Below are 121896 nucleotides of genomic sequence, written 5' to 3'. Positions count from 1 at the left end.
GCAGATACAAATGTGCGACACATGAAAGATTTGCTGCTGTATTTGGAGTGAAAAGTGGTTCTGCAAAGTATTGACTCTGTAAATGCTATATAAAACCATGCACAATGTCCTTTAATTTGTAAATAATGCACAACTTTGCGTTGGTCTAGATCATAAACCCCAATAAAATACATTAAAGTTTGTTGTTTTATTGTGACAAAATGTTGGAAAAGTTAAATACTTCAGTGAGACTCTGTAAGCGAGACGCATTTAGGGACGCCAGAAGTTCTTCCTGATGTGTAAAGTGGGAAGGGTCTTGATTCGTTAGTGCTTTCCTGAGTTGTTAAATACAAAATAAAAGTCTGAGAGTTACAAAAAGAATCCCAACGTTTTTTTGTTTGTGGAGCTCCAGCTCCATTTTCGTGTGGACCGGTTCTGTCTGGAAGCAAACAGAACCTCCTGAGAGCAGAACCTGCACAAGAGGAACAGTGACATCCAAACTGTATAAGTGCAGTCAGAAAGTCGGAGCCTTTGGTTCTGTTCGGTTGGACTCGTTCCAGGCTGAAATAATTGTTTTTTTTGTTCATGTAGTGTGACTAAAAAAAAGCATAAATGGAAGAGTTCTGCATTTCAAACAGCCGCTTCCTACATTTCCTGCTTTTCCTTTCATCCGTCAGCAGATGAAGAGTGAACCCTCAGCAACACTACCGTTTAAAATCACCTCCAATCACTCACATCCACTCTTCGTATTTGGAGTCATTATTTTTTTTAGTTTGGTTCGTTTATTAGTGCAGTTCTGCTCAGTTTGCTTCTGCAGCTCAGAGCCGTCGACCGTTCCTGTTCGCGTCTGTCTGCTCAGACTATCCTCCACTGCAGGACGCTCATGTCCTTCCCGCCGGTCGACACCAGGTAGCTGTCATCATAGAGGAAGCTGACGTTTGTCACGTGGCTGCTGTGGCCACGGTAAATGTGGCTCGGAGCCTGGAAAGGATAAAAAAAAACACACACACACTTCATCAAACAGTTCTTAATAAAACCGATGCTAATGCTCACATTGGTCGCCAGCGGTGGTTTTTGCATGGATGCAGCTCTACCGCTCCCCTCTCTCCACAAATAACTACATACACCGCCCACAAAAGCATACTTTGTATTATATGATCTGCTAAAATCTGTTTCATACTTGTCTTGTTCAGCTAGAAATGTTCAAATCTTGTCCATACATCAAAATTTTTTGAAATATCCCTTTAATCCAACTCAGTTTTGATGCTACAGATAAGACGCCAACTTCATTTATACACCCACTACAGTACACAGGTATATTTATATGCAGTATATGCACTATGCAAAACACTGGGGGTTGCTAAAAAGATAACTTGTTTAGGGTGCATGTCACCTAGTTATTTGTTTTGTTTTGTTTTGGATTGCTAATGGTGTCCCTCCTGTTGCGCCACCCTTGGCAGAGAGCCACATCGTCCCCGTCAAAATGTGCTGCATTTGGAGTATCATACCCTGAACTGTGAACAGGGGTATGAGAAGAGGTGGACCTTCCCGAAATCATCTCCAGTAACCAGGAGGGTCTTGCCGTTGGAGCGGCACGCCGCATTGATGTCGGTGCCGTCCGAGCCGTCCGGCCACAGCCCTGAGGAGAAAAGAGCAGCAGAAACGTCTCATCAGGGTGAAACGTTCAAAACTTCATCCACTCACTGGCCTCTTTAATGAGCACACATCAGCCAATCACATGGAAGTAGCTCAATGCATTCAGCCCCCTAAACGTGGCGAAGACGACTTGCTCGAGTTCAAATTGGCCGTCACAATGAGGAAGAAATGAGAATTAAGGGATTTTGAATGAGCCTGGTCGTGGGTGCCAGATCAGCTGGTCATAAACCGATTACCTTCTGTAATTATGCAAAACCATCTCTTGGGTTAACAGAGAATGGACCGAAAAAGATGAAATAACCATCAGATGTCTGGATGAAAATGAATATCACTTCTGCCTCTTCTTAAATCAATAAATAGTTTGTTTTACTGATGGCATGATGTTGATTTTATTGTATGATGTACAATCCGAGGTTGGTATTATTACAGCATGACACGACGCCACCGACAAACTAAAATACAACAAATAAAACTCAATGTGACAGCAAGATGGAAAAACAAAGACATAAAGTTATATATATAACATGTAAACATACCTCGGTGGCTGATCCATGCTTAGAAGTAAAAATAATGACCTTACAAACAATCTTTAGCATCCTTTGACTTCTTTTAACGTAAAGTAGCCCTTCTGGCTAGAACTTGTCGTGCCAGAAGGGCACGACAAGTTCCCTTCTGGCGTGCCAGCACAACCAACATGACCCAACATGACCATGAAAGTTCCCACCTGAGATTTTCAAAATAAATGTCCCAGTGTCTGTCTGTCAAATGGACAGCAGCTTGATTAACCAGTCCCTGAAACCCGGGCATGCAGGATAGCATCTCTGAACACACAGCACAACAAGCTTTGAAGCGGATGACCTACTGGGGCAGAAGATCACACCAGACGCCAAAAAAATCGCTGTCTGGTCCAGCTAATCTCAATTTCAACCTCAACTACAAGACAGTGGAGTTATGATTTGACTTAAAATATAGGGATGCATCCATTCTTTCTATCTTATAGCAATAATTTGTTGCGTTGTAGTGGGGTTATGATGGTTGGGGCCCACATTGGGGATCTGTGAGAGGGGAGGAGGCGGCGTCTTACCAAACACCTGAAAGCCCAGAGTGCACGTCTGAGTGAACCACTCGATGTCCCTGGTGGTCTCCGCGCTGACGACCTGCTTACACACTGATGGGATCCCTGTGGAGAGAAGATCAAACCCCAGGACAGAAGATGTGTTACAGCAGCGTCAGGAGAGCACACTCTGCTGCAATCGTCTAACTCTTTAAATATCCTGATTGGTCAGAAGATGGAGAATATCTTTTCTTTTTTACGCTTTTTCATCGTTATCAAAAGAATTAACACTTTGTTTCATAGCATAATTAACTCTGATTAACCTTTTCTGACGCTTAAAAACAGCAGTAAAAGTGTTAAAAATTGTTTTGATGTGAACCCAGTAACAGTTTGGACCAAAATCTCTGAGAAATGCATCACCTACGCTGCAAAAACAGAACTAAAAATAAGTAAAATTTTCTTGAAATGAGTGTATTTGCCCTTGATTTGAACAGGTAAACAACATGATCTGCCAATGGAATTAGTATTTTGTCTCCTAAAATAAGATAATTAGATATTCTGCCCTCTAAATAAGATGATGGAGATGAGTTGTTCTTATTTTAACTGCAAAAATCTTATTCCATTGGCAAATCGTCTTATTTACCTGCTCAAATCATAGAAATTGCACTCATTTCAAGAAGATTTGACTTATTTTTTTCTTTAGTTTTCACAGTGTACCACTGTAAATGAAGTTTGCTTCAAGATTGACATTATCATCATTATATAGCATTTTTTTTAGCATAGTTTATCACTCAAATAAATCTTTCATACAGAGAGTGTGAAAAATATCGGCAACAAAAAAATAAATAAAATAAAGCTACAGCTAATCATGCATTAATTCACAGTTTCTAGATGAACGTTTCAGCGTGGCGTGCAGGAAGTCATACGTACAGTAGAGAATCTCATAGTCGCCGGAGTTTGAGACCAGGTACTGGGAGTCCACAGACCAGTCCAAATGGGTGATGAAACTGGAGTGACCCTGGTGAACGAGTCACATAAACAAAGTTAGCGACGCCTCAGAGAGGGAACTGACTCAGGAATGTTAACAGTCTCTCTAGAAAGATGTGGTTCGTCCACTAAGACACTCTGAAGAAGAGGGAGCTCACCGAGCACTTCCCAACCCGACTGTACTTCCTCCCATTTTCTGACACAGCGTAGATGTAAATGTAGTTGTCGTGGGAACCGATAGCCAGGAAGTTACCGTCTGAAAAAACACAGAGTCACGTCGTTTAGGACTACTCCTGCAAAGTGTTCGCTGATCTCCTCAATCCATTCATTCTGAGGCTCAGCACCTCCGACCAACCAGGTTAATATCTGATAGGAAAGGGAAGCATTGTGAGGCGTTTGCATTGTAACAGTTCCACTGGGTACACCTCGTCTGAGAGGACTGGACTCAGCTCCCACAGATGCAGTAAAACCAGATCACCTTGGTCAGGAGGAGACCCTTTCAAAGCACTTTTTTCTGTGTCCACATGCAGGCTGGCATCATGAGACAGTTCAGCTGCAATGTTAGGCGTCTCACTGGTCCGCTAAATATAAACGCCTGGTGGTCAAGGTTGTATCTTAAAGGGACAGTGTGTTAACCTGACTCCACCAGATGGATTTGCTCTGCATATCCATCTGGAAACCTTCCGTTGAAGTAATTTTCGGAAGGGGCGAAAATACTGGTTAGCTGATTGGCCTATGTTGGTGATAGACGGGCCAAATAAACCAATCAGATCAACAAAGCATATAACGTACTAACAGCGACGACGAAAACACAACCACAAGCTCTTGCGGAAACCAGTCGGGAGAAGAGCAAAAACATCTTTTCCTCTGAGAAAAGCCTCCAGAGCAGCGTTTTGCTCTTCTTTCAGTGAAGAAATACTCTGTAATTCCGATAAAACTTGCTCTATAGCCAGGCTAACGCTAGTTTCATCGGCTGAAGCCGGCATGTTCTTTAGACTGAACTGTCGCGCTTCTCGTTGCGTCACACCTCAACCCGCCTCAATGCCAACGCTGATTGGACGTTCGTTTGGTGAACGGCTCCAAATTTTCCTTAACGGAAAGTAGCCAGACTGATCTGCGAGTGAAACCTTGAAAGCTCGCGAGATCAGGATGGTCTCACGAGGCTAACAATGTGTAACTAATTTGGCTTTTAATCAGCAAGAATCAAGTATTGCTTTTATAAATACATATTCTGCCACAATCTAATAACCATCCATCCATTTTTCAACATGCTTATCCCTTGTGGGGTTGTGAGGGGTGCTGGTGCCTATCTCCAGCTGTCGACTGCCGGTTGTCAGCTGGGCGAGAGGCGGGGTGCACCTTGCACAGGTTGCCAGTCCATCGCAGAAGTCTAATAACCTCACATCAAAAATTAAAGCGTTGTCATAACTTATAATTAGTAGTTTATAAATACGTAGGTGTCTGTGTGCCCACTGGGAGGCGCCATGTTGTGTCGCTATTTCTGATTTCAGAGGCTGAAAGGGGACAAACTCGTCCGCCTATCTGTCATCTATATGAGGACGTGATGTCGGTGGAGGAGGAGGAGAAAACAAGCAAAGACGACCGTAGATCATTCTATTCGCTGTTTTCTGTTGAAATGGAGGACCATCCATATTATTTGGCCAGTGAGAGGGAAGAAAAAGTAACCAAGAAAAGAAAAATAAGTAATAAATGGGAGAAAACGAGAGTCTATATCAGCTATTATTACCAGTGGAGATGATTAATGAGGGAGTGCAGACTCAGAACTGATATGGAGGTTTGCTGGTTTTCTGCTGGTCAGTAGGTAAGTTGATTCAATCTAACAGTGAAGTTTATTTTAGGGTATATGTTAGAAACAGGGTAGTGTTGTCCAGCTACTACTCTGTCTTCCCGTGAGAGACGGCTCGTTTGTTCATCTTGTCTTCCTCTCAGGGAGCGTGAGGGAGGGAGGCGGAGGGATATCAGCCGCCGGTTCACTGCAGTGCAGCAGCGAGACCTGGTCTCTTTACGCATGTTTATAGTAATTTCTTTAGAGCCCAAAATAAGCGACTGCACGTTCAGAAATGAGCCCAAAAACCCCAGACTCACGGAATTTACAAGCAACTTCAGAAAAAGACTTGTCAACAGTGCCAAAAACCATTTCACATGATGACCGTAGCTATTAACTATTAGCAGTAGCTAATACACGGAGGACATGTTGAGATTTTCGCATTTATGATACTCCACGGCTTCTTTAGTAGTTATTACACGATTAACAGCAAGGTCATTTGTAATTCAGCGCACCACTAGATGGTGCCCCAGTGTGAAAATCTTACATGCCAGAAAAAGATAATTTTAATTGGAATTAAAGATTTTTGTTAGCAGATCAAGATCTTAGGATGAATCCCTTTACTGTTAGTGGTCATAATGTTATGGCTGGTTGCTGCATTAATCACATTTATGGGATTCAGCAGGTAAATAATACACCCAACAGTATAAAGTTGTTAACAGTCTAAATATTGGTTAAGGCTCTTCTTACTCTTCCATGAATATCAGCTTTTAGTGGGAATAAACATCATAAACCAAACAATTTAAAGCCTAAAAAACGGATTTTATCTTTTGACTTTTGCTGCTCCTGTGTTTGTCTTAAGGAGGCAAATTAAATATAGCACCATGGCTGCATGAAGGGCTCCAGACTACAGGTAAAACAGAGAAACTCCCAGGGAACCAGCTCACCTGGCCCGTAGCGCATCACCGACAGCTGTTCATTCCCGTCTGTGTGAACCGTAACTAGATCCTTTGAATCTGTGTCCAGCACCAGCCACCTGCAGCACCAGAGACACAGAGAGGCTCCATTCAGCATCACGATAAAAAAACAACCTTTTTTGAAACAATGATGTGGGAAGTGAACACTTTAGCAACGCTCACACACCTGCCAGTCTGGGTTCCTACAGCAACCACTGCTCCTGATGGGTGGAAACCTGCTGACTGGGCTGTATCCTATAAAAATAATGGTGATAAATAAATTAGGAATTACTCTACATCCACTGTTGTCCTTCCACTGTCTTCATCCATGCAGCCTTTCATTCACCACTATGTGTAAATATAAATCTGCTCACTGCAAAAATGGAACTAAAAATAAGTAAAATTATATTGAAATCAGTGTATTTGTCCTTGATGTGAGCAGGTAAATAAGATTATCTGTCAATGGAATGAGTATTTTTACCCCCAAAATAATATAATTAGATATACCTAATTAGATAAAATTAGATAGATATAGATACATCTAATTAGATATAATTAGATAGATATACTGCACTTGAAATAAGATGATGGAGATTAGTTGTTCCTATTTTAAGTGCAAAAATCTTATTCCATTGGCAGATCATCTTATTTATCTGCTCAAATCTAGGACAAATTCATGCATTTAAAGAAAATGTTACTTATTTTTAGTTTTGTTTTTGCAGTTTTGACGGTGACCCAACATGTTCGGGAAGAAATCAGCCTGTGGACTAAGGTTCACATAAGAAACAAAGCAAAGAAGATTTTCTGAACAGAACCAGTAGACAGGATGAAAAAAAAAATTGGCTAAAAATAAATATTTGAGCTGTATATAAATCCTTGAATAAACATAAGACACAAAAATGTTCAAAAACAAAGCTTTTTTCTGCAAAGGTGTTGGTAAAAGACCGGTTTAGAAGCCAGCCAGTCAAAGTTTTACTGCTGTGTAATTCCCATAACGGACTCCAGGGGGCAGTGTTGACCAAACCTACCTCCAAGGTTTTGGTCCAGATGAGCTGATGAGTGCTGGAGTCCCAGAGGCAGACCTGCCTGTCATATCCACAGCTCAGGAACTGAGGCTTCCAGGGATGAACAGCCAGACCCCATAACTCATCAGTGTGGCCCTGCAGAGGAAGATCTATTTTTTTAGTACTCAGCCAGTCATAGCGACAAAATATGAAAATAAAAACGAAACGGTTGCTTTATTGGATGGTATTTATCTCAGCACATTTACCTGAGTTATGGGTATGAAATCCCCATCCAAGCTGCCCTGCAAAACAAAGTTCTTGGTGGTGCCGATGAGCACAGTCTCCCCTCTGCCCTCTGCTATGGTTCTGATGGGACCAAAGGATTCAAGAACCTGCAGAGATAAAACAAGCAAAACATAAACCAGCTGCTTATCTTGAATCCAACATGGCAACACAGCCATCACTTATGAATGAGTCTTCTATGAGGAGTTGTTTGCGTTTCATTGAGGGTTTTTAGACAATTAACGATCCGTTTGAAACCATGTAACTCAGATTTAAAGACTTTGACTAGGCCGCTCCATTCAATTTCTAAACCTATTTTCTAGAGGCAGATAAGTTGAGTGTGGCTATTTTTTTATGTGTACTTCGTGCCGTGAAGATCCACCGTCATAATTTATGCAAAAAATTACAGAAAATGTATTCACTTGGTTTGGATTATTCAAAATAGAAAGGAGTGTTTTGTTTCCACACCTCAACCGTTTGGATCTGCTGGTAGCTGCCGTCCCATGAAACGAGCCGGCGGTCCTTCCCTCCGGACACCAGCGTGCCGTTCCTCAGCATGCACACTGCAAAGATGCTGCCCTCGTGAGCTCCCTGGATGACGCGGCTGATGCGATTAGTGCCTGCACAAGTGAGATGGGAGGAGATGGATGAGCAGGCTCTCTGTCAGTGGGACGCTGATTGCTTAAGGAGGGCAGGGAGACAGACAGGAGGCTGATCAATAGATTACACCGTGAGTTTTCCCATAAAACGGTCTGCCCACATGATCTATTGTCAGTGTGACTTTGACCTGCGGTCTGCTTCACCGCAGCAAAACCTGTCTGGCAGCTGGAGATCAGAAAAATAGACATTTTCTGATCCTCCAGCTCTCAGACTTGATCACTTTCACGCCTTTGTCTGCTAAATCTCTGCAGATCCTCGGTACCTTTTCCCCACACCAGGATGTTTCCACTGGAGTCTCCGGTGATGGCGTCGCCGTTCTCGGCGAAGGTCACACATAGAACGAACTTGGGCTTCTCCTGTTTCTGTAACACGACACAGGAACACGTGAGTGGTTTCCGTTCAGTGCCTGCTTCCACCACACAGGAATTCACACATCATTACAGATATGAAACTTTTATTCTTTTATGAAGACGATCATTATACACATACGAAAACACAAGATCTGACCTTTCACACGCTTTTGACTGTTTTCTCTGAACATCCCTGACTGATACTCTTATTTCTAGCCACAACAGCCTCTTACCCACATGAATCTGCAACAAGAGTCTTATTTCACCCAGAAGATTTATGTCTAAATGCTTGTGAATACTATAAAAGTGTCTCTCACTGGGATTATCTGATGTTTGTTGTTTTTGATTCTGCAGAAAAATATATATTTTTTATCGACACGATAATTTGAAATAGTAACTTTTTAATTCGATTGATTGATTAAGTTTTTTTTTTTGCGCCTACTCTGCCAGTTTCTGGCTGCTCACACGTAGCTCTGCAGGAAGGTTTCTCCCTGTTAAAAAAGGGAGTATTTCCTTCCCACAGTCGCCACATGCTTGCTTGCTTGCTCTATATGAGGAATTGCTGCAAAGTCAGCAACTCCTTAGATAACCTTTTATCTGATGGAGCTACGTTGCATTACAACTAGGGTCGAATTTAAATGTAACGGAATTAGAATCTGATTTTATTCGATTTGTATAAATCAGGTATATTTTAGTTTTTAATAAAGTACATAGAGATTTGACAAGACGTAAATAAACTCAATTAAACTTGTTTACAATGTTGGAAACCTTAAATGTGTAAGTAGCTCCAGTCAGGAGTTAGTTTATCTACAATGATCATTTATTTGCATTTGTGGAGTTCATGGAGTTTAAACAATGCAGTAAGAAAAAAAAACAAAAAACAAGACAGACCTTTTCTTATTGGCCGTGTAATGCACCAATGTGCATTTTACTATAATTAAACTCCCAAGTACTTGTATATCTAATTTAAAAGAGTTTTTTAGAGACTTGAAAAGGATAAAAAATGGGCTGCCAGCTACCAAGGAAGCTGTGTGCTGACAGAGAAACAGAACAAAGAACCAAGATGTTTTTGAACAATTAAGGTCCAAACAAACCTGGTAAACTTGAAAGATTTGGTTGTGATAAACGTTTGTGTGTAAGTCACAAGCTTTGCCATGTTTGTCTAATATTGGTGTGAAGTTACATTAAACCTTCACACCGTCAGAATGCTCATTGTAACTTAGTGATTTTTTTAAGACGGATGTAAAACAGTTCCAGAGCGCTCCAGACTTGGACACCAACCAAACATCCAATGACCTGAGCCGCTGACACAGAACCCCAGAACGGCCTTCAGGCTCGGGACTGAAAAGCTGTTCGACTGAGCTTTTCCTCGTCAGCGAAGATGAGAAATGGGACGTTGAAACCTATAGACGTTTACTGTATATTTACCATTACAACATCACGTGACCTGGGTTACGTCACTGCACATGCGCACAATTGGTCAAAGAGCCGAAGCAATGGAGCAAGTGTGGATCTCCCAGCGTAGTTGTGAAAAAAAGACCAAGATCAAGCGTAAAAAAGGCGGGAGAAGATGTTTCTAACGGTTTTCCGCGAGGAATTACAGCACGGTAAGCTTGGTCGGGACTTATTCAGTCAATGGCAACCATCTGGGTTTCTAACAGTTCTGCTGTACTGTCAGTAGACGGCGCCACATCTTTTTTATATCAGCTCATTGTGCCCGTTGCTGGGGTTCTATTTAGGCTCAAAAAGGACGATCAAAACACTATCTGGACGGACGCTTGGCGTATATAGACTTATTTTATCATATTTTTTGGTATAGGCAAATAACATGGCTATATACATTTAAACACTAAAGAGAGACCAAAACTTTAGACCTTTTGATGTTCATTTCTTATACAGAAAAAAAAATCTTGATCCTTTCAATGCAGGAGTAGTCAGCAGGGAAAATTGATTTCCAAATTAAATCTTTATTTTATTCGATTTTTTTTTTTTTAGAATTGACTTTTTCTAAAAATGTGTGATAGACTGATCATTTATGCATGTTAAATACTTTAATGATAGGCTATCGTGAGACTAGATGTTTGCCATTGTTTTTTTTTTTTCTTACCTCAAACAGGCCCTGCTTTTTGACCAGCAAGCCTTTCTCCAGAGTCCAGAAATAGAGATGAGACTTGCCACAAGTCACAACGACGTTGCTGTCAGTCGGGTGAAAGTCTGCAGCGAACACGGACTCGTTGGAGCACTGAGCAGATCCACGGAAAACAAGAAACAAGTTCATCAGATCAAACATCAGAGCAAACAAACTGTGCCATGAGATGCACGCACCTTGGCTTCAGCCAGTCTCTCCTCTCTCTGCCAGTCCCACACAGACAGGACGTGGTCGTTGGAGTCATCCACAACGCAAAGGGTGTTTCCTCCATTCTGATGTGTAAAACCACCCAAATACGTGTTTATTTAGTCGCACAGCAAGAGGGCTGAAAACTAACTCCAGTCAAAACTGGAACGGTGTCAAAGAGTGCCGGCCGGCCGGCTTTCCTTACCGACTTGGAGAAAGCCAGGCAGACAAGCGCTCGGTCAAAGAACCCCGTGCCCAGAACGTGGAGCGTGTTGAGGCTGACAGAGTCCCACACGCGGACGTGAGGAGCCAGCTGCTGCCAGAGAAAACACAATCCACCAATAAGCATCAGAGTACAAAGTTAGTTTCAGGATTTATGAATATTATATTAATTTTATGAAGCTCAATGTCACTTCAGTAAAGTAATGATAAGATAAAAAAGGAGACTTTACTTACTTTTCCATCTGAGGAGGTGCCTGCCACCTGCCCGGTCGCAATTGTGATTTTATCGGGGTGGACCGCCAGACTGGTGAAGGCAAAAAATACACATATTAATAGTTAGATTCCCATTTTTTAAACATCAAAAAGTTTATTTAAATAAAAGAAATAAGCTGCATGGTTGAAAGACATGACAAGTTGTTACATGATTTCTGATATGGGTGGGAAACATTAAAAGTTTAAACATTTTCTCAATGTTTCTTTTTTGGTATGGTTTATTCTTAGGTACTTGTTTATGTCATCTATTTATCTTTCTGTTTCAGTATTTCTATTAGATTCTGTTCCTGTTTTAGTTGTCTTCTGTTCGTTATGGTTTCAATAGTTCTGTTAGATCTTCATTCTCTTGATGCTCTGTCTTAGTTTAGTTAGGTCAATCCTTCATATCTGGCCATTCTCGTGTTTTCCCTGTTAGATTCAGTTCTCCCTCTGCCCCTGCCAGTTCATTGTCCCTCCCTCCCCTTCTGCTTAATTGCTTTACTCCTTTCACCTGGGTGATTTATTCCACCTTCTGCTCCTTCCATCCCCTCCCCTATTTATTCAGTCTGCTCCAGCATAACCAGTTGACAGGTCCTCCATCATTCTACTCAGTTGTAAGCATGCTTTTATATTGTAAATAAATCATCACCACCCAGAAAACAAACAAAAAAATGTCTTATTAAAAGAGGAAAAATCCAAATTGCAAACTAAACGTTGAACCTCCAAGACGAAGGATCTTTTCAGACGCCACAAACTCACTGTAACTGTGTCGTCCTGTTGTGTCCGAAAGGTGTCGGTACAACATTTAGCACCTCTTCTTGATCCGTGTGCCCGCCAGCGAGCAGATGCTAGAAATTAAAAGCAGGAAACATGTTTGGCTCACCATTTGATGTCGTCCGTGTGTCCTGTGTAGTGTCTCTGCAGCTGCTCGTCCACGTTGAACAGGACGACCACGGAGGCGATGAAATACACCGTTTCTCCTGTAGGAAGCAGGTACAGGTTGGAGCGACAGTCTCTGCCGCGGTAACCGTAGCTGAGTGGTAAGGGTCAAGGAATCAAGGCGCATTTCTCTAAAGCGATTCGTAGCATTTTGCAGAAAAAATGCACAATTAAAGCATGAAACGTAAAGAAAAAAGAATTATTAAATGGTGCCGTTCAATAAATGTGAGGAGTGATAAAATGAGGGTTTTAGCTTTTATTTTGCAAAGAACAATTAAAAAGGTGGTGTGCAGTTTGATTTTTAACCGCCTTTAACCTGATGCCAGCAAAGCAACATAGTGACATTAATTTCCTCCAGCAGTCCACCTGTGTGTCATTTATTCTCGGCATACATGTACCCATTGTGTGTCAAGAACTCAGAGGTTCGTTAGAGAACATCAGAGAACAAACAGCTTCACGGAGACCAAGGAACACATTTTGAAGCAGGGTTAGGTTATAAAGCAATATCCCAAGCTTTGGAAAATCTAATCAAGCTCTGTTCCTCCTGGTCCATCCTCTCTCCATCTGCAGATGGAGAGAGGATGGACCAACTGCAGGCCTACTTAAACATGGCCGTACACTTTGACTGTCAAGGAGAGCATCAATCCCAAAAGCTGCTAAAAGACCCACGGTAGCTCTGGAGAAGATGCAGAAATCCAGCAAAGTGGGATAATCTGCCCACAAGATACTTATTAGTCACGTCCTCCTGAAAATAGGGTGTGTACATTTAGCAGAAAATGTTTCTACTTCTACTTCTGGTACACTGCAAAAACAGAACTAAAAATAAGTAAAAATTTCTTGAAATTAGTGCGTTTGTCCTTGATTTGAGCAGGTAAATAAGATTACCTGCCAATAGAATGAGTATTTTGACCCCTAAAATAAGATAATTAGATGTACTGCACTTGAAATAAGATGATGGAGATGAGTTGTTCCTATTTTAAGTGCATAAATCCTATTCCATTGGCAGATCATCTTATTTACATGCTCAAATCAAGGATAAATGCACTCACTTCAAGAAAATTGTAGTTATTTTTATCAGCTCAAAACTAGAACATAGACGTTTGTGGTAAAGTGACTAAATGTAAAAAGTTGAAGGGGTATGAAGAAAATGGCACAGCTACAAACCTTGCCATAGTAAAAAAAAGAAACTACACGCTACCCTGAACACACCATCCTCATATTGAAACATGGTGGTGGCAGCATAGTCCTGTGGGGAGGCTTTCCTTCAGCACGGATAACAATGTCTGTCAGAGTCTGTTAGAGGCTGCAGAGGTTCCCCTCCCAGCAGACCATCCACCCTGAATTGAAAGGGTTAGATGAAAGCATACTGTTGTGTTAGAATGGCCTAGTCAAAGCCCAAATCCAATTATAGACAACGGAGGGTCTGTGAAAAGATTTTAAAATGTTGGTATCAAGATGGAAAAGCTGGGAGAAAGACCTGAAGCTGTATTTGCAGCGAAACGTGGTTCTACTCAGCGGTCTGGATGCAAAGCCTGCATTTGATTTCTGTTTGGGCTGTTTGTGGTTCCCTACTCAGTTTTCTTCTATTTTTTTTTTTTTTTTGGCCTTCTGGCCTTTTTCTGTTTCTGCCAGGTGCAACAGGACGCCACATTCACTCCTGACAAACAAAGAAAATAAGCAAGGATGGCCAAAAAAATTTGAAGAAAACAGAAATGAAAACCAAAACAGCACAAAGAGGAGCTGCTGACTGCTCGCGCCTTCGGCCCGTCAGCTGAGAGCAGGTCATTACCGACTCCAGGCGGCGGCATCACACGGTGAAAACAACCAACTCTGACAAGCAGGGGAAGCATCTGCACATTCCTCTTTCTCCGGCATCATGAGCTGTATTTATTATCTGCACACAATTACTCAGCAGAACCTTTTCAGCTTTTATCTCTGCAGAAGACCCTCAGGCCGCAGCGTCAGGATACACCCAGTCCAGTTTGAGCTTGTTGCTGGGCAGCTCGCCTCGGGCCTCCAGGCTGTAGCTGTCCACTTGGTCCTTAGGCATGAACATGGTGACGGGTCGGCCCTTCAAGAACATTTTCACATACCCTTCCTCTAGAAAAGGCAACAGAAAGAGCGTCATCAAACCATGCATTCATTTACAAACAGATTATTTCTGCGGGATGATGAATTCAGAGTTAGTGAGAAGTGAGGGGGGGGGGGCAAAGGAAGCACACACAGCGCTGGTGAGTTATGAGTGAGGTGGGTTAAAAAGCTGAATGTGTGCACAGGTTAAACGGCAACAGAACGATGTACGGTAATGGCAAGGTGGAGTTTTATTCTTGTTTTTGCTGTTAACAAAAAACCAAGCAAGAAATAACAGAACTCACAAACACAAACGGGTTTCTTAAACTGCCTTTTATTGGTAGCTTCAAACACATCCTTGTGAAAACAGAGGGCACAAAATGAACTTTAGCGCCTTTTAAAAACTCTGCAATATTCACCTCACAGCAGAGATTCAACAACACAACATGCAGACACAAGCAAGCCAGCTGAAATGACACATTCTCATCCGTTTTAAGCGTACCTTTTTGAATATATTGCATACAGAATACAAACACAGAAATAAAACATTTTACAACAAAAAGCTCATTAGAGACGACATTATTAACCTTTTAATTTTTCAGATCTAATTTAAAGCCAATAACTTGCCTAAAATAGTAATAATTCCAAGGCTGAGTGTTGATTTTAGCCTTTTAGGAGCTAGTAACAAATCTGAAAGTACTGGCTGGGGGATTTCACAGGGCTGCGGTAGCTGGGAGTGTAAAGAGGAGACAAGAAACTCTCCGACTTCAGCTGCAGGACACAGTTTGGGTTCTTTCTCAGCGAGGACACGGCGGCCCGTCTGCTGTCTGAGCTCGGTTTCAGGTTGGCGTCTAAGCGAGCTGTTAACAGCGAAGCTGCCGGGCCACGGCTCTTCGCCCGCTGCTTGGCCGAGCGACCGAGGTATATCTGCACTGTGACTACGGTGCGGACGGGGGAGAGAGGAAGAGGAGGAGGAGGAGGCGATGGAGGGAAGATAGATGCACGAAATTACTTTTTTACGTCATGTTGAGTGAAAGTAAAACACAAACTAAGCTGCTGCAGGAAGTTAGGCAGGGAAACTGAAACTATTATAAATCACTAACATCTCAAGGCTACTACTAAAAATTTTATGGACGCAACTGAAATCTGCAAAAAACTGGATTACCGTTTTCTTTTTATATAAATAGTCTTTTTTTATTTTAGCTTCAGTGGCTAAAAACATTGATTAGATTATATATAAAACACCTTGAGTGTGAGAAAAAGGAGCAAAAACAGAAGAAATCTTTGAGGAGGCAAACACTTTTGCTCAGCACTTTCAGCCGTGAAATATCTTTTGCTTCAAGTCTAAAGGGGGCAAAGAGTTAAAAGAGTCAGGTTTATCTGATAAAAGCCAAATGTTTCTTTAAAAATGAATCTGAGAACCTCTGAAGCTGTGTTCAGTCAGAAGTTAGGAGGTGAAATTAAAACGGAATAAGCTGGGAGGAATAAAGTAGCAAAGTTTAGGCAAGTTTGCTTCACGCCCGACCCAAAGACTTTTGAGCGATTTAAAGGTTTAGCTGCTGATCACGACGGCGAGGGAAGAATCTTGGCTGAGGATCATCACCATGTTTTCTTCCTCTTTCCTGACATTTCTCTTTGCGCCTCAACAAAGACAAACTAAATCAGACCTCTGACTGTCTTCGCTGCTTTTTGCTCGAAGGATTTAATCCACCTTTACTCTCCGCTTTCTTGGCACACGCTTTGGGACGAGTTGGGAAACAAAAAGCTGGAAGCTCAGACAAGATTCGATAGAAATCTCTGTACAAAATGCAAATGCAAATACCCGTTCCAGGTGCAGGGAGACTGAAAGAGCAGGGTCAAATCTACAGCAGGAGTTTAGGGGGAAAAAACAAAGCTGCGAGGCATTGGGCGGACATCTTTGTGCCGTTACTGTAGTGACAAAAAAAAACTGACCGGAGTGAAGCTGTGAGCAAACAGACGGGGTCTGAACACGTGAAGCTCTGCAAACACACTGACGCAGCTCTCAGTGGAGGTTAGGTGGGATGTTTGTGAGTTAGATTCTTTCCAGTCACAAAATATTCAAAGGGAAATTTTCAAACACAGCTCAGCAGTCCACTCCTGCGCCTGTCTGGACAGTTCTCTGCGTACTGCAAGGAAAAGGTTTGAAAACGTGCGGGGTTTTTTTTAAAGTTGACCTGAGAACAGAGGCTACATGTCTAAATAAATCCAAAGTAATTATTTGCAGCATTCAGAGACCTGTGAAGACAGAGGGGGAGGTATGGGGGGAGGTTGGAGGGGTCCTGGCCTACCTTTGCAGTGGGTCACACGTCGCATCCCTTGTAAAGGTCACAGAGAGACACACAAGCAGCAGATGAAGGCGGGCATCGCTTTCTCACCTCTCGGTGTGTCCTAAAGTGAGCTCCTGTTTCCTGGTGAACAGCAGCTTCTGTCCATGATGTTTTTAATAAACCACAGAGACCATTTCTTCCCTCTTCCTGCTCATTAATACATCTTTTTTTTTTATCTGTACCTCCATTTTCAGTGTTTTGCACAAAACAAATACATTAATTTAATCACCTTAAACCAGCAGGATGCATGTTTGTCCAGAAACTAATGCATATCCTGCATCTATGTTTAGTATTACAGTACGTGTGGCATTACAGCTAGGTTATGCTATCTAATGAGTTCAACAGGAGCCATAAGGACATCTGAATATATTTTAATCTGACAGTAATCTTTCTATATTAAACACCCCCTTCTTGGTACAACTAATCTGTAAACACTTTATAAATCATTAATAACTGTTTAATATGCATTAAAAAAGGGCAAGAAAGAGACAAAATAGAGACAAAACAGACCAGTTTCCTGCCAAGTAGTGAGCCAAATTTAAATTTGGCTAAATTGTTTCAAATTCTATATTTCATCTAGAGTTGCTTACTAAATAATTCCGTCTAAAGTAAAACCTTGTAAGCACAATAAGCATTTAATACATAATTCTGTACCATGACATATTCTACTTTGTGTCATGGTGTACACTTTACAATAAGGCTCCCTTTGATCGTTGTGGATGTTTACTATCCCGTGATAAAGTAGAGAATTACTTGGTAAAGAATTATGTTTATAAATGCTTATTGAGCTTACGATGTTTTACTTTTGAGTAAAATATTTAGTATAGAAACTCTAGATGAAATATATAGAATTGGAAACGTTTTAGCCAAATATGGATTTGGCTCACTATATTGCAGGAAAGCGATCAGTTTTGTCTCTTTCTCGCCCTTTAGTAATGCAAAATAAACAGTTATTAATCATTTTTAAAGTGTTTACAGATTAAATTATAATATGTCTACAAACTATTTATAAGACTCCATAAAGAGAGCACTATTGTAAAGTAGTGACCTTTTCTCCTTTAGAGTTTCATGCATTTAAATGTGGGGAGCCAATCTTTGGCCTCAAACACCAAAAGTGGGAAATTCTGCGTTTTTAATGTTCATAAATACCCTCAGCAGTCCATGCACTGCGCCCAGGTTTTTTCCAAAAAATCAACCGTGACCCAAAGATGGAAGTTCTGCTAAGCATCTGCAAAAAGCCTTGAAATGCATTTTTTTTATTGCAGCTGCAAAATCTGATGGCTAAAAATTGTGCAAAACCCAACTTTTATTCTGAGAACATTTCACTCAGTTGGGGAAAATGTTAAAAAAATAATTGTTTTTAGCAAAACAGTTTAGGTCAAAATTATTCTTTCCCCAAACATTAAACACAGTTTTTATTCATACTTTCTACTTTTTAGGGAATCCCTGACTTTCTGTTGCCTTGGAATCTTAAATATGACATGAAACTGTTGTCCATTTCTCTTAATAACTCTTCCAAATGGGAAAGACAAGAGAACATGACATTTAAATGAGGTAGAAGCAAAATGCTTTTCATCGATTCAATGTCATATATGGCATATATGAATACACTGTACTTATATATTTAGTACTTTAACTAAAGCTGCGCCAAAGTGCCACTGAAGTAACACTTTATTTTAAAAAGAAATGAACAAAAATCAATCTGATATGATCAAACAAGCCTAACTCACAAAATGAATTCATAAAACACAATAAAATATAGAAGTAGAGATGCTTTTTTTGTCTTCTAAAGTGTAAAAACTATAAACTAAGACATCAAGCTGCATCCATAGTTATGCAAGCCAATGGCTACAGAAAAGCTGCTCCTGATCTCTAATGGTCCTTGTCTACAGTCAGAGAAATCGCTATCAAGACTAAACCAACAGAAACTGTGACAAACAAGCTGGACAAAATGTATCCTCCAACACAAACAGCGAGGAGGAATAAAATCATCTCCAAAGCTCAGTGGAGCAGAACTGTAGCATCTTTTTAGTGGAAGATTGTGCTTCTGCAATAAAAAGGCACAGGTGCCAATCATTCACACCAAAGGCTTAAAGCAAATTTAAATCTGTGGGAGAATCTTTGGACGGAGCTAAAATTTAAGGTAACTGTATTTCATTTGTATATGTTTTTATTTTACCTGAAATAAAATTTAAAATAAAAAACAATCTTAACTGCATAAAATAATTCAGCGGAAACTAAACTAAAAAAGATTTCACCATGAATTTTAAAGCCAGGATGAGTCGTTATGAGATGAACGTGTTAAATGTGAAATAAAAAGATGATGGGAGGAATGAACGTTTAACATCGACGTTTACAGCAGGACATCACGGAGAGAGGCTGAGAGTGGTTCTCTGTGTGCAAAGCGCTCAGCGGGGCACACAAACCATAGCTGCAGCTAAATTTGGTATCCTCTAGGAAACAAACGAAACGCCGATCAATTCTGCACTCAGACTCTAAATCCTAAAGATGCAGAGATCTGTGAGAGACACAGAGAACCACTGAGCGTCTGCTGTAAACATGGTGGAGAAAGTGAAAGCTTTCAGACTGAGGAGCCGTGGACTCTTACCTGCATTGAACACCGGGTCCCTCTGTTTGCTGCAAAGTGAATGAGTAAATACAAAGCTGTCAATCAGCCAGCCAAGGTCAGATGAACCATCTCCTCTTCTCCACTCATAAGATTTAGAGACTGCAACACACTTTAGTTCAGAAGAATAAAAACCCAAAGCGCCCCTGGCTGAGGGCAACACGCCCGCCACGTGTCCTGCACTTTACCTGTCGCTCCTCTTGCCGCTGGAGTTGCTGCCCGTGGACCCGGCGCGGGTCCGGTTGCCCTTGGAGTCGCCCGAATCCTTGCGAGTGAGAGTTCCCACGTGTTCGTTTGAGTTGGCTCGCCTGACAGTGCTGCAGGGAGAAAGAGAAGGGTGGAAGCGATGAGTGGAGGCAGAGAGAATGACGAGGAACAGGCCGTAAAATGACCTGACATCAGCCTCTGTGAGCTTCTGTCATGATGTGACATCTGCCATCATGCACTGTGTCTTCATACCCCTTCAACTACATTTTAGTGTTTGTCACTTTAAACACAAATTCTGTCTCCTATTTTTGATTTGATCTTTGTTTTGGTCTCTACAAGCATTCTTCTGGCAAGCTAGCTAAAGTTCAGTCAGAGCTGGGCTTTAACTAGGCCGTTCTAATCCCCGATTTAAACCCTTCCAGCAGCTCTGGCCGTATGTTTAATGGCATCGGCCTCCACCACAGTCCATAGGGATGCATACCCTCAGCATGATGCTGCCACCGCCATGCTTCACAGGGCAGTGTTCGTTTTCCTCCATGTAGAACGTTCTGAAGCCAAATTTCTTCTCCAAACTCAAAACAGGACAACTTCTGGTTTTCTTTCACTGGATTTCTTTTTCTGCCGCTCCTCCATAAAGACCGTACTATTAGGAGGCCATGACTGATAGTCATTTTGTGGACAGAATCTCCCACTTCGCTGTATTTCTGCATGTCCTCCAGAGTTACCATGGGTCTCTTGACAGCTTCTCTGATCATTGATCCCCTTTGCCAATTTAGGTGTCCGGCCAAGTCTCTGGAGGTTTGTAGTAGGTCCATCCTACCTACCTACTACAGGTAGGATGGAGAGATGTGCAGAGCCAGGTATATTGTTTTATAACCTGTGTCTTAAACTTTTCCACAACTTTCTGCTGGGTTCCTTGGTCTCCACGATATTGTTTGTCCTGTAATTTTCTGTAAAGAACCTGTGAGGCCTCTGAGTGAGATTGAATACAATGTGAAACAAGACTTTCAGATTTTTATTGTAAAAGATTTTAAAATTCGTGCATCACTTTCCTTCCACTTCATAATTATGCTCCATTTTTTTTGCTTATCACATAAAATCCTAAAAAACGCTCTGAAGTTTGTGGTTTAAAATAAATTTGACAAAATGCAACACACTGCAAAAACGGAACTTAAAATAAGTCAAATGTTCTTAAAATTACTGTATTTGTCCTTGATTTGAGCAGGTAAATAAGACTATTTGCCAATGGAATAAGATTTTTGCACTTAAAATAGGAACAACTCATCCCCATCACCTTATTTCAAGTGCAGGATGTCCAATTATCTTATTTTAGGGGTAAAAATACTCATTCCATTGGCAAATAATCTTTTTTACCTGCTTAAATCAAGGACAAATACACTAATTTTAAGAACATTTTACTTATTTTTAGATCCGTCTTTGCAGTGCAGATTCAGATACTACATCCATTGATGGATGATATCTAAAATAAAGTTTTTAGTCATCTGTTAGTGCTGTTGATCTATGTTGCTCTAAACTAAGTTATTAGGAATGTTTAGGGGTAGGAAGTTCGTCAGAAGGTTGGTGGTTTCAGCGTTTTGTTAAAATGTTTCTGGGGGGGAAAAACCCAAAACGCTGAAGCCCAGATCTTTGCCTCTAGGAGAAAGTTTTGGGTGTGCATGAAAGAATAAAACATTTTGGATCCCGATGAAGTAGATTATATAAACTAATAGCTAAAAACAAGAAAATGACCCCCTAAAAGCAGCTAAAATTAGTTAAACGTGCTTTTAATTTTTAAGGAAGATGACAACAGAGAAAGTGAGGGGACATTTTTAATCATTAATCTTTCTGTGCTTAGCCAGGAAACTTGCTTTCAAAGGGACAAAAGAAAAAAAAAATCATGTTTAGGGCATTTAATGTGGTTATTGGCACAGAGCATTAAGCTTCAGGAAGGGCCACATGTTTGGAGCCGGTTCTGCTGCTATGCTGCTGCAAATGTGTTTCTATTTTAATCATTCATTTTATGTTTTCAATCTATCTTTAAGATCATGTTTAAATATTTGTATTTGCATGCATAGCTATTTTATATGTTGCTAATTTCAGAAGTTTTAGAGCTCTGTTTTGGTAAAACCTTGTGAGTCATATGCAATGTAATTTCATTTAGAAGGAGCCCAGCTGATGTCTATTTTATTCGATCTTATTCCCCTTTTAGAACAATTTGTGGGTAAAATAACAGATTCTGTTCAGATTGGAGAAACTGACCACTTCCTATCTACACAGAAAAGACACTAATTCTATTTCCCTGTTGTTTAAAAGCAAAAGAAACCACTGACAGCCTGTTGTTTCAAAGCCTCCTGATCCTGCTCCTAAAAACGTATAGAACAGTCCAGGCAACGCAATAAATTAAAAACGCTTCACTGCCTTGCAAAGCAACAAGCTGCACATTAGGCAGCAAACAAAAACCTATTTGCTCAGTCGGGTTATTGTCTGCATCAAGCCTGCTGGAAAAAGTAAAACTTTGCAATTTGTTAAAGCGCAAAACGATGAGATTGTATTTCTCCACCTAATGGCAGCATCGCATCCCCGCGGCCGGTTGTTTAAATCGGCATCATGTTGTCCGGGGATCTGCAGTCACTGTTCTGAGCTGAGCAGATCTGCATGAGGGCAGCCGCAACAAAGAAAAGAGCTCCATCAGCAGCCGGCCAGCCAGCATGCTCGCGGGTCGTCTAATCCAGCCGATCGGACGAAGGTCTGTTCAGATCCAAAAACTGGCCGCTGGCTCTGCCACCCCTTCTGCACAAACTGTGTGTGTTTGTCCTCCAAAGGACGGAGCAGCAGAGAGGAGCGACTGTTTGCTCAGTTTTTCCCGTGAGGAATCACGGCGCCCTAATTGGGCCGCTGGGCTTTGGAGGCTGCTGTTTGTTTGGCAGCGCCTAGTAAGACTGCGACAAAGCGTTAAGTTAACACAGCACAAACATCAACGGTGGGAGGAGGTTAGAATGAAAGCAGACATTTTTGTTCACAAGGGTTAAAAGGACCGAGGATGACGTTTTAAAAGGGGCGGTGATGTTAGCTGCCGTAAAGGCTGGGCGACTCTCACCTGAGGGACAAAATTCTGGTGGGAGGAGACAAAGAGGAGAAAGCGAAGAGACCGGATGTCCCAGGGAAGACAGACAAAAACATCAGAAGGAGACAGGAGATATGATCAGAAACGGGCTACAGGAGATGGGTCCGGGGAAAAAGGCGACACAGTGGATGAAGGAGAGAGGAGAAAACTGTGAACTGACTGAAAAAAATCTGGGTTTATTTCAACAATTCAATTCAAAAAGCAAAACATATATACATATTCATTACACACAGAGTGATGAATCTCAAGTGTTTACTTCTGGGAAGTTTAAATATTATGGTGTACATCTGATAAAACCCCCTAAATAAACTCTAACAAAATTAGAAATATTGCATAAGTGCAATAAAAAGTGATTTTTCCACACAGAAACATCCTCCCGTGGTCATGATATTACCTACACTAGTTGACTTGACAGACTGTCATTTATGACCTGCACATGGAGGGCAAGCTACAAAAGAAACCAGTTTATCCTAGCACGGTAAAGGAAAGTTCAGTGGAAGGAAAACATTTTGTCAGAAGGCTGACTGCGCGTAGAGTCAGGGATTCATAAACCTACAACAGTCACGTTCCTTGTGGTATTATAATCCTGAGTGAACGTCAGAAGCATCTTATCCTGAGCTAAGGAGGAAAAACGGATGAACTGTTGTTCTGTGGTCCAAACTCTCCTTCTCAGATACAACTTTGCATTTCATTAGGAAATCAAAGTCCCAAACTCTCGAGAGGCAGAGAATCCAAGCAGCTTGCGGTCAACATTTGCGGGACATTTCTGATGCTTATTTCATTTCCCTGCAGGACTTGGCATCCGCCCACACCGCCAGAAGAACCAACACCTGCTGTAATGATCATTAATCAACAAACTAAAATATAAACCCCGGAGGAAATCCATGGAGTACTGCCAGGGTGAGAGACGCCAGATCCAACAATCCTGATGCGCTGAAGGCTGCTTTTAAAGAAACCTGGGTCTCCTGAACGCCACAGCAGAACCACAGTGTGATGGTCTCCATATAAACTGCATAGTACAGAGAGACAAAGTTCTGCAAGTCCACGTTCTTATATTAAAATAAGTTACGATTGGTCTGATGCATTATTCTAATTTTCTGATAAAATACATTTTGGGCTTTAATCAGCTGTGAGCCAGAATCATCAGAATTAACAGAAACAAACCAGTCTGTGTGAACTGGTTAATAATCTGTATAATAACAATTTGACTTTTAGGGCTCAGTCACTAAAACAAAACTTTTAAGTCATTATCAGATTTATTGAAATTTGTCTGCAAAGCCTTGTTTACTGTAACTCACTGACTCAAAAATAAATGTTCTGTAAACTGTCTAAACGAGTCAAAAGACATGTAATAAATCAGATTTAGTAAATCTTTCCTCTCCAGGGAAACTCAGAGAGAGTTTGAAAGGGTTTTCCTCCCAGTTTTCGCAAACATAATTAAGCACAAACGTTAGAGTTGGGACATCTGTTCGGACTGTCTGCGGCTCTCATCTGATTATGTTAATGTCATCCAGGAGCAGGCAAAAGGCTCGCGTTCCCCTGGCACACATCATTTATGACTTGATCTGCTCGTGCACACACGCAGCAGTGACAAAGAAGCCTTGATTTGGTCTCAGCCCTGTTAAATGTCAGTGATTTGGCTCATAGTCAGCCTCAGATGTTAAGGTTAAAATGGTGGGAGAGAGACGCTGCGTCATGGCTGTGTGCACCGAACCTTTCCAGCCGTGTTAACCGGACCCCGGGAATCTATAAACCAACATCACCAAAGCTGGTGCACATCATAAAATCTGTCATCCGAGTAAAAGGGTGAATCTTTCATAAAAATAACTCAAAATAAATTAAACCGAAGAGGAAAACAACCTCCTAAATGTAGAGACCTGCTGAGAAGTGGTTCTTTGTTTCTTGTCCTAACCTTTTGTTGGTTGCTGGGCTGGCGTCCTTCCTGGACCCAGATCCAGCTGGGGAGGGCAGAGTGCTGCTGCCCTTCTTTGGCAGGACGGTCCCGTTGTTGACCGTGGGCCGTACCGGCAGGGTGGCGATCATCGGCCTGGCTGCAACACAAACGACGACAGCAGGTGAAGCACGGGCGTCGGCTGCAGCAGCAACATTGGAGATGCGGCTCTTTAGACCACAAGACATGTTAATAATATCAACCGGTGCGATGTCCCGGGAGGAGAAGACAGACATGATCCCACAGAGTCAAACCCTATGGGGTGAAAATATTTTGTACAACGTTTTATATGTTTGTAACATTGATCTACTGTTGTGACACTATCTGGGAGACCCTGTACTGCAAAATTGAACTAAAAGTAAGTAAAATGTTCTTGAAATGAGTGCATTTTTTCTTAATTTGAGCAGGTAAATAAGATTATTTGCCAATGGAATAAGATTTTTGCACTTAAAATAAGAACAGTTCATCTCCATCATCTTATTTCAAGTGCAGGATTTCTAATTATCTTATTTTACGGGTAAAAATACTCATTCCATTGGCAAATAGTCTTATTTAGCTGCTCAAATCAAGGAGAAATATATTTATTTCAAGAAAATCTTACTTTCTTTTAGTTCCCTATTTGCAGTGTGCTAAGCTTTGGACTTTTGTTTTTTACATTCACTGTGTGAAAGTACAGCACCCCCCAGACTTTCAGCGTTGATTTGGACATAATATATATTTTTTAAAGGATTTCTCTGTCGCATCGATAACAGTTTGAACTCTTCTGGGAAGGCTTTCGGCAAAGTTTAGGAGTGTGTTTCTGGGAATTTTCTGCCGTTTTTTGCAGAAATGTATTCATGAGGTCAGACACTGATGTTGGACGAGAAGGCCTGGCTCTCCGTCTCCACTCTAACTCATCCCAAAACTGTTCTGTTGGGTTAAAGTCAGGACCTCGTGCAGACCAGTGTAGTTCTTCTGCACCAAAATAACTCATCCATGTCTTCGCAGACCTTTGGCTTTGTGCACTGTTGTCACGTCGAAGCAGTAAGGAACCATCTCCAAACTGTTACCACAAACTTGGGAGCATGAAATACTTCAAAATGTCTGGCAGTGCTGCAGCATTAGAAGTTTATTTCACAGAAACTAAGAGTCTGAGACCAACTCAATAAAAAGCAGCACTCGGTGCCAGAGTTTAACACCGTGCAGTCAGGCAACGGGTGTTTTCCTGGAATTTGCCAAACCCACACTCATCCATTGGGTCACTCCCGAGAACACGTCTCTGCTCTTTTACAGGCAGTATGACTGTGTGTTTTTCACTGTCTAATAACAGTTTAAAGGGTATGACTTAAAAAACAAATCCCATTTGTTCTGGCGGGAAGGGAATAAGGTGATGAACTAACTCTGCATGCTGGGTTATAATTCCAAGAAAAATACAAATAACATACAAAAAGTGTCTATATTTTCCACTAAAATGTATTTGTATAGCCCCTTTAACAGCCTTAAACCCTGACTCCTGCTTTCTAAACTATTTAATGTGGGGACAGATATGGATTTGTAGAAGTTCATCAGTAATACGCCATTATCTAACCCAACAGTTTGCACGATTTTAATGATAACTTTCTGATTACACAGTTTTACAGATAAAATGATGGGAGTTAAAACCCCCAAAAGGTCTGGAAACACACAGCCTGCTCCGTTTGTCCAGTCAGCGAAAAAGTATTCACACCCTTCGGAAAAATCCATGTATCCCTTTCCTTCCATTTCACAATTATTCAGCTCTTAATGTTTATCTATTAAATAAATTCCCAGTAATCTGCAACGATGACCGTTGTGGTAATGTGACAAAATGTGGAAAGGTTCGAAGGGTCTGAATGTTTTAGCTTCATCTGCAGTGATGAATATTTATTAGATGCAGTTTCCTCCAGCAGAGACACACACACACACACACACACACACACACACACACACACACACACACACACACACACACACACTACTCTCCAGAGTAGTCATTACGCTGCAGGAACAAACTGATGTTTGTAACGTTGTTGTCGTGTTAAAGAGGACAAACAGCTGGGTCCATGACTCAGATCAGCGCGTGTGTTGAGCTTTTTTTTGCTCTTCGGCAGAGGGACGCAGTCTGCTGGATGTCTGCAGCTAATACTCGAGAGCAGAAAGAGAAACCACTCAACATCTGAGTCACCTTCTCAAAGCTCAGTGAAACTCAACACGTCTACAGAAAGTAAACTGGAAGCAGCTAAGAGCTCTGATCTGTTTCTGCTCCGCATTTTACGCTGTAAACTCCATCGTGCGCAGCGAACGTCAACATGCAACCATCAGCTTCTGTGAGGTATATATATAAAAAAATACTGTTTAACAGACACATGCAGAGCTGATATGAAACAGAAGCACAAAATGACACCCTTCACGTTTTTTGTTATATTTAATCAAATGTAAAAGCTGTTGAGTTGCAGGATACAAGGTGGGGAGGGAAACTCTGATAGGGAAAGCAAAGTAAGTGGATCTGACTGGGAGGAAAAGGGTCCTGAATTTGATTTAAGGCTTTTCCAATGTGTGGAAAATAATTTCTATTCCACCAGTCTATAATTAGACAGTTCAGTCAGCCACTTACTGTATGTGTAAATGATTATGTTTCTGCTTTCAACAAAGCAAATCGAGCTTGTTGTCTCAATCTAATCACTCCCTGAACGTGTTTCCCAACGTGTTCAGGGCGTACCTGGCCTTTGAGGGAACAGGTGGGTGCGGAGGGGCAGGAAATCAGCAGATTGCATGCAGGGCGACAGACAGCAGCAGTGGCAGCATGCAAAATAATGCAACAAGTGCAGTCTAGATCAACCGTCTGGATTATGAGGGTAAATTAACATTTTCTGTACAGTGGGTGGCTGATCAAGGTTGGTCTCTTTGACTGAAACATGTAAGAAATCAAAAATCAAAAGCTGTAGTTTAACTAACTGGCAGGTGACACTTATTTAATAGACAAAAATAAAAAAAATAAAAAATCAAGACACCTAAAAACAGCCTAAAGCTTACTAATATAACCAATCTGATAACCTGATAGAAAGAAGAACTCTAAAATCTAATTTTAAAAGTACAAATGCTGCTGATTTGGACCCTGACTTAAAATGGCAGCATTTTAAAGCACATTTGTTCCTGTTTAAACCTTAGACTTTTAGTTTGGGTCTCCTGACTGTTGATGTGAGAATGAGAACCGTGGTGAGATCCAAAGAAAAAGAGAAAGAAGACAGCAGCAGCTTCTGAGTCTTGTAGGAAACTAAAAAACAGAATTTAAAATCCCTGCAGTTGGCTACAGGTCTGGCTTTCCAAGAAAGTTCACCTCAGATGTTATTCCAACCAAAGAGAAAAAAGACTAGGGTGTCCTAACTCTTCCCTTCAATAGAAAACATATATTTTTACTTATTAAAATGTTGGTATTTGTTGCTTAAGTGCAATTAAATCACCCTCTTTCCAGATATAAATTTAAAAAAACTATATGACATCGTTATCTAAATATTTACTTGGCATCCTATTATGAACAAAATGACAAACTTTTGTCTCAGCCTGATTGGCTTTACAATGAATAACGTTTCATTTACAAATGAAAAACTTGTTTTAAGGGTTATGAATGTTGTGTTAGTCACTTTGTGCAAAGAAATCTCTTAGGAGTCTAGATGTTATACTGAAGCAAAATCCGTCTTAGCATCTGCCTTTAAATGGTGCCGTGTGCAGCAGTTAACCGGATATCCAGGTGAAATGTTACCATACAGATCCCCACAGAGCAGGCAACGACCCCGATGTGCACAACAGGCCCGGCGAGTGCAGACAGGCTACGCAGTCGGCCTACCTGACTGGCCAAAACTGCTGTCTGCTGATGGAGATTTTCTCATCTTAGTGGGGTCTGTATGGGTAACGCACAAATGCATTTAACAAAAACACAGCCGGGTCATGGAGGGAGGGAGGACAGGACGGAGAAGAGATTGACAGCTGGTCAGAGGAGGGAACAAGCAGAAGCTGAAGCAAAACTTCAGTATGAAGAACAAATTACAAAAAGAGATGTAAATAAAGAGCTTCGCAAAGAAAAATCTAAGCAAGAGTCTGTGGTAAATCACTAAAAAACAAAACGTCTGAACATGAAGAGGAAGAGAAGTAAGATGCGTGTCCTGCGTTACCTTTGGTGGGTCCTCTGCGTGAGCCCATGGCCTGCTGCTCCTCCGACAGGTTCAGCCTCCGGACCACGTCGGCCAGAGCCGACTTCAGCAGCTGGATCTCGTCGTCCTGCATCTGGACCCTCTGCTCCAGGGAGGCGATGCGGTCGGTCACCTCCATGCTGCTCGTCGCTGACGCACTGTCATCTGAGGAGACACGGGGAGCTCGGGTCAGACCAGCGGATGGAGCGTTAACTTCTTAAATGATGTCAGGTTTAACAGATAGGCTTCGTCCAGCAGAAGGACGGACAGAGAACACCAAACGGGGGCGGGTCAGTCCCGGAGAACAGACTGTCCGGTGTCTGTCTGCCCTCTCATCCAGCTGAACAGACCATCGTCTCGTCTCCAGCTGACACGCAGATCAAGGCCAAGCACCGGCCACCGGGGTCCACTTTATTAAGCAAAACACAAGTGTGCACGCTTACGCCGGGTCTCCTACACCAACACTTTGATGTCACAGCGGGTCGATGAAATATTCATGTAAATCACCGCCGTGTTTTCCCTGCAGATTTGTAATAACAGCGTGACGCATTATGCATGAGGGAGGCAGGCTCCGGCTGATTAGACGGTCTCTGTTTCCACTCAGAGTCTCAGATAGACCCCCGCCGCCCGGCAACGTTACGGAAAAGGCTCTTGACCTTCATAAATAACGTCTTCAAACAATCACATGCAGCAGTTGCTGCAGTTCAGATGATGTGCCGTTGAAAACAAAGTGGCATGATGAGATCCTGAGGGTTCATGAAAGCTCCTTAAAAAGATTACATCCCCAGCTAGGACTCTATCTGGATGTTTACTGTCATAAAAATTGTTTTCTGTAGTAATAACAAAAGCCCAGTGGAATATCATAACCCTAACAGCTATATAGAAAAATAGAAATGCTAGTTTTCGAATTAATTTTTGCAATGAATGAAAAAAAAAGTGTTTCCCTTTTAATACTACAATGGGGGTCCCACTCGTTCCCTGTAAAAGTCAAGCAAATTTTATTTTCTATGTAGCACCAGGAGTCTTTATCTAATGTTACTTTTCTCACCAAACAAGGGATCTTGTTCTTTAATTAAATTAACAGACTTTTTTTTATTTTTATTAGCAGACTTTTATTGAATGTCCATATGAGACCTTTAAGAAGTCGCTAGAGAAAGTTTCTCTAGAGACTGTGTCTTAGTTGGTAGAGTAGGAAGGTGGTGGGTTTGATTCCAGCTTCCCCTGTCACACGTCGATTAGCCCCTGGGCAAGGCACTTAACCCCATGCTGCCTATTGATCTATCTGTGTATGAAAGTTTGTGTGTTAGTGAGTGATTGGGTGAATGTAAAGTGCTGTATGACCAGAAAAGAGCTACATAAATTCAGTCCATTTACCATTTATTTCTGGCTGTATGGAGCAGATTTATTTATTTCTGGCTGTATGGAGCAGAGCCCCTCAGCCCTCCTGTAATCCATAACCCAGACACAGTAGATGCTAGTGATGTGTGAGGAGTGAATAAGCCAGTGATGTATATAAGCCAAGCATCCTTGGCTCCGCAATCTTAACTGCATGCTGTGGAAGCACACATGGACAGTGATCTCGAGGGAAAGGACAACGTGAACCAGAATTGTGTTTCTTTTGTTTTGGTTGCGTGTTTTTTTCCCTCAGAAAAGCTGAGCGAAGGTCCGGTTGCCTCCGATTTAAGCCTGTTTGATGTTGCATGTTTATTGTGTAGGGGCTTCTGACCCAAACTAAGGATTATTTACAACTTCTTATTTTATTTGTGAATTGCTGCTGGTTTGCATATTCGACAGATAAACTTGCATAAAAAAATATATATATATATTTTTAGGTACAACTACCGTACCTTTCTGAATCTACCTTTAGAAGCAAATTTGACACAGACAATTACAGAATAAAAAACGTCCTTGGTGGACAAAGTTCGGGGGTTTGGAAAACTAAATGAAACCACCTGCCTCACTGGTTTGATTTATTTGTGTCTCCACCTTTGTGATAATTAAAACTCCAGTAGTAACACAAAAATCTGGGGAAGTAGAGCTGATTTACATCTGCTGGTGCACAAAAACTCTTGCATCACGTTAAGAGCTGCAAGCTTACATGAACAATGATGAATTCTCTCACCCTTTTCAAATTAAGCAGAGTGTCTTTTCTTTTTTGGATCAATGCTTCCAGAATCACAGCTATCACAGCTAAATACAGACTGACACGACCATAACACCGTTCCTCTCACCTGGAAATATCTCTCTGAGGCGACCCTCGCTCATGTTTAGATGTGAACGTCTGCCAGGATGTGAATTTCCTCAGAGAAAGCTTCGCTTGTCTGTTGAGAATCTGTTGTGAGTCTGTTCTGAGCAGGGACAGAACGACGGCGTAGCTGCAGTACAATGACTGGGTGTTACAGCTCTGTGTCTGTCACCCTGCTTCCTGCAACGGCTTCAGCCCCGAGTCACAGGAGATCAGAGAAGTTCTTATTCCTCCAGAATAAAACTAAAAATAAACGTGTCACACAAACACTGAGGATTTGGCAGATATTTCTCCCCTTACTAATAACACCCTCGCGTACTTTCTGCCCAGAGATTCAGATCGTCCAGACGTCAATCTTTATTTAACAACACATCCGTCACAGCGAGGCGTCTCGGACACCATCGCGCCGGTTCCTTCTCTGGGTGAGTGGATCACTCCCCACTAACAATCTCCGGTGGGCTCTTCACACCTGTCAGCCATCAGCTTAAATCACATAATCTCTGCTGGTTTTTTCCTCAGCTTCCTCTTTCCTTGTTTCATTACTGGAGCGATATGTGGCGGCGTCACCAATCTTTGACGGTGCTCTCTGCCCACCTTAATGCATCTGGGCATGATGGTCCCCATTACCTTCGCCTGGAAGACGATGAGATTCAGGCAGATGGCTGCAAGCTTGACTGCATGTCCGTCACTTGAGCCACGGAGGGGGTTCAGTGAAGGGCAAATACAAAACAGGGACACTCACACCGGTTCATTTTCCTGCTCGAAAGAAACTTCTGCTGCTCACAGCGCTACCTGTACCTGACCATTGATGTGAACTCTGTGATCGTCTATCATCATAGTGAAGGCTTTCAATAAATGCAGGTCTTTAAAAAAGTAATTTTGTCGCACTTAAATAAAACGTACCCTGGGTGAATGCAAAAACACTTTTTCAAATGAGGATTTGATTAATTAGGGAGTAATAAATCAATCTGATCCCATTTAAATCCCAGTTAATTGTGATTAATCACAAAAGCTGAGTTAAATTTCTCCACCATCACACAGGTCTGGTTACTGATCACTTACACAGAGCCGGTCAGACGACAGAAGGTAGACTCAAAGATCTCATAAAACAACACATCAAGCCCCGATGTAAAGAAGTTCAGCAACAGATGAGAAACAAAGTCACTGACTCTTACAGATGTCATTGACATCAAAGCTATTTCTAAGGTTTAGCAACTCCAGCGGTGAACCTTCTCAGGAGTAGCTCGTCTACCACAGTTAGTCCAAGAGTGAAGCTGCAACTCATCCAGGAGGTCACGGAGGAACAAAGAGCAACGTCTGAGGCACTGCATGCCTCACTCAGTTAAGTTCATGATTCAACAGTAAGAAAAAGAAACTGAGCAAAAATGGCCTCCATGAGAGACCAAAACCCCAGCTGACCAAAAAGAACACAAAGGTCCATCTTGCATTTGGCAATAAAAACACATACAGATGATCGTCAAGATCGTCAGTAAAATGATTTGAAAGTGTGCATCTTGTGACATCTTGTGTAAAACAAACAATATTTCATCACACTGTGAGCCAAACGTATTGGGGGTAATGTGATGGTCTGCTTAAGCTCGATGACCTGCCGTCATTGTTGGAACCATGAATCCTGCTCTGTAGCAGGAACTCCAGAAGGAGAACCTTCCGCCGTCAGCTTGTGGCCTTAAGCTCAAACACCGGCAGGTTTGACGGCAGGACAATGATCTAAAGTGCACCGGCAAGTTCACCAGTGACTACCTCAAACAGCAAAAATAAGGTTTTAGAGACGCCTAGTCAAAGTCTGGACTTAGATCCAATTGATATGCTGTGACATGAATTAAAACGGGTTGTTTTTGCCCCTTCAAATGTGATTAAATTAAAACAATTCTGCAAAAGATTCACAAAAACCAGGAAGGGTGGCATAATCATTTAGTAGGTTTAGGGGGCGCAATTAGTTTTTCACATAGGGCCAGGTTGGTTTTGTATCTTTTTCACTGCAAAAACTGAACTAAAAATAAGTAACATTTTCTTAAAATGAGTGTATCTGTCCTTGATTTGAGCAGGTAAATAAGATGATCTGCCAATGGAATAAGTCTTACGCACTTAAAATAGCAGCAACTCATCTCCATCATCTTATTTCAAGTGCAGGATGTCTAGTTATCTTATTTTAGGGGTCAAAATACCCATTCCATTGGCAGATCATCTTATTTACCTGCTCACAAAAACACTAACTTTGAGAACATTTTACTTATTTTTAGTCAATTTTTGCAGTGTTTTAAATCAATCAATTAAAGCATAATTATAAAGCTGCATTTTAATGATCTTAAAATTAGTTTGGAAATCTAAAAATAAGGAAAACAAAAAAAGCAAAAAAGAAGAAATCTATAAGGAGGCAAAGCACTTTTCACAGAACTGTACGATTTTATGCAGAAAATCTTAAGGACTTAAAAAAAAAAAAAAACACATGGCAAGGTCATTCCCAGAATGTTGTGACTCCAGCTGTGGACAATGTGTTGGGCCTTGTCATGAACAGATGGTTATTGTTGAACACGCCAATAACCCACTGAGATAGAGGCTGATTAATGTTCACATTCTTTGTTCCAAAAGAGCAGAGACACTGCACAGAGGATAAAATGTCCTGATGGAAAGTTTCTGCTTGCAGAATAAGCTGCAGGACGTTTATAAAAAAAAAAAAAAATCCACAACAAGCATTTGTAAAAACAAAAAGATGATAAAAGTCAAAATGGCTCCAGGAAACAGCCTGTCACAACAGTCTGACTTTGTTTTCCAAAGCACGGGCGGGGGTGAAATCACCACTTCTGGCACATCTCCGGACCTGCTGGACGTGCCCTTTGACGGCCGCTGTTAATTCCAGAATATTCATGCATTTGTCCAGATGGTGTTTTGCCACGGCCACTTCAGCCGGTGCAAATTGTTCCTTCAGGACATCAATTTCTGCCAGTGAGTCGCATGTGTTAATATGATTATCTGAATTCAATTCTGCTGTCCTTACTCGTGTATTTAATTATATCGTTTGTAATTGTATGTGTTCATCTGGCTTAAAGAAGTTAATGAAGGTAACTGTCTGTCACAATTTTTATCAATCATCGACATAATTCGCCAATCCACTGTAATCATTTTCTGATTGAAGAGCAGCTGGATGTGTTTAGTCCTGAATAATTTGAATTCCTGAATAACAGTTAAAACAAAGAGAGTAGTTGGATTTGAGATTAGGGCCAAACGAGGCACTAGTACTGCAAAGCCAATAACAAACCAAAGTTCGGCACTGGAGCTGGACACCCCGGATTTACAAAGCCCCAGTACTGACCTAATAGTCTGATTCAAGCGTGTTGGAGCAAATGCATGCCTGAAAGCTGCAGGACACCGGGCCCCCCGAGGACAAGAGTTTTAGACTCTCAATGAATGTCACATTTGTTTTATATGATGTACAGTATGAGTCAGTCATGATTTTTGGAAAACAATGTGAAGTTGAAAAATAAATAAAACCAGACGGCCTTCAGTTTGACCACAATCATCAATGAGGAGGAACTAATGGAGGAAAAAAACGGAGCAGTTGAAGAATACAGCCAAGTTACTGTCATCCATGATCAATCCCACACGAGCTTGAAGAGCTGCAGCAGGTGACCTGCTGATGTCGTTGCAGCGAATTAACCGACCAGATGAGGGAAACAGGTGCCTGATTACAACCCGCCTCTGAAGGCTCTTTGGATAAGAGAGGAGGAAATCCTCACATACAAGACCTGAGGGGGGGGGATTAGAGAGGAGAAAACAGGCAGCACAGAGGGAGGGAAGAGCAAAGACAAGGCCGTACGGATGGCTTTTTATGTTAGAACAGGGTCACTGAAAGGGGGAACACTAAAAGAGGATACTCTGCATGTACAAGGTCAGCAAGGGGTCAAAGAGGAGGTGATAAGAGGCAGAACAACCCCCACGAGGCTCCTACGGTTAACCCTCCATCCTCCTACATCAGCCACATCCTTCCTCAAGTCAAACTCAGGTCACACAGAAGACATCTTCCCCCACCTTAATCCTCTCCACCCCTCTGACAATGAAAACAGGGAACAAGAACACAAACGCCTCGATCAAAATAGTCATGTCAGAAAATAAATAATGTGTTGCTATTTCAGCAGAATTAAGTCATGAAACAGACAGGGCTTGTGTCTTTAAGAAAAGTTATCAACTAGAGTCGGCAACAACCAAAGCATTATGCGCAAAGAAAGGAATTACCACCAATGAAACTAATAAATTACATTTAATGAAGTGGAAAACCCCAGGGAAAAAGCATATATAGCAGAAAATGAGGAGCAAAAAGGCACAAAAAGGCAAGAAATTATCTAAAATCTCTTGGTATGTAGAAAATAATCATGCTCCCTATCAGGGAGAATTATTATCAGCCGGTTTGATCCTAAAGGATGCTATATAAAAAGATTTGTCATTACCTAGGTATCATGGAAGTAAAATCTCATGATTGGTAGCAGCAAAGAGGTCTCTTAAGACCTTCACAATCTTATTGCTGTAAGATATACTAGTGGTATTGGATCCAGGAATATTTTAACTTCTGAGTGTCCCAGTGAGCACTGTTAGAGGTATAATTCAGAAGTTTAAAGATTATTTTGTCATTAACCACCCCTGATATCTAGTAACAAGAATAAAAAGCGAAGGTTTCTTAGAGCTAAGGGCCACCAATACAGAAGTTCAGAAAGACTTGGAAGATAGCAGGTACAGTTTTTCAGAGAAAATAATAATCAGTGCACTCAAGCACCATCGCCTCTGTGAACTCTCACTGCGCAACACTCCACTGCTGAAGAAAAATATCTTGAAGTGCGTTTTAAGTCTGTTGCAGAACATTTAGACATTTCAGTGAAATACTGAGACACTAGATTTTGATCGATGAGACCAAAACTGAACTGTACGACGGCGGAAAGGTGCAAACGCACTGCAAATACATAAATGGGCTGCAAACAAAAAAAGTTCCCCAAACACAAAAACAAACAAACACACAAAACACATGCAAATGCAAAATGCTGCAAGTGGCAAAAAACAACTGCGAGTTTAGAAAAGCTGTAAAGTAGCTCTAGCTCCGCATAACTGCAGTGCTCCAGACCACTAGGGGGAGTCACCTACCATCCGTAGGTTGCCCGGTCTGGTCCCATATAACTTGGATGGTGGTCGAGTCCCCTTATTGGTCTGGAGCACTTCCGCTATGTGGAGCTAGTTTGCAGCCTTTCTTAACTTGCAGTTGTTTTTGCTACTTCCAGCATTTGCCTTTACATGTGTTTTGTGCATCTGTGCGTCGGCATCATTTGTGTTTGCAGCATGTTTGCACTTTGTGTGTCTAACTTCTGTGATTGCAGCATTTATCCTTTGCTACATTTTTCCGCTGCATGTGTTTTGTGTGTTTGTGTGCTAGCCAATATTTTTTGTGTTTGGAGTATTTTTTGTGTTTGCAGCGCATTTATTTATTTGCACCTCTCGGCCACCGTACTTTTGGCTATTGTTGCACATCCCACGTTTGGAGGACAAACGTCCCTGCGTTTCACCCCAAAGCATCTCACCAACAGTTAGGTTTGGTAGTGGAAACATTGAGTACATTAAGGACTGCATAAAACTGAAGGAATGGCAAATAGAAAAAAAACTTGTATAGCGCTTTAACTAGTCTTGACGACCTCCAAAGCACTTCACGCTACAGTTTTAGTCATTCACCCATTCACACCCTGACGGTGGTGAGCTATGTTAGTAGCTACAGCTGCCCTGGGGCAGGCTGACAGAGGCGAGGCAGCGCCACCGGGTCCTCTGACCACCGCCAGCAGGCAATGCGGGTGAAGTGTCTAGCTCAAGGACACAACGACAGAGACAGTCAGAGCAGGGGATCGAACCGGCAACCCGCAAATTGCAGGACGAACTCCCTAACCTCTGCCACACTGTCGCCCCAAGAGTCTCTGATAAGAGTCTAAAGATGAAATGAAACAGAGCCCTAATGTTCAAACACAGCCAGCGAGCTAAGGTAGCAAAGATGGCCCAGCCAATCACACGACTTGAATATAATTGAAAACTGATGGAAAGAAGTAAAGATCAGAAGATCATTTCTGTTAAGTGAGAGGGAAGAGGTTTAGAAAAAAGGATGATATGGGTTTAATATTGTTGTATTGTTAAGTGCTGCAATTTTTAGGCAACCTATGCCGATGAAAATTAAACTGATAGAAACGTCTGAAGAGATGAAGAGCCACAAAGCCATAAATAATTGGCTAAAAAATAAGGACAAACGGACAAAGACACGGCCCGCTGATGCAGAATAACTCATTCTTAACTCAGGAGCACGTAATATATACAGCATTATCCCAACACCCTGCTTAACAAAACACGCACTGTCCAACACACACACTCTTCTGCCAAAGAGGAAGTGCTCATGGCGAGGCAGAGGATTATAGTTGTTATGGGATTATGGTGGTTATGTGGAGCAGATCTTGCTGAATGTTAGTGATCTCTATAAAGTCAGAGCTTAGCTTCGTAGATTTGTATTCTCTCTGCCTGTGTTTGCAATTCTAAACCAAGAAAATGTCCCAAATGGTTTAAACAAAAGTAATGCAGCTATTTGATTAAAAAAATCATATTAGCATGCCATTATGTGGGGATTTAGGGATCTAACAGTCTAATTTTGTGTAAAAATAGCACTTGGCTACATTTCGATTAGGTATAATCTTGAGTAAAAGGGAAAAATTGTGAAAACAAAAAGCATCCATCTCTCAAAGAAAAGCTTGCTTACATTTACGATAATATATTAACAGTATCCTCAAATGTGCATGTCAAACAACAAAGGAGGACGAGCAAACTGCTGTTCAGCTGATTTTACTCATGATTGACCATCTCTCCCACTGACAAATGTCAGAGTTTTGCAAATTAAAGTTAAAGTGATCTAAAAATTACCGAGCCAGGACACTCAGCCCAAGCTAAGAGTCACACTTAAGCGAGGGCAAACCTGAAAAACCTAGAGGCAAGGAACTGCACAGCCAATAATTGAAAATATCAGGATATTATTGTGGCATTGTGGAAATATTGTGGTATTGATATATTGTCGCAGTAAGACGGCACACACATCTTCAGAATGTACCACAATTAAACATGGTAAATTTTTATAAAGACTACAAGCAATATTTGTCCTCATAATTGCTACATATTTTCCATTTCCAACATCCACACTTTGTCACTTTTAAATCCCAACTAAACTAACAGGAATTGGTAAACTACTTTGTGCAGGCTCACTGTCGCTCTCTCCATAAACCCACACAAACATAGAGCTGTTTTTGTGAGTTTTTAGAGGACATCAGCAATGATGACAAAGTTGATGACTAAGCAGAAATGGAACTGTACCATGTCACAAAACCCAAATCATCTGAAACGAGTTTGCGGAACATGACGGTCAACAAACTGTGCTCCAGCGGTCTCTGCCGTCTCCCGGCCTCGATCCAATAGAGCTGAAGGTTCATCTAACAAACCTGAGCCAACTGTGTGAGGCTATGAAGCTAACATGGACCAAAGCCCCAAAGGAACGTCTCAGACACCGTGTTGAGTCTATGCCATGAAGGATCACGGTCGTTCTGAGAGAAAAGGGCTCCGATCGACTTCTAGCAAAGTGAAATGACCGTGCAAGTTAAATATAAAAATGAAGCCTTTTGGCTAATTGGTTAAAACCTTACCAAGGTTAAAGTGAGGAATAAAAACATTGCTCTATCTAGTTGCTATCTCACTGTGTTGCACTGTTGCTAAGCTCCTCGGTTTGAATCCTGACCGCAGTCCAAAAACATGACTATTAGGCTAATTGTTCTCTCTAAACTGCACTCAGGACTGAGTGTGTTTGTCTGTGTGTGAGCAGGGCTGTTTGTCTCTGTGTTGCTCTGTAATGGACCGGTGGCTTATCCAGGGTGTACCACACCTCTTGTCCAATCACAGCTGGAGACAGGCGCCAGCCCCTCCCGCAACCCCGCAAGGATGAATGCTTATAGAAGATGGACGGACGGACGGACGGGTAGAAGCTGGAAATGTTAGTCCCTTTGCCACTTTATCGATAACTAAAACCCAACAACACTGAATGACTAAGCAGACCGGCAAAAACAACAATCATGTTCATCTTTCCATAAAGTCCCTGCCACCATCTGAATCAACAACACCGTGTCAAACAGCTGGACCCAGGAACGGTCTTCATTAGTGAGACTTTCACGGCCCGAACAGGCCACAGATGTACTGAGTCATGGTTGGCGGCAGCTCCAGGCTCTGACACAAGCCTCGCTCTCAGTCTCAACCTTTCCTCACATTAAAACAAGCGCTTGTCCCCAGACACAAACAGCCAGGAAGGAACAGGAGGCGGGACGCTTGTTCCGCGCGGCGTAAGTGAGGGCGTGCGTTTGTTTTGTGCCGCGCCGGCGTTCCGTCCAGAAACGGCGTCTTTACAGGAAACCCGATTTCCATGGGGCAAAAATAGCTTCGCAGAAACAGAGAGAATAACAGCCAGTTGTATCCCTGCCATCTGCAGCGGGGAGAACATGCAGCGCTCCGGCTGGGGAAACTATGCACATCGACTGCATTTGCTTGTTTGTAAGTTCTGAGTAACATTGTTTACTCCACAGCATTCTGCTTTCCATTTAAATACCTAGCCTGCTCCTTGACTCGATGTTTCTATCGGATACGACCCTAAAGCTCCTGCATCACATCCTTAAAATACGTTTGGTAGCTGCTGCGGCCCGGTGGACTGCAATAAATCAATGAATCACATGATAAATTCTAATCACATGAATAATTAAAATGATAATAATTTGCGTTTTTTTCCCTCTTGTGTTTCCGTCTCCTCTCTCTGAGACTGGATAACAAAAGGTTTCAGTCTGATGCATCGGTGTCTGCTCACCCCTTCCTTCTTGTTTCCTCAGTGTAAGAGGAGTTAAATCTCGTTTTAGGTGGGCACATGCTTAAAGTGTAGCATGAGAGCCAGAGGAACGCTCGTTAGAAAAGAAAATGGAATTGGTGTCAAAGCCGAACACGACTGCTGCAATGTGGGAGTTTTATGGGATGGCGCTCCAACTGCTGAATCTATCTGAGCCGTTGTGTCGAGAGGATTTGTGTTATTATGCCATTGTCATGTTAGCTGACAAAGGTCTCCAGATGACAATATTGCAGTTCATCACAATGATTTTTTAGAAAGATTTATCATTTAGCAATATTTGTAAAAAAAAAAAGAAAAGGAAATGCAAAGTGCTGCTTTCCTCTGATGACAACTCTTTTCACATCTCATTGTAGAAAAAGCAGTTCAGTCAACACAGCCTCAGACCTACAGGACAGACCAGCTCCATTTTCATTAACTCTTTGAACTAATGTGGCAGATAAATCATGAAAATGTGCTTTGTGCTTGACGAACAAAAGATGCTGGTTTTTGCCGTGAATTAAAACAGCTTAATTTCTATTTCTAGGGGATTATGGATTAGGTGAGTAAATATTTTTGCTACAATAAAATCAAAGGTCAAACTGGTTCTTTCTGATATGAATGATATTGTCTGAGTCAACAGGGCCCTGAGTCATAGTAACAGCAATAATATCAAAAACCCTTGAAAATAAATTGTTAATCAGTGTTAACTGAACCAATGTCATTTTCTTGGAGGACTGGGAAAATAAGTTGTTGAGCAAATACAAGAAATAACTTCCTCACCACTGTGGTGCATTCAGAAATCTTGCTTATCTAAAGGTTTAGGATATGGTTTAACAGAGCTAAATCACCCTACAATACAAACATGCAAGACAAGAAAACACCAGGTACAAAAGCTGGTATATACATTCCTCTAATTATGAATTACACAGATAAAACAAATGATGTATAACTGAATATTTTACACACATATATATATGGAGATGGGGAAGCACAAATCTACAGTTCAAGAAAGCTTAAAAACATCGTGCTACAGCTGTCTGGGTAAACTCGCTAGGTTTGCTCTGCTATATGTCAGAAAGTAAATCACAATTTCAATAAAAGATATGAATATGTTTTAACAAAAAGTTTATTAAATAAACTCTTTTGTTTAATAATCCAGTTTTAACTCTTTATGTCTGTTTTTGCTTATTTTTTGAGTTGAAACTCAATTCCCTCTACACCAAAATGAGATGTGTAAATGTGATTTTTCTTTCAGCAACAAAAACTGACGTGTCAGTTTAAAGCAAAGAGCTGCAAAGACCTTCCTTTCCTCTCATCTCGGCACCTGTGGTCTGACGAATCAATTTTTGATGGAATTTCTAATGGGATCCTCCGCTCTTCCTCTACCCATCTGTTACAGACCCGCTGGGTGCATGCAGAGTGTGTGTGTGTGTGTGTGGGTGGGTGGGGGGGATGCACACTCAGTCACTTGCAGAAAGACTGGGCTTTCCCCTTCCTTCCTCCATTAGCAGCAGATGTAGCAGACCAATTAGGGTGCAGTGTAATCTCTGGGAGCTGCACAGCAGGCACCAAGAGGATACATTTTATTTGTTAATATTACAACCAGCAACGGGTCGGAAGTGAGAAGCAGACAAATTGATGACGTGAGCGTCACTGGGACCAATTTGCTGACTCAGTCTAGCTAACGTTCATTTTACCACAGGTGATAAATTAATCGGTAATTGATTTTAAACACTTTGGTGATTTCCTGTGTTTTTGCTTTTTGTCATGCTAAGGTGTTACAGTCATCACTTAGATTCTAATATCAGACAAAGATAGTGCGAATAAACACATAATCCAAGTTTCAAAGGATAATTTCGAAGCCAGAATCGCATTATGTGAAAAAACCTATTGTCCCCGTGTTAAATCATTAATTAACTGTGATTAAGCACATTTTTGGGGGGAAAGTCTAGTTTTACCAGCCACACCTGGTCAGTTCTTTGCGACACCTGACAAATTGAGAAATGACTAAAATCAAAGCGGTCTGACAACATGAATAGGCTGAGAGATTTCAGAAAGCAACAACTCATGGTCTGATCTAAAGCAACTTGAGAACAGACAAGTAAGAAAGTCATTCACATCTCTGACTGGAACGGGTTACAAAGCCCCTTTTAAGACTTTGGGACCACGGCGAGCGCCACTGTCCACAAACGGAGAAAACACAGAAAAATTCCCGCAAAAGTGCATTTATAACTCATCCAAAAGGTTACCAAATACCCCAGAACAACATGTAAAGCTCAGCAGGCTTCACTTGTCTCACTTAAAGTCAGAGTTCATGATTCAATAATAAGAAAGAGGCCGGGCAAACCTGGCCTCTATGGGAGATTTACAAGGCCAGAACCACTGCTGACTGAAAAAAAGAACACAAAAGCTTCTCAACAGCTTGATAATTAGATGCATTCTGTGAAAAATATGTTGTAGACTGATGAGACATGGCATACTTTCCCACAACACTCCAGGTTTTAATATCTGCACGGTGCCGCCTAAACTGCTGGATGTAACTCTTCATAAACAATTTCTACATTTCTTGCCGCCTCGCGTCTGTTTCATCGAGTCGAAACTAAAAATAATGGCATCCCCTGTGGGTTGTGCTGACTCGTTTGATTTATTATCGGTGGCCTTCCCCCACAGGTAACACTCCACGCTCTGCTGAGCACAGTTAAAACTGCAGCACTGATTGAAAGCACCCCACTTTCTGCTCTGTTTCTGGCTCTGCTGAGATATTTTTAAGCGTCTGTGACAAACCGTCCAAGGTCTCGTGCTGCCTGCGCGTCTCATCTGCCGACCTTGTGATGATGGGAATGTATACACACACACACAGACACTCCTGATGATCCTCAGCAGGCAGACACATATTATTTATGCAAACTGTCCTGCACAGATACCGCACATAACCTTCTTAGTGCTCGGCTTCAGGAGCTCTGACTGCACATGCAGAAGTCAGAGCATATATATATTTAGCGCAGGGATTTAAACGCTGCTGTTTTACATGCCTGATTGTTTTAGTAGGTCACGGGATGAGGCTGCCAGAATGTGTGTCAGTGGAGATACGGACAAGAAAGGAGGAGAGTATTCTTGGCAGCTTTTAATGTGCACAGAAACGCTATTTCCGTTTTTCATTTCTATTTAAGACATGATCTGAGTTTTTTTTTTTTTTTTACAAGTAATAATTTCTTCATAGGAAAGTTTAACCTGCTTTTAAAAAAAAGATAAATGCCACAAATGGTGACGGCATTTTAACAAAAATAGAATATTTCAGCTCAAGCTGCGAGCAAACCCGGGCTCCCTTTAGTCATACGAAGCCATTCTCGTTTTGTCTGCAGATTTTAAGAAACATAATGCACTATACAAGTTAGTATCTTTTGAGCTGAAACACGGCTGCTTCCACTTTGCCATCAGAACACGAACCAATAAAACAATTACATCCGCAACATTCAACTTGAGCTCCCTAACGACCATTTTATGTGGAGTTACTTTCAACTCTGCACTTCAAATGCTTTTTGTAGATATTGTTACTGTTTCATAAGACTAAGCTGTTTCACTGGTATTTATTTTCTGTTTTTAAAGTTGCCACTATAAAAATCTTAAAATAAAGAAACAATTAATTAATTAGCAACTGATTTATGTGTAGAAAAAAAATATTCCCTAAAAATTTGACAAATAAAAAATGGTGAAGAGCAAAATATTCTTGAACCTGTGGGGTTCCGCAAGATTCTATACTTGGACCATTGTTTTCTTCACTTTATATACTTTCCTCAGTCATACTTTTTTGACATGTTTTAATTCAGTTAATTTTACTTATTTAACACCGACTAACAACAAACGTCATCTTGAGGCACTTTAGGAAGTAGATCTGACTTATTTACAGAAATATGTAGTCAATTACCATTTTTATCTCAATAGTATTGAGTTGTTGGTGTTTTTTTAAACCAAGCTAGTTCAGTAGGTGGTCCAGTTTGATCCACTGGCTTATAAAGGACAGGCTGGATGATAATTCCCTTTATCTAAATTTAGGCAAAACAAAACAAGTCTACCTGTTATATAGTGATGCAGTAGCCAAGCAACTGCTCTTTTTGGACATCCATCATGTTCAGTGTTTGTTTCTTTATGCTTAGATGACAGTAATTCATCTCATGCATGTTCTCTTTTATGTTCAATCTTTTATATCTTATTTTGCACCGTGTCATCCATTTATTTAAAGGGGAGATTACTATTGCATAAAGGATTCCTGTAATTTTAAAATGTATTTTCATAGATGGCCCAATTTCTACCAAGTAAACAAGCTCCAGAGATCTTATCAGAGGACCTTATGCAAGCTGGTTGAATGGCTGCTCAGTATCGCTGCAAACCTTTAATGAGCACAGGCTGTCTGTCTGTGTATCGTTTCACTTTAAATGGTTCTCTATTTAGCAGCACTAAAAAAAAAAAACAGAGAAAAAAACGCGCCGAGCAAACCTTATCAGGAGAGAAGTGAGAGAAAAAGGAGGGAGATAAGGAGTTGGGTGGATTGGGGTAGGGCGGCCCAAATCGCCCAGCTCAATATCTGACTGGCTGTAGATTAAAAATTAAAAAGAAAAACAGAAGAGCGCGCTGAACTCCACCAGAGGCTCTTTCCCCGAGATCAAACAAAGACCGTGAGAGAGTCTGACGGGAAGACGATGGGGCAACGCACTTGAAAAAGAGAAGCAGAGTAAAGCAGACTGGGAGTTTAAAATGGAGGAAGCGCAGCTGCATCAAGTTTGAGACAAAAAGAACAAGGTGCGCCCTCTCACTGACGCAGATATTGGAAATCAATACGAGCCTTTAAACGAATCAGCAGGAGCAGATCAGTTATCCTATTCGGGTCGATATTCATTAGGCCCATCCTCTGAAACATGCGGCTACAGATGACTGATGGTTCACATCATTCCCTCATGTTTTGCCTTCACAGCTTCCATTTCGATGTAGTTCACGGGAAATCTTTGTGTAAATGTGCGAACACGGGCGACGTGAATCAATCCGGAGGAAGGCCAAAACCAGAAGAGGAAGAATAAAGAGGAGACATCGACATTCAGCTTCTCGGTCAGTGAAAGCAGGAGAAAACCGAGCACAGATTAAGGCTCGCTGAAAATGCTCCAACACAAACACCTCCTCCCCTTTTCCTGCAACTCATCCTCGGTAGGTAACGTGAGCTAGACTTTAATCCTAATCCCTCGCCACGTGCCATCATCAATCAGAGTTCAGACCGAGACGTATATAGATGCAGCGCCGAAGAGAGGAAGAGGAGGAGACTGGATGAAGTCCCGTCAGCTCCGCTGTGCATCAAAATCCCTCCAACAAACATCAAAGCAGCTTCAACCTTTATTAAACTCCCACCTCGCCCTTCACATCTGCTCAGTCCAGCTGCACCTTTACTTATTAATCCATACTTTCTTCATTTGTGAACCCATATCAGCCGTTTCCCTCCTTTCTTCATCCCCGCCATGTGTTTGAATGTGAAAAAAAGAGAGATTTAATCAAAACAGATGCAGAAATGAGATTACTGACTTAATCAAGATGGAGGAATCCGATCCATTTACAGCACAAATACATCAGGCGCTAATGAGCGCGTTAGCTGATGAGTTAGCAGCAGTAGTTTGTGTGTTTAAGGCCAGAATTATTAACACCCCAGGCAGATGTACATTTAAAACTATTTTCATTTGAACAAGAACTTTGTTTCTGATCGTAAATAAGAGGCATACAAAAGACGATGAAACATCCTGAAAGAAGTTTCAATTTTGAAAAGAAAATAAATAATCTTCAAGAATAATTTGTAGCCTTTTCTATGTTGTTTATGTATTTTTAGTGGTGCTCAAAGTTTTAAGGTTCGAAGACCTTGTTGGTCTCTAATCTCTAGCTCCCTCCATAGATTCTCTGTTAGATTAAAGTCGTAATCCAGGCTGAGCCGCTCAAAACATTAATATTTCTGCCAGTCTGAAGAAACGTGTAGTTAAAATTAAAAGAGTACTTTAAACCCGAATGTATCAGGTATAAAAATGTTTCTGGGCTTAGCTGAGTCTTATCAAACAATGCTGGTTAAAGTATTTTAAGGGAGTTCATTCAGTAAGTTTGCTGAAATGATAATTTAGCTAAAAGCTAAAATCAAAGCATGGATTTTTTTTTATTGGACAAAGATTTCTGCAGCTTGATAGAAAATATTAGGGAATCCAACTTAACCTTTTCAAAAATGAAAACTTTAAAAAATAAGTGTTATTATACGCTCCATCCTGTTTATTCTAACGTTTTCTATATGGTTCTATGCCAGAAACGTAACAGGAAGAGGCTTTTTGTTTTGTTTTCTTTGATCATTTTGGCATTTCATTTGGGTTATTTAAACCCAAACGGTTCCCATGAAGCACAGCGGGATTAGTTTGCATGTGCCGTGTTTTCCTAATTAAGCAGCAACATCTGCCTAATCCGTTTGCTCCTTTGGCAAAAAGGGATGGAAGACTGGAGCAAAGGCTGGTAAAAGTATTAATAAAACTACCCACAGTGTTTATAAATGTAACTACAAGCAGTGTTTATACTGCGTTTTAAAAAAAAATATATACTTATGAGGACTAAAATGTGACCCAAACTAAAACATTTCATGCATGGCGCTCAGCCCATTTTGGTTGCATTTGGCTGCTCTTTACTCCCGATAAAAGCCGTGTTTCCCTCCGTTTCTGCAAAGATTTGGTTCAAATCAGTGGTTAATACCTAGTTAGTAGATCTTTTCTGTACCAGAGTTGACATTTTGACAGTAAAAATAAAAGGCAGCTGGTACTGACTATATTAGGGGGAAAATCCTCCAAAATATAACCAAAATGAAGTTTTATGCTGATTGAAACCATTAAAAAGAAAACCCCACTGGTTGAAGTCTGAACAAAAGCTCACATGCTCTCCTCTGGTATGATGCGGGGGTTCATATTTTTACTCTGATCGTTACTCCTCATATCAGGGACCCTGTGAACACAGCCTTTGTGGACTTAGAGAAACAGCTGGCGGCAGTGTAGGCGCAGACAAAACAGGAAACAACTGGGATCACTTTCTTCCCCTTAAAATGGACCAACAGATATCAAAGTATCTGTGAGAGCAATTAGAAATAAACTCCATCATCATTACCAGCTACAAACCACAAACTAATACAATTAAATCTGTGCTCTCCTCCAAAAGCAGCTTGTTCTAAATCTGATTCCACAGAAGAACGGCCTCTGTAAAGAGTTTTACTTCCTCCATCAGCGGTAATCGGCCTGCGTGTCTGGATGCGACCGAGGTTGTGACGGGGCTAATTTCCTTTTGGCCTGACCTGCCGAGGACAAAGCAGGCAGCCTGCTCATGTTTTCTGCAGTTAAGCTGACCCGCTCCCTGAACATTAGTCTGGTTGGATGGCCGACAACACACCGGCCACAAGAGGGGCAGTCGGCGAGGGGAGTGAATGACATCATTCGCCGCTGCTCTGAGAGGATTTGGACGGTTGGAGTGGAGAATTATGATGTCATTTTAGCCTTCAGGACAAACGCAGTCCAACAGATCGCCTCAGTAGATGTGTGCGCTCTCACCCTATTCACACTGCCCCGGTGACGCAGTCTGTTGGAGCAAAATACAAGACGCTGCTGCACGAGTCTCTGTGTAAAGATGTTTTAGTGTGTAAAGGAAAAGAAGAGAGCAGGAACATCAAGGCTGAAAATCAATTCAACTAAGCGGTCATGGACTGGTGACCATCCCATAATGGCATATATAGACACGGATGGATGGTAACTTGAGTTTTTAAACCATTTCAACGTCATACTGAAAGTCATCATCCTCAATGGCCTGAAGCAGGGCAACCTCTTTGCTTTGAAAACAGAACAATCTTCAAGTTACAAATCTTCTGCACAAAGACACTAAGATGAGTCAAAGAAAGTCAACCCCGAAAGGTAAAACAACATTTTGAAGAAAATTAGACATTACAGAAAAAGACGGGTACAAAAAGGCCTTATTGTGTCACGATTAACAGGCAAGAGTTCCCAGGGTAAACTGGTTACACTTTGTTTTATATCTGTAAAAATATCGACACGGTGGTGTCTCATTTTTGAAAGACTTAAATTAGTAAACCAACAATGTTACATGTTTGTTCTTGTATTGGAGGTGGGCCGAGTAAAACCCTCCCCATCACATGCGCAGTCGGCACTTTTTAGCATGATATAGAGATACTTTACGCTTTAGATTTTCTCCTCTCTGCTGTTTCAGTATGAGTTTGACTTCCGCTTTCGGTCAAATTCCCGACAACCGACGGCTGCCTCATTTATAAAGCAGCAATTACAATAAAAAGTAGCTATCCCCCCCCCCCCCCCCCCCCCCTCATAGAACATTTAAATACACTGCAGATGTTTTTATTAAACATATAAGTTTCAATGTTTGGTTGTTAAAGCTGATAATGTGAGGAAATGAAGAAGATTTTGTGTAACATCAAGATCTGGCACTTATTTGAAGTATGGGAGTCACTTCTGATGAACTCTGGTTCTGAATGCATTGAGATGAATGACGGAGTACGTTCCTTCGGCATGACGCTATCATTATAGTATATATATATTTTTTTCATATTCAAGGATCAACGGCCAATCAGAGGGAACAGAATTACTATATGGGCAGAAATAATCTGAACTTAGGTCAGGCCTCAGTTTCCCTTTCAGTTTCAAGCCAGCTGCATACCGAGGTATCTGAGCCATCTGCATAACAGCCTGAGATGTGGGAATGTTTTCTTGTTTTTTTGTCACTGCTACTATATTTTAGGTGTAATGACTCTGAAGCAGCTTGGCATGTGGGTTGTGCAACACATAAGGGTTGTGAGAGCTGCGGTGCTATTGTCCAAAAATGCTTTCTCAGCTGAAACAAAGATAAATGCCAAAGCTTTATTTCCCTTTGGCCTCATGTGTTCATACGTATGACATTGAAACAAAAGGCAGATTTGTAGAACTACTGTAGGGAAAAGTCAACTGGATACTAATCATTAGCAATAAGGATTTTCTATAGATATTAGCATAGACATTATATAGGTAGACGCCCCGTGGACTGGCGCTGCCAATTGGAGCTGACGTCTCAGCACGGCTGCCATCTTGGATGGGTCTCTCATGCAACCCGCGACCCCGGAGTATTTATACGTACTAACAAAGCTGTTTGCCCAACTAAGATAAATGTTAACTCCCTGAATTTTTACCCGATTTTTACACGGTTTGGTTTGTTACAAACGGCAGAGACATGTTTATGATGCAGGAAGCTGTCACACATAAAAAATAACATGTTTTATTGCTGAAATACGTTGTTCAAACAACGTATTTCATAAATGTATGCTCTTTAACAGAGACATATGGCATATCAATGTATATTTATATGTGATAAGACAGACATGTGTTATGACATTAAATATGTAGATAAATACGTGCTTTCATGCTGAAATACTTTGTTTTATGCTCTTAAACAAAGAGACATGTGGTATTACAACTCAGTACATGTATAAATGAATACATTTAAGTAAAGAAACAAATTGGTTTGTTCATTTGAATCTGTTTCACTCTCTCTCTCACACACGTATAATCCTGAGCCTTCTCTACACACCAACAATCATTTCCTCATATTTCGGCGTGCTACGTATACACACAGTTTTTAAAGGCCTGGGAATGTGTTCTTAAAAATGTCCAATTCATTCCAGTGTCTCACACTTCCCTGCTTGCAAATAGAGCTAAAGACTTTTTCAAGGGTCTTACGCTCCAGCTTAAGACCCTTGAAAAAGAACAGTTTTGCACAACTTCTTGCATGTGTTTGTACTCTCTAACTCCAGGGTACTTAATTTGGCAACATAATTCAGCCATAGTTTGTCAAATACAGCAATAACAAATTGATAAGCATAAAATTATGGTCCATATCTTGGGTTTCTGCAGTGTTCTCACCAAGTAAATACTCATACTTCAGAACCAATCTCAGCCTAAAATGGTGATCTGAACCATGTGATCTACTTTCAATAGTTCTCCCCGGTTATTTCAACCATAAGCTGCACAAAATACGGGTAAAGTTGCTCCCTCAGGGTTTACTCCCATTGTCTCCAAAGCCAGCCTGGAGTAGGAGAGACCCATCCAATATGGCGGCAACGCAGGATGTGCTCCAGCACGTAATGAGCCATCTATGTATATGATATCTATGGATATTAGCCTTAAACTAGTGGTGTTAGCGCTAACCCTTCGTAATATTATGTTAAAAAAATTACATTTATACAATATACTGCAATGTGTGGTTGTGCTTATTAGCATGGTTCATCTAAAACCTTTTTTTGTCTTTGTCTATAGCCTCACAGTGTATTTATTAGGTAGCAAGCAAAAAACGTTCAGGAAAAGCTAAACAACCTTATATGTCTGACATTATATTTTGTATCTTTTTTTTTACAAATAATAGTTATTAAGAATTTTTTTTTGTACTTAATTCATTTCTCCGCTGTAAAAAGAGGCAAAGGATGTTTTAGGAGTGAGAAAAATACAGCAAGAAAAACATTTTTCAAATGCGTCAACAACCCTGAGTTTTAAAAAGACACGCTCTGCACAGAACCTCCAACCGGCTGTTGTACTTTTATTTCTACGAAGTTTAAAGGACAGCCATCTCCTCGGGGAAACTCCTAAAGCCTCCATAACGGGCTGCCACACCTGTTTTTCAGGTCAGTCAAACTAGCGCACACCTCTGCTGTCAGTGTCGTTTCACTCATCACGAGGAAGCGGAGACACCTTTACTTTAAAAGTATGCCGTTCCTGTTAAGAAGCATGACAAGTGCAGCAAGTGGCACACTTTCAGTTTGCTCCGAACGGGTTTAAAATGTTCAGGGTAATGTGTCCAACCAGGACAAAAATTAATCTGAATGGATCGATATTCTTCTGTCTTTTTAGCACAAGATCCATATCTCTGCAGCTTCTCTGTTTGTGTCTGCCCCAGGTTTTGATGAAGGAGACCCAAAAACGCTTTTATTAAGCAGCTTCACCTCATCGGTTATTCATGGAAACACCGAGGAACCCGGCGGACGCCCAGCAGCAGATACCTCTTTGTAATTACACAGCTTTTCGTTTGCTGTGTTAGACGGCATTATTCTCCTCTTCATGAGCTGCAAGAGTGCTTACACAGCTCAGTAAATGCCATTGATTTTTTTTTTATTATCTGTAAATGGCAGCCGAGGAAGCTTACAATGACAAGCTGCGGTGGCACGAACACATTCAGAACATTCTTACATTTACCCGTAAAATACAGACATAGAAACGCTTTGGAGGAAAATGAGGAACTTTTCTTGGATAAATTCTGGAAAAGTTCCACAATTTATCCAAAAAAATGTTCCTTTAATATGTTTATACCATCTTAGGTTAAGCACAAGCAAGTAAATTAAGTTGTTGCATCAGTTCTAATCCCCTTTGCAAGGGTCTAACTGTTTGTAGGCGTCGCTGAGTCCTGAATGAACCCATCCTTCAATTTTCAATTCAATTTTATTTTATTTATATACCGGCAATTCATGAAACATGTCATCTCAAGGCACTTCTGCACCCCCGTCCTCACAAATAACTAAACACACACCCAGTCCCCCAATGAAGACTATTCAGAAACAAGTGGGCTTTTTATAGGTAACTATATGATATGTAAAGATTTATCTATGTTGTGTAATTTAATACATAACCTAACTACAGCTTTAAGTATTTTAAAGCAAGCATAATCAAATTGGGGCCAGAGACTTTAAAAAACTGAGAAATAACCTTATAGTTTAGCACTGATTTTGGATGCTAAATGGGGGGTTAGGTCTGCTTTCCATTAAATACACAATTAGTTAAGAATATCCAGTCCATGTCTATCAGGTTTTTACTGCAAAACAAAAACCGCAGACATCATTTGTTGTGTTTGGGTTCTCATTGGCACCCCTGTTGCTTGCTGCCCTGGATGGAGAGCCATATTGTAAGTATCAGAAACAGGCCTGTCAGCTTTGTTGGCCTTAATACACTGTAGCAGGAAAACATGTCAGGAACATTGCCTAAATGAACCCAGTTTAGTATAAACACTGCAGGACGAAACAAAGAGAGCTTCATGGCAACACATCCCCAAACTGATGTCATTCTGATGTGTCATCCTGCCTTCCCTCATCCCTGACTCACCCCACCTCCTTCTCTCCAACACATCACCTCCCACCAAGGCTTTCTCCTGTCCAACAGTCCGGAGAACACTGGCGTCCTGCGGGGATCCAGCTGTTCTTCCTCCTCATCCAGCATCTCAGTTAAACCTTCCCTGTTTCTCAGCCTCCCTGTCTTTGTTTATCGGCTCCCCTGGCTGCAGCTGACTCAGTCTGACATGCATGTTGGCATCACGCCGGCCTTGATTCTTCCTGCTACATTACTTTTTTTTTTTTTTTTTTTTTTTGCTCTTGTGCATGAACGCCGAAATTCTGTATAAAACCAGAGCTGCGCAGAAACGCGGAGACGCAGCCGGGATATCTGGAGTCTGGGTGCAGAAAACACTCCCAGCCAGCCGGTTCTGGAACATGCGGAGAGGGGGGGACAAACAGGACGAGTTAGTTTTTACCGTTGCAGAACTGGAGCAGGGACGATGTGTCATAAAGGCTGCTGTAGCTGGAGAAGCCGTCCTCCATTCTCAGTTAGTTTCTGTCGCGTCCACTTGGTGCTCCCTCCATTCACTCCGCACGGTTCAGGCTCCCGGGCAACCCATTCACTCTCATTCTGTCATGTGGACTTGTTTTTCCTCTCTCAGTGAAACTCCTGAGGTGCAGCAGGAGGAAAGAAGAAGAAGAAGAAGAAGAAGCCTGGATGTCTGCAGTCTCCTCTGGTCCTTCTCGCGTTGCGCAAAGGCAGCTGCGCGTCTGCAGCTGATCTCCAACAGAAAAATGAAACAGCTTAAAAGAGTGAGCTCAGTTGGTGTGTGTGTGTGTTTGTGTGTGTGTGTGGGTCTGAGAGTGTTGAGATAATGCTCGGGACAGCCCAGCCTTCCCCCTGTCACACATGGAGGGCGAGTCAGAGCGCAGGGGGGCGGGGCCTGACGGAGAGCCCCTCCCCCTCCGCTCGCAGCAGGACGAGAGCAGGAAAAAAGAAATTCATGATGGATGAAAATGTTTTGCAAATGCTAAACACATTGAATATTTTTTTTAATCTACAAAACATGTACAATCAACTGATGTTTGCTCCAATTTCTTTTTACATAAACATGAAACTATCTCAGTTGCTGCAGATTTATCATCCATGACATCTTCCGGGCAACAATAGGCGCTCTATTGGATCGAGATCTGGTGACTGTGGAGGTCATTGGAGTACATTTAACTCATTGATATGTTCAAGAAACCAGTGTGAGATTATCTTAGCTTTGCGACATGGTGCATGTTCAAAGAAATAATCGGAATATTTGTTACTCTGGTCACAAAGGGCTGGACATGGCCAGTAACAACAACTGTCGGGTAGGCTGTGAAGTTGGGGCCTCGAGTGGTCCAAGAAAGTATCTGTCAGTTCATTAGTCCTGATTTGTTGCTGCGAGATGGATCCACGCATTTATCCAGACTCTAACATCAGACCAGGCAGCATTTCTTCCCAGTTGTCCACAATATGTGGCATTTTCCCTGTTTTTAGCCAGCAATAGTGAGTGATCTCATGCTGCAGTAGCCTTTCTGCTTCAAGGTTCAACATGTGCATTTAGAGATGTTTTTCCGCATGCCTTATTGGTAACGAGTCCTTTCATCCATCCATCCATCCATCCATCCATCCATCCATCCATCCATCCATCCATCCATCCATCTATCCATCCATCCATCCATCCATCCATTGTCTTCTACAGAGACCAGACAGGCCTCTCCATTCACATCCTCCAGCTCATTCTGGGGGATCCCAAGGTGTTCCAGCCCACAGACATATATACGTAGACGCGTCATAGGGCGCAGGTTCGCACGTCAACGTCACCGCCATATTGTATGTGGCAGAAAGAAGTTGAGTTCTGTTATTGTGAACGTGGATCAGAGAAGATGCCTCATTCCTGTGCTGCAATAAATACAGACACACACACACACACACACACACACACGCATATATATATATATATATATATATATATATATAATATATATATATATATTATATATATATATATATATAATATATATATATATATATATATATATATATATATATATATATATATATATATATATATAATTTTTTGTATGTGTTATGAATATACGGATCAATTTGTTAATTGATCTAAACATTGTGGTCTTCATTATATCATAAAACCGTTATTTCATAAAACCGTGTCACATGTGAACCTTTAGGAACAGACTTTTTGGGTGAGTATTAAAGAGGTAAAATTAATAATATGAGAAAAAAAAGTCCTAGGTCAATAAAGTAAAAATAAACAAACAAACAAACAAACAAACACAAAAGTGATAATGTTATGATAAAAACATCATATTATGAGAATTAAGGGGGAACATTTCCAGAATAATCACAGTTTGCAGAATTATTTCACTCCTGGAGTAGGCCAGGTTAGATTATTTTAAATATTTTTATTCTTTAGGAGAATAAATTCAGGAGAATGAAGCTGAAGGGACACGAAAATAAACTTGTAACATTACAAAAAAAAATACTACGAATACAAAGTATATTCAGAGATTAAAGTCCCTCTGATACTGTTTAAGTGACTGAGTAACATTTAAGATGGCGGACGCTCTGACGCATCGCAGCATAGGCAGAACCCGCCCAATGACGCGTCTACTCTTATATTATGTCTATGCTCCAGCCAGGCAGGATATTTGGTCCCCAAACTCAGTTCTGGATCTTCCGCTTCCTCTCCACGTGGGACGTCAAACATCCAAAAGGAAGGCACCAAGGATGAATCCTGATCAGATTCCCAAACCACATCAGCTGACTCCTTTCGATAAGGAGAACCAGCAGCTATATGATGAACTCCACCCGGAAGAGTCTGGCCATCCTACTACGGAGGAAGCTCCTTTTGGCTGCTTGCATCCAAAAACACTGCTATTTTTATATATTTTTTTCTTACTTCACGTTTCCTTCACAAGGAAGCTTAGTTTGAACTTCTGCAGGCTGCCTTTGCCCCGTTAACACAAAAGAGCAACCGAGCTGAATAACTTAATAATAAAAAAGACAAACTGTCTGGAAGCATTAAAAGCTAAAACCCCAACATCTGAGATTGCTTCAAATCCAAAGGATGACCTACATTTAAGGTGCCTCTCTCTCTCTTGCTCTTTCTGTATGTCATGATACAAAGTCAGGAGGGGACCCTGAGTAACAGACCCACATCACAAATCTCTTAAAGCTACAGAGGTGAGAGCTGCCAGGGCATCTCTGCTGTGGCTAAACACGATTATAACTCTGTCCTCTGTCTGCGTTATCTGCCCTGCTGCAGACATCGCTGGCTCCAAAATCATCCCTAAAACAAGGACAAGAGGGGGAACTGGAGATCTGGGGATTCAGAGAAGGGAGAAATAAATGGGATAGAGGGGGAGGGGGGGCAGAGACAAATTAAAAAGTGAGGTGGGAGTTTTTTTTTGGGGAGGGGATAATGGGGGAAACCCTGCAGGAGTAAAAGGGGGTAATTGGGCGCTTCTTCAAAGTGGGGGGTTTGAGTTTCTGAATGTGCTCAAGAGGAGGAAACTCTTTGCATTATTTATCTTGAAGAGAAAAAAAATAAGAAGCCTAAGGAAAATAGATTCTGTGGCCTACATTCATGCTGAAACACCCCCCCCCCCCCCCTTTTTTCTCTTTTCAGATCACAAGGCAGAGCAGACGAGTCACACAGAGGCACCGTGAACACTTTGCTCCTCGGCCTCCCAGCAGCTGTGGTCCTCCCATCAGCCTCCTCTGTGCAGGTATCTGTCATTAAAGCCAGGAGCACGGCGCGCCTTGGAGGCTACGGGGCTCAGTTTGATGTCTAAAGAGACGAAGCGGTCGATCGCGTCCAGATCCCCATCTGAGTTAGCGACCCCGGAGCCGTGGCTCCCCCACGTCCCGCAGGAAAACTCTGCTCTCTCCCTCACTCGTTACACAACAGCATCAAGCATCAGCAGACGCACCGAGCTCGGTCGCAGCCGGGATTATGCGAGGAAACAAGGTGCTCTTTGTAGGGCGGTGTGTCGAGTCTGATCACAAGAAGTTAATAGAACTTTGACTTTTCACAGTTGGAGCTCACGGCCTTTTTTCACAGACTCAGTTATTATCAGGTTTCTGCATAAATATGATCCAAAAGACGTCCTGAACTGACGTCTTCATGTCGGTACAAATGGGAATTTCATGCTCTGTGCACACGCATAGCTCTGTAAGCATCCTTTGTCCCTTACTCTGAAGTTTTGGAGCCCTGTGCTGTTTTGGCTGGAAGGGGTTCAGGTTTTTTTTTTTTTTTAAATCTCATTGTGGAGCGGATTTGGTATCCAGATTAGGGACAGGTCTGGCTTTTTGTTTGTGTCTGCCTCTCTTTTTTTCCAGTGCTCACATGAGAGGAGGCTTAAACTCCCTCCACAATTCCTTAAACCAGACCCCCTACCAACCCCCCCACCCACCCACCCACCCACTGCTGTCCAACAACCAACCCACATGGGGCCCAGAAACCCGCCTGAATGTCAGCAGGAGGCAGATGGGGATCCTGCCCCACCCACAGATGCTTCTCATCACCATGTTATCCATCAGTCACTAAAAGGTCTGTGGTACCATCATAATGTTCGCTGCCTCTGGACAAAATTTGAGAAGGTTCAAAGCTACACATCCTGAAAAGCTGAAACCAAAGGTGTTTACCTCAGCACGTTCAGGCCCCTGAATGTCTGCACGTTTTGTCACATTACAACTACAAACCTCAGTGCATTTTATTGGCATTTTATCTGATAGATCAACACAAAGTATTCCAGAGTAATAAGTCATGATTATAGATTTTTCTTTTTACATATAAGATTCATAAACATTTTGGCATGCATTTGTATTTAGACCCCTTAAATCTGATACTGACAACTAACATCTTGTGCAGCCAATAATAACTTTGGAAGCCAGTAACATAAGTCCAGCTCTGGGTATTGTTATAAATGCAGCCATTACGTTTCTGGCCTTATGGCTTAGAGAGCATCAGAGAACAAACAGCATCAGGAAGACCAAGGACCACAGCAGGCAGGTCAGAGAAAAGGTGGCGGTTAAGAGTTTAGAGAAGTTTAAGGTTATAAAACAAAGACCCAAGCTTTAAACGTCTCACAGAGCTCTATTCAATCCAGCATGGATGGACGGTGAATGAAACTACTGCAAACCTACCATGACAAGACCTTCCACCTAAACTGGCTGGATGGGAAAGAAGAGCATCAGAGAAGCAGACAAGGGCCCCTTGCTGGCTCTGGAGGAACTCCAGAGATCCACAGCTCAGGTGTGAGAATACGTTCGCCGGACAACTATTAGTTGTGCATTCCACAATTCCAGAAGCAATGTGGGGGACACAGCAATCATATGGAGGAAGGTGCTCTGGTCACATTAGTTTGACATTTACATTTGACTTTTACATTGATCCATATTTTATATATATATAGATATATATAGATAGTATATCTATATATATATATAATATAGATATACATATACTATATATATATAATATATAATATATCTATTATATAATACATAACATATATATATATATATATATATATATATTTATTATATTATTTTTCTTTATATATCTATATTATATTATATATATATATCTGATTTAGGCTAGCGGCCATTTTGTCGACCAGAAACTGTTCTGTGTTCAGATTTTTACCTTATATTAAATGTTCCAAACTATCTATCATTTCCTTGGTTGATCGTTTGTAATCAAAAAGTTCAAGGAGCACGAACACTTTTGCTCGGCGCTGATTTTCTAACAGAGCTTTTTAGCAGCTTGTTAAAAAAGCCCTCTAAGCTGGCCTTGTTTTAGGCCTCTGTGTTTGTAACGTTCCCTGGTGCTTTTCCAGCTTCAGCTCTCCGGTGGCTCCTGAAGGTCACAGTCAGCGGGAGCAGACATTTATTTATTTATACGAAGAGAGAGAAAAAAACTGCTCACATTCCCTGCGTCAGCAGACGTTCGGTCGGTCTGTTGGTGGTTCAGGATTACGAACAATCAAATCCAGAGCTGGGAGGGTCAATCCTCAGTGTGATCCAGCCACCATCTGTGTGCCTGTCCTGGTTATTGGGCTGCTTTGTTCTTTTACACCATGAATTAATCCAACCTGGGCACTGAATAAGCCTTTTAAACCCCGAAGCACAGTTAAATCTTTCACATATAGAGTCAAAGACTCTATGAGCGCCTTATAAACACTCTTTGACACTCATTTTAACTAGTTCACCATTATAGGGGCTCATGGCTACTGGACAGTTGCCAGCCAAGATTTGTGTATTGCCAGCATACAAACAAGTGGGCTTACAAGAACTTGTCAGAAATAGTAAAATAGATTTAAATAATACCACGTTTGTCTGAAATGACTTCAGTAGTTAAATATAAAGCTTTCATTTAAAAGTAGAAGGCTACTTTAAAGGAAATGTATAACTACTCCTAGGAACTCCTAAAGTAGGAAGGGTAATAAAATCCTTATCAAACATTTTGGCAAGTGTCACTCAGTAAATTTAATAATCTTTACAGACAGTTTAACCAAAGGTTGGACATTGCAGTGGTCAGAAAAAAAAATAAAAAATACCCAAGACCTTAATCTCAGACTTTACAGACTATAGTTAGGATGTTAAATGTTACATTTCCTGACAGGACCATCATAAAAGTTCTGAACGAGTGCAGCTTGTGCGCAAATGTTGCCTGAATTTAGCCGCATAACTTTGTTTTACAAAGTTACATCCGAACGAAGCACGAGATGTTTGGTCTCAGGGCTTGTCAGAAGTAATCCAAACAAAGCATATCATCAGAAACACCTGATAATAACTATAACGCACGGTGGTGGTGGTGGGGATCATGATTTAGGCTAGCGGCCCTTTTGTCGACTATAAACTGTTCTGTGTTCTGGAGTTTAATGTGGCATCAGCTGCCTTTGTCTTCGTTACAATTAAGTCATGCAAAACAACAAATGTACCAAACACAGAAGCAACCCTACATCAGATTACCATGAAAAAAGTGCCAACAGCATATTTCTTTAATTTATTTTGCAAACTTTACCCTGGCATCATCGATATGTCTAGTTTAAAATGTGCACCGGTCCATTAGGAACATATACTGAGGGAGTAAATCACAAAACTGTCAGATAAAAACATCACCAAGTCCAGATCAGGACATATTTTATGACGAAGAATAAAAGCCCAACCCTCTGAGTCACACATTATCCTTGTCAGTCTAAAAAGCCACTGCCTTCAAGCCAGCAGGATCAGCTGAAATGCATTACCACAAACATAACCATTGCTGCAGTTTCTGCTCTCTTGGATTTTATGGAGAAAATGTGACCCACTTTCAGGCAGCGAGAGAACAACCCCGACCGGGAATCTGAGAAAAGCTGAATCTCTTGTGTCTACAGACGATCCAGCCAGGTGTTCTTCTTTTACCTACGAGAATAATCCCCCCCCCCCCCCCCCACCCCCATTCTTTCAGGATGCTACATAAAGCTGGAGATTTTCGTTTAGAGCAGTGATGCTGCAGAAATAAAGGAAAGAGCAGCTGCACACCGCAGCGAGCTGCTGAGGGCCACACAAGCTGCAGCAGCGCCAAGTGATGATGTTATGAGTCAGAAATAAAACTGGGTCACCGCTTCTGCTCTTAATAGAGTCTCTTAGAGTCTAACAGCTTTTTGTATGATGGAGCTCTCCAGGACCAGGCTCTGTGATATCCACGGATACTCCACATTTATTCCCACTGCTCTGGTAGTCTCAACTCAGCAACGCTGCTTCACTCCTGAAGGATGTAGCGTAAAGCAATAAACGGATAAAATACGGATCATACATACCAGATGTTATCACTGCAATAAATCTCAGATTATCTTACGTGGTGATGAATAATAAAAAGAGCAACTAAAACACTCCCATAGACACTTTGATGTAAAGTACCTGATATTCAGCAGGTTATCATTCTAACAAGCACATGGGAGGAAGCTGAAGACCAGCCGGGAGCTTCTGCATTTCATACTGCGGTACTGTTTGCCAGATGGCAGCATTTTGAAGAATTTATGGAGAGGTTGTGTGGGTTCCTCGTTGATGTTAATTGTCCTCCTCCTAGGTTTCAGGAGGTATCTTGGATGGAGGGGAGGGAAGCTCCAGTGATCTTCTCAGCAGCTCCAACTATCCTCCGCAGGACCTTTTTTATTGGGTATGCTGCAACTGCAATACCACACCGTATGTTAGAAGGCTCTAAGTTCAAACTCAGGACAGAAACAAACTTTATTTCTCTTTGTCTCCTTAAAACAAACAGATTCACGAGAAGATTTTCGGAAAATGCAACAGTTTCTACATGTCTGTCGATAAAAACCTACAGCAACTACTTCCAAAGAACAAATATAAGCAGAGGGAGTGAGAGCGTGTTAGTGTAACGGGAATCTGTTGCTCCATTCTGCTCATAACATTGTGACACCATATCCGAAGATATTTTGGACTTTATTTGAGTCTTTATTGCTCGGTCTCAATGTTTGATGCCTGTTTCTGCCTCCTTATGTTCAGCTTTAAACTTTGCGATACCGATGCCGTTAAAGCGGAGACGAGTGGTTCTAAACCACAGCGATTCCTCCTCTTCTAATCTATATGTTAATGAGGCATGAAGTGGTCCAGAATGTGTATAATTCAGCAGACGCCGATCCATGGATGTCCATAAAAACTACTGCTGTGTAAGGCCATTAAGGGCCAGAAAACAGGTTCCAGGCTGATTACAGTTCCTCGACCCAATAATCTGAAAACAATGTATTAATCTGAAGGGCAGCGGTCTTAATTTACATCACAGTTGCCATTCCAACCCAGAAAAGCTGAGGTGTGTGTGTGTGTGAAGTGGACACACACACCAGAGTGTTGCCGCTGGTTCTCTCAGGCCATGACAAGTTTAATCACATCTGATTTGGCTCCATGTGCAATGCACACCCTTCCCCCCCTCAGACTCCTGCAACGTCCAACACACACAACAAATATGATTATCTGGATACGCACACAAACACCTGTGCGGCATGCATGAAATATTCAGTCCGCGCGTAGGACAAATAGGCCTGAATGAAGAACATATTTAGCATAATCAGAGCTACTTGTTCGCATATTTGGACCACAGATGGAGCCCCGACGTCAGCAGACTGCAATGACACCATGAGCTGTTTTCCTGAGCACATGTGCAAAGTCGGAGAAAATCTCATCCACTGATGCCTCCGTAAGTTAGATGAGACAAAGCAGCCAAGATGAGCAGAGCTTCTTTCTTTTCTCACCAGACAGATTTTCTCAGAGAACACTCTCCATCCCCTCTTTCACCCCATCTTCCATCCCTTACTTTCACTCCTTTCAACTCCTTACATCTAATTCCCTTCACTTCCTTACTCAAGCTCAATTTCTTCAGTTCTAAACCTCTAATCTGTTTTCATCCCTTTTATTTACACTGCCTCAAACTTTTCTGTCCATTTTCCACAATTTGGGCTGTTGATGAAAAACATGACAATACTGCCACCTACAGGAGATGAGCTAAGCTGCAGGAACTTGTTTTCTCCACACCATGGTGACCAAACTCTGAGATGTGAGCCAAAATCACCAAGTTGAGAAATCACTCAGGTGCTATCATTTTTTTCTGTTAAACACATCGAAAGTAATTTTGCTGTACATTTAGTTTATTTTTACCAGCAGAGCAACAAGTTTAGCATGCAATATTTTAATGGGTTTTGCTGTAAAAAAATGTTTTAAATTAAGTAGATTTCTAATTTGAATATGATACATTCAATAGATATTCAAGTAAATGTAGATTTATAGAACGAAATTGACCTAAATATGATGAGACATAACTCCAGCCACTAGATGGCAGCAAAGCCCTTCCAAAAATTATTCTGTGACCTTGACTGTATGGTGGTTTGAGGCAAATTTGCGACAACAGTCCACCCTTCAGTCCATTTGTCCATCCATCCATTGTCTATACCAGGTGTTCCAACTTGTCGGCACATGGGCCAAAATTGTGAAGTCAAAAGTACTCGATGACCAAAAAATTAATTAAAAAATATCCATAAAACTATGCTGTGATTTTTATTTTAAGGTTTGGCCCTACAAAATATGCACATTTTAACTAAACAAGTTTATCCGATTTTCTGTATAAAAGGGATGTGTAAATCATTGTAGACAGAAAGGTTAAAAAACGGGGTTTGCTCATTTGTCTTGTCAAAAGATGGTCATTCAGTTTGTATAATAGTTTGGATTTGATTGGTTCAATTGATCTACCAATATAAGGGCAGGATTTGAACTAATCTTTCTTTTATAACATTTGTTATATTTAGCCAGTTTTAATAACTTCATTCAAAGCAGATTTTAATGCTTTGGATACGCCTGGTCTATACCACCATGTCCTTGCAAGGTTGTAGAAGGGCTGGTATCCATCTCCAGCAGTTATTGTGTGAAGGGCAAGGGACAGATCACCAGTCCATAACAGAGGCACACAGGACAAAATAAACAAGATAAAATAAATAAACATGCACACATGCACTGATTTCTTAAGCCCATTTACCGACACTCTTTTAACCTGACAGTCATGTTAGTGAACTGTGGAAGGAAATTTGGAGTTGCTAGGAAGGAAACCTACACATGCTCAGGAAGAACATGAAAACTTCACGTAGAAAGACACAAATACAGACTTTCTAACCCATTACCTGCTGTTAGCAGCAGTGCTACCAGCTGTTCGACCCTGCAGCCCTAACATATTATACAACAGGTTAAAGCCAGGTGCACGTTGACACACAGAAAATAAAACAAATTGTGGTAAAAAGAAAAATGTACCATGACTACATTGTAAATTATGGATTAGGCCTGGTTGACTCAGGCAATATGGATTCTTGTCAGGTATCAAGGTTTTTTACCTACTGAACCCAGATTCATCTTAGCAGTGGCTAGAGTTGCTATGAGAGTGCTGTGTCCCATCAAAGAGCAAATAAAATAATAAGTTATCTGTAATTGAAGAAAGACACTTTTAAACTTAGAGATAGAAATAAAACAACCCCCCCCCCCATTACAATTTTCTAAAATTACTTAATGATCCTATTGAGTAAGAAAACTGGTTCACATTCAAGGTTCAACACATAAATCATAAATCAACATTAAAATTGAACAGAACAGTTTTTCCTGAATTATTGAAAATCTTCTTGGGCTTTTCGTAATAACAATATAAGATAGCTCATATAGGCAAAACTTCAACATATATTGCCATTTAGACTACTTTTTGCGAGCATGACAAAGAAAAGGTCATCAGTGTTTCCTCTGCTGGTTTCTTGCAGTCCTGGGAGTGTCATGAACACTAAACGATGTGGAGTAGCTTATGCTGCCATTCAGATGTCTTCAATGATTTTGTTTCTTTGTGCGTTAATCACCAAATTCTGCATTTATTATGGTATAAAAGTTAACAGAATATTGTCCCTAAAATGGTGTGCTAGCAGTCAGCTCAGAACACATCAACTCTTGAAACATTTTAACGCAATATAGAATAAAAGATGTGATCAGGATTTCATTTATCAGTCAAAAAGAAGAAAATCTCTTCCTTGAAAATTAGTCACCTAAGACGTCAACATTTAGGAAATATTTTGTTAAATTTTTTTCCTACATCTGCATTTAAAAAAAAAAATCCTGCTTGATGTCAATGTAAAAAGAAGTCAAGACACAATAACTATTTTCAGACAAGTTCCTAAAAAGATCAGCTTTAGTGCAACGGATTATTATTTTTGTTGCTTAAAGGATGTATTGAAAACCAAAATCTAATATTTATGTGCTTAAGAACAGTGAAGATATTAAACAGTTTATGACATGATAAAATCTGATATTTCACGGGAGTTTTCATTTTTTATGTGAATATTGAACAACTACTTTCCGTTCGTCCAACATATTCAGCTTAAGCAGAAGTCCTCCCCCCCAGTGTTTGAGCCAAATGTTGACAGATTATATAAAAGCATTTTAATTTCCCTTAAATTCCCCCCTGAAGTTACTTTTAGAGGCAAATGTGTTGGAAGAAAACTGACGGTGAACAGAGTTATAGAGTTTGAAGCGCGTGACAAAGAGTGTTGTCTCAGTAATTTCTGTACGCCTACATGACTTTCGTGTAGTCAAACCTACATTAGTAAAAGATGAGCTGGAAATGAGACTTTCAGCTGCTTCCATTCACTTCTCCTATGTTTTATGCAACCACTGCAAGGCTCACTGATGTAACCTAACATGGATGATGCAGTTTTTGAGAGAAATTTCAGGGCCTGTGCACATGTAAATATAATTCCTGGTCAGACCAACCTGACCAGGACCTGGCTGTGTCCCAATATATTTTGTCGGCAACCTACTGCTCTCAGACAAAATTTCTCCTTTGCCCCCGCTTGCTGGACAATGCGCCATAAATCTTCACCCTATGAGCTCACATAGACATGGATTTCCCTGCCTTCTTCTTGGGTGGTCATTGTGTTACACAATAATACCCAAGTTTGGTGCCCTGCGTGCAACATTCATCACACTTTGGCAGCTTTTTGCCTTTTGCTCAGTTTCTTTTTTAACATATTCCTCCATGTCAAACATGAAAATGAATAAAACTATCCTGAGCTACAAGGTCAAACACATGTGAGTAGGAAAACTGTAAACATGACAATGATATGTGCCGTTTGAACTGTTCGGAAACACACACTCGGCCACATGGAGACGAAATCTACTCAACATTACAGATTAGAGAAGAAAACTTCTTAAACTTCAAGCTAATTTCATACATTTGCACCTGATGTGCAACTTGAAGGGTCACACACCAAGATGATGAATGCAAACAGCAGGACAAAGGGTTGGATGTTTCAGTGATTTAGATTTTATCAGCCATGATAAAGTTAAGTAATTTCCTGCCAAATGCATCAGGAGATCATAGTATACGATACGGAGGGATGGTCAGATGATAACAAGTCATGCAGCCGCCGTAATTACAAGAATGCTTGTGTGGCCGGCAAACATCAAAAGGCCGTCATACGTCTGAGTCGTGCTGATATTTACTGAAGAGGAAATCATCCGTGAACTACACCAGGGCAAGGAGGAAGGAGGCGGCAGGGAGGTGAAATATGAAGGGAAGAAAGGCTGAGAGGAGCATAAGAGAGGAAAACATCAAGAAGCATCAGAGGCACAGAAGAAGAAGGTTTCTATTTATAACTGATTGTTACTGTTAGTGAGACTGCCAGGCAGGAGAAAGGCTTGCTTTTCTCTCCCAGCTGGGATGCGCCAGCAGCAAATGACCCATCCCTTAATGCTTCACCATGGTACACAAAAAACCAAGCAATGGACACGCAGACACCTGCACAGTCACCCAGCACATCTTTGCACCCTGAATTCCTGCACACGTTGCCCCGGCGCGCTCCTTTTCAGCAGAGTGGAGGACAAAAAGAAAAGGAAAAAAAAACACCCATCCCTAAAAGATCTTTAGTAACTTCAAATCTGGACATCTGTGGGGAAAGCCTCGGCCGAGGTCACCGTGCATCATTCTGATAAAAGCCGGAGGAATCTGTTTCAGGTTTCCATATAAGGCCTCAGACTGAACAGAGTCCTTGCTGGGTGAGGCGTCCCAGTGGAGACTAAAACAGGATGGACACAGTCCCCTCCTCCACTAAAAATACACACAGGCACAGAAAACACACAGACGCAGGAACACAACTCCAAACAGTTTACAGAAACGCGTGCCCAATGTTTGCTTCAGATGTCTGTCTTAAACATGGGTTCACCACCAAAGAATAATCATTTCTTACCCATGGGTGGTCCCTCACAGTCGGACATGTTTGCAGACAGAGAAAGGAGGAGGACAGTGTCTCGTGTCCGCTTAGTGCCAGTGGCTTCTTGTTTCTTCCTTCAAGACCCAAGGAAACTTTCTCCTGGTCAGTCTCGGCTGTCAAACTCTGTGTCTCTGCGCACTTTCTGCCTGACTATCCTCCTCCACTCTGACCCTCTGCGAGCAATCTGATCAGTGGCCAGGAGATACGTCAGTCAGACGCTCCACTCGGCACCATTGGACACTAAATTTGTAACAAGCAGCCCTTCCTCAGGGTACTGTTTCCCTGGGATGTGACAGACCCCTGTGGATAAGATTTCATAGGGCGCGCTGGTCAACCTTCAACAAACAGACGGCAAAGCGTGCGGCTTTGTTAAAAACTCTGCATTATAACAGTTCATTTCATTTATTGGTTTCTTCACATCTGATCAGATCCACTAAACCTCTCATGGGTTGCTTCAAACCGGCTGAGTTTTTGACTGCAGTATCACCAAGGTTCCTCATGGGGGCAGCAGTGCCTCACTGAGCTCTCCATTCCCCCTGGAAAAAGGCTTTTCCCTGCTCCTCCAGGGTCCTGCATACCAAACATGCAGGGTCAAGGGACTCTGTTCTCCAGACCGCATTTCAGTCAAATAAACAGATCTGAGCACATGTTCATGAGCAATTTCTGCTAAATGCACCTAAACAGACAGGAAGCAGACAAATGGAAAACAAGAGTTTACGTTGGGGCGACAACAGGGGAGTTAAAGTCTTCTATCCCAAATTCGACACAAAGGAAAGCGCTCACCAGGAGCTCCACAGATTACCGGCCCACTTGACTGAACAAAGGGAAATACTCAGCGCTTCAATTTAGCTCCCCCTAAACTTTCTGCTGAATTACTCGTGGGCTTACTCAGCTGACCCTTTTTTTTTGTGTGTCAATTGGCAGGGAAGGATTATCACGAGGGATCGGTTCAGCATGTGATTAAGTGGGGTCAGACGCTGGGCTTGTCCAGCAGAACCCGGTGTCATGGAGGTTGGGATTTAGTGGCTGGGGGAGAGGGGTTATCTGGGGATTTTGAAAGAACACGGGGGGTTAGATGTTGGGGGGCTTCCAGGTCTGTTATCTTTCCTGCAGACCTGTCAGTAGCCCCCTCCACCATCCGAGCCAACAGCACTCAAGCCTTCACACCAACGCCGGCTTTGATGTTTGAGCTCCGGCTCTTGTTTGCAGAAGAGCTCCGAGGCCCTTTTCCAAACACGACCTAAACCTTCACCCCATCAGGACCTGTCGACCCCATGAGCTCCTGCAAAAAAGAAAGTGGAGCAGGGAGCGCCGCAGCTCATTTGTTCTCTTTGATCATGTGCCATAAGTTTAGGTGACTTTGTCCGGCCAACAAAGTCCTGGATGGTTCCCTAGATTATCTCTGATTAAATTGTGAGGGAGTCTATTCTGGGGGTTAAGGCTCAAAATTACTTGCAAAAGTATGAATTATCATTTACTTTTTCAAAAAGGGTCGTATCACATCAGTAAACCGTAATGTATCCTTATGGGATTTTATACATCAACACAAATTAGTGCATACTTGTCAAATGAAAGAAAACTGATGCACGGTCTTTGGTGCACACTTGTATTCAGCCCCCTTTAGTGGATACTTTCTAGAGTCACATTTGCTCCCTAGAACTGAGTTTATTTTGCTAATGCTTCTTGCAAAATAGCTCAGTCAAACTAGATATAGAGTCTCTTTGAACATATTTTTTTAAGTGTCTGCACAGATCCTTAGTTGGATTTAGGTTTGGACTTTGGCTAGGACAGTCTAACATAAATAACCCTTTTAAAGCGTTGATAAACATAAATGTAGATTTATATCGTAATCCCCTTTTCAGAGGAAACATTAGTTTAAATAAAATAAAGATTAACTATACTATTATTTCTGATGATGTATTCAGCGTTGTCTTTCTAGTCTGTGCAACTTGAAACAATTTTGTCTCCTCCATTAAAAGTTACGTTGTGCAAAATTTGTTGGCTGAGGTTTTTAAATTGACGTGTCAATCCAGAGTTTGTTTCTCACATCGTCTAAATTAAATCATATTTACCCCTCTTTGATCATAAAAAACTTGATGCCCATTTTGGTCACAAACTCAGTGTTTTAATAATGGCTTTGGGCGAAATATGCCCCAGAGTTGTTAAAAGCTCATTGTCTCTCCATGGATGCAGTAATCAAAAACATTTTAGATGATATATTAAAATACAAAATTACAGTCCAGTCACTGACAGATGAGGAGAAATATATAGATTTTTCTCTAAAAGCACTTTGAATCATCTTGTTACTGAAAAGCGCTTTATAAACAAACTGGCCTTGCCTAAGTAATAACAGGCTTACATTCTGTCAGCTATTATTTCTCTGTTTTAGTTCAACTCCACATCTTTGTGTTTGTCCCTGAATGCTTTACTCCTCTTGTCTTCATTTTGGTCTACAAGTATTTTAAAAATGATATCATTATTGGACGTTGGCGAGAAATTATGTTCAAAGTTGAAGCCTAAAAATCCAAAGAAAGAGAAAGAAATCTAAGCAGTTTCTCACATTTATATATCAGTTTTAAATGTTAACGAAATTTTAAAATACGATAATTTGATCAATTACTAACACCTCCCTGTTTTAAGCTAATTATTCATCTTGACACCCTCTCTAAAGCAGTAATCCCATGTTTGCTTTTAACCTTATCTACCAGAGACTTGCAGAAAACGTCTGAGGATGTGCAGAAGGCTGAAAGACAATATTTTTTGTTAAAATATCTCATATCTGTTGTTTGCATATAAACAATAACTGGAGTGGATGAACAGGGCCTGTGGCTGGCTAGAATTGGTAACGTTAATGATCCTCCAATTGCAACAGTAGCTGTGTCTGCAGGTACTAATGAACTCTTAATAGTGTTGAATCTAACAGCCTCCAAATGATTCCACTAACTGTTTTATGGCTCTGTGGGTAAAGCCCTAATTGAGGACTTGTGGAAAAGAGCTGCAGTTCACAGCTTTTTACGGGTTTAACAACCTGCGGAAGTTAAATCACTTTGCCAGGGGGGGAAATCCACGTTACGAAGATATTTACAGTTGAAAAATGAAGTTTTCATTTAGACTTGGACTTAGACAACTTTATTTGTCATTTTGTATGCACAGAGTGCGTACAGAACGAAATTTTGTTGCATACAGCTTTGTAAATTGCAGTAAAAGTTAAATTACAGTTTTAGGTGCAGCAGAGATTTAAAAGTAAACAATAGATTTAAAATACAATATAAAAACAATTGAAATGTAAACAATGCAGGAGAAGGTCACAGTATACAAACCATTGTATGTACAGAATTGGATTGTGCAAGGGCATTTGTGCAAGAAATGCCCATTCATTTAGAATATGAACATGTAAATTACAACTTTCTTTACTGGTTTCACTTCAAGCCAATATTTACTTTACTTTTTACTTTATGAAAACTATCTCAATTGTTTCTCAATCAACTATGTCGATTGTTTAAGTAAAATAATAATACTATTTTTTTATTAATGCTAACCCGTTTGCGTTTTTACAACTTTTCATTTTTGTATATATATATATATATATATATATATATATATATATATATATATATATATATATATATATATATATATATATATATATGAGGAAATGTTTGAAGAAAATGAGGAAAGCATGTTAGTCCTTGGGTAAGATTAATTTTAGAGGAACCAAATTCTAGTGTGGCTTTGCTAAATTCTAATCTATGAGATTAAAAGTCTTGAAATCCCTTAATTAATTGAATTCCTGTGACCCAGGGGGAGGTATTTCTGTAGGAGGATTAACTGTAGAGGAGGAAGTTTTCCTCAGGCCGGTGCCTCCCGCTGAGCAGCAGCCGAGGTGTGACGGAGGGGATTCCAGAGCACGGAGACAAAAGGCAGACACTTTGATTTGAACAGTGGTGGTAGTCAGAAACACACACACACACACACACACACACACACACACACACACACACACACACACACACACACACACACACACACACACACACACACACACACACACACACACACACAAAACCCCGGTTCCTGATCCTCAGCAGCCCTGCCCTCAGGTCTCAGCCAGCTGAAAAACGGGGGAAACTCCAGATGCTTTGCTGCAGTTGTGGTCTGAGAAGAAGAAGAGAGCCGTGGAAGACTGGCAGGAGGGGTGGAAGATATGCATGAAGTGAAACAATGAAGCAAGAGCAGCGCAGGGGTTTGAATTAATAGCCAGCTATGAAGGTTTTGGCTCAAAGAAGCATTTTTTTTTTTAAATGGCGAGGGGGTGCTGTGGGAGAAACAGGGGGGCTGAAAGGAGGTTTCACACAAACTCTGTATGATGGATGGACTGCTGAGGAAAAAAAGGGGGTAAGGAGGGGGCTTCAAAAGAAAAATGACCCAGGCTGCTGCTGTGATGTAGAGTGTGTGGGGTGGGGTGGTGCAACATGTGGGGATCTCATAACCAAAAAGCGAAATACCTCAAAGTGTCTGAGCCTATGGAGTCTGCAGCAGGAAACAGTGACTGACCCATTTCTTTTTTTTTATTCCTTTAACACTAATGATGTAAAGAAACGAGTGAGAGGATAACCCAGATGCAAACGTGTGCACATCTATAAAGTTGGAACTTTGTTGAAACACGTTTAGGTAAAATTTTTAGCGTTTAGTCATGACCCCACATTTCAACTTGACAACATTGGCCCACCCTGCAAAAGTTCTCCAGATCTGTGACATTGTGTGAACATCTGTTGTCCACAGCCCTGGTCAGATGAACCTACAGAGTTTCTGTCAGTTTCAGTTCTGGACTCTGGTTGAACTTTTCTAAAACTATTATTTATCCTAAGATGAAATCATTCCTATGTGAATATGCCGCATTGTGATGCTGGGAAGAAAAATCCCTCTTTACCTGCAGCGTTTTAGCAGAAACCTGAAGGTTTTGGGTCAAAACTGGTTGGTACTTGAAAGTGTTGCCACCACCGTCTGCTCTGATGGTGTTATTCTGTTGGTGGTGTAATCTTTTGTAGCATCTTTTCGTGTCTCCTAACCACAAAAACACATTTCCCCATAATGCTTTCGGAGATTTTAGCCAGACCTTGATGTTTTCTTTCAAATACAAAGCTTCTGTCTCTCAACAATACTTCTTTGCTTAGACTAGGGGTCTGGAACCAGCGTCTTCAGAGCCACATGTGGCTTTTTGGCCCCTCCAAAGGGGTTCTTGAAAAACCAAATAACAAGTGTTTTTAATATAGCAATGAGAAAGTGGTTTTAGCAGTTCTCTGGAGGTTTCTCTGTAACATCTGCATACAATATCTGCAAAAGAGGGGAGCAATTGGTACAAGGCTTTTAAAACTATTTTAATGTTTTCCTTCAAACTATTTTTAAAATGGGCTACGTATGTCTTGTTCTGTGGGTTTGGACTAGGACCAAAGTGCAGACAGGAACGTGGGATGAGCATGGTGATGGTTTGATATAGTAGAATAGAAAAATCACAGAGGAGAACAGGACATGGTGCACGGGCAGAGAAACTGTTCTTGTAACCAGAGAATCCAGCAAGGAACAATGACAATCAGAGAGCTTAAAAACTGAGGGAAGAGTGGAGAATGACAGGGAATGCAGGTGAGCTAATCAGGGTGTATTGTGGAGCAGCTGAGGCAGAATGGCAGCAGGGAAGCTGAGGGGAGGAGACTATTTAACACACAGGAAGCTGAACTAAGACACAAAAGACTAACAGGGGAAAAGACTAACAGAGATCTAAGATAAATAAACCCAAGTGTACAAATAACAGAACACAAGAATAAACAAAGAAACCAAACACAAAGGAATGAACAAATAGGACAACACCGTTCTAGTTTCAAATGAAACTCCAAGAAGGACAGTCAAAGTTCAGTCCAGGTTGATCCGGTTACAGTTGATTCAATAACATGATGTAGTCTTATACAATTTATGTGACAAAAAAAGTGTCAAAATCATTTATCATTGTCTCATTTTTCTTCTATGACAAAAACCCGACATTTTAACAGGGGTATGTACACCTTCAAGGGACGCTGTACATGATGCCTCTGCGGCTTTCGCGGTATGCATAAACCTTTTGACTCGGGTAAACTTCAAGGCTTTTAAAACATGATCCAACCACACCTCCTAATGCAGAAATAAAAGCTCTTCTCACACACACACACCTCCTTCGCTATTTCTCCTTCAGGGGCTGCTAAAGCCATTATGGCTCTGAAAGAGATCCTATCTGCTCCGGGCAGACAGACGTGCACTCAGTTCGACAGCTGGACGGGCCTGGAGACTAAGACGCCTCTGTGCCCGGGACAGGCCGACTAAATGTCTGGCTGCTCTTCAGAGGCTCTCAGGTGTGACCGGCCTGTCTCCTGTGTACGGCAGCCAAGACGGCAGGCAGACACAGACCGTGGAAAGCCCAGAAAGGTTTTCCATAACAGAGGTGTTTCAGTGAGCCCGGAGCGGAGTGAATATCTGCTCTATCTCCTCCGTCACAAGCTGCGTACGCTCCTGTGAGCAGCTCTAACACAAGCCAGATCTTCTTTCCTGTGGAACTATGCAGGCTTTCACTGAGTTAATGCATATTTTCAGTCTGAGCCAAGGTCAAACGCTTTGCCAAAGACCTGCCTGACACGTAATTCCTCCCAGCAGCTGAACTTTCCAGCATTTGATGACTAACTTTGCATTTGAATCAAAGGCTTTATAGACCGCAACTGCATTTCTGCAGGATTTTAGGAGAGGGCCGCGGTGGTTTCAGCCAACAGAGCCGTTCTCACTGCACCAACACGGTTTCGTCGGCGAGGCCCAAACCCCACAGAGGAAGCCTTAATATCCCCCCTCAGTGCACGTGCACACACACACACAACTCTTCCCTAAAATTGCTGATGGCTTGTTTTCATGAACTGATATTATTTCCAGATGGAGGTCATGAATAAAACCTGACGGAAACAAGTCGGGTGAAACTAGAAACTTAAAAAAACAGAAATGGAGGGGTATGGAGCTGAGCTAAAACAACAATCATTCTCCTCCCCCGCTTGTTCCCTCGGCGTATCCCCCCCCCCCCCTCTAAAAAAAAGAAAAAAGAAAATAGGACCAGCTTGTCAATTACACGCTCAAAAAACAGGGGAACAGTGTACCACACATGAACATAATCATACGGGTCCTGTGTTTTACATCCTTCAACACAGGAAATGTGACAAAATACCTAAACAAAAGAGAGCTTTCATAACGTAGCAGAAACGAGCTGTTTGACTTTTAAACCTTCACGGATAGTTTAGGTCTAAAACAAAGTCGGGGAAAGAAAGGGATGCTTTCAGGTTGCAGCAAAAAAAACCTGCGAGGACCAACCACAGTCGGCGTGCTGATTCCAAAACCCCGGGCGATGCAACAAAGCGGAGAATATTCCGAGAATAAAGATCCATTGTCATACGATACGCACAAACCTCACCCAGCCGACAGACCATGATGCTTAGTGAACAAAATAACAGACTGTAACTATTTACAGCAGGGATTTATATAAAAAAATACACTTATTTAAACCTTTACCTTTAAGGTTATCATTTTAATTAAAACGCTGTGAACAATTCAACAACACATTGAAAAAAGCACTACTTACCTTTCTGTCTTTTCTTTCCCGTCCCTCAACACTACACTAAGGGTGTAAATCAGCAGCTTATCACGATACGATATTATATTGATTTGTTTGGATGATGATACGATATTTATCGATATTACAAAGCCTATTACGATTTTTTTGATTGACTCGGTCAATATGATGCAATATCATCTGGCCTTTTTTTTATTATTTACATTTTTATCAACTCACAAAAAACAAAATATGATTAGACCATTTTATCTCTAAGCTGTTACATGTATCGGGCATTTAAATCAAAAACAGCATTCTTCTAATTTTAAAATAAAAATGACAATAATAGATCATGGCTGCATTAAACTAAGTGTATCTTAAAAATGATTATATGAATCAGTATTTTGATTTTGCATCAATGTAATGGGACCATTGTACTTTTAATCAACATATCGATGTGGATTGACGTATTGTTACACCCCTAACTTACACCTGCCTGGTTGATTCATGCCTTGTCAGACCCAACTGTTACCCACAATATAGTTTTATGATTTTACTTGTTCTCTTTTAGTCCCACTTTGTTATGGGTTTGAATTTCAATGCAATGTTGGACTAAACTTTGTCAGTTTCATTTAAATTATTAAACAGGTCAAAATATAATCTTATTTCTGTCCGTCTGCAATGATAATTTTTATTTCTTTACTTAAGAAAATACTGTGACATTGGGTTGCCAGAGACCTATTCAGGGCAGTAAAAGCTGTGACTTGCAAAGCTCAGAGAGCCCTTATTGCCATCTGCTTTTTAATACAGGAGTGATTTAATGTTTATTTTCTCCATTCGTCTCATGGTTGACTTTATGAGTCAGCTCTACAGAATAGGAGTAGCCCTAATGAATAACATACCGTCTGTAATTACCGATCGTACCCATCCTCGAGGCTCAAAGATGCAGCCTCCCGATCAGAGCACATGGAGTTGGTTGAGACCATAAAACAAGTGTAAACTGTTTAAATAGGATCAAAAATACCAGCTCAGCTCCTGTTTGAACTGTCCAGTTTTCAGCGCTGTCACATGCTCCAAAACGAAGTCATTATTCCCACATGTAGCTCATGCAGCTTTACCTATGTCATGCTATGGTTAATACGCGCCATTCATGGAATGCGATAACCGTGAAAACTAGGGATGAATCCGCCCATGATGTTAGCAAAACATTTGCACGGTTCATGAGGTTGACACCCTGTGAGGTTGTCTTCTCACGCCTCGAAACATAACAACTCCTGAACATACCCTGAGTGAAAACAACTATAACATCTAATGCCGTACAGCTTTTTGGGGTCTTCTGTCTCTAAAGTAGCAGGTTGAGGACAACATTGGACACAAGACCTTATCCTATTTGCTGTCCACAAGTCCTGAGCACTTAATCCGGGTTGAATATGTGTCTGCCAACATAGAGTTTTTGTTTATTTAGCTTTTATTTCAGCAGGAAAATACCACTGAGATTAAGCATCCCTTTCATAAGAGAATCCTGGCATGTGTCACATGACAATCACAACAAAACACAGAATAAAAGGGAAAGAAAAATATTTTTTTTAACTCTATCACAAATAGAATAATAAATAACTCCTAAATTTAAACATGTGCAGACAAATTACTCCTTCAAGGGGTTTGAGAACAGCTTTAAGACACACTGTCTGCCCAATCTGTGTGTGCCGCGTACGAGGATGAGTGAAACCTTTTAAACTTGTCATGAATGAAGGATGAAGACATTTAGGAGAAGCGTGCATACAAAATGTCACCATAATCCAGCACAGACATTAAAGTAGCATCAACCAGTTGCTTTTTAGGCTCAAAAGAGCGACATGATCTGATCCTACAATAAAAGCCCTGTTTTATTGGCCTTCACCAACTGTTGAACATGGGGTGAAAAAGACAAGGAATCATCAATTGAAAATCCTCAATATTTATACTGTGTCGCTTTTTTTAGTTTTCAAACTTTGTGCTGTAGTAATGACTGCCAGATCCCTGCTTTCAAATTTCACATTAGATTTATCTGCATTTAAAACAAGCTTAAGGTGAGAAAAGTTTGTCTGTAAAACATCAAAAGCTGACTGTAATTGATTATAAGCCCTGTTAGGAGAAGGAACTGAACAATAGTGGATAAATCACTGCAAAAAGAAACCAAAAGTAAGTAAAATCTTCTTGAAATTAATGTATTTGCCCTTTGATATACTCATTCCGCTGGTAGATCATTGTATTCACCTGCTCAAGTCAAAGACAAATACATTCATTTCAAGAAAATTGCACTTTTTCTTCCTTCTTAGCAATAATGTTAACATTTGCAATCAGCTTCTTCTTTGCACTGAGATCATAGTCCATCACCCAGGAACAGGATACCAAGATATTTGAGCTCCTCGTCTTGAGGCAGAGACTGACCCCCGAACAGAGGGAGCAGTCCACCTCCTTTGGCTTTTGAGTCTGAGGTAAACTATTTATCGTCACTCTATCTAAGATCTTGTTTGCAAATTGCTCAAAAGCTTGGAAGGAAGTGTGTCCGTGTGAAATTGCAACGGATTTTAGGATTTAATTTAAAAAAAACAAAACAGCAGGTTCATGAGTGTCATGTTTTGTGGAGTTGTTGTAGGACCAGAATGCAGACAAGAGCCAGGAAGCCACATGGTAGAAAGCGGTTTAATGAATGAAAAGCACACTTTTAGGGGCAATGAACTGGAACGGAGCAGGAAATAAACAGGTTACCGACAGCAGGCAGGATCTGAGAACTAGGGAGAGGAACAGGTGGTTTGATTAGAGGGGAAGAACAGAGAGGAAATGAAGGAGGGCAGGTGAAGGCAATCAATCAATAATTAAGAGTGACAGACGCAGGTGGAAAGACGACAGACATAACGTGGCATGCCAGATGGAGAAAGTGTAGCACTCTACGTTCTGCAGATTTTCAATCTGGGTCTGCTCCCACCAAATCTGTTTGGGAAAACAAAGACATTCAGCAGAACTTTCTGAGCTTATTGGTCGAAGCAACACCTAGTGCCCGTCTACCAAAGGTTGGTTTTAGCCAATCACGTTATCAAGTTAAAACGTAAGCAGCAGGCACCACGAGAAACCAAAAATTGTGCTGGTCAAGGCACTTCTTGCTGCTCTTCTTTCAAAAAAGAATTCGTGGATGTGAGAAAACAGATGTGATAGCAGCCGCTACGCATGCGTCCTCCTGCGTCCATGCGCTCAGCAGCTCTTGCTTTCGTCACAGCTGTATGCCCCGCCTTAAACCATAATACTGCAACGTGATTGGTCCAAAACCGTTTTTTTTTTCTTTCTTGTTTAGTCCCTTACGGTTGAGGCGGGAGCGGGACAAGATGGATTCTCATGTATTTGTGACAATTACCGCGAGAATTCATCTTGCAGGCAAGGTTATGGCAGACAGGGAGGAAACACAAATCTAACAGAAACTACTGACCAAATCACAAGGAGAAACAGTACAGGATAAAAAAAAAACTAAGAAAGAGATCAAAAAATAACTACATCCTAACACAAACCCCCAAGGATCATGACAATGAGAGAGAGTACATGCCGTAGCGTACGAGAAGAAATTTAGGACAAACTTCTTGGTCGGATGGATGTCCTGTACAGACGAAGTGGCCGTAAAACCAGCCACGTTTGAAACCACCTCCTGCATAACTGGCTACAAAATGGCGTGTTTGTGCATGTGAGCCAACGTAGACCTCGCCTCTCCCTTAACACGCATGCGCTAACACAAACAACAACAATGGCAGACTTGGGAGTTGCGGTTGTGTTTCAGACACTTTTCTATTTATTGTAGATTTTACACATTTTGCTCTCCCACTGCGCTGCCGTCGGCCCCCGCAAACACCTCTTTTCTATCTCCTACATTCCTTGTGTTCTTCCTGCTCTTCTTCACTTCTTCTTTACTTCTATGGCAGCGTTACTGCGCCACTTACTGGCGTGGCATAAGTATTAGAACGACCAACGCCTCTTCCGGCTAGCTGCAGTTTTTTCTTTACATGCAACATTTTTGGTACGGATACATTATTTGGCTCTGTGGATGTAGCCATAACCTGCATCATGTAAAGCAGGGGTCACCAACATGGCGCCCGCAGGCACCAGGTAGCCCCCAAGGACCACATGTGGTGCCACCAACCCTGTTCTACAAATAGCACAACCATCCAGTGAGCTGAATCTAAAATGTTATTTTATGCCATTGCTCTTCTGTTGTAATCACACTTGCATTTAAATCATTTAGAAATCACATGATCTAAAAAAAGAGCTCTGATTATTTTACTTCAAAGGTCAGCACAGGTAGCCCTTCGTATGATACAGCACCAATGAAGTAGCTCTCAGTTTCAAAAAGTAATGATGTAAAGGAATTTTTTTTTTATTGATTTAAGAAGACAACATCCATCACACTCTATGCATTTCAGCAAAGCTCTTTAGGCAAATGACAAATTAATCAAGCCCAGAGTAGCTATGCTCATGTCCCCAACTTTTAACATGTTGCAGGAATCGAATGTGAGTGTGCAGGCTATTTTTCTCAAAGCAATAAAACGTCTCTGCTTCAGCTTTGATATTTTCGACTATTTTCAGAGTCACATATGGTTCAAATGATTTGCAGAGCACTGAATTATGTTGTTTTTACAGATTATGCAGTGTCCCGACTTTTTCCGAGAGCTTGGTTACAATCCTTCAGCTGCTCTGCATTTATAAATGATTTCTAAACATCTGAGGTTTAAAACAAAAACACAACTAAGCTTCTTTCAAAGCCAAAACATTCATTAGCTCTGTCAAAATGGCTGCCAAGACAAACCAGTTTAAGGCCAGCCAATTTCTTCTCTAAACAGATATGGAGGAGGATGAACCATACGCTCTAAGTTTTATTACAGTTTCTCATTATCAGTGGAGGAAATGTTCTGGGATTCCACCTAAAACATTTTATTCAGTCATTACTACTTTGGAAAAGAATCTGGGCTAAAGAGTGTTAACATTACTTTTTCTTTAGGTTTTCTGAGAAATTAAAGGGTGTGTCTAGTTTTTAGATCTACGACTGGGTTTGCTCTCCTTCGAGTATAGTGCATCCAACATGTTAGCCTAGTTCAGAAAAACCTAAAATCTGTTACAGAAACATACTATTCATTTATACGATCTGTTCAAAAACCGTTAAACTAATGTCTCATTCTAAACTTTAAAAAGTAGTAAGTGTTCTAAACTATTGTAGCTAGCTCACTCATTCCCATCAGCTTCACCACACATTATGACATGTCTGATTTTTTTTTCTCAGTTCAGTGAAGAGTTTGTTCTTTGAAACACTGATAATAGTAAGCTTCCTTTGAAGCCAAAACATTCATTAACTCTGTTTAAATAGCTGCTGAGATAAAAAACCTAACTGAAGCCGGCCAAAATTCCCTCCAAAATGATAAGATTTGAACTATGCTCTAAAGTTTGAAGCAACTTGTATAATATGTGTTGCAATAACATTTGGTTCACTTCAACATTAGCAAAGCACTTATGAATTTGAATTAAATGTTTCAGGGTAATGGCTATGTGAAAGAAGCCCAGTAACTATGAGGATCCACTTCAATATTTCATAGAGGTTGTGTCCAGGTTCCAGTTTTCAATCTATACCCTATAACAACTTTGCCTAGATTGGTGTAAATGTTACCTCCTGCTACACATTCACAGGTTTGTGCACACAAACCACTGTGGTTACAAGCGTTCAGAGCTTAGGCCTACAGACATTATGTAAAAAAAAAAAAAAAAAAAAAACTTTGGATAAATTAAAAAAAAGGATGGTTGTGATATCATATAAGATAAGGAAATAACAGTAAGACTCTAAGGCTGAAGCCACAAGAAATGTGAGAAGCTGCAGGCATCGGGGGACTGCCCGCTCAGCAGGGTGCTGCCGCCATGGGTCCAGGTTCTCCCCCTCTCATCTTTCTCTTTTTGTCTTTTCTCATCTTTCTCTTTTCGTCTGCTGCGTAGAGCACCACACAGGATATGCTGTCATCTTCCTCTTCAGTGGACCCGAATGGAGTTTGGAGACCCGCCTACATATGCAAGCTGGACCCAACTAAGTGGAGCCATGTATTCTGTGAAGTCAACATCAAAATCAAACCCAGCTTTTTTCAGGAGAAAAGCGGATCTGAAAGTCGCCCACTACAAGCTGTGCAGAGACCCTCGCAGGAAGCCTAAGGAAACAGAGATCCCGACGCTGCGGCCTCCACAGCCCAAGCGCAGCATGTCGGAGACTTGTGTAAAGCTCATCCAGGGCCGGTTCCCAAACGAAGGCTTTCCCCCTGAGCTAACCGCTTGACCCTCGACTCCAACTTCTCCCAACCAGGTTGCCCAAAGTCAAACAAACAGACACAGAGGCAGAGGTTTGGCAGAAATGATAGGGAAAGTCAGGATGGAATTAAATATAAAGTGGTTTACTTTTAATGAGTTTTGCTGTGTTTTGGCTAAGCTACCCATTAGCGACCTTTGAAACAATGCTATGCTTATGTGTTTCAGGCGTGTTTTACGGTTATAACAAACCTTATTTCCATAAGTGTTTTACACGCTGATGGGACATTAATGTTTGTCTTTTCCGGTCTGCTCATTACAACAAATACATTTCTATTTTGGGCCAATTTGTCATCATGAAGTAATTTCATTCCAGTTCACATAAAAACATAAAAAAATACAAAGAAACATAAAATTAGCACAAAGTTGATATTGGGGTGAATTAAACTTTAAACTCATCATTCTACATCACTTCTTCTCTTCTTGGACATTTCTCGGTTGTTTAAATGGGTTGTGGAAAAGCTGATGTTTAGTGGCAGGATGCTGTTACTACAAAGTAAAAAAAAAATCAACATTCGCTACAGGAGCCTCAGTTTTAGCCACTTTATACACTTTAAAAGGATATATGCCTCTACTTTATGACATGATATGTCTTTTTTGGCTCTTGAGGGCCGAATAATTGCCTTGACGGACCGGATTCGGCCCACGGGCCTCTAGTTAAACATAACTATGGATCATTTTAAACATAATACTTGTTTTTAGACATAACACTCATAGCACTATCAGATGTCTGCCATCGTCCGATAGTGCTACGAGTGCTGGTACAGCATTAATAGGGAACATTAATGTCGATTTAGTAGTGTTTTGTGTAGCTTTAAAATTAACCCATCAAGCTAATGGCCACATGACTGATCGTCACAATTTGAGTCTTAATTATTTCAAGGAGAAATAACTAGATTTAAAAAAAATCAGGCATGCTTAAGGTTCTTTATTTTTATTGAGCAAATCTATCTTTAAAATGTTCTTTGCTCAAATAACGTTTTGTCTAACTCAGATTTGCATTGTGAGTGGGTTGAACACATACCAAAGGTTGTTTTAAATTAGTTAAGATAATTTAACCTCATACCATATCCTTTAAGATGAACTTTGGTTCTCTTAGATCTGCAGCAAGCCCAAGATACACTGTACTATTCATATGATGATGGTTTTTAACAATTGCTTCTGTTCTTTTGTGTGTACATAATTCCATAGCTTCTTTTTATCTTTATTTTTCTTAGTAGTTTTAGTTAAGTTTCCCTTGCCTAGATTTGTTGATTGAAATATAGTGATAATTCAGATAAACAACACTCTATAGTGGTGTTCTCTGGATGTTATTTTATTTCTGTTAATAAATTCTTATACTTGAATAGAAATTGTCACTCATTTATTCCATATGTGTGCAGAGTTTGTTGTTAAAAGAACGCCAGTGCTCAAATAATCCATTTCAACTATTGTCCTTATATCAGCTGTTTGGGCTAATATTCACTGGACAATACCTAACAGACCAAAGGGTTATTTAATAAACTTTAAATAACTCAAAACATGCGTAATGGCACAACAGGATAAAATTAAACAACATTTACATACATTTGTATACATACATTATATACATACTGTATAAAAAAAGAAGAAAGAAAAGCAGGTTGTGATGATACAAATGTGCTTTTTTGTTTCACAGCTGACAACTCAGGCTGGAAGGTGTTCATTGCATGGGGAAATAAATCTCTGTTGTGGTTGGTTTTAGTACCTAGCGCTCTGTAGCGTTTGTCCTGAAGGTAAAAGTAAACAGTTTGTGTGCAGGATGTGTGGGGTCTGGAGAGATCTTAGCAGCCTTTTTCTGACTCTTGACCTGTACGGGTCCTTGAGTCAGAAATATTGGCAGTGTAGAAGATGACCAGAAGCCCCTGTGGAGAGTTGTGCTTATGAGTTACCACAGGAAGTAGTCTCTGCTGGGCCTTCTTCTGAACAGGGTCAGTGTTTTGAGTTCCAGCTCAGGTGCTTAAGAAGGCGGTGTCATCTGCAAACGAGGACTTTCACAGCTGGGTCTGCTCAGGTACAGTCAATTGCGTACAGGTAGAAGGGGAGTAGTGAGAGACCACACCCCTGGGGGGCTCCAGAGCTGATGGTTGTCATGCGGGAGAAGATGCAACCAAATTTTAAATTTCATAGATTTGGTATAGATTGCTTTTTGGTGTCAGTTGCTACCTAAGAGCCAAAGCTAATGGCTGTTCTCCTTAGCTACTGCAGTGTACAGACAATATGCCGGTACAATTCCCCAGTTATCCAGGTCATAGCAACCGCAAACAGGCTTAAATCGGAGAGAACCAGACTTTCGCTCAGCTCTGAGAGAAAGTCCAGTTGCATCATTTAAGCCTGTTCGCGGCTTACAGACAAACTAATATTAGCTTCAGTTTCACCAAGTACTACATTATGTTAGCTGTCGTGCATAATGCAATTTTTTTTAGTTTAATAACAAGTCTGTTTATTGTAACAGTGATTAAACTGATAAAATCGGTAGTTAATACATCAAGATGTATTAACTCTGTCAACATGGCCGCCAAGACGAATATATATCTGAGGCCGGTAAAATTTCCTCTCCAAGCTCATATGAGGAGAAATATGCTCTAATGTTTATTGTCTCTTATTTTATCAACATCTTGAAATATTTATTTGAGATATGTTTCAGTTTCCTGGTTTTGAGATGTCACACCCGCTAACACATTAGCTTAGCTCGGCACAGAAACTGATATGCTCCGTAACCAGCATGTGAATATAATTTGTATAAACACATTTGTAAAGCCATATACAACTGACAGTTTCAATTGGGTTATGTGGTAATAGGTTTCATTCTTCTTGTGTGGCCAGATAAGTCAAGGTGACAGTTGTTTTGCATCAGTACCATACGGCCATGTTTACCAGAAAGCTGCTGTATAGGTGTTATATGAAGCTTCTTGTGTAACTCTTTGTTTGAACATTTAATTGAACAAATCTCCATCAACCTACTTGAGTTTACTAGTTCATAAACCCATTAGTTTGTGTTAGCTAAGCTCCTATCTAGCTCGCTAATATTAGCCTCAGTTGTTATATTGTGGCTCTTGTGTGCATTATGTTTTTCTTTTTCAGTTTTGTTACAACTTTGTTCATCATGATGCTGGCAAAGCACCGGTCTCTCCCGTCAGTCTAGCTTTGTCAGTCCGTTGAGTTTGTTTTATCTAATCACTCGCAGAGACTCCTTATCTGTGTGATCAAGGCTGTAATCAGTCGGCTTTGTCCCGACAAGGGGCCAACACAAGGCAAAGCGGGCCCTGAGGCCTCCCTGCTACCTCTGCTATAAAACTTTAACTTGTAGACAGGGACAAGCCCTTTCAAGTCACATGATGGTTTGGCTGAATGGCAAAGGAATCACCGCTGAGATACATGGAATTGTTTTGCTTCCGAGTACAGATAAAACAAAGGCTGTTTGGGGTAAAAAGTGTTTTCAGTTCTTGAAAGATTTTTGCGTGTTTTTTTAATCAAAGCAACAGCTGTAATTTGTAAATCTAATCATAAACTACCAGCTACACATTTACGCTACTATTCCTGACTTTTCAAACTCTTTAGCTCTCCGCCCTGAAAGCCCGTCCTTCGCTCACCGGGTTCCTCCCGGCAGGCACAGATGGCAAGCCATTCGTGTGCAAACCGCAAACTGAGCTGCGATTGTCCTGATGTCGGCCTTTGTCTTTCAGTTATGTCCCCCGGCCTCATCATGCAAAAAGGGCCTAAGTAAGTGACTTTACATGTATTAATTAAGGCCCATAATGAGCTCAGCATGATTAGGCATTTGAATGCATTCCTCGGGTATTGTGCAAACTCTGCGGAGGTTTCGCAATCCGAGTCATTTAGATGGGCTGCAGATTGTAGATGTGGGGGCAGGCAAGCAGATAAAGGACTTAAACACACAAACACATAGTATAGCCATGCAAGACGCCCCCCTCCTCCTCCACTGAAACACACACAGAGGTGCTAATGAGAAATAATCAGGCTGTTAGTTGCAGTTACACTCCACACAATAAAAAATGCAAATAAGCCCAACTGTTAAAAAGGTAGAAAGATTACATTTATAGAGGAACAAATCTCACAGTTACGAGTGTGGTATATATAAAAAAAAAAACACTTAAGTGAATAATTTTTCATTGAAAATAGAAGGTTTTCACCCACAAGGTGCAGTATATAATGCAGGAGCATGTAAGAAAAATAACATTTCTCTCGATCATATATAAATATTCATCAACCCAACACTAATGCTAAGGTAAAAAAAAAAAAAATGCATTTAAAAACAGACATCTGCGGAATGGTTTTAATCATCTGTGCCCCAGTGTTAAGTGTTCAAATTGCTCACATGGTTGTTGCTGCCTACTACCTCAGTGCGGCTCAAGCCAGACAACCATGAAAACACAACCCCGACCTCAGCGTCCTTCATCAAAGTCTGTTTGTCTTGGAGCTCGTTTTCGCAGGCTTCAGAGGCCGAGCTTCAGCGTCCGCTTTTAAACTCTCACCACGGGGACGTGGCCGTGCAGCGAAAAAGCCGGGGCATATGGCACATAAAGGAAAAAAAAAAAAAAAAATACAAAAATCAGCGAGGCTCCTTAATTGTACCTGAAGGGAAATCCCTTTAAATAGTAGCTGGCAGAGGCGGCGGGCTGGCAGGGGGATCAAACAGCCGCTGAGCAGAAGCCTTATAAATACAACACATTCACTTGCTGACTTCACACTGCCTCCGCGCGCCGCTCCTCATGCGGCACGGCCGAGCTGCGGTCAGCATGTTCACAGAGAGACTTCAGTTCGCTGCAGAAATGCAACGCTCCTGCTTCGCTTCCCATCCACGAGCCCTGTCTCAGCCCCTCACTTCTCGTTATCTCCAGCTCCGCCGCCATTACATTGTTTCTCATGCCGGGTCATGGCGGCGGCGGCTGAGGAACTTTGGGGTTCTTCACGTACAACTCTGAGGCTCCACTGGGCACCAGGTGACCGAAGCTGCTCCTGAACGACGCAAGGAGGCGGCCTGCAGAAGAGACCCCTTGTCAAACACATCTTGAAAACATCACTGGACTAACATGTTCCTACATGACGTCCTTAACAGGAGTTTAAACTTCAGCTTTTAAAAAAAAAGAAGTCTGTTTACTTAGACGTCTCAGCCGCGCAGCAGCTGTGATTATACAGGCTTATTGTGCAGGATTTCTGCTCAAATACCTATCTAATGAGATTTTCTTAGAGCCTTGAAGGGTTGGATAGGGTGGTATGTTGGGGGGGGGGGGGGGGGGGGGGGACACGCCTGTTGCTGGAAATTATATTTTAGATAAGATGTGCAGCAGAGCTATTGGCGGCGCCAGACTTTTTTTCATGGCGGCAGCAGCAGTTGCTATATGACAGACAGGAGTTGTTGGCCGAATGAGAAACTTCTCTATTTTTAAAACTCACTGTTATCCTACAAGTTTGCCGCTTTTTTGATTTGCCTTAACCCCCCTTACATGATGTTGCGAGATTTGTCTAAGGTAAAAATATATATATAAGTATTGCTCAACACAGTCATCAATTAAGTTAATTAATGACTGTGTTGAGCAATCTTTAGATATGAAATTAAAATTAACCCATTGCTAAATTACTACGGTGTATTTTCAGTTTCCATAACAAAAATCTTGTTGCTAGGAGACGTTTTGCTATACCAACTCCAAGCTACCCCACCCGGCGCCCCTGTGGTCAGAGCAGTTTCTCACCTGACCACGTCTTCTGTCCGGTCAGCGTGAAGCTGTTGCACTGAGGGTGGGAGTTGCAGATGTAGGCGGCCTCTCTGGCGCTGTGGACGGACAGCACGCAGCCCTGCTGGCTGTAGGACGGCCAGCAGCGGTACTCCACATTCCCCGAGGTGCTCATGTCTTGCATCACAGTGTAATCTAGCCACAGAATGAGAGACGGGACTTCATTACACAGAACCGCTGAAAGAGCTTTCAAGCGCTCCAAGAGGATTAGATCAAAGTTGGACAAGAAATGCAACCATTAAAACAAAGAATTAGCCTTTCAGCTCTGAAATAATAATAATAAAAAAAACATGGTTAACAAAGTGGTTGGTTGGGTTAAATGATTTCACAAGAGGAGCCCAAACTTTTCAGACAGAGGGATCTTTCTCGGAAATGTTCCAACAACAAATTTTCCATCTGCCAGTTGTGAATGCATAAAAAGCTAAATGCACTTTTTTTTAACCCCTCGAAAACTGAAAGATAATCACTAACTCTTAGATGGCTAACAAATTGAGTTTTTACAAATTATTTTTTTTTTTGGGTATAGATAGAGCAATAGCTGTAATTTGTAAATCTAATTATAAACTACCAGCTACACATTTCCGCTACAAGTCCTGACTTTTCAAACTCTTTAGCTCTCCACCCTGAAAGGCCGTCCTTCGCTCACCGGGTTCCTCCTGGCGACACAAACTTTTCAGACAGAGGGATCTTTCTCGGAAATTTTCCAAGGTTTTGTGCTAAGCCCATTATTATTCACTTTCTACCCCATTAATGTTAGCTAAAGAGTTAAAAAGCTAAAGAGTTTGAAAAGTAGCATAAATGTGTAGCTTATAGTTTATGATTAGATTTACAAATTACAGCTGTTGCTCTATCTATACCCAAAAATTTGTTTATTTGTAAGAACTCTTAACCATCTAAGATTTTTTCTAGACAATCAGTTGTCTTTCAAGGAGCACCTTGGGATTTTCTTACAGAAACAAGTGTTGCTTTTGTTTCAGCGGAAAGTATAAATGAGTGGAAAAACCTTTTTGCCTGTAACGGACTACAGAGATGTGTTGCGTGTGAATCTCTCAGGTCATTGTCTGAGATTTATAAACAACTGTGGCCCCCATTATTGTGCACTTTACTGTAAAGTTAACCGGATGTCTAAAAACCTCCGTTACTGACCTGAATTGGGCAAGTAGTCAAATACCAAGTTTTTTTTTTTACACCTAATGCATGGAAAACAAATTGCAACCTGAACTTCAGCTTCAAGCCCTTGCTCCTCTGAAGAAGACTGAATCTGATAGAACGGCTACAGTCCACCTCGTCTGTGTCAAAGCGTAATAAAGTATTGTTAATCCTATCTCTTGTTACCCGTTTCCAATACATTTATAATGTTACCCTCTTAGACAGGTCTACTTTGTAATATACATATCTGATCTCAGTCTGACTAACTGGGTTAAACACATTTTTAATTATGTGAATGAAAAAAAAAATAATAATAATCTGGCATGATACATTATTACAAGCAATATTTTAATTTCATTATTTTGGTTATAAATAGGCTTTCACTTTATCATTAGATGAGTTAATTCATGTTTGACCCATTTTCTATCCCATTAAACACTGACAAAAAATCTACTAGTAAAACTTTTGAAAAGTAATTTTCTTTATATAAACATTTTCCAAAAAAAAAAAAATGCATATTCATTTTAAGGCTCCGAAATATTACTTCTCAATTCATGCAGCAGACCACATGTCATAGTCCGCCCCTCAAACTGCTGCTGTGCATTAATGGCTGATCCCCAAACCCCCCCCCCCCCCCCCCCCTAAAGTCTGTCTCCTTTCCCTCCTTCTCAACATTTGCGTTGCATTCATCATCATAACTCTTCCAGTCAGACGTCCTCTGGCCTTAAATCATCTGCTACACATTAGCCGGAGCCATGAGAGCAAAGCATGCACACATACGTCTGCACGCATACCCGGCCTACAAGTGGACAAAAGCCTCGCCTGTGAGCCGGCACGGAGGAGGCGCATGGTTACAAGCTGGTAACCTTTTGTAAATGGCAGGAGGCAGTGTGTGTGTGTGTGTGTGTGTGTGTGTGTGTGTGTGTGTGTGTGTGTGTGTCTGAGAGAGAGAAAGAGTGTGTGCATTGTTAGGCGTAAGGGAACAAGGAGAAGGGGTGATGATCCCTCGTTGGGGGAGGGAAAAAATGAAGAAGGCTGAGCTCAGCTGTTATGAATTTCCATATCAACATTCATGGAATAAAACTGGTTATATTTTAACTCCTGGCAGCGCTTTGATCCTAAATGGATACAGTTTTTTTTTCCTCCAGATACAAAAGTTACAAAGCAACATCCTTGCTACACGGCGGCCTCCTCCATCACTGCTCAGACCATCTCCGAGCGGCGGAAAAATTAAATCCACATTACTGAAGACTCTCCATCTGTCAGCAATTTTAAATTAAGACTCGAGGCGTGATTAGTATCTCTTTCTCGCATACGAGCATGTGGATTTTTTCTTCCCCCCCCCCCCCCTTCTTCTTCCTGGGACATTCCACTGACACAAAGCATAACCAAAACAAATTCAAGACTAAGCCTCAGCTTAGCCTAACCATAACTCACACTTTTGCCCTGATTCTAACCAGACCAGACGCTGTGCTACTTCCGTACAAGGCTTCCTCTTTTGCTTGCTTAGTCATATAAAAAAAAAAAAAGTAAAAGAAACATAAAAGTGCTGCACTGCGGGGAGGTTAGACTCATTTCTCTGTTCAATGCAAATCCAGTCGGCCCCTTGGCACGTCATGAAGCTCAGATCATGAAAAAAAAAACAACACACACATCTATGACCGTGACTAAAAAGTTATAACTTAAATTAAAAACACATCGTGCGTGCAGAGAAACACATCGGTTGCAATGAAATCTGCAGAATGCAGCTATAATAAACAGACACGTTCTGTTCAGGCTTCATCGCACGGTCGCTCGGCGGCAGCAGTTGACTCCTGGCAGCCCCTAGTTAAGCCAAAGCGTTCCCTCCCTTCCTGGCAGCCTCTTTCCGTAACCAGGCCTCTCTTTTACCCCGGACCTGTGATTAAATTCACAAAGCGCTGCTATATAAACAGCCCGGCATCTGGGGGGACGGAAAAAAAAAACCTCCCCGCAGGAACGCAGCCAGTCATTCTGTTATTAATATTTCATACGGCTGAGAGCAGCGGCGGGAGGGGGGGGGGTTGGGGAGCCGGAGTGGAAAAGTGAAGGTCTTTCTGTGCTTATATGGAGAGAGTGCGGAAACGGGGCTTGAGCTGTTAAAACGTTCACCTCGTGCAAGATTATTTTACATAAATCAGTGAAACCGGTTAATAAAAGCTTTCTGGAAAAAAAAGGTTATATATGGTTGCCTCGCAAAAGTATTCACACCCAATGTGTTTGTGGTTGCTATGTGACACTTTGCCATCTTACAACCTCAAAGTATTTTACTGGAATTTTATGTGACAGACCAACATATAATACTTCTAATAAAAGGTTAAAAAAAATGCAGCGTGCCTTTGTATTCAACCCACTTAACTCAGTTGCCCCTAAATAAAATCTAGCGCCAGCAAGTTCCTTCAGAAGTCGCCTAATTATTAAAAGAAAAACTCCTCCTGTGTGTGATTGGATCATTCTGTGTAGACCTGAGAAGTTTTTTAGAGAAGAAAAGGAGCATAAAGAACTAAGGATCACAGCAGACAGGTCAGGAAGCTGTGGATGTGTGAAGCGGGGTTAAGTTAGAAAACAATATGCCTAGCTTAGAGGAATCAGAGCGCCGTTCAATCCGTCATTTGAACATGGAAAGCAGGACCAGCTGGAGATCTTCCACTAAAACCTGTCAGAGGCTGCAAAAGACTTCAGACAAGCACGGAGGATCACCTTCCAACAGGACAGCAACGCTCCAGACCTAAACCCAACCGAGACTTTAAAGCGGACGTTCAAACACGCTCTCAGTCGAACACGACCGAACTTGAGTTGATTTAGGAAGGATAGGCAAAAACTTCAGTCCCGAGACGTTTAAAGCTGGTAAAAACCTTGGAGCTGCACGGAAAGGTGGATCTACAAATTATTCTCTTGGTGGGCTGAATACAAATACACACAAAACTGTAAGATTTGTATTTGCCGAGAAATTATGAAAACCACAGTTTTCCTTCTGATTCACTATGTTGTGCTACACCGATTTAGCCTAGCACATAAATCCTCTCAATACCAAGTTTGTGGTTGCAACATGAGGTGGGGTCTGAATACTTTTGCGAGGAGCTGCGGCTCAGAGCTTTGCAGGATTAATCCCACTTTGTTGGCCTCGTCCTCTCGACCCAGCTGCCTAATAAACCTGTCAGGGGAAATAAAAAAAAAAAAAAAAAACCCAGAGCAAGAGAAACAACCGGCTTTCATTTCTTTCCAAGTTATAAAATGAAAACAGAAGTGCAGATTGTGCGCTCGCTCCTAAAACTGCTGCACGAGGGTGCAGCCTTCATTTCCCCGAGCTCTCACCTCTCAGTATTGACGGATGCAGCTTGTCCAGGTGTAGGCCTGACTTGTACAGGAGGAGGATGTGTTCAAAGGCCTCCAGAGTCTGATTGATGTCGGCTTTCAGCTCCCCTGGACACACATAATGGATTCAGTCTGGTCTGCGCGCTCGACCGTCTAGCCGGTACGGATAATTTAGTCATTTCTGAGCGTCGCAGTTTGATCCCGGTGTTGGGATCTCAACGTAAAACCTGTTTCAGAGCACTATCACGTGTCAGGAGACGACTAGAGAAAAGGGCATGCCAACACACGATGGCTGTGATGGAATGATACACCCTCTGATCTTTGATAGTTAATCATGTCGGTGTGTGTCCCGTCCTCACCTGTGGAGTTCATAATCTGGTCTACCAGGTGCGTGAGGCCGGGCGGGGCCTGGTGGGGCAGCAGGTAGGTGAAAAAAAACCTGCAGAGGGGGGAAAACGGGGCCAATGAGAGACAGAAAGACACACCCCGAACGTGACTTTTCCCCACTTTGCTGTTAGGACCATAAAGCTGTCAGAAACCCGGGTCGGTTTAAAGGGAAAACTGGCTCCTTTCCCCCCCCAACCATCACACCTCCATCAAACAGAATGTTCCCAGCTGGATGTCTTTATCTTTACTGTCATTATTTTAGTTGTCAGCTTAACCTGTGTTTTAGTCCCATCCATCCAGAGCGCATCCATCACGCTGTAAAACTGTCGCTTCTTTCTCCGCTCTCACCTGTAGGCGTTATAGATGTTCCTCTTCTCGTTCAGGCCCTCGCACACGCCCCGGGGCGAGCAGGGCAGCGTGAAGTTCCTGTGCGGAAACTGCAGCGTGCAGTCGGCGTCCGCCCAGCAGGCGGCGTCCTCGGCGCTGACGTCGTCCAGGTCGGTGAGCTTCAGCTGGCCGGACACGGTGACGAACTGCCGCGGCTGGAAGTCCAGCAGCCCCACGGGGCCCAGCGGGGACCAGGAGAGGAAGTGCAGGAGCCGCACCAGATCCAGACACACCTGGAGATCAGACGTGCCGAAACCCGATCAGTTCAGGGTTAAACCATTAGCCCAGAGCTGCTGCCTTACACCATGAGAAACACAGCTCAGGTAAACTCACACATGTGGCTGTAAAAAAGGATTTTACTGCTGTCTTTTCTTTTTTTTTACTTTTAGTTACACTAAAAAAAACGTAGCTGCACCAACTTGACCCTATGCAAAAGTAATAACTGGCCAATGTTGCCAACCTTGGCAGCAATAACTGCCATCAAGCATTTGTTACAGTATTTCAATAGCATTTAAGTCCAAACTTTGACTAGGCCACTCAAAAGCATGCATGTCTGTTGTTTTCCTCGCCATTGAAAGGTGAACATGCTGGTGTACTTTAGATGCAATAACCAAAGGAGCGAAGCAGACCATCACATCACCAAACCCCCTGTTTGACTGTTAGTTTTATGCACACTGTCCTGAAGTCCCGCCTTATTCTCATCAGTCCAAAAGAATATGTTACCCAAAGGCTAACGGGGCTTTAGATGTTGTCCTGGGCCTCCTGGGTCACAAAAAAAAGTTGTTGACGTTGCTCTTTGAGTAATTTTGACAGGTCGGCTCATCCTGGGAAGATTCACCACCGCTCCATGCCTTCCCTGTTTGTGGATAACGGTTCTCACTGCATCCCAAATTCCTACTCTAGGAATTGCTTTGTAACTCCTTCCAGAATGATCTAAATCAGCGTTACTCTCTTAATGATAGAAATCACAATTTGAGGACTGAATTTTGCATTTATTTTATGATTTGAAACATGCAACAAAAAAAGCATGCAATAGAAAAGAAGCATGCAGGAGCAAATACTTTTTTACAGTACTATAACTGACATTAGTTCCATGTATATGTTTGTGCAGTTATATTTTAATTTGCACAAACATGAAAAGTTGTTTGTTCAACTTCTCTTATTTCCAATATTGTTGCATATCTTAGAATATACAGTTGCCGTTTATTCTTTAGCATTTAATTTCTCGATTTCATACTTTTATCAGCTGTAGAGTTTTTTAATTGCTTATTATTTGGTGTTTTTATGCGTCTATCCGTGTACTTATTTGACCACTTTACTACAGAGGGAGTTCCCGACTGAGGCTCAAATAAGTAATTATTGTACTCTATGTTGGGAAAATGTTACATTATTTTATATTATGTCTTGAAGCTTTTATTTTGCTCATTCTGATTTGCAATGAAAAAAATAAATAAAAGTAATAAAATTATAAATTCTGAAATAAGTGTTTTCATGAGAAGATTCTACTTTTTTAAAAAAAAGACACACAAGACAAAGTAAATGAGTAGTTTTCCCACCCGTCCTGCAGATGTTTAAATTATAATATCATCAGCAATTTATAGAGCAGCTGCTTCATTTTTAGTGAGACGTTTCATTCTGGATCAAATTACCTACTTGTTCATTTTTTGTCGTTTAAGCGAAATTCGGTGTGCTCGTTGCCTATTTTGGTCCAAAAATATCAGTATCTAATCAGAAATCTGACTAATTTCAAAGATGAAAGGATGAATTCAGGTGAATCTATTCAACCAAGTTTTTAAGCCATTTTTACTAACTTGCTATGCATAATGACGTGTTCTAAGAGCCTGTGCCGATAGAGCATGAGTTGCTTCTGTCCGGCCACAGGGTTCGGTAATGTTGGGGCTTTTTTGACCGCCACTCTGTGGAATCAGGGTAGGGCAAAAAAAAAAAAAAAAAAAAAAGGGTGCAGGGTGAAACCGTACACCCTCAGAGCAATGCACCCTGCCGGGGGGCCCGGCCAGCCTGTCATGATTCAGGCGATGCAGCAGAACAAGATCCACAGCTGAGATAATTACTCGTATATTCGATCTACCACCCACCGATTCTGTCTGTCAGACACTCCCACCGTAGGCACACCTGAACCCGTTCACATGACGGTGTGGGTTTTAGCCAGCAGTGGGTTGCCTATATCTCGGCTCCAGGTCGGTGCCCGATCATATTGCCTGGAGGAGAGGCAGATGTCGGCAGGAGCACTGACCTGCTCGCCTGACGGAGGCCTCCACTCTCTTGGTGTTTGGAGAAAAAACAGCCAGAAAAAGGGGAGAAGCTGCTGTGCTCACCCTGAACCGGTCCTCCCAGGGAGTCTGGAGCAGCTGGATCATCTGGAGAGGAGTCCCCTGCTCCAGAATGACTGCAACTCTTCCTCCTTCCCGTCCTCCTCCGCCCACGACTCCTGAACAGTGGCCCATGAGCTGCAGAGAGGGGAAAAAGAACAGGTTTATTGCCTGTTAAAACCCATCAGGGCAATGCATTTAAAAAGCTATAAACGGTTCTTCCAATCACGACATGTGACGGTGAAATCACATTATACACAGAAACGTTCTTATTCTGTTAAGATGATTGGATTCAGCCGCCTCAGACATGCCATAGACAATCACTTGGGTATGCGTCCAAATTGAGCTGCAAAGGTCTGATTGAATAAGAGCTATGGGTCTCAGATGGAGCCACGACAGAGGAGCATTGTGTGCTCCTGCCAAACTGGACGCAGAGGTCAGAGGAGGGTCAGTGAATTTAATTTAATTAGACGGGAAGGCCCTGGAGAGCCCGGGAGACCTTCCATCCTGCTCCCTCACTCTGAGACAAAGGAAAGTCTGAGCGGCGGGGCAAGGATCGGAAAGTCAGGAGAAGATCCAGCAGCGCCCCACTTTCACAGCTCGGAGGCTTCCCGACGCCCCCACGCAGCCCTCGGACACGCAAGTGAAACGCGCTGATTGAGATGTTGGGATGGAAAGCTTCACCTTGATGACGTTGGGGTGGCGCAGCCTCTGCAGCAGGAGCATTTCTTTCCGCAGCTTGTAGGAGACCAGCTCCCGGCAGCCCCGCGGGTCTTTGAAATCCTCCACACACTTGCTCATGTCGACGCCCTGCTCGTTGACCAGCTTCAGCGCCACGGGCTCACCCCCGACCAGGTTCGCCTTCACGACCACTTTGGTGTATCCCGACCCAAGAACCTCCGCCGCCCGCACGTCCATTAGAGACTCGCAGCCCATCTGATCCCGGTGCGCCTTCCCGGAGCCAAGCGTGACCTCATTCCACAAACTGGAGTCCAACACAGAGTTCTGATCCAGCTCTGGGAAAGGCTGAACTTCTTTCAACACGCCGTCTTTCTCATCATCATCATTAGGTAGGAGCAGCGGGAGGATTTCTTTCCGTCTCTCCCTGAGCTGGAGATCCAGCGCTCTGCGCAGCGCCCCCAGCTCCTTCTCAACTGTTGCGTTGGAAAAGCGCGATGATCCCGATCCAAACTGCTGCAGGCTCGTAATGAGGAGTGACACCAGAACGGACAGGACCAGGAACGCCAGGAGGGCAGCCGCGCGTAAAGAGTGGCCCATCCCGGGCGCTTTCCCCGTCTAGGGCTGCAGGAACTGCGCTCACAGCCGCGACCTGCAGACCGACCGCTCCGAGTCCGACCACTTTCTGCGGGAGCGACGCTCCGCGGAGGCTCCACGGCTCCCAGGAAACTCCCCCCATGGAGGTGTGTCCTGTGCGCTCGTAACTTTACACCCGCGGGTCAGAAGGCATTGCAGGAGAGCCCGGCGTCATCTGGACTTGGAGCAGGATCAGCAGTGGTTTTATTTGTGTATTTATTTTTAGCTTTGAGAATAAGGGTTGGAGTTAGGGTTGAGGAATAAAACTGCAGGATTTTCATAAAGCATACGAGCTGCTACAGATACATTTTTGCTCGTCTTCAATTTCCAGCCGCATAGCATACCGAAGTACTTTATGTAAAAAAAATAAAAAAAATAAATAAAAAATGGTCATGCTTAATGTAAAATACTACCTATTAAAGGCATTTAAGGATATCCTAAAAAGGAATGCACTTCCGCAATCTGTCCACGAGATGGCGCCCAATCACATTTCTGCTTCAGGCACAAACTGACCGACTTCACGTTTAAAAACACAAAACCAGAAGACAACTTTAAACGGATATAACAAAATTCAAAAGATGCTCTTATATGTGGAATTTTAGTTGTTAGCTTAGTTTTGAGTTTGTGCAGCTCTTGTTTTTTCTCTTTCTCTCAATACAGATCCACAAACTTTAAATCACCCTACTCAGTTGTGCTTTTCTTTAATCTGAGTATGCAATTTGCAATGTCTATACAGTATTTTTGATTTTAGTCTCCTTTTTTTTTTTTTTGTTTGTTTGTTTTTTACGTTTGTGTGAATCAGCATGCTTCTATTTGCCTGTCATGTTGCTGCTGGTACACCTGAATTTCCCCACTGAGTGACAATAAAGGATATTTTTATTCTATTTTTATCATTTCTAGCTCTGGGCAGCAGTCATGCTCTGTTTAGGGTTTGTTTCTCCCCTGTGTTTTCTTATCGTTATCAGGAGGGAAATTCCTCTTTAGTCACCTGGTGGATCATGAAGCATGATGACGAAGCGGTCAGTGAGTCACAACCGGCCCGATATTTCAACAGGGTGTCAAAAACATTTCTCAAGACATGTCTTTTGTCCATACTGATATAACAGCAGCACACCGTTGCTGCAGATCTGTTGGCTGAGCATTAGTGTAATTCCATTTTATCCCAGAGGTGATCTGTTGAAGTGAGATCTGGGACGGCCACGGGAGTCGAGTGAACTCATTGTTTTGTTCAATGAACCAGTTTAAGATGATGATAAAGGAATGGAAATGGTCAGCACTAATACTCAGGTAGACCATAGCATTCAATACCGGGCAAAGCACACAAAGCATGCTTAGAAAATATCTTCCATACCTGAATACTGCCGTCTCCAGCCTGAGCTGTTGGGACAAGGGAGGATGGAATCAGTTTCAATTCAATTCAGCTTATTTATATAGTGCCAATTCACAACATGTCATCTCAAGGCACTGTATGAAGTCAATCATCCAGACAGATTGGTTCAAATTTTCTATCTAAGGAAACTCAGCAGGTTGCATCAAGTCTCTGACAAGCAGCATTCACTCCTCCTGAAAGAGCGTAGAGCCACAGTGGACAGTCATCTGCACTGTTGATGGCTTTGCAGCAATCCCTCATACTGAGCATGCATGAAGCGACAGTGGAGAGGAAAACTCCCCTTTAACAGGGAGGAGAACCTCCAGCAGAACCAGAACCAGGCTCAGTGTGAACGCTCATCTGCCTCGATGACAGAAAGCACAGAAGCTCACATTGATCCAGGACTATATTCTCTGTTAGAGAAAAGTGAGAGGGTAATGGCAGACTTGTTCCATTAATGTCTTCATACAGAAAATAAACAGCTAAACACACAAGCTCCAGTTTACGAGTCTGGGGGATAAAAGAGAGAAACCTGAGAAATGATGGCTCTTAAAAATGTCAGCAGATCAGCAGTGTTCAAATACTCTGACAAAGGTTAAAATAATTTAAATCACATCTTACATATCACATAAAAACACAAGAAATGGCAAATAAAAAATTAGAAGAACGGACCACAAAAACAAACTACTTTAAAACATGTTTTCTATCAGACATTGTGCTAGGGTGTCAAACTCATTTTGGTTGAGGGGCCGCATACAGCTTAATCTGATCTCAAGAGGGCCACACGAGTAAACTCATTGGAAGATTAAATAGAACTAATAAATGTGGGCTTGTTGTTGATTTTTATGTTAAATTAATTTCACTTTTACACAATATATTATGAATAATCTCAGCGTTTTTAAGAAAAGCATGTGCAATTTCAACAATACTTTTACTCAGTTAAACATTTACCCTGTGTTAGATGAACATATCCGCTGTTGTTTCTCTCTGTTTGCACACAGCCTTGCTGTTGTATATGTTCGTCCAGCTCTGTGCTTGTGAAACACACTCTGAAGCAGCACTGCAGCGCTAATGAAGCGTCCCCCCCCCCCCCCAACATCACCATTCTCAGGCTGAAACCTGCCACAGGAAATTACCATGGCTGTCACCTCGGTGTGCCCGCCTCAAGCTGAGCCCTCCCCTCAGCTTCCCAGTTATTTTTGTGTCTGCTTTCCAATTTTGTGTCTGTCAGCCTCTCCAGATGTGTGTGTTTGCATCGGAGTTTTGTTGTCCATGGCAGCGCGAGCAGCTAAGCATTTCAAGTAAAGTCAACAGGGCTTCAGTCGCGTCAGCTGTCACGCAAGCTGTGCAGAAAACCCCAGCTACCCAACAGGAGACGCTCCTTCTGGTTCTAAAGATTGCATTTTAGCCAAGAATTCTCCTGTAATATAATCTAATTCAGTTTATGTTGATTCTGAACAAGCTTTGGACTATCTAGATAGAATCACCCGACCCAGTTTGCTGTGAACGAAGCGGATCTGAACACAGTAACAGAGAGAATGAGACGGAAACTGTCCCTACATCTGTCTCTCCTTCTGATTTAAGACCACAAAACTAAACTTTTATCTCTTCGTCAAAGCTTTCTCACACTCCTGTTGTGTTGATCCCTGCCTTTCCTCCAATCCATCATCACTGCACCCCCACCCCGTTCATGGAGGCCAGTCAGAGAAATGAGCCGGGGGCCATGATTCATATTTATAACAAAAGCCAGACCAGCAGTCGCCTCGTTAGCAGAGTCTCACAGGTCTGCTGCGTCACAACTTCTCTTTAACGCTGACTTGGCTTTGGCTGGCTCTCACTTCTCTGAGTCTGAGAACGGTGGCTCATTTGTTGTTGTGTTTCAGATTAAAAAAAAAGTAAGCATTTATATGTTCTCACTGTTCTGGGAGGAAACACAGGAGAAACAGGATGCTCATTAGATTTGACCTTTCACCCACTTTAACCGTTTTCTTTTTCTCAGTCACTTCTAAATGTTTTCGTCAAACTTAAAAGCGGACATATCATGCTTTTCAGTTCTTCATTTTCACATTCAAATCATTCGGTTTAATATGCTGTGGGACAATCTAATGAACAACCAAACGTTTTAACTTATCCACTTGTAGCTTCGCCATCCTTCAGCTTGGACAACAGAATTCATCAGGGAAAGAAAAATGGTGGATTAAGCTGGAAGTCCGTGACCTTGTTTAGCAGCTCTACAACAAATACTTTGATGTAATTATTCAAAAAAACTGTAATAGAAAATAAAGAAACTGAAGGGCTTGAAAACGTGATCCAAAAAGAAAATAAAGGTATCTATGTAGCTCCATGACAGACTATATTCTAATTTTCTGCATTCATAGAGACTCATAGTACACACCAGAATGTATTTAAGGGATAAAAAAAAGTAGATTTTGTATGATGTGTCTCCTTTAAGTTGCACCCTAAATGACTTATTCTCCAAAATATGGTTTCCTGTCTTCATGAAGGGTTATTCTCAAACACCTTTTGCCTGAATGGTTCTCAATCTTTGTTAGAAGAATATTCCTTACTATTCTGACATAGCAATTCAGAAGCATTGTAATAATTAATGATCGATCAAAACTTTAAAGGTGGATAAAGGTGTCAAACCTGGAAAATGAACCTTTTTCTTAACTCGTATGATTACGCCTTAATTGTCTAATGTCTGATGTGACATACCTCACTTCCTCTTGAATTGGATGGGTTCCAACTATACTTGATAGTATAACATAGTGGTCTACCTTTGTCCTATAAGTCCACAGAACATTTCCCCAAAACTGTTGGGGATCATCAAACTGTTTTGTTTTGACCAAATGTGAGGCGTTCCTTTGTATTTATTCATCTATTTATTTATTTGGTCACCAGCGGTGTTGACCTTGGAACCGTCTCATTAAAACCATTATTTTATTTTTTGCCCTGTCACTTTGTCGTTGTTCAATCACAAACACAGTTTTTAGCTCAAGCAACTGAAGTCTGCAGTGCTTTGTTCTTTTCAGGGGTTTTGTGACATCCCCGAGGAGCCATCGATCGACACACCTGAGGTAATTAGCTTTGACTGGTCACTCCTGGGTATATTCAGCAGTGATCCATGATTCCTCCTTTTTTAAATAATGTCACACCGGGGTGAATTTTATTTTTAACTTTTAGCCAGCTTCATACAGCTCTGGTGATCGGCATGGCTTTCGAAACTGAACTTGAGGTCAATCACCAGGAAATCACAAACTGATAAAGGGGAGCAATTATGTCTACACACAGGGCTAGTTTCAATAGGCTGTTTTTCTTTATAAATAAAATCTATCTATCTATCTATCTATCTATCTATCTATCTATCTATCTATCTATCTATCTATCTATCTATCTATCTATCTATCTATCTATCTATCTATCTATCTATCTATCTATCTATCTATCTATCTATCTATCTATCTATCTATCTAATCTATCTATCTATCTATCTAAATGTGAATTACATTTTTATCTATTAGATTTTTCAAATTTTATTTTGTGATTAACATTTAAATCGGGACGAACTGAACTGGGCTCCAAATTTAATATGAACACGACCGTGACTGAGCCTTTTCGTTTTTCATCAGCACCGCATCTAGATGACTTCTGGTCCGAGTTTGCGCCACATCGGCAAAACCCACTGAGCCGAAAACGAACTGAGCGCTTCACCTGATTAAACTCCCTCCGGCCTGATGTGAGGCTCTTTAGCGGGAAGTTCTGGTCCAGTTGGTCTCACTGAGCTCAGCATCAGTGTCGGCGCTGCCTGTTAATGATAACTGATCAGCACCTGCAGCCCCCCGGAGGATACCGATCCGTCTCTGGGCGCTCCAGCACCGCAGCCGGTTGGACAGCGACCGCGCAGCGTCGGCTGCGTCAGCGCGGCTCGGCCAATCAGAGCGCAGCTCTGGGGGGAGACGAACGCAAACAGCCCTGCTGCTGCAGCTGTGTAGTAGCAGCAGCCCCCCCCCCGCCCCCCAGAAACAAGCAGTGCTGGTCTGATCCTCGTGGATTCAGTCCGCGAAGATTAAAGCTGCTTAATTAACCTGATTCAAAATGGATACGCGGATAATTACCTTAAATAGGAGCTGACCCGAACCGGGAGGACGATGGATGCTCGCTCGATAATTGGAGAAAGTACCGATGCGATAGTGGTGGATGATTCTCCCACTGAAGAGAAGGAAATCCAGCATACTGGCCAGAGGTGGGTTGTTGTTGTCTGTTTTTGGATAAATTAAAATGAGCAATTAATTAATCAAGACCTGCATCTCAACGTGTTCAACAGGAATCTCTGAGTGTCTCATACTCCTGTCAGAAGAAAGTGTAAATCAGCTGTCTTCCAATGGCCGTGGACAGTATATTTTTTTACATTTATGATTTCTTATTTCATATTTATTTTATTTAATGTGTCAGGCTGCAAAATCTGCACGAATCAAGGCAGATAAAAAGATGCTGATCACTTTGATCTTGTCCTTGTTTGCGTTTAACGGGGTGTGCGCAGCAGCAAGCAAACATCAGGGTAGCACCCAAAAACGTTCACTTGTCTGAGATCTGCTGAGTTTCATTGCCCTGCTCTGCCTCAGATGGATGTCTGGGTTACAGATGGCAGCCCATCACTCATCCTGATCCTCACTGGCAGCTCTGCTTTGCAAGGAAAACATCCGTGTGAGACACGGAGGCTGGAGAAAGCAGGGCTGAGCTCAGCCGCTCAAAGAGAAGGCTGTCTTCTTTCTTGTTATGCAAAAGGCAGGTTCTCCAAGTTATTTTAGGTATTTTCCCAACAGATCTGACTTCTAAAGAAAGTCAGCAGTCGGTGTTTGGATCGTCTGCTTTTGGATTGTCAGTGACTGACATAAGGAGAAATGTTTTAGGAGTTCTGCTGCAGAACGTTAAGGAAGACAAAGAGAGTTCAGATGACAGCTTCAACCTGAAAAAAGACCTTTTCTTAAATATGTTAAGACCTTTTACTACCAAAGGTTGAGTTGCCAATCATTTCACTTAGCCTGCTGAATGTTATAGGTTTTAATGAACTCTTACTTCAGTCAACAAATTAATCTTTTTTTAAGTATTAATGCAAAGTTTTTAAGAAATCCCAACCTGCCGGTCTATTGTTCTGTTTCCAAAGATTCACATGCAGCTTTTCTTGCAGTTTCTTCTTAAAATCATTCTTAATTATTAGCCATTTTAATACTGAATGACAATTATAACAAACCTGAGAATGTGAAACAGTTTTAATTCTGTTAAATTATAACATCCCTTAAAAAATACCTTAAATGTGCAAAGCAACTCTTGATCTGACTCAGTGTTCTGTCTCACATCTGTCAACTCTCCAACATCATAAAACATCTCACTCTGATTGGTTGACTCTGTTGGGTAAGCTGATTTGACGGCTGCTAAAAATCCACTTTTGATTGGTTGATTGTTCCTGGTTAATGCGGTCCATGCAGATGTGAGTCCTAGCAGAGAAAGGGCCCTCAGAGAAGAGAAAGTTTTCAGCAATCAAAGAAGTTGGACCCAACCACGTCATCCTGTTTGTCCATTCTCACACGCTATGCTAAGTTTTGCATGGGGTAAAGGTCTGAAATGTGCCACGTTTGTACATTGTACTCCTCTCAATAGTGTGTTAAAGCCCTCAAGAACTTGTTTCCTGACCAGACAACCTTTGCACTCAAAGTGAGCAGCCTCTGGACATCCCGAGAGCTGGTACCAGTGGAGGCTAGATTCTGCTTTCTGCCTCAGTGTCACCATACTGATCTCCTGGGGCATCCAATCTGACTATCCTTCCAGAGTGGCTGTCACAGCATAGCATGTGGTCCAGAAACAACAACTTCTGACACACGGTGAAATTCATGGATTACATTATGAAAGGAAGGTCCTGCTGCAGCAAAGCATTCCCAAACCACAACACTTCCAGCTCCATGTGTCACAGCTGGCATGAGGTTCTTTAGAAAACAACCTGTCCTCTGTTCTGGTGTCCAATTCTCATCTCTCCACCGATGAACATTATTCCCAGAGGTCCTGGTCTTTGTCTATGTTCTCTTTAGTCTGACCTTCATGTTTTTCTGACAGAGCAAAGATTTTTTTCTTTGCACACCTCCCTTTAAGGTCCCATGATGACATTTAGCATTTCTGCCGACTTTTTCAGCATCTTGTCTGCTTTCTTGAAGAGCTGTATAAAATAAACCATTGTTGCTGGCTTTGGTTTGCTGGTATGTGCAAATAAAACAATAATCCCTATCTATCTATCTATCTATCTATCTATCTATCTATCTATCTATCTATCTATCTATCTATATATATATATATATATATATATATATATATATATATATATATGCATTTAAATATGCAGAAGGTGCCGCGCAGCATTGGGAAGTAATTTCGGGTGCAGATTCCCATGGCGGACACATTCACGGCACACCGACGTCAGGCTGCTCTGCCAAACTCCAGGAGCAGCCTGCAGACACCGTCCTCTTTGTGTTTTTGTTGTTTTCTGACATTTCCCTGAAATATTGATGAGTTCTGTAAATCTCAGTTCTTCTCCATTAGCAATAAGACGTCTGGGTTCCTCATTCGCTCTTTGTGTTTCTTCACTTGCTTCAGCACCTAAAAAGGCTAAACCTCCTGATAAAAGGCTCTGTGACGAAAGCTGCCGTGCACATTTTGGTTTCTAAATTATTTAGCTTTTTTTATCAGTTTCATTTTATCACAAAGAAAGAGCAACTGAGGTCCTCACTCAACTCAACCAGTTTGTTGGACTAGTCTTCAGCCGAGCGCCTCACCGCACGATGCGACTGTATCCGTGTGAGGTCAGAGGGGCTTTGCTGGCTCTCTCTAATGCCATGGTTACCAGACGACAGGACCGGCTGCATCCAGACTGCTGGAAAAACAAACAACACAGACCCTTTACAGAGAACAGCCATTAGACGGCAGCTCGGCTGTTTATGTGTAAATTATCCAACGTCTCAGTTTAGAGCCCAGCTGCGCAAGGACTGGAGCAGGAGCAGGTCAGGCGTGTCGTTTTGTTGCACAGATTTATACCGTTGTGCGGTGGAAGGATTCTTGTTCTGCAGGAGGTAGAGTTCCTGGCTTTGATGTCAGCATTTGTTTACTAGAGTTCCCTCTTAAAGTCCAAATTCATGGAGGATTTAATGAGCTACGCTTCACCTAAAGAAAAACTGAGCAGTACTTTATGCATTAGATGGAAAACGCTTTCACTGTGTCATCAAAAATATGAATGAAAAAAGGCCTCCTGATCACCTGAAGCTTTAAAAAAAGTAAAACACAAACTCACTCTACTGACTAATTATAAATGCAAGAAAATGAATCACTAAAAGACCACTTTATGTCAATTAAAGTTGATCAACAATCTAAAAACGATTAAAAGTCTGCCTTCCTCAAAGAAGTTACTGTTAGCTTTCAGCGTCGGATCCATCATGGATGGAACTGGAAAGAAGATTTAACTGGTCAGATGCAGATTCATGTGTTCTGAAAAGTAACTTGTGTTTCTGCTGTGCTGGTTCTGTTAGCACTGGCCTGGATGGATGGATGAGTGGGTGAATGGGTGGGTGGATGGATGGATGGATGGGTGAATGGACGGATGGATGAATGGATGGATGAGTGGGTGAATGGATGGATGGACAGATGGATGGATGAGTGGGTGAATGGATGGAGGGATGGATGGATTGTTGGATGGATGGACAGATGGATGGATGGATGGAGGGATGGATGAGTGGGAGAATGGATGGGTGGATGGACAGATGGATGAGTAGATGGATGGATGAGTGGGTGAATGGGTGGGTGGATAGACGGGTGGTTTGATGGACAGATGGATGAGTGGATGGATGGAGGGATGGATGAGTGGATGGATGGATGAGTGGGTGGATGGGTGGGTGGATAGATGGGTGGTTGGATGGACAGATGGATGAGTGGATGGATGGATGAGTGGATGGATGGAGGGATGGATGAGTGGATGGATGGATGAGTGGGTGGATGGATGGATGAATGGATGGATGAGTGAGTGAATGGATGGATGGATGGATGGATAAGTGGGTGAATGGATGGAGGGATGGATGGAGTGATGGATGGATGAGTGGGTGAATGGATGGATGGACAGATGAATGAGTGGGTGAATGGATGGATGTATGGACGGACAGATGGATGGAGGGATGGATGAGTGGGTGAATGGATGGATGTATGGATGGACAGATGGATGGATGAGTGGGTGAATGGATGGATGTATGGATGGACAGATGGATGAGTGGATGGATGGACAGATGGATGGACAGATGGATGGATGAATGGATGAGTGGATGGATGGATGGACAGATGGATGGAGTGATGGATGAGTGGGTGAATGGATGGATGGAAGAATGGATGAAGTGATGGATGGGTGGGTGGATGGTTGAATGGATAGATGGAGGGATCGGTGAATGGATGGATGGCGAGTGAGTAAATGGATGGAGGGATGGACCGATGGATGGATGAATGAATGGATGGAATGATGGATGGATGGGTGGGTGGATGGTTGAATGGATAGATGGACAGATGGATGAATGAATGAATGAATGGATGGATGGGTCTGCAAGTCTCCCATGTTGCCATTTCTGGTAAGCTGGACTTTCCTGTTTCAGGTTTTTTTTCTCCAAATCCGTCACCTGTGGATGAGCAGAGCTGACATGTGTCTCAGTTTCCTGAACATGTTTAAGGAATGAGGGTGGAAAGAACAAAGGGGTTTTCTGACAGCAGTTAGCGCTGACGTGGCCGCTAACCCTCTTCAGCCTGAAGATACAGCATCACGATGTAAAATTCCTACCTGAACCATTTTCCAATCTATTTTAATTGGCCTGTGCTCAACCTGAATCCCCAACGTGTTCCTGAAATCCATTTCTTACCTCATTACGTCTGCTGGATCGTGTAGTTTCTCTCTGAATACACGAGAATGTGGAGCAGAGAATCATAGAGCAGAAACTCTTCACCATAAATGTGATTTATTTATTGCTTCTGTCGCCATTAGCTCCTCTCCCAGTTATTTCCTCCCTCATGTTGTTGCCGTTACACGTGTTCTCGTGTCTTTTCTCTGCCCAGTCGTATCCCGGTGGTTTCTCTGTGCCCCCCTGACGGCTCTGCTGAGGCCCAGCTGACAGTCGTCCCCTCTGCAGAGGAGCTCTGTGACAGCTGCAGCAGCCTTGGCCGACCCTCCTCTTCCTTCCAGCTCTACCATCAAGTACGTCTGAGCTCTAACTGTGGCGCCGTGTTCAGCATTCAGTCAAACTGTTTTATTTAGGCCAGACTGTCCATGTATTATATGTCTGTATAGCACCATATCTTTCATGTGCTTTGTAGGAATTTAACGTGATAGCAGACACAATGCATGCACACATGGTTTTAAAGATTTTTTTCTGAATAAAAAGACAACATTTTGTAAAACCGCCCTGATTTCCCCCTGTAGTTCTTTACAAAACAGCTCAAACCTCGTCCCAATGGAGCCCCTCTGAACTCCTCCGTTGGATTTAGGTCGGGACTTTGACTAGACCATTCTAACGCATGAAAAAGCTTTGATCTAAACCAGAGGTTCACAAACTTCTCAGCCTGCAACCCCCCCCCCCCCTATAATAACAGCAGCAGAAACCGATGACCCCCTTTTGGTGGGATGAAGGTTTTTTTTTTCTTTCTGTAAATTATGAGACTAAAGTCATAAACCTGCAGAAATAAGGTAGTAATTTTATTACCTGTGTTAAAATGAGGAATGTGGAGCATCTTTGGTTTCAATTTCACAAATAAGGAAATACTGAACCTTTGGCAGATCAGCATCAAATTGTTATTATCCTCAGGACTTGGAAACGATTATGTAACTTTATTTATTCATAAAATTACAACTTTATTCTCGTAATGTTCTCAATTCTAGTACACCTAACTTTATTCTCCTCATTTCCAAAAAGAAGAAACTGTGTATTATGGCCCTTGTTAAGGTTAAGGAAAATCAATAATTTTCTACGGGGAGTAAATTTCCACAAAAAACTCAGGAATGTTTTAGATTAATTTCACATATTTGTAAGACAAAATCTGGATGATTCCTTATATCGAAAAGTTGCACATCTTCAAGAACAAAATCTTTTTCCATGATTAAAGGCATACATTAGCTATAATAATAATAAGTAAATCTCCACCATTGTAAAGTCAAAATTTTTGCATCAACATCTGGATCATCTCTGATCTACACCTTCTCACTGATGCTCTGGCTGGATGTTTAGGGTATAAAAAAAGACATAATGGGTGTGAATACTTTAGCTCTCTTTGTCTTCCTTCAGGTCCCCCAGCGTCTCCAGACCGGAGCCTGTCATTCGCCGCGGAACCATAAATGCCCCCACTGCAGCAGTCGCGGGCCAGGCCAGCCCCACTGCTGCCACGGCTGCCACTCAAACGCAGCGTGTCCTCATGCTGATGGAGGCGCGGCGGGAAAATCGGTACACAGCTGTGGTTCCGCCCACCAGGCGTCATGTCACGGGTCAGCAAGGTGTCACTGGCTGCACGGGTCCAACGAGAGCAGGACCCAGACCAAACCAAAGCAGCGCCATGTGGCGTCAGTAAGGTAGGGTAAAAAATGCTATAAGATATAAAATATATCTAAGAGAAAATTAGCAAACCATGCTGGTGTTGGTAGCTAGATTTTATTAGATTATAATAGAGTAAAACCATCTGTATCCTTTTGCCTGGTTTCTCTTGTAATTTAGGTTAATCCTTTGTCATTTAAATGCATCTTTCATTTAGTTTAACTGCAGGAAAATTTATGTATCAGCAATTGAAGGGGACATATACAGAAAAATCCACTTTTTTTTGTCCCTCATATGCATTTTGTTGTGTAGCTGGAGTCTCTAGGAGCACAGACATTTTTAATGTAGTCTGTCCAGGAGCTGCTTAGATCTCTTTATATTCATTCTAAGTCGCATTTTTCAAGCTGTTCAGTTTTCACTGTGAACAATTACGTCACAGCAGTTGCTCTAGAGCTGCTAAACAAGGTCATGGACTTCCAGCTAACCAATATCGTAAATCCACCATTTTTATTTCTCGGAGCGGTTTTGTAGTACAGAGGATGCCGAAGAGGACACTTCAACAAGAGGACACTTCAACAGGAGGACACTTCAGCAAGAGGACACTTTAACAAGAGGACACTTCAACAAGAGGACACTTCAACACGGGGGGAAAGCTCCTGAAGCTGCTGATGGCATCAGGTGGATAGGAGGACAGCAGCTTCTATGGTTGCAGAAGCAAGAACTTGGAGAACGGACGAATTGGGGGAGGCTATGATTGGCCTTGAGGAAGACCCTTCTAGATTTAAAGGAGAAATTAGAGGTGGTTTGGGCATCCAAGACCTTTAGGCAGAACCAGAACCAAGGCAGAACCTTGGGATGCTCCAGAATGAACTGGAGAGCGGTTCTGGATAGAAGGAGGTCCAGATTTCCCTCCTGGACTATTTCGCAGCACGACCTGATCTCGGATGAGTGCAAGACAATAAATGGATAATTATTGGCATAATGATGTTCTGTTATTAATTTCACATTTCAATGATTTACAGGAGCGGGGGACTTTACTTCATCATTAGGAAGTGAGTACTAAACCCCATAGGAGGTTCATTACCTTTCTTTTTTAAATTAGTGTCCCTGATTACTCTTTGGTTTCCTGTTTCGTGTCTCTTCAGGTATTCCCAGCTGTTGGTGGACCATCCGTTAGCGGTGCTGCTGGGTTGTGCCATATTGCTGCTGGGATGCTCACTGGCTGGACTGTTCATTGGTTCTCTACCGGACTTCTCTGATCCGCTTCTGGTGAGTAAATAAGAAGTACAGAGTCACCAGGAAATTACTTAAAATTAGTGTTCCACCGATACCGATACCAGTATCGGACGGGGCTCCGATCCAGCACTAAAATGGTGGTATCAGCATCGGCGAGTACCAACAAATAGGACACCGATACCATTTTGATGTTTGTATGTCACTTGAACGCAGCCTTCTCTCTCCCGACTAGTATTATACATGTTATATAAGTTCATGAAAGTTGCACTATTTTGCCATTTGAAAGGCAAAACTCAGGGTTTAAAAGAAATTATTCAATTATTAAAGTAATTTTTCTGTCTTACAGTGGCACTGCTATTATACATGTTATAATCTCACGAATGTTGCAGTATTTTGGCCTTTGAGAGCCAAAAGTTTATTCAACTATTGTTATCTCTTTGTGTACCACAAGTCTGTTGTATCAATCAATCAATCAATCAATCAATCAATCAATCAATCAATCAATCAACCACCCTTTCCAGGTAGGCAATAAAAAGTACTACCCTAAGTAGTATGCAGTTCTTCATATATACACACACATCAATTTCCAACAGATGGTATCGGTATCGGCCAATACTGCACAGCCAGGTATCGGTATTGGGGCGGAGCACTACTTAAAATCCTCCCCTTGCTGCATCTGTTCTATAACCTTGCATCAAATCTAAAACAGAAACCTCTGGAACCCCCATTTAGGGGATATTCCTAACGTTTTGCTCCATGCCTCTTTATCTATTCAGCCCAGTCTCATCAATGAATCACGCTGAATTAGATCACATTCTTTAAATTTGCCCACTCCCGTTTAGGATAAATGCTTAAGACAGTGAAAGCTAATTGATATTGAAAGTTAAATGTGCCCAAACACAAAACACAAAACATTAAACGCAGGCTGCTTTTAGCTGCAGGACTGTGTCGGGGATCACTATCCTTTACACATAGTTAGCCTTGACATATATCTTGAACTGAATCATTGTGCTCTGGACTCATCAGGGTTTCCAGCCGCGGGGAACGTACATCGGAGTTCGGCTGTCCAGCTTGTCCAAGCTTCAGCAGGAGACCGGCCCGGGAAAACCTCTGTCTGCTGTGCCTCAGCAGCTCAGCAAAAGGTCAGCAAAGACTTAGGGTATGATGAGGAGTGTCCGCACAGGCATAACGGACCGCTAACCAATGCAAACAGATGCCACTGACCCTGGATCTAGATGTTATGAGACATTCAGAATCCATCCAGTCCCAGTGAGAAGTTTATATTGATGTTAATCTGAGTCTTTTAGGCGTATATTCAACCTTTTCTTTTTCAAGGCTGATTATAAATCATCAGAATATAGCCAACAATCATGATAATTACTGTAATGAGAAGAATGCCCAAGTCTCAGTGGCGGTTCTGGACCAAATTTACCTGGGAGGCCAGGGTGGGAACAGTGTTTTTTTTTTTTTTATTGGGGCACAGAACAAATTAATTCAAACAGGAAAAACAGGGCAAAATGTAATTGTTTAACATATTAAGTGAGCCAAAGAGCCACTTGTTGGTCTGGAACTGCAGGTTGGAGACCCCTGAAAACTGTGATCTTGTCTCAATGCTTCTGAAGCTAAAAGTGAAGCACATTAATTTTAAAGTTATTGTTAAAATAAAAATATAAAAAATTAAATGGACCGAAGGGACCAACCAGTTACGGTTTCTCTCCAGTACATGCTATCATGAGAAATTTTGTCAGTATTATGTCTTCAGTACAGGGGCCCTGACCAGTTTTACAGTTGGCCCCTGTCTAGAACAGCCCATGCCAAGTCTGACTTCATTTTTGGGGGATTTGGTCACATTCACCCCCACTTAGAATAATAAAACCCCTTGATAAATTTCAGAAAAGCTGCATTTGTTTTGAAGTCATAAACAAACTTCTGGTGTCACTATCACTGGATATTTCACCACTTTTCATGGCAGAATTGGTCGAGGTCCTTTAAATTGGTTGGTTTCTGGGCAGTAACCCGGCTTTTAAGCATAGTCCATACATAGTACTGAGGTCAAGGCTGAGTATTATCCTTCCTTATCGCTCGAAAAAACCCGCTTGGATATCTGTTTCAGGATCTTTGTCCTGTTGGGCTTTACAGCTGAGTCCAAATTTCTTTTATTTGACCCAAACTCTCCGGCTCAGACGGAAGAAAATTGATTTGGATGTTCAGGAAGAACCCAGAAGCTGTCATGAACTGAAAATTGCTGGAACACCAGTATTATTGTCCACAATGACTGAGAGTCCGATGTTATTATTATTATTATTATTATTATTATTAATGATAATAATAATAATAATAATAATAAAAAAAACATCTGCTCTGAAATAAACTCCTTTAAGCTTGCAGCTTTAAGAAATTTGCAGCTGCCCACACGGACAACCCAAACGCTCACAGTGAGGCTTTCAGACTTTAGAGCACCATACCATAACTATCAAGCACAGTGGTGGCAGCATCATGCTGGGGACTGATGCCGTAAACAAAGTGGATGGAATAAAGAAGATGGAGCACCACTTCTGGATTCTTCGACGTTATATGAAATCTACAGTTGGATGATTAAGGCTTGGACACAGTTGGGTGTTTCAACAGGGCTTTCATCCCAAAAACACACTAATTTAATATGGGATGATTAAATTAAATTCATATAGCACCTCATCTCAAGGAATTTTAGAAAGTCAATTCTATCAAATCATCCAGACAGATTGGTTAAAATGTTTTCTACCTAAGGAAACCCAGCAGATTGCATTGAGTCATGGTCTTGCAGCATTCGCTCCTCCTGGATGATGGCCCATTGTTTGTGCCAGAACCAGTCTTCAGCTCAGTAATGTAGAAAAGATTTGCACCATCCTGACTAACCAGCTTAAATGACCTCTAGCAAGTCTGCCAATGGGAGTGGTCAGATATCTAGCTGGAGAGATGCCAGAAAAATAAACATATCTGAGCCTGTGTGTCTGATTTAGGCCCTGTGAGGATTTCATAAACATTCACAATAAATTAAAACTTGCGCACCTAGTTCTTCTATTAAAAATCACAACAGTAGCCTGTTGTGTCATCATTCAGCCATAAAACAATTAAATAAATCAGTACAGGCCTAAATCAAAGAGCCATTTTAGCCTGCAGCGGCTGTATGCCAACTCAGAATTAATTCATCTTAAAATTAAAGTGTGCTTTCACTTCAGATATATTTGTAAGGACAAACATGTGTTTAATGAAATAAGTTTCTTACTTGAGCTTCACCAGGTCCGGCGTTGTCAGCAGAGACAGCAATGGCAGTCGGCTCGCCTCCGGAGGACGCAGTAAGAGGATGCTGGCTGCAGACTTTTCTCCTGACACCTTCCTCTGTGACGCTCCAGGTGAGGAAGTCCTGAACCCTGAAAGGTTTCTCCTAACTGAAGACACAAACCCTCTAGAAATTAGAAATAACCCGCAACTACGTCAATAAAACACTGATTTAGCTGTGTGGTCGGGTTTTTATCAAAGTCAGTTTCTATCAAAGGACCAACTTTTATGTTTTTGCTGAAATACAGAAAGCTCCTGCGATAGATTTAACAACCCCGATTTTTGCTCGTCACACATTTCACAAGTGTTTTTTACCCTCTTTGATCCTTCCTAATCACCCCTATAATCACATGATTCACCGCTGGTCGTCTTGTTCTCATACGCCGACGCCATCTGTTCTCTCTGTGCAGGCGAGCGCTTCGCCCAGCTGGTGTTTCGATCCGAAAACTCCGCCAGTCTCTGGAGCCTGAAGGCCATCCACGCCATGTGCGAGATGGAGCAGTCCAGGGTTGGCACACGTTCACTCACTTCTCTCTCCCTTTTAGATAATTTCTAGGCTTCAACTTGTATCAGTGTCACTTTAATCTGTTTGACACGCTGACTATCATTTACGTTTCTATCCTGCTGCACAGTAGATCCACTGTACATTATCTCACGGGGAGTTATTAGTTTTTTCTGTGAATTAGTTCCAGAACCGGGCACGAGTTCAGAAAGCTTTTTTTTTTTTCCCCTCCTTGTGAATCAGATTCGCTCCCAGGCCCAGTTCCAGGACCTGTGCCAGCAGCCGGAGAGCCTGGAAGCAGAGGGAACGCCGAGAAGCGGCTGCTGTCCAAGCTGGTCTTTAGGGAATTACTTGGCGGTCCTCTCTAATGCCTCCTGCTGCCTCAGCCTTACCTCACAACAGGTACTGTAGCTTTATGTTATCAGCTGCAGACAAATTAGAACTTGCAAAATGAGTAGGTTGGTTAGATTATAGATTTTCCAAAATGTCTGAATTCATGCTGGCAAATTTCTAGCTGAGCTTTTAGATTCAATGTTTCTGTTAAATTTGTTCCAGATTGCACACTTCTATCAGGACCCATTTGTGTCAGACTGTAGTTAACAATCTTTAGCACTGCCAAGGGTTTTGTTTTTAAAGCCAGGCTTGTTTTTTCACAACTCGAACCAACTTGTTGTAGCTGAACTCTTTAAGCGTGTGGCCTAAACCAAACTGAAGAATAAGCCGAGAATTTGTCTTGCTCGATCCTCTGTACCTTTAAATGTCAACGGACTAATATACAGTGCTGTGAAAAAGTATTACGCATTCTTGACATTCCTGTTTAACTTTTTTACCAAATAAGCAGATTCCGTGTAATCAGGGAGAGCATGCATCTTGATGTTCTGTCATCCTTCTGCCACGCCAGGTTTCTGAGTCTCTGAACCTTCTGCGGAAATGTGCTCCGTCCTACCACAGAGGAGATCTGACCGAGGCCTGTGCAGACCGGCCCAAGCGCGCCGGCTGCTCCGCTGTTCCCCCGCGCTGCAAACAATCCCGCGTGGTCTTCCAGATCCTGCACTTCCTCGTCGACAGGGACTTCCTCGGCCCCCAGACTGTGGAATACCAAATACCAACGCTGAAGTACAGCCTTCTCTTCCTACCCGTCCGGAAAGGAGAGCACATGATGGAGATCTACATGAAGAGCCTGGAAGGAAGAGATCTGACGTACAAAAACACGACCATCACGGGGATAGACTTTGGGATCAAGAAGACGCTGTTCAGATATTACTTGGTGCGGGATTCGGTGTTCCCGGTCCTAGCCATCATATCCCTTCTGTTCACGATGGTTTTATACCTGCAGTCCTTTTTCCTGGTGGCATTATCTGTTCTGGCAATCGCAGGCTCACTCTTGACCTCATATTTCTTCTATAAAGTAGTTTTTCACCTGACTTTCTTCCCCATGGTCAACCTGGCGGCAGTTCTGATTCTCTTAGGAAGCTGCTCCAATCAGGTTTTTATCTTCACCGATTTCTGGAATCTGCAACAAACGCAAAACCCGTCCGCCTCCCTGGAGAAGAGAGTAAACCGAGCCCTGCAGGAAATAGGTTATCTGATCCTAGCTTCAGGCCTGACCTCCAGTGCGGCTTTTTTCTCCGGTTATCTCAGCAGCATCACGGCCATTCGGTGTTTCTCCGTTTTTCTGGGGACGGCTTCTCTCGTCAGCTCGCTCCTGGCCTTGGTGTGGCTGCCGTGCTCCTTCATCCTGCTCGAGCGCTCCAGGAAGACTCCCGCCGCGTCTGTGGCGGTGCAGACGTGGAAGGCCTGCTGCGCCAAAAACCCGGACGGCTTCTGGGAAATGAGCTCCCGTAAGAGGTGCCTCTTCGGCGTGGCGCAGAAGCTGCGAGAACTAAAACGGGGCCTGTCAGACACCTCGAACCTGCTCTTTCTGAAGATCTTACCTTGCGGAGTGGTAAAGTTTCGCTACATCTGGGTGTGCTGGTTTGCAGTGCTGGCCGGCGGCGGCACCTACATGTCCTGCGTCGACCCGGGCATGAGGTTACCCACGCTGGACAGCTGGGTCACCCAGCTCTTCCGCTCCAGCCACCCCTTTGAGCGATACGACGCAGAGTACCGTCACATGTTTATGTTCGAGAGGCAGGAAAACGGGGAGGACAAACCTGTGACCGTCCTGCTTGTTTGGGGCGTCAAACCGACCGATAATGGGGATCACCTTAACCCACAGAGCAACGGCTCCTTGGTTTTTGACCCCGACTTTAACATGAGCCGGCCTGAAGCGCAGGTCTGGCTCAGAGATCTGTGTGGAAGGGTCCAGAACCAGAGCTTTTACTCGGCTCCGTCACCAGAGCATGGAGAAGTCGTGGCAGATAATGTCTGCCTGGTGGAGCAGCTGGTTCGGTGGGTATCTGCTAGACAGTGCTCGGGGAGCAACGATGCCCTTCATCTGTGCTGCAGCAACACCCCCTTCCCCTACCCTCCCAGCTTGTTTGAAAGCTGTCTGAACATTATGATGGCAGAGAAGCGTGCCGAGGGCCCCCCGCCAAGTGGCGGAGGCCTGTACTTTCAGCCAGACGGCAGGGTCGCCGCCCTCGTTCTGGCATTCCAGACCACCTACTTCTACAGCTTCAACTTCACCAGAACCGGCATTTTTTACAGGGAAATCCTGACGTGGTTCAACAAAGAAATATCAGGAGCACCAAAAGGGCTGGAGGACGGCTGGTTCATCAGCCAGCTGTCTCTGTTTGATCTCCAGCAGTCTCTGGGTGCGGAGACTCTGGTGGTGGCTGGCTTCTCGGTGGCGCTTACATTTATTCTGCTGCTCCTAACCACCTGGAACGTCCCGCTGAGCTTATACGCCACTGTTGCCGTAGGGGGGAGCGTGTTTGTCACCGTCGGCCTCCTCGTCCTTCTCGAGTGGCAGCTGAGCGGTGTTGAGGCTCTGCTGATATCCTCCGCTGCCGGGTTGTCCGTTGACTTTGTTGCCGACTTCTCCATATCCTACAGCTTGGCTCCGCACTCCGACAGGATAGGGAAAGTGGCGCACTCCACCAAAAAGATGGGATGCCCCGTGGCAATAGTTTCCGGCGCGTTTTTTTTCATGGGCATCGTGATGCTGCCCGCCACTGCCTTACATTTCAGAAAAATCGGCATCTTCCTGTTCCTGGTGAAATGCGTGGCGTGCGGATTCGCAACCTTCTTCTTTCAGTCCCTGTGCTGCTTTTGCGGGCCGCGGAGAAACTGCGGAAGGGTCAAGCTGCCGTGTTTGTCGGAGGACACAGACGGCGTGCTGACCTCCTGTCAAGAGCCCGTTCCCTCGCCTGCGTCAGCCGCCAACGGCGCCTTTGGCAGGTCCAGGGGGAGGCGGAGTTATGACGAAGAGGCAGGTGGTTACCTCTACCCCGACCAGCAGCGCCAGCACAGAAACAAACAGGCCGGCGGAGGAGGAGGAGGCTTGCCCAGGGGCGCGGAGCAGTACGAGCTGCAGCCTCTGGCTTATCGCCTCAGCGACAGCTTTGAGAACAGCACCTGCACCAGCAAGCTGTCCAACCGGCCCTCCGTGCTCTCAGACGAAATTGAGTTTTGTGGGGTAGAGGTGAGCAAGAAGCACGCGGAGGAAGGCAGCGAAGAGATGCGCAGTCAGCAGATCTGCCAACCGGCCCTCCAAACCTCGTCTCCTTACAGAGAAAACACCCTTCGCCAAGCAGGCCCGGGGCAAGAAGCGGTCCCCGCTGGGAACCTGCTGTGCAAAACTTGCAGGGGTCAATCGGTTGGCGGGAAGCAGTGGAGCAACACGTCCTACTCCTCGTCGCTGAGCATTGAGGAGACCGTCATCAGCACCACGATGGAGACCACTGAGCAGCAGTCGTTTTGTGAAGATGAGAATACCGCAGCGGAGGGTCCCCATCAGCACTCCCTGTCTCAGAGCTCCTGTGGAGGACTGGAGGACTCCTGCGAAACATGCTTGAGCGACATTGAGGTGGGATCTTCAAACGCGCAGCGCCACGACGGCGAGGCGGAGGTCCAGCTGCAACCGGGACACCTCAACGGTAAGAGAGACACACTGAGGCTCTCACTGAAGGAGACGGTTTACGAGACTAGAGAGCGCAGCAGCCGCAGCGAAGAAGTGGTCATCTTACCCAACAGCAGGCCCGACCTACCAGACGTCTGGATAAAGCGAGACGGACAGCGGGAGGACACAAGCTGAGCAAACATATTGCTGTGGAGCCTCAGTCATCCAGGACATCTCAGTCCTAAATGCTTGAACCGAAGGCACCTGGACTTCTTCTCTTGTTTCTGAAGGCATTCTAGTTGTGGGTTAGGAGCAGCCCACCTGTTAAACACCGCTGGAGCAGTTACACCAAGAGGGCCTTGAGGGTCACGAGTCCCCAATTCCCCTGTCTATCCTACGGGTTTCCTGGGTCAGGCTGGGACTTGGACTGAAAACACCGGTGCTTTTGCAGAAGACATCGTTTTGCCCGTCTCTAACACCTACAGAGAACCCTCGACCCGTCTGCAACCATTGACCAGCTTACCAGTGTTTAGCAGCTCTGACCAGAACTTGTAGCCGGGAACTCCTAACCCTCAACCCGAACTAAAGTGCCTCCAAGAAAGAGAAGAAAAAAATCCATCCGCCACTTGTTGAAGCGCTTAGGATCACGTTAAGCAACGTTTTGTAAGCACTGTGCATTTACTGCTCTTAATTTACAACTAACGAATGACTGACAAAATCAATGGAAATCATGCAAAACCTAAACTGTCGGATTTGGCACACGTGTGACGAGTGACACCGTGTGACTGTGAGGTCGTCTCCGTCAGAGCTTTGGTCTTTCACAGGAACCGCTCTGAGCAAAGCATGACTTTTAAACCCAGCAGAGCTGAATAAAAGCTGTTCAGGCGCCGGTTTGCGTTAGCTGAAATCAACGCTGCTGCATGTCATTATCACCACAACCTCAGAATAACTGCGGCCGCTGCCTGCAGACTCTGTGCCTGAGACTTTTGAACCTGAGCGCGCTGCACAGACCAGGTTTGTATAGATACACTGTGAACTCTGTGCCCTGCGCTGAAACTATCCACCACCATTCAGGAATATACATGCAGTGTATTTAGGGACTGGTGGGATACAATAGCTGTTAAATAACGACATTTAAACTGAATACATTAAGAAGATTTAGGTATTTATGTAAGCATTGTTGATTTATCAAATATCTAGCTTTTTAAAATGTCAAAGTTAGATCTTCCTGCGTCCATATTTGACCTCCTCTGTATTTGTATTTTGTCCCCGTATAGACAGCAGGGAAGCGCAGATAAATTTTTACTATCTCGAGCTGTTTATTTATGGTATTGTTACTGCAGAAAAATGTAGATTCTCATATTAGGGTGCTCTTAGGCTTTAAAAATTGTCACTGAGGTCTGGTCAAATGTCCTTTTAGTGAGACGGCAGAAAAAGTAGCAGAGCTGAGCCGAGTTTCCGCAGCTGGAAGGCTACAGCAGTGCAGCGTTACCCTGCACCCACCTGTTGCTGTCAGTTGGCCAGCAGACTGAAATAAAACAATAGAACAATAGAACAAAGACAAATCCGGCTATTTTTTTTAAATATTTCATTCTTATTCAACTAATGCTGGTTTGAAATTACAGTTAGTAAGCTTTGATCGGCAAGTTTGTCAAAATTAAATCTCCACCAGAGCAGATAGCCTGACTAATTAACTATACAATGCTACCTTGTTATACCCCCACTATTCCTCAATAAACAGCAATAATATTAGAATAACATTCAGTGCAGTTATCTGTTGCTATTGTTTCGAATAAAACCAATTAGACGATGCTATATTTTAATTGATAGTTATTTAAACTGTATAACTATACGTTTTATGTGAAATTGCCATTTTTACTCATGTTCATGCTGTAACGAGTGTCCCAAACGGCTATTTTCAAACAACTTTTAAGAATATATGTATTTTATGTACGTTATTGCGTAATTAAGCCTTTTATAGGTGATCGTGTGCAACATGTAAGGTTTTCCAGTGAAATGCTTACAGCCATTTGTTACCACAGATGTCTAAAAGAATCCAATGTGAACAAACTCGGAACAAATTAGTGCTTGTTTTCAGAAAGTTGATGCTTGTTACTGAGGTAGCTGCTTCTGTCCGTGTTACCGTATACTGGATATGTTTAATTTATACTTTAATGGTAGTTTGGAGTCTGTTACACAAGGGGTGACTTTTACATTTGGAAACACTAAAGTGATTTTTATTTTTTTACTGCTTGTATTGTTCCGTTTAAATGAAGCTGATGCCGACAGGTGGCTGGCGTTGAACTGAACCAGACAACCAGAGGTGGGGATTCTGTCAGAGAAAACAAAGTTTCTGAGCAATACCTAACTGGAAAGCAACAGGGTTTCAGGATTTCCAGTAAGAGTTGTCAGGAAATTACCAAATAACAAAAAAAACACCAACTATATTTACATTAAGTAATTATTCATGATCGCTTTTCACTTCAAATGTATAGTATGATGATGAGTGTCAGTGTATCGTCCTGTGTTCTCAGATGTTTGCTGTTCAGCCTGTGATGTGTCAGTGCCAAAAACTGGAGCATTTAAATCCCAAACAACTTTCAGATAAATCAAACAGTTTTTTCTTTGACATATATTTTAAAACTCTAAGAAATCGGAGTACGTCTGAGTCTGACACTCTGGAGGGGAAAATTGAGCTGTAAGTAAAAATTTCAAGGTAGCGTATACATTTTCATTGTTAATATCATTAAGCATTCAATCTCTAAAGTATTTTTAATCGATACAAAACTCGTCTTCATCATTGTCGGCTGTGCTGAGAAGTATCTGTCCTCTTTGCAGATCTCCGTTTTTTTCTTCTGACAGCAGGGTTTTTATATCTGACAAATATAACAAGAAGAAAAAACAAGAAGCAGTTTTTAAATGTTGATTACCTGGAAAAAAAAAAGAAGCCAGAAAACTAAGTTGTCCCTATCGGTGAAAAAGTAATTGGCCCCTAAACTCAGTAACTTGCAGCCTCATTCTTGGCAGTAACTTCTGTCATCAATCGTTTGATAGAACCTCTCTCATACCGCTCTGTGGACATTTGTCGACTCCTCTTTGCAATATTATTTAAATTCAGCCACATTGGAGTGTTTTCCAGCATGAATTGATAGTTTAAGTCATGCTTAGCTTTAGATGCCGTTCTCGGCTCTGTTGTGACGGTCTGGGTCAGTCGTTAATGCACTCTTGGAGTAATTTTAGGAAAGCTACTGCATTGTTCTATGTTTTCTCATTTTATGGAATATAGCTCTCACTTTGAATCCCCAGAGCCCTAAAAAATTACTATCCAAACCGTTCCAAACTGATGTAAATGGCATCGCTTTCGGAGATTTTATATCCTTCTTCCTGTTGTCAGACAGGTGCCTTTTAGGTCATTTCTTCAGGTCTCTGCTCTCTACTTAAATTTTGTGATGAAGACATTCAAGTGTGACCAAAATAAAATAAAACGCAGCAGAAATCTGTAAAAGGGACAAGTACTTTTTACCAGCACTGTATGCGCAGTGGGCTGTAAACAGTGCAAACTAAACAATATCCACATTTTACATGATAACCCTCTCATATGAAGTGCATCAGGCAGGCAAACATAGACAATCACCTGTTTTCTATTATATGCATGAAAGAGCAACGGTTACTGTCGCAGGTTCACCACACAGCATTTCAAAGCTTGAATCAGCTGGTTCAGCGCATCTAAATATTTTGTCCGTTTCACCTGAAACATGCTCCAAATGTCTTAACTGGTTGTTTGTTTGGCTCAAAGTGTGTGTTTTGTACAAAATCAAATAAGATGTATCTATGATCCTCTAAATGATATAAAGTAGAAAAACAGAGGCGATAAAGTGGCTTTGATTGTGGTTCAGCATGAAACCTTGTCAAGATTTACATAACGTGCCTCTGAGCTGCTTTCTAAGCATTTTTGACTTTTGAAAACGTGTGATTACAGATTCTTAGGAAGCCTTTGTTCTAAAATAGTCAGCAGAATAACCTGCCTTAAAACACAAGAAAGACCAATCAGGCTTTCTATTGTCACAGAAAGCAGACCTCAGCAGCACCACCACCACATCCTGCTGTGTTGTGAATTTTTCACAAACCTGAAATAAAACTTATTTTCCTGCAGCATATGGCGTCTTTCAAACGTTTGTTGTTTCCTGCAGACATATTTAAGTCTTCAATGTGGATTTTTACAAGGTTCAACACATTTTACACATTAAAACCAATAATTTCCAGAAGAAAGAAACAAGGAAAGAGAGGAAGGAAGCAACAGACGACAAAAGGAAATAAGGAAGACACAAGGAGGAAAAGAGGTGAGAACAGAAATTAAGAAGGAAGGAGGGAAGAGGAATTGGAAACAAGGAAATAAAGAAAATAATGGAGGAAGAAAAAAAACAAGGAGTTAAGGGAAGGGAATAACAAGAAGGGCGCAGGAAAGAGGACAGAGCCAGACGAACAAATCGGTGGACAAAGCGTTGAGACGCTGAGATAGAGAATAAAGAGTGGGACTGGAAACATTATATACTCCATTTCCTTTTTCCAAACCTAGAAAATACTGGAACAAAACCCCAGAAATTAACGCTGCGTTTATTTTCTCACAAACGGGAAATAAAAAGAGAAATTCTCCAGCACCACACAGATTTATTTCAGACTTTTAAAGGTTTCCTGCAGACAGAGCCGAGGCTTCAAAGAAGACGTTTAAATAGCAACAGTCCAAGTAAAACGCTACAGAGTGAAACCTGTGAGGCGTTTCTAGATCTTCAGAAAATGTCCTGAGAAGTATTAAAGGGGGAAAAAAATAAAACCAAGGATTTGTGTTTAGGGAGGAACTAACAGGAGAGCTGGGCTTCAGGTCAGCTGAAATCTGTGTCCTCCCAGTCCTCTTTGGCCCAGTCGGGTAAGCTTGATGAATATTCAAAGTCTGGACCTTTGTAGCGCAGCGCGTGGAGACACATGACCAGCTCCTTCTTCGTGGGGTCCGCTCGCACCAGCTTGCACTCGCTGCACAGGTGGTCTCGGGTCCCTGGAGGGGTTCCCTGGGCAGAGTCCTGGGGCCCGCTTATCTCCGCCGACCTGACGCTCTGAACTTCTTCAGACGGGCCCTTGTCGGACTTTTCTTTCCCAGAACAATCTTCTGCTGGTGCTGGAAAACTTTTCCCACCTTTATCCGCTCCGGGGTCCGCTTCGCCAACCTTCCCCGCTTCGCCCGCGACCCCGACGCAGTCATCCGTCAAATCCAGCAGGAGCGAGTTCTCCTGAGAGCGATGCTCTTCCACTAAAGCCTGCAGCAGCTCCTCGTCACTCTTCCCCACCAGCCCCCCCTTGCCCCGGTGGGGGCCCCAGGCGCGGGACCCGTAGATGGGGTCGTTGAGGATGGGAAAGCCCAGGTACTGCAGGTGGACCCTGATCTGGTGGGTGCGGCCGGTGAGGGGCAGGCAGCGCACCACGCTGGTCTTCCCGTTAAAGCTGAGCCTCTGGAACACGGTTCTGCACTGCTTCCCCTTCGGGTCGACCCGGCAGAGGCCGATTTTAAAAGCGACGACCAGGATGGGCTCCTCGCAGATCAGCTCGCCCTCAGGAAACTCCCCCTCTACTCGGCACACGTACTCCTTCTCAAGCTAAAACAGGAAAAAAAAGAAGTCAAAGTGAGAGGCGAGGGAAGCTCCCAGCTTTCCTCAAAGCCCCGAGCTGCACCTACCTGTCTGTCTCTCACCATCTGGTCCAGCTTCTTGGACGTCTCCAGCGTCCTGGCAAACAGCAGGACCCCGGAGGTGAGCCGGTCCAGCCTGTGGACGGTGTGCAGCTCCGAGACGCCGTGCTCCTTGCCCAGGATGAAGATGATCGTGTTGTGGCGGAAACGGCCGCAGGGATGGACGGGGACGGAGGCCGGCTTGTCCACCACCAGCACCTCGCCGTCGTCCTCCAGGATCTTCAGCGGCGCGCCGATGACGGGAGGCTCGTGGCGGTGCACGGTGTTCCTCATGCAGTCGTTGTTCTGCAGTCGGGGACGAGAAGAGAAACACTGGATAACTTCAGTCTGATGTACCAAACACAGATAATACTAAAT

At 42.2% G+C, this 121896-nt stretch overlaps 4 protein-coding genes across 12 annotated transcripts in view; 1 reads left to right on the top strand and 3 right to left on the bottom strand.

Moving 5' to 3' along the window:
• Window positions 1–728: 728 nt before the first annotated feature.
• eml1 (EMAP like 1) lies at window positions 729–66281 on the bottom strand. 8 transcript variants are annotated; one of them, XM_021317490.2, is made up of 25 exons: window positions 66113–66281; window positions 28955–29137; window positions 28630–28683; window positions 24750–24888; window positions 22811–22825; window positions 19695–19823; window positions 19489–19517; window positions 16842–16868; window positions 14433–14562; window positions 12407–12556; window positions 11506–11575; window positions 11255–11365; window positions 11040–11135; window positions 10822–10956; window positions 8627–8726; window positions 8173–8324; window positions 7689–7814; window positions 7447–7578; window positions 6606–6673; window positions 6410–6498; window positions 3835–3932; window positions 3620–3707; window positions 2720–2815; window positions 1488–1618; window positions 729–960 (listed from the first exon to the last, which is right to left on the bottom strand). In XM_021317490.2, the coding sequence occupies exons 1-25, from the start codon at window positions 66138–66140 to the stop codon at window positions 835–837; spliced, it is 2502 nt and encodes an 833-aa protein (XP_021173165.2). In that variant the 5' UTR covers window positions 66141–66281; the 3' UTR covers window positions 729–834. The 8 variants fall into 8 exon arrangements, with proteins under 8 accessions (XP_021173165.2, XP_021173162.2, XP_021173161.2 ...); XM_021317487.2 differs by lacking the exon at window positions 66113–66281 and adding an exon at window positions 52765–53168 and having other exon boundaries at window positions 11255–11362; XM_021317486.2 differs by lacking the exon at window positions 66113–66281 and adding an exon at window positions 52765–53167.
• Window positions 66282–84567: 18286 nt separating this feature from the next.
• pkdccb (protein kinase domain containing, cytoplasmic b) lies at window positions 84568–94882 on the bottom strand. Its single transcript, XM_012864526.3, has 7 exons — window positions 94153–94882; window positions 93475–93606; window positions 91100–91371; window positions 90724–90803; window positions 90365–90472; window positions 85841–86017; window positions 84568–85128 (listed from the first exon to the last, which is right to left on the bottom strand). Exons 1-7 carry the CDS (start codon window positions 94744–94746, stop codon window positions 85022–85024), a joined length of 1470 nt encoding a protein of 489 aa, XP_012719980.2. The 5' UTR covers window positions 94747–94882; the 3' UTR covers window positions 84568–85021.
• A 4892-nt stretch (window positions 94883–99774) lies between these two features.
• On the top strand, window positions 99775–115997 carry LOC105927652 (dispatched homolog 2 (Drosophila)). Of its 2 annotated transcripts, none has more exons than XM_012864527.3 (10): window positions 99775–100394; window positions 105278–105416; window positions 106501–106781; window positions 107766–107795; window positions 107889–108012; window positions 109006–109121; window positions 111259–111371; window positions 111708–111805; window positions 112043–112201; window positions 112701–115997. In XM_012864527.3, exons 1-10 carry the CDS (start codon window positions 100300–100302, stop codon window positions 115995–115997), a joined length of 4452 nt encoding a protein of 1483 aa, XP_012719981.2. In that variant the 5' UTR covers window positions 99775–100299. The 2 variants fall into 2 exon arrangements, with proteins under 2 accessions (XP_012719981.2, XP_036006530.1); XM_036150637.1 differs by having other exon boundaries at window positions 111250–111371.
• Window positions 115998–120450: 4453 nt separating this feature from the next.
• LOC118567003 (RNA pseudouridylate synthase domain-containing protein 2-like) overlaps window positions 120451–121896 on the bottom strand; it is a gene marked incomplete at its 5' end in the record, with an annotated part of 3111 nt that continues 1665 nt past the window's right edge. The window contains 2 exon segments of the mRNA XM_036150929.1: window positions 120451–121447; window positions 121528–121824. Of these exon segments, the coding sequence (XP_036006822.1) occupies window positions 120683–121447; window positions 121528–121824 (1062 nt within the window).

This window comes from Fundulus heteroclitus, chromosome 19 (genome assembly GCF_011125445.2).
Source record: "Fundulus heteroclitus isolate FHET01 chromosome 19, MU-UCD_Fhet_4.1, whole genome shotgun sequence".
In the NCBI taxonomy this organism is placed as follows: Eukaryota; Metazoa; Chordata; class Actinopteri; order Cyprinodontiformes; family Fundulidae; genus Fundulus; species Fundulus heteroclitus.
Note: the sequence above shows the minus strand (reverse complement) of the source record. Positions and strands in the feature narration are given on the sequence as shown.

What these genes read in the sequence shown, in the direction of transcription:
- eml1 (XM_021317486.2), bottom strand. Translation starts at nt 52,831, where the DNA reads ATGGAGGACGGCTTCTCCAGCTACAGCAGCCTTTATGACACATCGTCC. An exon ending in CAGCAGTTTTGGCCAGTCAG is followed by an intron (nt 24,889 to 28,629) that starts GTAGGCCGACTG and finishes TTTGTGTTGCAG; the next exon opens with CCAGGCCGATGATCGCCACC. An exon ending in AGCAGATCCAAACGGTTGAG is followed by an intron (nt 7,815 to 8,172) that starts GTGTGGAAACAA and finishes TTATCTCTGCAG; the next exon opens with GTTCTTGAATCCTTTGGTCC.
- pkdccb (XM_012864526.3), bottom strand. Translation starts at nt 94,746, where the DNA reads ATGGGCCACTCTTTACGCGCGGCTGCCCTCCTGGCGTTCCTGGTCCTG. An exon ending in CCTGGGAGGACCGGTTCAGG is followed by an intron (nt 91,372 to 93,474) that starts GTGAGCACAGCA and finishes TCTGATCTCCAG; the next exon opens with GTGTGTCTGGATCTGGTGCG. An exon ending in CCAGATTATGAACTCCACAG is followed by an intron (nt 90,473 to 90,723) that starts GTGAGGACGGGA and finishes ATGTGTGTCCAG; the next exon opens with GGGAGCTGAAAGCCGACATC.
- LOC105927652 (XM_036150637.1), top strand. Translation starts at nt 100,300, where the DNA reads ATGGATGCTCGCTCGATAATTGGAGAAAGTACCGATGCGATAGTGGTG. An exon ending in CTTTACTTCATCATTAGGAA is followed by an intron (nt 107,796 to 107,888) that starts GTGAGTACTAAA and finishes GTGTCTCTTCAG; the next exon opens with GTATTCCCAGCTGTTGGTGG. An exon ending in CTTCCTCTGTGACGCTCCAG is followed by an intron (nt 111,372 to 111,707) that starts GTGAGGAAGTCC and finishes CTCTCTGTGCAG; the next exon opens with GCGAGCGCTTCGCCCAGCTG.